Here is a 144179-nt window from a genome sequence, read left to right on the forward strand (position 1 = left end):
CTTTATATTTCCCTAATATAAACCTATGCTCTGTGGCGGCTAGCAGTTAGCCTTCTCTTTTCGAAAACCAGCAGAGGTTCTTTAACGTGCACGGCGTGACTCACTGTACACCGGGCCCCCGTTTAACGTCCCTTCCGAAGGACAAGAAGTTTTAGAAGATAGCGGGAGAGAGTGTATGGGAAAGTCGGAAATTGGAAAATAGGTTTAGCTTGTTAGCTGGTGTAGGTTTGTTATTTGTAGATGGGATTACTAGCCACCATTTGACAAGGTTAGTCATGCTGGTCTAGAGTGGATTTTAAAGGTGGGGAACTGTGTTATTAAGTTCAGTTATGAGAGTGGATGTGATGGGGTGATGTAAAGAATGTGCTGGAATTGGGTTAGCGTAGATTTTTGGGATTAGTGAGAATAAATGTGAATTATTATACAAACGATGTCGTTCGGGAGACTGTAGATTACTGTGTATAATCGTCTACATGTCTACCCTACTAGAACAGGGATTTGTATATTAAAAGGTGGAAGGTAGAGTGGAAGAGATTTTGTAAAGGTTGTTGGCTTTGGGTCTCGGCCCAGTGTATGTTGTATTTATGTAGGTGATGTTTTTGTGTATGTATGTGGTGTTGTGGGTATGGTTTAAAAAAAAAAAAAAAAAAAAAAAGGGGGGGGGGGGGAATCTTACTGTTTTTCTACAATGTCCCCTGCTAAGGGATGTGGTGTTATTGGCATGTATTAAAGGGTATTGTTGGTATGTGTGAGGTGGTGAAATTATAGTCCTGTGTCCAGTGTTGAATACATCTCCCTGTAAAGTCAATTACAGAGGGCTGTGTATCCTGGTCTCCCTACCTACCATAGGTTACTGACCACCCATTGGGGACATGTAGATTCGAATACGTCCACTGTTTATCCAGTTATAGTAAGCAGTGGTTGTACGAATTAAGAATTTTAAGAATTGGTCAAAGGTTTGATTACCTTTATACCTATATGAATAATTGGTTATAAACTGAACATAATAAAACATCAGTAGAAAATTGTTATGTAAAATTGGCAAGTATAAGGACATCTTGCTAACTCAGTCTTATGTGGGAATTTCTCTTAAGCCTGGTGGTAGGATGAAATTATGAGAGCATTCTAAATAGTCTAATGGCCTTAACTGTTTCTGACCTTCCAAACAATATGTAACAGTTTCTGACCTTCACAACAATATATGTATAGATGATCAGATTTTAGGGTTCTAGTAATTCTTCAAATAAGATTATAACAAGAAAAGTCATACAGGCTACATATAAATTAATTCCATACATACATATACACAGTTATTTGATGTAAAAAATGACTTAATCATTAGTGCCATCAAAAAAAAATAAAGAAGTCATAAAATGCTTTTTTTTCTTACCTGCATTTTGCTTAAGTTTTCTTTTACGGCCCATCTGAAAACAAGTTGAGATCACAGGGATTAATGATGCACACATACCAATTCTATACTATCATATATGTTATTATTCAGGGTGTAGAATTTTGTATTATATGTACCCAAATTTAAAGATGAATGTCATACTAATCAAACTGTTCTCTCTGTATCTAAACTTGTGACTTTCATTTGTACTTCCTACACAGAAAGAATGATGGATGGTCAACAGTGTGAAAACAGCGAAATAAAATTAAATTTACAATTTATATGTCGTAGCTACCAATAATGGCAAGACACCACGGAAGAGCAAACGCTAATTTTTGAGCTTAGATTCATTTTGAGTCCGATCAGAGACAAACGTTTTATATCTATAATGATATTCAGGATAGAAAATCAAAGGATAAGAGCATACCATGTAACACATGAAGTATTAACACTGAACCGTGCTCCTCGTTATTTGTAGGAAATCTATATTTGCATAAACGCAGAAATAAACGCAAGCTTGAAACTCATCTAATGAAAAAAATATCAAAATGTTTAATCCATTAATGAAAGTGTCTGTCACATCAAAATCAAAGTCTGAGCAGACGGATGAAGCTTCGGAAAAACCAAAATCGTCATAGAAGGCCAAAAATCCTACAGGAGTATCATTCGCAAAGGCCGAAGTATGCGCAGCAGACATTTTTGAATCTAACTTCTCTCTGTACGTTAACATGCAAGGTATGCACCCCAGAAAAATATTCGCCGTTCGGTCAAGCATGACCTTATTTCTACTGATCAATTAATTACTCAAGTTAACAGCCTTATGCTTACACAGATGATTTGGAATCGGATATCTATGCAGAAAATTTAAAAAACGCATTCACATACCTTTCGCTCAAAACAGGTGCGACCTCTGCCGAGCGGTTCATTCATTTATGAAAAAAGCCGAGGTTTTCCGATCCAGAAAAAGGGCGCGAATAAAGTGGGGGGAGTGGATGGAACTTTGTGTGATTTGCGGCTGCGTCCGCTTTTTTCGCTTTTTTGATTGGCTGTCCGCCGATCCGAAATTTGTGAGTTGCAAAATTAAAAATAGTTTGTTTTACGTCATCTTGGCCGAATCTAACGATTGGAGTGTCAATTTCGTGTGTTGCACCTCAGAAGTCGAAAAATCCGCACAACTAACAGACAGACAGGCAATCTACCTCACAAGTACCTCCGAGTGAGAGCGGACGGACGGACCACGGACCACGGACGCAGGGCGATTTGAATAACCCACCATCTATTAGGTGGTGGGCTAAAAATCTTGTCAGATCTATGATTGACTTGTCTACTTAATTATCCCAGCCCCATCTAGAGTGCGTCCTTCAATGCAATTTCTTTTTCAAGACCACTGCTAAAAACTTGATTCACAGATTAAACAAACAAGAATTCTAGTACATAATGCTTTTGGTATGGAGGAGTATTTATCTAAAAATTGTTAAATCTAAATCTAAAAATGCCAAAAAATATCAGAAGTAACATATTATATATCAGTTTTCCAAAGCTTCAAAACTCGTTAAATTTTGTACTTGTGTATATCAAGCAACCTATATCCAGTTAGTATTGCTTCTGTTATGTAGAAGTTCTCGTGTTTAAATTTGATCTCCTATTAAGTTTTGGTTCAAATTAACATGACATCCTTATTATTTATTTGCCTTTTCAGACAGCAAGACCGTGTTTGAAAACTGTCTGATAAACCAGTTTAATGATCAGTGATCAATAAAAGAGAATGTATTCCTTTAACTGAGTATATGTAGAATGTAAGTGTCAAATTAATTCCTCATTAGAAATGTCTGTCCTGTTATGTGAAGAGGGGGTGTCTTGGAAATTAATAATAACAATATATCTAGGAGTGGCATTTAAGAATTTTCAGTAATTTTAAATTACTGAACACGAGGGAATTTCAACACAAGAAGAAAGGATAGTTGAATATTCGTCTACTTCATAGTACTGAAATAATTATATTCAATACTTTTAATTGCACAAGACAATTATGACAATGAGAACTTGAGTCGATATATTGGCTTTATTTTCTAATATTAATTATTTCTCTCATTTTCATGTCAACGAGCACACACTACCTTCAAAGCATAATATAGTTCTCAAGCTGTTTTAATACAGTTTGTTTGTGTATGTAAATATACCAGGCCATCAAAATAACAGGTTTGATACGTCTGTCCTGTTATGTGACTCGAGGATGGTGCATTTGAAAATGCTGGCGACATAAAAATAATTGATATATTATCCTTTCATTGCTTATTTCCAATGGCAGACATGCTTATCTTTTGAAAATATGCAATATTAAGCTGCTACACTAAAATAAATATTTGGACTGTCTGTCCTGGTAAAAATCCTGAATAGCAAATTTAGAGTCATATCCTTATGTTCAGCACATCAATTTAATCGAAATCGGATTTCTCATTTGAGTTAGTACTACACATACATTGTTACCGAGTTACGAAGTCAAATAGATTGAATTAGATTATCGTTTTACCTGAGCTGATGAAGCTGAACACCACTGCCAAAACAAGTATAGGAAAAACCACTGTATAAATAAATAGATAAATAAATAAATTAATTAATAAATAGATAAATAAACAATTCGCAAATAGAAAAGTTTACATATTAATTATCAGTATTGTTATTCAACAGCAAGAATTCGGAATGATTATAAACAACAAACTGAAAATGTGCATGCTCTGAGATTTTAAAATGGCAATTGTAATAATGAATACACTAATTCTCAGACTCCAATTCACTTTAAAGTCATTTATATGTGACAAGGTGAATTGTACATATTTTGTATTATCTTGTTATATGTAGATGTCACATGACAATCACGTGATCCGAACCTATAAAAATATGTTCAAACTATTTAATTTTTTTTTTCTATCAATTCGTCTATTTGTAGTACTTATATTATATTGGATTGACGTCTAGTAGATGTGATTCTGGTTTGATAAGTGAACTTATTTTATATATTAAATATATTAAATAAATAAGTTATTTACGGAATGATCCGAACTTCGTTGACCCATCGAATCTAGCGGTCAGTTCAATTAAAAAAACTATTGTTATCGATCTGGTCATCGATCTGGCAGTTGAGACCTGGCAGCCGGACGTGATCGTCATAAAAAAAACCTTGTTTACCTCGCGATGGGGCTAATCAAACCAAACGATTTGTGTTTTGTACATGTATAACAACACGATGTAGCGCCACTGCAGTCACGGGTTCTTATCTACCTTACTTAGGGTGAGTTTCTTGTGATAATCACTGTTCACTACTGATCGATATGTATACATGTAACAGTTCTAATGTATTAAAGGAGTAAAATTATTTACACGCTACGAACATTATTGGTCAATATATATTATCGTTTACTCCACCGTGTCTTATTCTGTTGAATGTAAAATGTCTGCAAGTATGCCTGATGTGATATATTTTATTTAATTGCAGACGAATGCCTTTTTTATTCATTAAAATAAATGTTGAAACATCTCAACTAGAACTTTGTGTTATGATTTGAGGGTTACATATACATATGATAATAATATGACAAAACCAATTATTGAACGCCAACGTGAACTAGTGTTTTTATCCAAATGACAAGGCCTACAAATTATAATCTGTTTTTGTTACATGGACTTGGCACGAATTCTCTACTCACTTTCCATACATAAGTGTATGTATTGTAGTGACTTTACATATCACAAGAGGAAAAGAAACGCAACTTTAACTTTACGGTTTAATCAAATAATATTTAAGAGCAATATGTCTAAATGAGGAACGCAACACTTAACTTCGAATACTGGACCGTCAATCCTCAAAATTTCTGAGATTTTGAACAAATGAGGAATTCATTAGGCCGCCGAGATTTATGGTACTCTTATGTACACAAAGTTGAAATAATGGCAGTTGTCAGAGAGATCCCTGACGGAGGTAATTTGGGATTTTTGTTCGATGCCGAACTATTCTGTCGAATTCATCCCACAATTGTTCGAGATTCACGCGAGAAGAGCACGGACCTCAACCGTCACATAGGGAACGTCTGGGCACATGTGCCGTCAACCATAGCGATACGACGTGCCTGACGTTGAAGTGGCAGTGGCAAACCAACTTATTATCGATGTAGACGTAACCTTGCCTCTCGCAGTCTTTTTCTCACAGACATAAAACCAACCGACTTTTAGATGATTCGTGATCTCCGAAGTGAGTAGCGACCTGTTGTTGAGTGCTACCTTTATTGACCATTGCGAAAGTTCTTCCTCTGTCATGTTGGCATAGCCACGGCACATTTGTAATGCATTGGCGATCACGCGTCTTGGTGATACCAAGAAATCGACTTACAGAAGTCTGAACGGGAAAGAACGCATGCAATTTAGGCGCACCGGATGTTGATAAGTTTTTTGTCACGGATGACGGATTTTTAAACATTTATAGGGGTTTAAGCAAGGTGCCTTAATATTGCTCTTCCTTTTCTGATGACTATGTATATTCAAAACAAAATATTTTACAATTAAAGAAGGTGCGTCTCTTTATCATTCCAGTATATATGTATGGGCTGTAGGAATTCGTGTCAAGTCCCTGTGGTTTATATCGTAATCAGTCTGTATAAAATGAGTAACTCTGTGCACAGAAATCTCAATAGGAACGTTGGCTGTTAAACATCTACATGCAATAATGTGATGGAACCATTTCTATCGGTTGGGAATGAATTTACTGAGCAGGGTAAGTAGTATGACCATGGTCACTTCAGACAGACGACATGAAATTTTGACTGGCAATACAGTATATTAACCTGCTGGATTTATTTTGTAATCTGATATCAGGATATGAATATACATTACAAAGTCAGGTAACTGCAGTATAGATGTAGATTCTTTCAGCTCTATTAATTGACTACGACGAGAGAAATATAGAAATCGTCAATATTTCCTAAATAACTTACTTGTGCGATCGTCTCGGGAATATGTAATTTATGACAGGTGTTAGCGAGACCAGGTCCGTTCTAGATAACAGCGGTCAAATTTGGTCTGCAAGTAGAATTCAGTAATTTGATAGACTAATATAGCTTTAGCGGTCGACTGTGGTCTGTGATTTTAAGAAACTCTTGTTGAAATTCCGAGATTTAGTCATCTAGAACTAGAGATAATTATATCAACTAAACGAATCAGTCCGACACACTAATAATGATATGTTATTCTTGAAGTAATTAGTGTTCAAATTTCCAATAAAATTAATTTCTTTTTATAAAAAAAGGGCAAAAAATAAAAACAAAAGGCCTAGCGGCCTTGACGGTCACTTGAGATAAGCAACATCGAATATAAAGGTTAAAGGATAGTTATCAAGTGTCATGAAACAGAAATTGTGTCACTGGAAATAGTAAGCCAGTGTCAATACATACATACTATCAAATCAATAATCCTAAACTAACAAGTCTTACAAAGTTATTTCAAGTGGGAAATAACCAACGTTATGTTCAAAAACACATTTTTTGAAAATGAAAATTACAGTAAAGTCTAAAAGAATATTCCTCCCCAGGAAAAATTGTGAGACTCATTTTGTCTCGGGTGACCTAAAAAAGCAAACAAAAACAAAAAAGGGTTTAAGAAGTGTTTGTTTTTAACTTAAGAACTAGGTTGGGAGAGCCTGGAGCTTACTGTCTAGCAATGGAAAATTAATAATTGATGAACACGACAGGCCTCTACGCCAATCTTTAACCTCTATCTTCACTTACAATACAAGGTTGCTCTCAATAATACGGTTTTAGTGACAGACGAGGAAATTCACAACACAGGGTTTCGAGATGTGTAATCTAAGGCATGCTCTGTATAATGGAATCCAATATTTAGCAAATATATAAAACTCTACGAAATATGGTTAATTAAATATTAATAATTAATAGTCTATAAGAGATTATTTAAGGTGCTGCTACCATTATGGTCCTAAGTTGTAAGATTTCTGGACTAATGTCAATCCTATTCCATGTAAATGCTTTAACAGCAGTCAAACCGGGCTCCTTCTGTAAGATACTAGAATTGTTTCTGATGAGCTACTGTTACAGGAGGGTTTAACAATTGTTTAGTTATTCACTGACCATGAAAGTGTCAAATCCAATTTATCACACGTGCCGGGAGGGTTGCATTTTAATTTTACCTTAGATAATTCTCAGTTTAAAACACTCTGACCGAACTTGATAGTAAAATATCAGCTTAAATAGATGTCTTACAATTCCACTCTTTGCTACCTACTGTCAACCCCTATAAATCGTTATAAGTCCAATCACTCCTTTGCCAACTCTCCGAAATTGGCTTAAGTCATAACTAGCTACAGAAATCTTGGATACCGTACCATAACTACAGCCCTAATTTCTTCAATATGTGGCATATACCTGTATATGACCAACTTAATCTCTGTATAGTCAGAACTCTAGAAGTATATCTCTTAGCAATTATGATTAATAAGGATAATCATACAAGAAACAGACTTATCAGCATCATGAAACCGCAAAAAGCTTGCAGAAAGCTGGAATACCATCGGTAGATAGATTAAAAATATTATGAGGTTGGCAGGAGTGGACATTCATAAGTTTACTGCACATTCTACCAGAGCTAGTACTTCTAGTGCTGTCCTGTGGGTTGGTATGGCCATATTGGACACAATTCTTAATACAGGCAGATAGTCTAAAGCTACAACATTTCAAAAGATTTTATAAGAAAGACACAATGATATATTCACAGAATCATGGTGTGTCATTCAGTGATGGTGTATTAAACAATATCTATATAACAGTGTTTTTTTATCTATAGAGCTGTAAGTCAGCAGATGTAGTGTATAGTGTGGTGATCTTTTTCTGGTTCACACTGTTTTTCTGTATATTACAAGAGTTGTTATGATTAAGTTTTTTCAGGTATATGCATACATACAAGTATATGACCAAGGCACAAGACATTGCTGTCAGTCAAACAGATAGATGAATCATTGTTTAATCATCAAAGAACACATTATCTCTGAAATCTCATGTTATCCCTGATATATCGATTTGATGGAATTTACAAATTAAACATGTATTACATAGTAATATGAAGTTTGATTACAACTCTACCAAATAAACTCAATACTGAAGGAACAGATCCCCACCCTTTTACACCACACGCAAGTGATTAACTCGGAAAATTCTGGCCATAGACACTAACATCATGCTTGGAATCTGTTTTCTGACTAGTAACATAATGTATTCAATAATGCTTCCTTTCAAAACTGACCATATGACCATCTAAGTCATCTCATGTAATCCCCCCCATATTAAGTTGATTTGATAGACTTATAACCAAACTTCATATTATATTATATGTAATAATAGTTTGATTTGTAAATTCTGGGGTTCCAAACGGTTTCAAGGTTATTTACGAGTAGGTGTGTTAAAATTCAAATCAGTAACATCTATTCAACACTATGACATTAACGACACATTACCACATGATATACAGAGCGGAAAAAGTAAAAAATCCAATAAAAAAAAAAGAAAAAAAAGACACACCTATTATATAATGTGCAATGAGGTGTGTAGATAAAAGATATCTATAAGATAAATATCTATGTACTTCCTAAACCTAGTGGCAGAGACCATATTTGATACTACATATATGTAAAAGTCAACCTGATCCGATCCAAACCAAGCTCTACCAAAACTGAGCCAAAGAAGCATGGTCTGTCAGCTGAAGACAGAGACTGTAGTTAACTAAACTGACCTGCTCTAATCCACAGCTCTACCAAAACTGAGCCAAAGAAGCATGGTCTGTCATCTGAGAGACAGAGACTGTATTTAACTAAACTGACCTGCTCTAATCCACAGTTCTACCAAAACTGAGCCAAAGAAGCATGGTCTGTCAGCTGAGAGACAGAGACTGTATTTAACTAAACTGACCTGCTCTAATCGACAGTTCTGCCAAAACTGAACTAACGAAGCATGTCCCTTCAGCTGAGTGACGTATTTCACATGATGTAAAAATTAAGCCAACCTGCTGTAATCCAAGGCTCTCCCTACTGAGCCAAATAAGCATACTTTGTCAGCTGAGTGACAGAGATGGTATTTAACAATAATTACACATTTATGTCACTTTGCCTGTTTTGTCAGAGAGCCAGGTAAAGTAAACAACAACAGACAATATAACACTTTAATTTTAGTTGGTTCAATTTAATGATCCAAATAGTTTGATTTAAAGATGAACATAGATAAGTATGTACATGTTATAAGTTTGTACCAAAATGTTCATATTGAAATATTAAGAAATATTCTACAATAGACAAAAACAAACAGATTTTAAATAACATAAACATGTAAACTTCTCATACTAACAGTAGGAAAAACAAACATAGAAATATGCAAATTAAAACAAACATCAGGAACAATATTGTGCAATGAATGTTGATTCAAATTAATTTCCTGATATTCTGCTTTTAAATGCAAAATAACTCCCATTAATTCTGGTCAATTGTGTGTGACTTCCAAGCCAAATTTATCTGGATAGTTTAAAATACAGACTAAAGTTTGAATACTTTCAAAGTATACATGTAAGTCATAACAAGAGGTCCCAGAGGTATCTTGGCACCCACCAGTGTTTGAACTTTATAAGTTGGACCTGAACTTTTCTCTCCAGAAGATCCCAAAATCAAACAGATACAACCATAGACCAAAGGGAACTTACATATAAAACTTGAGAATGATTCATCCATTAAAAACTGGCTGTAAAAAGTATTACATTGATCATGGTCTAGTTGAAAATTAAGAGTTATTGTGAATTAAAAAACCCTGCAGGGCCAATGAATCAAGTCTCAAGTACCGTTGCTTCAAGTTTTCAAAGTATTTTTTGTTAATATATAAATTTATATTGATGTGGAGAAGATTTACCTCCAATTCCAAACTATTCATGGTTTTTAGCTTGGTGGTATGCCAGTGATACAAGAGTTATGTCCCTTGATTTAACTCTGAGATGAGGTGTATTTTATTGCATACAGGAAGACATAATCCCAGAATTTTCTTTTTAGTGCTATATAAAACCGTGTTATTTTCTCCCAGTGTTAAATTCACACTGATATAATTTAAAACATTATATTTAAGATTTATCATCCTATAATCAGTTGTAGAACAGGTCCCAATATGATTTTCATTTGTTATATTCCAGCATTCTAATACTTCCAAAAAATTAAATAATCCTCCATTACATTACAGATGCATATCCCATAAACACATGACAAAGTGAGGCACATACTAACAGACTAGCAGACAAATAGAACTCTTGAACTCCCTTGTAGCACCAGTGGATAAATATTGAAATAAAATGTAAATCTGAAATTGATAGATATTGAGATATCATTTTTCTTCCCTCATTCTTTTTTTTCACATTCAATTAATTATTGATGATTTCTATACAAATATTCCGCATAGTAAATGTCACCACACTAATAGTACTTTACAATGAACAGTACAATTATTTGTGCACTTCCTCAAAAAGGAAATATTAAAATAACATGTATAGGTCCCTATACATTTGTAATTATATTCTGAGAATATTTAGAAAATCCCCAACAAAGTACTTGTGTAGTTTCAAGGAACTTAAACTTAAAACATGATAAATAATATTTTGATAATATCCCATCAAAAATACTGTACATTTAAAAGGCAAACAAAGAATTTGTTAATTGGAAAACACAAATGAGGTAGATCCCTTCTATTGAAGATTCATTCCACGATATGATCATTTTAAGTCGTTGGTGAAGTATATCATGGTAACCAGAGGCTTTCTATTTACTCCTGTATTCTCAACTCTTGTATTTCTCTTTGAATCCTTTGTAAAGTGAGTTCATTTCCTCATAAACTTTGAGTGACTCTTCCAAAGAAAAATTGATCTGTAAAGAAAACATTCAATATTCAATTTCTCATACAATGGCATATGAAATACAGAAAACTTTAAAAACAAATTCTACATTTCTGGAAACAGATATCAGATTGAACTGTAGTGTTCCCAATCCACCAGAAACTGTACAGAATGGACTGCAGTGTTCCCCACAGTTGAGGGCACAGTTCTACATACACCAGAAACTGTACCTCTACAGGTTGGAATGTAGTGTTTCTACAACATCAGTATAACTGTAAAGGTAGGAATGTAGTAGTCCCTAATACATCACCTATTGTAAATGTAAATGTTTGATGGTAGTGTTCCCTTATACATCAATATACATGTACAGACTCAGCTGTAGTGTTCCCTCATACATCAATATACATGTACAGACTCAACTGTAGTGTTCCTCATATAGCAGCATACTTGTGCAGACTGGGCTGTAGTATTGCCTCATAAACCAGTGTATATGTATATGTTGGAATGATGTGTTCCCCCATATATCAGTGTAGCTATAGTGTTCCCCATATATCAGTGTACCTGTAGTGTTTACCGATATATATATGCAAACCTGTACAGGTTGGGCTGTAGTGTTGCCCCATACATCAACGTACCTGTAGCGTTCCCGATCATTTGCATACCTGTGCAAGTTGGGCTGTAGTGTTCCCCATACATCAGTGTACCTGTAGTGTTTACCTATATATATGCGAACCTGTACAGGTTGGGCTGTAGTGTTCCCCATACATCAGTATACCTGTAGTGTTCCCCATACATCAGTGTACCTGTAGTGTTTACCTATATATATGCGAATCTGTACAGGTTGGGCTATAGTGTTCCCCATACATCAGTGTACCTGTAGTGTTCCCTATACATCAGTGTACCTGTAGTGCTTACCTATATATCTGCAAACCTGTACAGGTTGGGCTATAGTGTTCCCCATACATCAGTGTACCTGTAGTGTTAACCTATATATCTGCGAACCTGTACAGGTTGGGCTGTAGTGTTCCCCATACATCAGTGTACCTGTAGTGTTTACCTATATATCTGCATACCTGTACAGGTTGGGCTGTAGTGTTCCCCATACATCAGTGTACCTGTAGAGTTTACCAATATATCTGCATACCTGTACAGGTTGGGCTGTAGTGTTGCCCCATGCATCCGTGTACCTGTAGTGTTCCCCATACATCAGTGTACCTGTAGTGTTCCCCATACATCAGTGTACCTGTAGTGTTAACCTATATATCTGCGAACCTGTACAGGTTGGGCTGTAGTGTTCCCCATACATCAGTGTACTTGTAGTGTTTACCTATACATCTGCATACCTGTACAGGTTGGGCTGTAGTGTTCCCCATACATCAGTGTACCTGTAGAGTTTACCAATATATCTGCATACCTGTACAGGTTGGGCTGTAGTGTTTGCATCCGTGTACCTGTATGCATCATCGTGTACCTGTAGTGTTCCCCATACATCAGTGTACCTGTAGTGTTCCCCATACATCAGTGTACCTGTAGTGTTTACCTATATATATGCGTACCTGTACAGGTTTGGCTGTAGTGTTCCTCATACATCAGTGTACCTGTATTGTTTACCTATATATATGCATACCTGTACAGGTTGGAATGTAGTGTTCCCCATACATCAGTGTACCTGTAGTGTTCCCCATACATCAGTGTACCTGTATTGTTTACTTATATATCTTCGCACCTGTACAGGTTGGGCTGTAGTGTTCCCCATACATCAGTGTACCTGTAGTGTTTACCTATATATCTGCGTACCTGTACAGGTTGGACTGTAGTATTTCCCCATATATCAGTTGTGCTATGGTACCGAACACCAGTCTTAAGACTTTCTGGATTCTGTTGTGACAGCCACACCTGTAATTAAGGATAACAATTAAGCATTATACAGCATCATTCAATTTTTTCATTATCTAAGAAGTTTTGAGTTGTGTAAAACTGACATCTGATCACAACAGTTTTCATAGCTCAAATATAGCAGCTTCACCAATATCTTGAAGCAAACAGATTTTTTCTATTAAAGCCATGAAGCACATTATATGTCTCTATTGATTTCATTGATAAGATTTCTATTTTTGACAGATTATTCCATTCTTGAAAATTGAGAAAAAAGAAACCCCTCCAATATACATAAGGTATTTTCAGACAATATTCCATGTTCTGTACAAATGGAAATGTGCCCATCAAATGAGCAGCTTTCTTTTTAAATTTCACCTCTGTGTAGAAGGAAATCTCAAATTGAAGAACAAAATGAAAATAAATCAATTAAGTTGTAAAGAAACATGTATGTGACACAATTTGACCTTTATGAGGAGTTTAAAGATTGTAACAGTTCCCTGAACTAGATTTGTAATGGTAAATCCTCTACACGTACGTACCAGAGATTCACTTCCTTTATAAGTGTCTATACTTAGATGGTCCAACACCAACCGAAACTGTCAATATACAAAATCATCCAGCATTCAGTACTTATTCTAATCTATTATGTATAAACTTTGACAATTAAAAGAAAACAAAAAATAATTAATGAATTACTGTCATTTTTTCCCAGTTTCAACATATCAAATAAAAGCATCATTTATTATTTTTGCATAAGTTTTGATATTACTTCAACACGTTATCTCCACCTTGGCACTGACAGTATGAACCCTACCAAATTGAAATGGCTTTCATATAACCTATCAAAAGGACCGCCAGTGTGTTGATGTCATTTTCACTATGCTTATTATTATATACTTTGACTGCTACTGGCCCTCTCAGGAAAACAGGAAACTTAATCAGCATAGACACTATACTGTTAAAATTACTGAGTTTGATATTTTCCCAAGAGATCTTGTAGAATATTCAAATATAGTACATAAGCATTGAGAAAAACAGCTGTCATTTATAAGGTACATGAATGACACATGAAAATTCAAATTCAACAATAATTGGATTTTGTAATGATTCATGAATGAAATGATTCCTTATGACTCCATCAAGGATTTATTTATTCATTCTTCAGAGTATTAATGAGTTCCTTTTCATTTCAAATGTGTATGGCCCAGACAACTGATATTCAGATCCTGCACTTTCAAATCTAAGCCTTTGTGTCAGTACTATCACACTTACAATATACATAAAGGGCAGAATGAGCCACCAGATCCAAGAGGCTAAAATACCATCTGTCATATTAGTGAGGACAAGTCCCGGACATGTTGTGTGCGAGTAGATGTTCTACAAAACAAACAAAACACAAACACATTTATCCTGAAACAGGCCTATGAATCCAACACATTAACTTGGACTCTGGGGATGGGCTTATTAAAGGACAATTAGTTTTTTTCCTACTGGACTGTAATAAACATGGGTGGGCTTATTGTCGGATAAAATGTCAATCATTCAAAACTGTAAACCATTAATAACTGTTAATAAATAAAACACATTAAAACAAGGATTGATCCTATCTAATACAGGAAATGGAATGTTTGTTTTAATATTATCGTAGAATTTATTCAAAGTATGTGAAATTGTCCATATTGACAATCACTCATCTGCAATACATATGCTTCATAGTAACAATATTGCTGTCAATATCAATCTTTAAATTGTTTTGTAAAAATGAAGTAGAAATTTGAGCAAAAATTCTTCCTACATGTGTTTATTTAATGCAAAACAAACTGGATTTGTAACATAATTTCAAAAAAAGAAAAATCTATATATATATATATATATATATATAGAAAAAACTTGATTTGACGAGATGCGAGTAAATTATAAATAAAAATGATTTTTGACAAAAGAAGAAAGACGTTACATTTTGCACTAGCGCTTTCACTGTATTAGATCTTCAGGTGCATAGTAACTGTACATAATGGTGTGGCGTCACAACATGTTATCTGTTGATGACGTCATAATATAAAAGGGGCATAATTATATTTTGCAAACTTTACAATGCGGTTAAACATTAATATTTATATATTATATATATATAGATTTAAAATTGAAGGCAAAAACAGCATTCATTTCATGTTGTATTCAGTGACTTTGTGTCAGCACTATCACACTTACAATATACATCTATCAAATAAGATTTTAATTTCAACTTTGTTGATAATGAGAATGACTAGATTTCTGGCTGTACCGTTATCAGTCCTCATTTTAGGTAGTACAAAATCTGTGGTATACTGGTAATATCAGTTAAAATGAGTGTATAGTAGAATTCTGGCAACATCTTCCCCAATACCTATACATACCAATGCTGAAAAATGAGCTGTTTTAAAATCAATGGATTGTGAATATTTGATACAGAGGCTGTATATCTCATACTTTACCTTGCTGTTCACTTTTTCATTCAATGCCATACTTGTGGTATCAATCACACATTTCGTGGACCCATAAGGGTCTTTTCTGAAAGACAAAAGAGAGTAATTCTAAAAGTATGTGTACTGTACACCAGGGATATTTGCCAAGTTCATATTGTAGAAATATGCTTTCTGGTAAAATGTTTGATTTTCATTTTCAATGGGTAAAATTTTTCAGTCTTTTGAAAGAAATCTAGTGAATATCTTACATTAGTGTTATCAATCCCGTAATTCTCATGTCATTTTCAATGTCCTCATACAACTTATAATAAGTATTTGTAACTGATATAACTTACAACCTTTCTTTCAGAAGATCATAGCGACATATTAAATATATCTTTTTAATTTTGCTAGTTGTTAGTGATTACAGCAAATTTTCTAATTAAGTTAAAAAATTAGTAATTTCCATCCTCTAACTACATCCATGTAAGAAGTGAATAAAATTGTACCAAAGATTTGTGAAAATTATAAAATCAAATACACAAGTTTACAAGGTGTTGAATGTATTTCCTTATCTGATACACAGTTTGTTAGTGTTTTGTTTGATATTTACCCATTTTTGGCCTGTAGGTCACGGGGATCAAAGGCTGAACGAACACCAGCCACAGACGATGTCCAGATAACTTGTGAAGGCTGATTACCTCCGAGGATATCCTCAAGCTCCTTTACCTATTAAAGCATGATGCGATGATCAATTACTGATGGTACTCTGACTACTATCAGTTTAAATCCCAACAAACTAATTGCTTCAATGCTGATTTCAAAATTCTTAAAAGTAAGTATAACTTTTTCCTAATCAACATTCATTTATTATTAGTAATATTTTCTCCCAAATTTTCTATTTTCTAAGTGGTTCCCATCAAAAGCAATTAATTTCTATCACTCGACACAACATAAAAAAAATCAAACTCATGTTTTGTATTTCTGTTTTTTTTGATACTTTGGAAAAACTAACATTATCCATTATAGTTTTCATATTCATTATATGTATTGTTTTAATCACTTTCTTTGCTAGCCAAGGGTTTAATGTATACAAGTGAACCTTTGTCTAATGAAGATGATTTGGCATGGGATTGGGGTATGTACATGTATGCTCTTCTGCTCTACAGTACTCGTAATAGTATGTGGTGCTATTGTAGAAATTTATATGAATTGAACTTTGACATAATTTTTAACCAAAGATGTCTAGCAAGAATCTCTACAAAAGTTGAGAGTTGTGACATTGGATAAGATATAAGAGAGGGGATATAATTTGCACTGGCTCATACAGGCAGATTTTTATATCCTCTTCACAGCACACTAAAAGAGGAATGTGAACACGGGATGATGAATGTCTAAATATGTACGGGCAAATAAAGGCAGATTTTAAAATCCCCTTCAGTCCACAGCTCACTTAAAGAAGATGATTAACAGGGAGTGATGAATGTCTGAACCTGTACGGGCACATAAAGGCTGATTTTAAAATTCCCTTCAGTCCACAGCTCACTAACAGTAACAAATGTTGATGTAAAGAAAAGTATTCTGAATCTTGTTTCATCAGATGAAGTCTGATAGTTTTAATGACAAATTAACAAGTGCATATCAAATGATTTAATGCTGTAGGAGATAAAATAAGATTTAAATAATCACACCAGGTAAAACTTACCAACACAAAATGTCCAAAAGCATTAGTAGCAAATGTGCTCATCAAGCCCTCAGAAGTGTGTTCATCAGTATGAACCAGTAAACCATGGCCGGTGTTAAACAGGAACAGCGTGTTCCTGAGAGATAATATTACATCATAATGACAGAAAAATTTCAAATTTCATTTAGACATACATTATGGTCTTGATGTTGCAGATATTGTGCTGGAAATACTCTAAAGGTTACAGGTAAATTATGTATATTTATATTCAACAAGAATAACATATAAGAGATTAATAAAATTGAAGTTTATTTTTGTAAACATAAAGAGATGTAAATTAAAGCTTTTGTCACGAACAAAACATACCTGTAGTATGGTATACATGTATTTGGTAAGTCAATGTTAAAACATGAAAACCGACAGTAGTCCTAAATAAAGGGTGTTCACATTCAGTTGTCAGTGAAAAGTCTGAATTATATGTGAAAAAGTTGTTTTCCTAAAACTATCAAGCCATCACTGGTGTCCAATATCATATTTAGAAAACTGGTATGTAGGAAAAATGAGAGAAAACTCTACAACCACCTACATTTTTAGGGTAAATAATGAAAATTTTCTCAACTCTAATATTGAACTATAAACGGTGGACATCAAACAATTTGAAATATACACACCAGTAATGTATAGAAACAAAACCACTTTCAACAATGAATGTTAAAGTATAATGACTGAAGTCTGATAAAAAAAGACAAATCGTCTGAATAAAAACACCACTAATTTCTATCTAGCTGGTGCTTAAATTCATCCCTGCAATTAGTACCACATGAACTTTAGAAACTAATATATAAATTATGGTTACCAGTACTCACATTTTTAAAATTGATTTCAACAGGTTGGAAAAGTCTAAACTCTTCACACTCATCTTTCCTGCATTGAGATACAGATAATCTATCCTTGGAAATCTGAAAGTAATGAAACACATCCTATGTAAAAGATCAATTTATGTAATTTTTCTCTTTGTATTTCAGTAAAATTGATCACAAGGTGAGTTTTATGTGTAAAATTGTATCAAACTCTGACATCTGACCTTTCGACAATTTTGAATGATGAATTCAGTCTGGTAAAACTATTTGTAACTTTTGGAACTTAAGACAAAAAATGAAAAAAAGATAAGAAAATATGCTAGTTATCCCTAATTATAAAGTTGGTATAAAACTAGTTTTGCAAAAACAAAAACAAAACAAAAAACAAAAACAATTTTTAGATATACAAGGTAATTGAGCTAACAGGCTTTAATAATATGACTTAATCACCAGGACAGCACAGTTACTCACTGCTTCTTGATATCCTTGACAGCTGAAAGGACTGACTGAACATTGCTGGTATCTAGTGTGATTATAGAGATCTGGGCCTTCGGGTGAGACAAAAGCAGAACATCTCGAGCAGTCTGGGCCCTCTGTCTGTTTCGACATGCTAGACACAGATGAAGGTCCTTGTGTATGGTCAAAAGTCTCTCTGCTAATGTTAGGCCAATACCCCTACAAAACCAAGGTATACAACAATTTCCAAATTTATTTCTTACTCTCATACAAATGTACCTGTTTCATAAAGCATAGAATAATGTTTATCTCTGCAAAATACGCAACATTTTTCAACTTTCTTTTAAGTAAAGAACAATACTCGCAATTTAGGACACTGTCAAACTGGTAACCTGAGGGTCAATGAACAGTATTCTTGCTATTTTCAGAATATAATACACTGTATCTAATATTGCACCCAATTTCTTTAGACCTCACAACAAAAAATAAGCAAGACGTCCAGAGGGCATACATCACTTAAATGTTTTTAGCAAAATTACCATCATGTTCTCTAATCTGTGTTCAAGATGCCAACATACACTAGAAACAAGCGGTCCAAAAGGGACCTTGGCAGCCAAGATCATTTCTTCTTGGATCTTTTCCCTTCTCTCCTCTGTTTTGCTCCAGTTAGATTTGGAAATTCCTCTAAGAAATGTTTCACTATCAAATACAAGATGGTCCCCTGTCAGCCATTTTGATTTCAAATCTGTCCAAAGATCAACAGGGCACAACTACTGACCAAGGGAATTTGAGAGAGATAAATTTAGTAATTCTCAAAAAATAATGATAACAAACTTTCACTGTTGAAGTCCAATATCGCTGCCTGTCAGCCACTTTGTTTCTGTGATCAGTCCCAAATTAAAAGTGCACAACTAGAGAGATCAAGGGGAATCTATATATAAAAAAATTTGATACACCTGTCAAAGACCAATTAAAAAAAATTCAATGTAGAGATCCAAGACAGTTGCCTGTCAACCCATTTGTCTTTCTGATAAGACCCTAAAACAAATGTGCACAACCACTGTTCAAAGTGGATTCTCATATCATATTTGGGATATATCCATCCAGTACTTCTTATGAAATAGCATTAACAAGCATTTGAAGAAAGAAGTTGCAGCCATTTTTTATTTTTGATTCGGAGATGTCCATAAAAATGAATCCATAATAGGTGCACATCTTCAACATATATATAAATATCCTACAAAGTTTCAAGCTTCTACGACAAAAACTCTAGGAGGAGTTGATTCTAAAAAACTGGTACCCCTTTTCCCTGCCAAACTGCAGAAAATAACTAAATTGCAAAGTCTGGAAAATCTAGAAAAATGTCTGGAATTAATCCATAATATGAGGTGACCATCCTCAACATATATATAAGCATCCTACAAAGGTTCAAGCTTCTATGTCAAAAAAGGAGTTGATTCTACAAAACTGGTACCCCTTTTCCCCGCCCTCTTGCCCGCCCGACATTCACCATACTATAACCCAGATTTGCACTATGTGCAACCCGGCCAAAAATTGATATAAAACAACTACTGTCAAAAGAAAAAATGGCTTCCTCTCAGTCATTCTGTTTTTTTTCCCATTTAGTCCAAAATTGCATAATGCATCTCCAAGGACCAAGGGGAATCTACACAAAAAGTCTGAAAATTACTTATCATCTGGTGATTAAGATTCCTAAAAGTATTAGAAACGTCAGAAGTTTGTCCGTTCTATCAGGGACTTAGATAACAGTTATCTACGTCCCTGGTTCTATCAATTAGAACAATTCAGACTAATCGGAAGACTTTGTGGGTCTTCTGGAACTCAAGAAGATTCTTAACATTTTAAACCGTTTTTCGTGTGATCTTGAGAATAAGTCAAGGTCATTTTACAAGGGAACTTTATAGCTCTCCATCCCAGGTACCCTTCTCCACTAGCCAAGTATGTCTATCACTACCCCTTTAATATGTACAAGATGCTGGTTTACCATTGCTACCACTCTACTTGCAGTCTATGATCTACCAAGCACCCAAATATTCTGGACGCGAGGTACAGTTTCAGAAAAACTGGTGGAAGCAGATCGTCAATAAACAAGTAGACGGATATTGGAATACTTGGATCCTGAATCAGTCAAAGTATTTCTCTTCACTATCTCATCTCAGCCGTACATTCGATCCTGGAGTATTACACCCTATCCTCAAGACTGTAACATCTGACCCCAGAGATGTAGAGAGACTACCAGTTAAATTGAAGCTAGTTACCAACACCTACATGCTCCAAAGTAACCGGAGTGCATTCAATCAGACAACAGTGGACTCGACATGCTTACTATGCAAGTCTGCACCAGAGACATGTCAACATTTTATTCTCGGCTGTACTGTACTTGAATCAATCTGTCGTCCTTTCCTTGAAAGATTCCAGTCGTTATTTCCAGAAGAGGAACCTATCTCCATACAGACTCATCTCAATACTTTTCTCCAGAAGGAGACATCTTCGCCTGTGAATATCTGTCACGAAGAATGTGTTCCGCTCTACACAGTAAAAGGATGAGCATACTGAGTAAACTTCCATCAAACAAGAAAAAGGGATTGTGACTGTGATTAGAAACGCAACAACTGTGTATTGTAATTGTGGTGTGTCAGTAGAATAGAGACTCATATATTAACACTGCTTACCAACTATCACGCTTGCTGTGTGCCCGTGTGTGTATATGTAGACACTCCTACCTGAATGTATATTCCTGTATATAACTAGCACGTATGTTTACTGCAGGGCGTAAAGTACACCCAGGGGCTGTGTATACCTAATTGCTACTAACAATGTACATAGTCGAAGATCCACTCACAAGAACTGTTTAATAGTGTACCGTAACGACCCTAGCAAAAGCTAGGGGTGCTCCTATCAAAGGAAGGATTTTCTATTACAAGACAAGACAAGATGCCAACGTTTTAATAAAGAGAGGCATTTAAGCTAGATTTCTTGAAAAACAGTACCACGTCAGCTCAGTTTCCATAGAGCTACATAATTACAACTCGGCCAAACACATCATTTTAAAGCTCACTTTACACAGAATTCATACTTACTTTAGTGGACTGTACTAATTATCAAGTCCCAGTAACATCATGAGTTGACATAACAACCAGAGTGCCGTATGTTTAATAAATAAATGTTTATTTGCCATGATGAACAAGGCCATTCACTATGAAATATTATGATAAACACTAATATCTATACGTACCCGTTTGCGCCTGTGACGACAGCAACTTTGGTACCATCTCCCATCTTCTCTGTCAAAGCTTTCAACTATCCAACTGTCAAATAGATTTATAAAGTTTAGAGGGAAACCCACCAATATTCCGGATGGCGGCGATACTAATATTCTTATCTTGACGGATTATTTTTCCGGAATATAGCGTCTAGATTTTTAAAATGCAGTTTTAACACCAGTAGATAACAAAAGGAGTTTTGTTTTAATATTTACATTAAAAATATTTACCTGTATGCTATTTCAAATAATAATGATCGTCATTGGACGTTATGCGCGCTTGCGGCCGACAACTGACTGGGATTTCGTATTAGTGACTGCTTCCAATTTATTGGGAATATTTGTCAGATTGGCATTACCGATCACGCGAAGAGTAAACATCAATTTTGTTGATATGACCAAATAGAGACTACACACCGGAAATGTAAATATTGTTATGAAATATTTGACAATCTATCCGTGATTATTTTTTGTTTTTGTTTTTGTCGGTGATGATAGTCTGAATTCCTCCCCACATAAAAACACCTAATTCTAGTTAACCACGCAAGTTGCCATTCAGGCAATGTTCCTTGTAAGTTACAACAGTGTAGTATTCATAAACCATATATCGAAGGAAAGCTAAAAGATTTTCTACTGACCTGCAGGTAGTCTATTGAACGTTGTAAACCAAATATTTCCCCTCTTTTTCCTCGACAACTTTTACTTTCTACTCAACCTGTTTACAATGGTCACTATGCGTAATCCAAAAATGAAATTTTCGCGAGAATGGCGGTGATGGTTGATTTACAAATACAGCGTCACGACTTAGAACAAATTCATATTCATTAACCGCATTTTCACACCATTTGCATCCATTACACAGTAATAACTATATAGAGATAATATAGAATCTTGTATATTACTTTCTCAGTCATAGTGAACAATTTAGCATTTCGTTTATTACCTTCTTTTGTGAGTCAAAGAGATGCACTGTTGACTGTTAATAAAATGTTTCCCTAACAACCAGTTAAAAAGTTTTTAACCCGAATTGGTCCCGAGTAAGTATATGAATCGTACAATTTACAAGTATTCATGCTTGTAGATGCTTTCGATGTATTATTTAAAGCAACAAACGAAAACATTGTTGAATATATATTTTTGAATTTATTAATTTAGAAGCAATTTATTAGTATTTCAAATGTTCTATTCCTATGCTTTCTGGTGTTTACAGAGAAAAAATATGTTTCTTACCTGTCTAGTGCTGCTGAAGTGGGACATACGCTGTACATGTGTGCCGGGGATGACATTGATTTAAGTCTTCATCAGACAATCGTTGATTGGCTGTCTCTCTGATAACTGCCTCGACCGATCAGTCAGGAGAGCAACAGGTGATCGTGTTGAGACAAGATAACGTAAATATAACTACTGCACGTTATGGTCCTACATAAGCGCTCAATCAGAACGAACGTTTTATTGTAGTGGAGAAATCTCAACATTGAACTCGGAGGATGACGATTTTATAGGCAATCCATCCGTTTGTTAACACCCGTGCCTAAAATTCTTTGTGTACCACACGACATTAAAGTTTTCCGAGTATGCATTAATAATTATTTTATAGAAAACAAAGATAAATTTAAGTTTTTATTTACCAAGAAATATATAAACATTCAAATAGCGACTTAAGCATCAACGATACGTCTGACCCAACTCGGCCGGACTTTGAGATCACTGTGAATTCCCTAGTAGGTCTGTTGACTTCCTAACTATTCACGCTACCCACATGTATCACCCCTACCCAATCTCCAACATTGACTGCAATGTTTGTGTAGTCTGACAGTACACGAATGCCATCACTGTGGTTATCCACTAGAGTATACTACGTACAGCAATTATCAATTGCTACTAATTATCTACTTTCTCCAATAACACACACAAAATCATTTAAAATTTAAACAAATAAACGACGAGTAGATGTATAACAACCGTACAAAATCAAAATAAAAAAAAAAAACAGTATGTGTTTATGAAACACTATGTCCCGGTTGGGAAGTGGGACATTAAAACTGCATGCTCACTTTGTGAAAGACTTCATTGCAGAAATGATTTTTCTTTACTTTCAAATGTAGCTCAAAGGTCATTGTTAAGGTCACATTGTATAACTTTTGGTACCACCGGGAAGGCTTTGTCACAAGGAGCACACATGCCAAATATGAAAACCATAACTCTTACGTTGCAATAGTTATTGGTAAGGTTTAAGTTTACATCAGACAACCAGACACAACAAAAACAATATGCCCCCTGATGTTTCGATGCGGGGACATTAAACTTCATACCACCCTCAGTTTTCAGAAAGGCAAAATATTTATGCTAACAGGAGAAAATGCCTCAGCTTATTTTCTGACTTTCAAAAACTCCAGCGATTTTTTTAACATAAGAAATTCCAATATTTGTTATCAAAAGCATTTTTTTGATCAGATAAAAAGGTGCATATATTGATTTTAAAAATCTGAGTTAATGTTTATTGCAAATAGAATCTACGTCAGTCGTCTCCGTTTTGGGGGATCTGTAGTGTTTTCTGTTGTCTTATGTATTTATTAATTTAAAAAATTGTATAATTTACAATAAGTGGGGGAATACGTAATCTATTTAACTCTTTATTATCTACATGTTCAGTTTGGACTGAAATAAAAGTTGTAGAGGGCAGTTTTGAAAGAGTCTTTTTGTAGAGCAGGGATACTACCCGGTGGAAGTTCGTTTCCAGTCAATTATAGATCAAGAGGGAAAATGTTTTCTTTAGCGTTTAACAGTGAAGCAGTTAGAATGACAAATGATGGCTTTGTCTGGAGTGTCTGACTAGGAATAATAACTTCCTTTTTATAATATCAATTGATTGTTATTGACAATATTGAAAAAAAACCCATTCATCTCTACGACTGTCTAAGAGGAGGCGAAGGGGTAAATGGTGCAACATTGGCAGGTAAACACTTACTGTGTGATGGTTATACCACTGACTCCAGATTTTCAGAGATCGGCTGGAGTTCATCAGTGGTTAGTGAACATGTTCAATAATAAAATAATGGAAATTTAGAGAATTCTTTACCATTTCATAGCTCTAGATTTTTTGAGGTAAGTCATGTTGATATAATCAAGTTGAGCATTCACTCTTATATTTTCTATGGCATCAATTTATTTGTTCACAAACCGCTGGTGAACTCTAACTAACCTTTGAGCAATTGTTAAGCATTAAAACATGAAACCCTGCGCTGCACAATTTTAATATTTATCTTTCATAACATATGTGTAGCTGCATATCCAAGAGCTTTAAAATTATATCAGTGTTCTGAATCACGTAGACTCGATCTTAAAGATTCGTCACAAAAACCGGCAAGTAGAGTTTGCTTTTGAAACTGTGGGAGTCCCATTTAAAGTGCATCGTATTGTTACTCCTAGATATTTGGTCCACTAAACATACTCAAACATAATGTCCATATAGGGTGTATATATGACAGACGAAAATAAAATCGCACCGAATATATAGAACCCTTCGGATCACGATATACAAATGCTTGTGTATGCTTTTCTTTTATGTTGCGCATCCTATAATTCAAGGAGTTTTTGTTACCTCCCTTGAAAACACTAGGTAGCGCTTTGTCGTTATTTCCGAGGCGCAATCAAATTTTCGAAGGAAAATCTCACTCAGAGTGCGTGCAATGCTTAGCTCTTTGACAACAAGAGTTCGCACCTTTTTGTTTAAAGACGAAGGAACAATAACACATGAACAAAGTTCAAGAAAAAGAAAACGGGTAGACGAGTGGTAAGTTTTCTATTCCAAGGTTCGATGTCGGTCTGTTTCAGTGAATTTCGGCACTTTTGATCACAATCAATCAAATGCGAAAAGAAAGATCTCAAAAACATTCGAGAGAACTCAACATTATCAAAATCTATTTTAGATTAATGTAAAACTATTCATTCTTATTGAAAAATATTTATTCCATAAGTCTAACTTGTTTACGTTAGATGTGTGTAAGATCTGAAAATGGAAAATAGATGGATCTATTTTTAGCCCAAAACTGCAAGAGAAAATTACACATGTACATCTGATTGAAATAAAAACACTCAGATTCTTTTCTCTCTGTCACTTTTGTATTGCGTTTGTTTACTAAAACAATGATCAAGTTGTGGGTGTAATAGTTATGCTAGATTTTGTTATTGATTTGAAAAAAATTGCCAAAGACATGTTGACACTTTTTTAAGTAAAGCCAATTTTAGATATAAAAGCTAATAATTTACATGACAATGCTATGGTTTCATATTTGATTTGTATCTGTATTGCTTCCTTTCAAGATTGAAAACCAAATTTTAAGAGACACCCTTTCCTTTTTGATTACTCCAACAGTATTAGAGGTTTGCACTTCAATAAGTCTAAGACAGGCACCAGTTGGTAACCTATCATCTTCCCAAAGGCAGTTTACCAATTGTTGAGTGTCAAGTTTTTGAAGTTAAGATTGTAGCATTTTTGCATGAACTTAAATGTGTAACTGAGTACAACAGTTCATTCTGAAAATCACACATTATTTTGTGCAGAAATGGATTAAAACATTTATTTTTACTTTACATGCATAAAGCGGACAAAACATGATCTGCATTCTCCATTAAAGAGTTACAAAATGTCATGTGGATGGAAAAAACAAGTACAAGTATTATATAATATATACATACACATGGCAAATTAAAATGGAATTGTTTCTCCTTTTATCACATGTAGTCTTTTAGTGTGATGCATACAGTTTGTATTTCACATTGACTGATCATGAAACAGCCTTGTTTGAAAGCTATGTCATTCGAGTGTTGGAATGAAGCTGAAGATTCTTTTGTGATAAATTATTATGTGTATGCTTTATGAAAGTAATTAGAACATTTAAATGGCATAATTAATACTTAAATTTTAAGCACAGTGATAAAGTTGTCATCAAGTTTTAAGCCAAATATAGTGATACAGTGAAACCTCACCTAATAACCTCCTTCAAATTGTGACCATCTTGCTGTCATCAGCCCTGTTATTTGTCATATATTTGTGGAATGGACAACATAAATAAACTGCATGATATAGGTCTGTTTTTTTTGTCTGCATCTAAATAAACTTAACCTTACAGGAAGTCGTAACATCTGATTTTTGTTTATGTAGACCTTATGGTTTTGTCCTTTCAAAGTGTTTCTATGCTCTGCTGGAACGTTCTGTTTGAGAAAATCATGTATCCATTTTCAAGTCACATAATCAATGTGTTTAAAAAGTTGTTCATACACTTTTTTCCTGCATTTCAATTTCTTAGAATTAACAGGTATGTAAAGGTGACAAAAAAGGTATACACGAATGATATGTCTTATTTTACTTTCAGTTCAGAAAATGGGGAGGAAGATGAAGATGTTGTCATCATTGCTGTCAAAAGACCGAAAGTAGAGACAAAATCTTGTGAGTCAAACAGTTTTAAGTTAGCTTGAAATCTGAAGCTATTGTAGATACAAACGATTGCCTTAATTATGATCATGAGCACAGGTTGTGATTAGATTAAGCTAATAGAAAATTCAAAACCATAAGGAGTAAATTCTGGTTAATACTCAGGTAGATTGACATCATCCTTTTTTCTTGTGGAAATCACCATTCAAACATTGGCATATCATGAATATCAGTATATTTCAATAAAAACATATTTGTGCCTGGATTAGTGTTAGATTGACTTCATTTATCTTGTATTTATCATAGAATTTTGTGGTTTAGATAATGCTAATGGCTGTGGTTTAAAACTTGTTACCTTTTTACTTGTTTTCAGTGTTTTCCAGAGTTCTCTCTAGTCCCTATAAAAAGATGTCTGACTGGGTAAGGAGTAAAACAAAATGGAATGACAGTTTTTTCTCTCGACCTAAACTGAAAAACAACAATAGGAGTGCTCCTAACTTTGAACACACTCCAAGGAATGGTCGTCTGAATGGAGGACAAAACCCCCATGATATCCGCCAAGAGAAATTCCTTGCCAATCGTGCAGTTAGCAAACCCAAGGAGGAAGTTTATTGGAGTAACATCAAGAGAGAATCTTCAAATGATAGGCAGCAACAAAAGTTCCAACAGAAAATAGGATCACAGGTTGGTTTATAAAAGAGCAGCAAAACAAATACAAAATATTTTCATAATTTGAAATCTTCATATCTTTCATACAAAATTGTTAAGAAAGATTTCTAAAAATTGTGTTATCTTTAATATCATAATTAAGTTGCAAAATATTTGAAAGTATTGCATTATCTTGTGATGAAATGTACTGTACCCATTTCTAGAATTTTGTTATTGATTCAATATTGTGTCAACATGTTTCTATGTTAATTGAGAAAAAAAGTAATGGATATGGTGTTGATAATGAGAAATGTAAAGTATCAACAAGCAGTATTTTGTGAGTTTTACTCTTTCTGATCACTGCTGTGGATTACATTACAATTTTAATATGAAGCAAGAAATCTCAGTTTAAGGGCACTACAGAAACTTCAGAGAAGACCTGAAATATAATTTTATTGCTGTTGAAGCAAAATGTCAGGTGAAGTATTTTTTTATGTAATATGAACACGTTGGTTGTTCAGACCACTGACTCTGTTCTTTCTGACTTAGGATGGAAGGGAACAAGTGACCAAAGTTACCTCAAAGCCAACACAGACAGATAATATTATCATGTTGAATGGAAACGGTGAACACAGTAAGTTTTACACCATGGTAAACAACTGGGAGTAAATTGTTCATGATTAGACAAGAGTTATTTTATAGGAATATAAAAATGATGATTTATTAGTCTCAGCAAGTCTATTGCTGCTTTTTTCCACCTGTATGGATTCTAACTCTCAGCTTATGGCACCATCAATTGGTGGGCTGTTCAAATCACCTTTTGTCCATCCATCCTCCATCAATTTCTTGTGAAGCACCAGAAAGATCTTCCCAAATTTCACATATAGACTGCCTTTGGTCGAAGGTAGTTGTGCACGGTGTTCAGTTCAGGAACTTATCAGAGGAATAAAATGGCAGACAGGGTGTAATATTGAAATTTGAGTTTATTACTGCTATTACTTGAGAAGTACTAATAGTTCCTTCTCAAATTTGTAAACATGTAGACTCCCTTGGTCCAAAGTTGTGCATGTTTAAATTTGGAACACAGTTGTGAAACTAAATGGCTGACAGGTGGTCATGTTGTATTATGAAATTTGTTGTTATTTAGTTAAAAAGTATTCATTTTTCTGATTAAGTATGTTGCATGATACATTTTAGATGGTCATGAGCCGAAGCTGGTTGTAAGTCAGAAAAGGACAACAACAAGTACTTTACACTTTACAGCTCATAACGTAAGTATTCTGTCTAGTGGTAAGTAATTTGTAACCATGGCTGGTCAATTTTTATCTCCAAATGAAACAGAAATGTTCCATTTCAAAATGATGAAAGAAAATTCAAAAAAGATCTGATAACTTTCTTCGCCTGAGATATTTATAATAGTCATGATGTCACACTAGAGATCATAATGCAAGAAAAATCATTTTATAATTTTATTTCTGAATGTTTGTTTTCATGCCTCCTGAAACCTGGCAAAGGTTGGTAGTTTTCAGAACTTAGGTTAAAGAAAACTTGTTATTAAAAGAAATATCAGATTGTTATAAACCTAAAAGTGTATTAACTGATTCTTTGCTTCAGAAGGAAAGATAAATCACAAAATTATCTTGTATATCCTGTGAAGGTTGTAAAAGAAAGACTATATTAATATGGCGTTACTTCTCAGTTTTGGTTTAAGTCAGTTCTTCAGATGGTTTAAGTCCTACTTTATCCAAACCATACAAAATAATGTTCAACAATTCAGAAAATTGGGGATGCTGGGAAGCTGGACTTAAAAAAAAAATTACAGTTAGCTTAGTTTCTTACCAAATACAATGGCTATTCTATTCAACACAGTTTAATGGTAGTTATGACATCTGGCCCCACTTGTATAAAACATCTCAACTTGAGATTTCCTCAAGTCGAGATTTTCCTCAGCTGATATCTCCTTGAAAATATCTTGTATGAAAATTCCTCAAGGAATTTCAGTACATCCTAGCCGATGACTTCCTCCTGTTCCTTGAGAAAATTTTATGCAAGCCGTTTTTGAGGAGATACCAGCTGAGGAAAATCTCGATGTGAGGAAATCTCAAATTGAGATGTTTTATACAAGTGGGGCCTGGACCCACCGTTTAGATTACATGAACTTACAAGTTCAGATTCGAAAAATAACTTTGGCTTGTCAAAAGATGGAGCATGACAAGGGAATGGTAAGTCTCCGGGGGAAGTCTGTTGTCATAAATAAAACATTTATGTAACTGGAAATGTTACTAAAACAATTGATGTTTCAGCTTTTCAGATCTACAGGAGGGTATTTGGTATTTTCAGATTGGCAGTTCTATTAAAATGTATCTTCCAAATTTGGTAGTTTTGGAGAGGGAAAAACATTCAAGTTTCTCTTGCATTTTGCTTGAAAATTACTGAAGCAACAAAGTCTGTACGTTAAGACTAATGTTTTTAATTCAACTCGGTCTAAAATATATAATTCCTACAAGTATTGAAGTCTGTAGTGAGTTTGTTAAGATGTTAAATTCTACAAGTCTCTGTCCAAGAAATGCTATATGTGGTTTGTCTCCAGCACTGATTGCACAAGGCTGGTGCGCTAGAGTTACTACAAAAAGTTTTACATGCATACTAGTCCCTCTGTAGCATGTACTGATGACTGATGGGAAATGATTTTATTTCAGTGTGTTGATTATGAAGAAAAGGAACAGTACCGACAACTACTACAGCAGTTTACCTCTGTTCCAATTTCTTCTCCTGCACAATCACAGCACAAACCTACTCGACCAAAGTCACCTAGTACAATGTCACACAGGTCAGTATTACAATAGTTCAGAATTTAATTTTAGTTTTAGTATATATAATTCATGCTTAATGAAAAATAATGTAAATTGATTACTGTAACATACACATTTTAGTCATTATCTTATTTTAGGGCTTTTCTTATTGACAGTATTGCAATAAAATAAGATTGATAATTTCACTTTCTTAAAGCTTCTTATAAAGTAATGGTTGTTGATGTATGAATCTGATTGTGCTAAGTAGTCAAAAAAAAAATAATGTGCAAAAAATGATTGTGCCAAATTCTGCTTCCAGTATTCAATAATGTTTACCTCTACATAATATTATTTGAAAGGAAACATTCTTACTTTTCTGCTGCTTGCTGTTATAGGATTACTCACTGATCCCATTTAGGTTTTAATCTTAACATCATCAGATTGTAGGGTGTTTAAATTATCTTTTGTTTATGGTCAGTCTGTTCTGTTAACAGATGCTGTATGTGTTGTATCTAAGGAAATATGATGTGAATTTTTGTCAAACTGTCATCACTGATTCACTAGAATTGTCAATGGCCAGCAGATAACTATTTAATACTCTATTTCAGAAGTTTGAAGGGTTAGCTTTTGCTTCTTGGTTTACAGTTTCTGAAAAAATATCCTGTCATTATTGATGTATAAAATTTAAACAAGGGCTTAACGTTGTCTACTGCCCAACAGCCTTGGCCTGGCAGATAAAACCTACTTAACATCGCCCACTGCCCAACAGCCTTGGCCACGGCAGATAAAAAACCTGTTGTACAAAACAATTAAAACAAGGACTTAACATCACATACTGTCCAACTGCCTTGTCCAGGTCGGATAAAAATTGTTGCACTCAACAATTTAAACAAGAGCTTAATATTGCCCACTGCCCAACAGCCTTGGCTAGGCAGATAAAACCTGTTGTACACAACAATTTAAACAAGGGCTTAATGTTGCCCACTGACCAACAGCCTTGGCCTGGCAGATAAAACCTACTTAACATCGCCCACTGCCCAACAGCCTTAGCCAGGCAGATAAAACTTGTTGTACAAAAAATATAAATGTTTATTTCGTTTTATAATGAAGGAAGTCAAGCTCTGAAAAACTAATTTACATTTTAATGACAAAAATTTGCTTTTTAATTATGGAAACATTGCACAACAAAATAATATGAATGAAGAATTAATCTCTGTACCTTCTGTTTAACCAACAAACTTTTACTTTAAACTTTAGTAAAAAAATCACTGTTTTAATTTTTTTCAAGTATTTTTGCAAGATAAAACTTGCTTGTATTTAATGCAGGTCTCTTGACAACTTGTCGGTTGGGAACCTTTCCCAAAGTTGGTCATCATTGAACTGGACTACAAACAATAGATTCCAACACACAACACCAAGCCGTCCAGTCACTGAAATGAATGGTACATCCTTCCTCAAGCGACACACCCCTGCTATGGATGTGCTAAGGAAATCTGCAGCAGTGCGAACACCAATGCACCCTCGTCTCCACACAGACTCTCACAGAGCAAAGAGTAAATCAGGTGAGAAGAATGAATTTCATATATCTGTGTTCTCAATGACAAACCAAAGTTTGATCAGTTTTATTGAAATTTTCCTTTATATTAAGATTTATTTGCCACCAGCTTAATGACTTTCTCAGACTCATTATCACTGTAAAAGAATGAGTCTCATCTATCTGTGTGTTCATAAATGAGATGTACATTTCGTTTTATGTCAATGGTTCTTTTTAACAGTAAGGGTGATCTGAAGAAATTCTTCTTCACTTTATTCTGGTTGTCTGTGTTTTTCAGATGAGAATTTGGAAAAGTCAGCAGCATCAGAAAGATCAAAGTAAGTAAGAATTACAAATTGATGAAATTGTGTTACTATATATTTCATGTTGTCAACTTTGAACAGGTCAGTGTTAGATTATTTTAAACAGTTTTGCTTGAGGAAATACACATTTTTTAAGAATTAGGTGGTTAATATAGTCACTCCAGCTCAATGTAGTCCCACTTAAAATTTTTTAGCAGTTTTCGGAAGTAGTAGTGTATCACGAATGTAATGGGACAGTTGATTGTTGAATAGTTTTAGCACTGATACGACTTTTTTTTCGATTTGATGAACTACTATTTTAGGAGCCCAAAATGGATAATTTGCTTGTGTAATTGGAATCGAGTTTTTTGTTAAAATGTTCAAGCAAATTTTGCTAACCCAGTGCTGGATGACAAATGACAATGAGCTATGCATTATTGTAAATATGCTGGGCCATGTTTTTTGTAATTGTGAGGCACAAAAGTGTTAAATTTCTGTTTGTGAATTTTGGGAGCAAGTCTTATGTTAAAATATTTTTTAAAATGGTTCTAGATCATAAATGTCTGTGGGCAGTTGCTAATAAAATAGATCAAAGTATAAAATTATTAGCAATATGCTGAATCATGTTTTTCATAGTTATGGGGCTAAAGACAGACAAATTTGCATTTATATGAGATATATATCATAATAGACAAGCTATGGTGTATTCAGACCTGTCCTGCTTTGTCTATGGCTTGCCACTTCCTGTTACAATGTTTAAACTTAGAGCCTCCCAACTTAATTGCTTGAACTTTTCCTCTTGGTTTCATAAGCCAAAGCTCTGCACCTAATCATGTTAATGTGGTCTCCAGTCAATGTCAAAGGGTCAATGGTAATTTTTTTTCTGCCTTCTACAAAATCCATACAAAGGATTGAGGACATCTATTTCTTACAGACCTTTTCAAGTTTCAAAACTGTTTTTGTTTTCTTTTCAGGAGTCCAACTTTTAAAGACTCTCATTTTATTACAGACGAATGGGTGGAAGACATGTAAGTATATATAAACAGAGAGTTCATATAATTCTAAAGATAGATTTTCATAGCCTTACAAGAAAAGTTCATTATGGCGGTATGCCTGAGACTTTATTTAACAGTTATGTGGAAAGAGAATAGCTATAAGGAATGGTTTCTGTAAAAGACAAGTAACTTATTTTGTATGAAATTTTATGCCATCAGTAAATCATTTTTTATGTAATTTATTTGTGTTTTCTGTATAGTAGTGTACAACACAAAATATCTAATGAATAAATTTTTAAGAAATGTTTATATTGTTTTTTTTTAAATCCAATGACAATACTCTCAGCAGTGTTGTAGAAAAGCAAAGCAAAGTAGAAGTTCTTAACAATGACAAATTTAGTGAATAGTTAGATATCACTTCCGATTTGTCACAGTGAGACTAAAAGGATTGAATAACATAAAAGATGTAAAATCATAACTTAGCTATTGCTTGAATTTAAAGATTGCTTCTTACTGATGATGGTTTTTATTAAAACTCAGTGATTGAGAATGTAATCTTCATGATTTAGAATCTATGTAAGAACGGTTCTTGTTTTTCAGTCTCACTAAATACTCCATGGAGTCTAGAGAAAGAAATAGAAAAATAGCAGAACAAGAAGTGAAATCCAAAGTGTATGAGGAAAGGGTAAGCTATCTTAAAAAGGAATTCCTATCTCCTGTTGATATTGAGGTTTCATCTTTAAATAAAGGAAAGTTGTTTATTATTAATTAATTCTAGGTAAATACATAAAGTCTGTGTGATTATGTATTTAATGGCTTGCAGTGTTCATAGCTTTTCCAACTGAGTTATAGATAGAATTGAAGAGATTCTTGTTTCCATCCATTAGTATTTGTATTATGTAGTGTTCAAAAGTGTGAAATCAAATTACTTTTATTTTGAAAGTGACATTTTTTTTCTACCCAACAAAAAGCTATGTTTTTATATATAAACAACATTTACAAAATCAAATATCTATAAAACTAATATTGAATAGTAGTTGCTGTAGTGAGTTTTTTCAGATTTCATTATTGTATTGATATCAGACGAAAAGCAAAATAATATCTTTCACTTTTACGTAAAAGAATTCTTATTTCATGACCCTTAACTCTAATTTATTTTATAGAGAAAAGCAAGAGAAGAACACCTGGAAAGGGAGGTAAGTGTGCATGTTATTGTAATTATAGTTACACGTTTATATCATGTATAATGTTTTATCATATACATTTAAACATTCACACAGATTTTATAACCTCTCTTAAATTGAAATATTTACTTTTTGCCAGTTGTTCATAAATGTATGAACAACTGGCAAAAATTGAAATTTGATATCATATATTTGTCTGTCTTTTTGTTTTTGTTCTAATGGTAAACGTTTACCAGGGTATTCAATGCAATGCCCTATTCTGATTTTTTTCTACAATAAACAATAATGATTGTTGTCTTGTAGAACCACATTCTCAGGAAAATAAACTGTGACCATTGTTGTCTTCCAGAACCAGATTCATATGAAAATAAGTGTAATGGTTGTTGTCTTATAGATTCAGATCCGTATGAAAGTGTTGTCAACAGAACCAGCCTTTGCAGAAGAGCCAGTGATAGAAGATATTGAAGAAGAAGAGGAAGAGGAAGAAAGGGAAGAAAAGGAAGTTTTTCCAGGTATGTGGTTAGAATGCAGTAGTTTAAAGAGTCCTTTGCTTACACAGTTTAAATCAAATTTAACAATTTGTTTAGAGCAAATTGATGAAGGCTTGTTGTATTGCTGAAATTGTGAATGTTAGTAGTTGTGAAAGAAAGCTTGTTTACAGTAATTGAAATTAAATCCTGTAGAATATTAAGGATTTGTATTATCAATGTTACTCACATACAGTTAAGAAGAACATTGGAGTAAAGAAATCAATATAATAATCAGTTTACTTATAGATATAAAACCTGGATCATGTTAAAGAAAAGGACAATTTTTTTTTTAATTAAAGTTGATCCACAGCATAACCTTTTATGAAGCTTACAAAGTGATACCCATTGAAACAGATATGTTTTAAGACACAGGGTTTGGAAGACCATTGAATTTTTTTTTTTTTTTTTTTGTATTAAAGAGTTGACAGATGACATGGAAAGGATCATTTCCAATGCTCTTCGGCCCCGCCCTGAGCATGAAGTTCTAGTCGAGGCATTCCGTCTTCAGATAACTCGTAAGGACATGGCAACTCTTTCTGGTCTCAACTGGCTCAATGATGAGGTAGGGTTATAAAATCTCTCAGTATGAAATTTGAATATAAATAATTTGTTTAGAATTACATTTTGTTTCATTGTTAATGATATGAGCTGAGATATTCTGATGACTTTTATAACTTTGGACTGTTGAAATTTTTAGGAATACTCCCAGCCAAACCATTAAAATATAGCACTTCAGGAAATCAGGCACTGAAAGGTCACTGGATCATAGATTTTATGCAGAGTATTGGGTGTTTGTTCACTAAAATTTCTGCTGGAGTCACATTTTCAGATTTACTCTTATTTTATGTTGATTTGATAATTTACACAAATTCATTCTGTTTGGCTTATAGCAATCAATTAGCTAGATTACAAAGAATTTTTGCAAGTTAAATATCACATGCTTGTTTAAATGGTAAATTGTGGTGTACAATTTCCATAAGAACATGATCAGTAGATGCTTTTGTATAGTATCTTCAAAAGCCTCTTATGGAATTCTAACTTTATATCCCTTTAGATGTAGACATCTGTGACAAAGAATAATTTCTGCTGCATTTTTATTTCCAGATCATCAACTTCTACATGAATCTCTTAATGGAACGAGGGAAGGACGAAGGAAAAGCGAAGGTTTATGCTTGCAATACTTTTTTTTACCCAAAAGTAGTCAGTGGCGGACATTCAGCAGTCAGACGTTGGACCAAGAGAATCGACATTTTTTCCCAAGACTACATTCTTATACCTGTCCATCTGGGCATGCATTGGTGTTTAGCGGTAAGTGTTGCTACACCCCAGCACGGATGGGAATAGGATATCATAACCACATTAGTCTATTGGTTCCTCAGTCCTTTCTGTTCAATACTGCAATTTCTGTTGTGATGATTCAACTCTATCTTCATATGATTCTCAGTCTTCATACCACACTTCCTTACTGGTTTTCAGGACTGAAGGTCAAATTTCAAGGTCATCATAACTTTTAGAAAAGTTCAGCTACCAAATTGTTTATGCTGTCATACTTCCGTCTTGTAAAATGCTTTACCCCTATTTCTCTAGGAGGCATGTATTGGGCCTCATTTTTGTTGTCCAGTAAAGTAGCTATTACAGGAAGGCTTCAGAATGACCCTGGCCATCGACAGGGCAATACATCCAGGATATAATCATTGACAATCAGTGGCTCTGTTTATGCAAGTATCATCGAGCAAGTTTTATTTCCCCATCTGTACATGTGCCTTGCTAAGTCTTGACAAAGTGTTACTTATAGTGTAATGTGAGCATGATAACGATTTCAAGTGTTGCTTGTTTATTTGTCACTTTCTAGGTGGTTGATTTCAAGAAGAAACTTGTGCAATACTTTGATTCCATGGGTGGAGAAAACCAACAGTGTGTTAATGCAATAAAGTAAGTTTTTATATACAAAGCCTGGTTTTACAGAAGTTGCGTCTAAAGTAGTGCATGTTGGTAGTGTCTGCATTTAATTCTTTCTTTAAAAATAAAGCATGCATGATTTTACAGTAACTTGAATGCCATTTTTTTCATTTATTGGAATAATGGCAGGGTTCATATTATAAAAATGTACTTTCTATTCTTTTGAAAGTGAAGAAATTAATTAAATCTTAGGATTAGTGCACTTTTTCATGTAGTTATTGACATTTATTGCATTTAATTTTGATATTTCTTTGTCACTTTCTTCATTTAAAAAATTAAGGACCTTGGTATCAGTGACAAGTCCTTAAGGATAAAAGTTATATGATGCAGTTTTAATCTTGCTCTACTTTGTTTAATTCTGAATTTTGATGGAAAAAATGTGTAAACATTTTCCTATTGTTTCTAATACTCCAGACAGTATCTGTGTGATGAAAGCATGGACAAGAAGAAACAAGAATTCAATCTTACAGGCTGGGCCACAGAGATAGTCAAAGTAAGTCACAGATGACACATGGAAGCAGTAAGGTGTAAGCAGTCAGTATGTGTTTTAACAGTATTTCATGAAAGATGATTTTCTTATGTTTAAATCATATTTTAAGTAGCTGTAAATAACATGAAATTTTAACATTAGCATAAACTCTTTCAAAAATATTTAGATTGACTTAATTTTGTACACTTATTTATAATCAATATGCTTTAAATTAACATATCATGGCAAAATTGAAGGCACAAGCAAAGTAATTTGATTGGTTCCAGGAGATAAAAACTGACCAATCACAGGCTGATGCACTCCTTTTGAAGATTACAAAGGAGCGACAACCAACTTCAAAGTCATTACAATTTACCATAATGTGACCTTAAGACTTGTGTGATGTACATCAAAGAATCAGACTAGTCTTTTTCTTTTCCGCAAGGTGTCACACATGGAACTTTCAGTTTCCATGACATTCTATGACATGTTCGAGGGGTGTAGAGAGCGTAAGTGATTGTAACCCCAGGAGTATGGAGGATGGTTAGATCAGTAGATAGTTTACTCCATATGTATTTAGCCTTCTTAGATAATTCTAGTTTTAGTTGAATAAGTGGACAGTTTACTCCAGGGTCACTTAGTCCTCTTGATAATTCAAGTTAAAATTTGTTTTGTTTTGAAGGATATACCTCAACAGATGAATGGCAGCGACTGTGGGATGTTTGCTTGTAAATATGCAGAGTATATCACACGAGGAGCAGAAATCACATTTACACAGGTTGGTTTAATACTTCATCACTATTATATTTTGCTGATAAGGTTTAGGATGGTCAGTGGTCTGCTTGTAACATTAACGGTGTATATAACTAAGTCTAAAACTTTATATAAACTATCACATAGCAGTTTGTAAGAGATTATTTAGGAGTCATCTTTCTAAGTTGGAAAAGAATATTTTATTAAAGGAGACCATACTTAACATATCATTGTAAACTTATATGTACTTGTATAGCTAGTTTATGTAGACTTTAGAATATCTTTATCAGTATAGTGCAAATTTTTCAGATTAACAGTATTGCCAAATGTCCCAATATCCTCCAATCAATCTGTTGTTTAAACAAGTGACAGTAACGCTCCCTTGAGACATGTCAGCTTTTTCAAATAAGTAGTGTATTTTTTGCAAGAAATCTTGTTTTTAACACTCAAAATTTGACTGTTGTAATCTTATGAAATACACTCAGATATCATTTGTCTCTTTCTTCTTGTCTGTATAGTCTAATTGTTAAAAGAGGTATAAATAGGTTTATTTAGGTCTATTTATGGACGAATACAAGTGCCCAACGAAAATTGAGCTCCACAAAAGTAAATGATTTAACTGTAGGTCATAGAAGAATGCTTACTGTCATAGAAATATGTGAATCAAAGTGAAAAGATTGGACCTCGGTAGCGACATCAAACCTGTGGGGAGAAGAACCATGCACAATCTGCCAATTTTAGCTAGGATGAAATGTAGAAAAGACATAGTATTAGTGTAACAAATAGAGAACAGTATGTATCTAATATAAAAGTAGTTGTTAGCATTCTAGTGGCATTATTAGGTCATCTGAACCAAAGGGTCAAGATGACCTATAGCCATCATGGTTGTCTGTCGTTGGCCGTTTACCGTCTGTAAACTTTTCCTTTAAAACACTACTCCTGCTTAACACCTAGGCAGATTTCAACCAAATTTTGTCTGAAACATCGTTTGGGGTGGAGAAACATTTCTTATATTTAGAAAGTTGATTTGACTCAGATGACTGGGCTCCAAAAGGAGAAGTTAGTCAATATTTTACTTCAAAATGCTACTCCTCTTTAATGCCTGGGTAGATTTCAACTAAATTAGATCTGAAACATTGTTGCAGGTGGGTTATCATTTCTTAAATTTGGAAAGTTAATTTGACCCTAGGGACCTTGGAGCGATGCCCCAGATGGGAAAGTTAGTCAATATTTTGCTTCAAAATGGTACTCGTCCTTAATGCTTGAATGAATTTCAACCAACCTTAGTGTGAAATATCATTGAGGTTGGAGAAACATTTTTTTTTTTTTTAAATTCGGAAATTTGATTTGATCCTAAGGGAGTTGGGGACAGGGTCCCATTTGTTAGTTAATGTCACTCTTTTTTAAAGCTTTAATTGATTTCATTCAAATTTTGTCTGAAACATCAGTAGAGGTGGGCAATTCATTCTTAAATTCAGGAAATTGATATGACCATAAGGACCTGGGAGCTGGGCCCCAAATGGGAAAGTTAGTCAATGATTTTGCTGCATAACGCTGTTCTTTCTTAATGCTTGAATGGACTTATACCGAATGTGGTCTGATTCAGATTTATCAGACAATCATCAACAAATTCTGTGGTTTGTCCATCCGTTAATTGATTGTCAGATGACCGTTTAGGGCCATGGCCCTCTTGTTCCTTTGAGGGATTTGGACCAATCTTCAGATGCTTGGCCATCTTTTATTATGCAGAAGTTAAAAAAGGCTGAACTGTATTGGCATTTGTATTATTTGTGAAGATTTGGTTAGATTACAGATTTCATATTGAAAATTAATTTCTTTAATGATGTTCCTTTTGGAAATTTGGAAATAAATCATCATGTAGCTAGCTTGCTGCGGTGTAATGTCGGAAATTCAATAATGGCTTGATACATGGACCTTGATATTGATTTCAGGAAAACATGCCATACTTCAGACGGAGGATGGTGTACGAGATTCTGAAGGCAAAGTTATTACAGTAACATAATGGAGTGCTAGAGACTTGAGGACACTTGGTGCTGTGTGTTATTCGTTGTGAGGATGAATGGATTGCGAAAATGGTTTGATACAGAAATATCAAGTTGTAAATTGACATGATTTCACATTTGTCAATGTGGCTTAATGTATGCAGTTGTGACACGTTGGATTTGTGTTTCACTGTAAAGGTGAATGAAATTTTTTATAAATAGTTACTATTAAATTACGGTACCAAAACAACCTGTTTCATAGATGCACATTAATGCATCAAATGAAAGAGAGAAAAAAAGGGGGGGGGGGGGTCTTTTTGCGAAGGCTGAGTGGTTAAAACTTGTGACTGACTTTGTCACTGGTCCTCCACTTCTGAGTCACAGGTTCAAGGCCTCCAAGGGCCAGTCGCTAGATACACTTTCTGCAGTATGATGATTTTGCTCCATTTACTCCAGATTTTCTAAAACCTTAAATAGCTCTGGCTGTTGATAGGATATAAAGCAACAATAGAATTAACTTAAGAAATAAATTCGGTCAACAAAGCCAAATGATGATGTTGAAGTAAACTTTGTCAGGACTTTTGTTTTGTTAACGGTAAATTTTGATAATCCATCAGGCATTGCATGTCACTGATGATAGTTGTCTCTAATGGGGATAGTGAAGTGTGAATTGGTTAAACAATGTTATAAAGACCTTTAGAGAAATATGGTTTGATCCTCCATATGAAAACTTCCATGTCAGGATATTGACAATAGTTTCATTTTCTTGCCGTTTGGTGTCAATGAGTACCCATGGTTATATAGCCATGCATTGTAACATTTATTTACCAACAGATGTTAGTTCACTGTGATCATTTTCAGCTGATTTCATCGGAAACAAGCAGCAGCTTTTGAATGTCATGATCACTGACACAATGAGTAGTCAAATATACTGATATACCTATACAGTAAAACATGTCTATAACGAACATGCTTACAACGAAGTCATGCCTATGACATAGTGTTTTTCATTCCCTGCCAGGCACCCTGTCCTTTATACAATTTCAAATATATAACAAATCCTACATTTCCTATAATGTAGTGACTTCTAGGTTTGCTCAGGTAAATATCAATGCTGATTAATAACAATATATCGTAGTTGCCCTTGTCACACCTGAGTGATACCAGCCTTCTAAGACAATAATGTACAACTGTCTTGACATCCATGTTTAAGTATCCAACACACCATGACAAATCAGATGAGTTGTTTTTAAAATAATTGATTGATTTAATCACCTGATGCATTATTTATACAGACACATCTCTTAATTAGCATCATTTAATGCTGACTTACACTAGCATGTACAGAACAGACATGTTTTTTTTTTCTGGTCCTATAAGATTTTGTCATCCTGATGTCCAATGAAACCTTCAGATTTTTAAATGCCCATTAAAAATGTTAAGTTTTTCAAAAGATGATTTATATTCTGTACATTTATTCTGAACAAAACATTGTGTTTCGTGATCAGTTGTTTCCTCCCTGTTCTAGCACATTTTAACACTTAATAGTGAGTTTTGGTGATGTAAACTGATATTTCTGCTTTAACATCTCAAATGGGTTCATTAATTTCGCATTACTTTTTGCAAACTGACATTTTTCTGAATTTATTGAATATCCTCCAGAATTTTTGCTTTAAAAGAATATTGATGTTTTCTATAACAAATTGGGCATTTTCTCCCCATATTTAGTTAAAGATATATAACAAACTATGCTTATAATAATCTAACTTTCTTGGTCTCTAGAGAATCGTTATAAAGATGTTTTACTGTATCCTGGTTTGCTGTTTATACTTAAGTTACATGTCCAAGTTTACCGTAAAAACAATGATCCAACTGTTCGTACTGAAATGTGTTGTTTGTGCAGGCATTTTTCATTCATTTAAATAAGGAATTACCTGTATATTTTTTTTAATAATACATTTTGCTGTCAGTGCTATTTTTTACACTCAGAGTGAAATCAAATTTATTAAGGTAGGTTGTCATGATGTTGCTATATTGAGGAAGTATTTTCTAAAATATCATTGGCTTTCCAAAAAATAAAGTAGTCATAAAAGGCAATAACAATAAATTACTGTTAATAACTTTGTAAACTTTCATCAGGAGTGACATATTTTCAGTACCTGGTGGATGTCATACGTGTTTGCTAACCAAATTGTTTCTTTAAAACATAAGTATTGAAATAAGCATTAAGATTGTTCCATAAGAATTTCCACAAGTACTCTAATGTGTTCAGTATTGTAATTATGATCTTCTTTGCTCTTGATCAAGACACTGAATACTTCCAATACAGTTACCTATTGCTTTTGAAAATCTACAAAAAGCATGTTTTAATTCTGGAATGATATGAGGTTCTTCAGTTTTTTCAGTGAGTGTGGTATTTACTGTATTTTTTTTCTTCTTTTTTTTACTTGAAAGTGCTTATGACCAACAATATAATCCTGTTACATTGTGACTCTTGTTCCTTTGACCAAGAGCTCTATGGATTAGTATAAGTGATGTGATATAGGATACCAAGTATGATCACAGAATAATACTGCAGACTTATAGGTAACTTGTTATATACTGTAAAGTTCAATTTAGTCCTGCCAAAATGTAAAGTCACTTTAATATGGATATTTTGGTGTAGAAAATAAATTATTTGGTAAGAGGAGGCGGATGGAATAACAAATTCATAAATTTAGAGTTAAAATTATTTTTACAATATTAATTTTTCTTTTGTCTAATGTAACTGTACTAAAACAGTAAGACAGCTGTGCTGTATACATTCTGCTGGCAGCTTTAAATTTACAGGAACATTGTCATAGTCTATTGTACAGTGAATTAAAAGTTCAGTACATCAAGTTTGGATATTTCATAAGATGACAATGGTGTGTTAATTTCATTTTTTCATTTCATCACAAGAAATTTAACATATCTTTTTCACAGTAACTTGTTATAAAAACCGTATGTATAATGTTATGAGTGAATTATAAAAAAGTGTGTGTGAGTATGTTAGGAAGGATGAGTAATTTCAAGAGAGGCTATATTTGGTCGTTTATTTGATATTTCCAGTGCTTTGGTTAAAAATGACAACAACAGATCTAAAGATTGCTTGTACAAGTTTTGACACAAACATAAGAAGAATTGAAAAAAATTCTGGACAGCATTTTCATGTTCCATTGGCTTATATATACTTGATTTAATATCAGATTTCAAATCGTTTTGGTAGACCTCAAATTTATGATTAAATTACATTTATGTTACATGCTGTGGTAATCTTAGTACCTTGAAAGGCAGCATACACAATATATGTATAAAGATCACATGGTCAACAGCACTGTTTTCAGCAGCACCAACTTTGCATGCAATAATTTCTTCAAAAATTCTTGAAAGAAAAAAAAAAGATTTTACATGAAACTTTCTTTGAATGCTTATAGTTTGAACTATGCTTTTAAATTCAATTTCAGCCTAAAATTAGAATTTATCATGATGGCCTCCTTGCCATCTTGGATCTCTATCTTTTCATATGTAGTTTAAGTGAAATAATTTTGAAGTTCTAATGCATCTAAATTTGTCTGGATCTGCAGTTCAAAATTGATATCAAAGATGTTATATAATACTGAAAGTGGTTTCCTGCTCAATTTTTGTTAGTTGGCCATACCAACCGTAAGATCTAAATTTTGATTTGATGTATATACTTTGAAGTACAAATTAGCTTAAATGAAACTTGATAAAACTGTCCTGGATTCTTACACAATCACTTTCGAAATTAATAACCTTATGATCAAGGGTCAAATGTAGATACAAACAGACCATGATTCAATAGGTTTATTGTCCTGTGTTAAGATGGTGTGCAAGTATGATTATGTTCAGGAATAAATATGGATTCTGTCTTTATGAATGTGTTTATATCATTGATTTTTATGTTTGGTTATCATTGTTAACCCAGCGTGTTGCCCTTCGTCCCTAGAACAATTTTATTCAATTATAGACCAGTTTTCAGGTGAATACAAGGATTCATTTGCTCTCACCTTTGAGGGTTAATAAATCTGTGTATTCACATGAAAACAGGTCAGTAATAGTTTTACCATACCACTTGCTGATAAATCACCTGCTTTGCCATCATACCATCAGTCAAAGACTACTGTAGAGCATTGACATGTCTTTTAAATCTAATTACTGGTAAGGCTGGTATTGAGTCCTAGTCCACTCCCACTCAGTAAATATAACAATAATCCAGGCTTGATTACCGCACAGGATACTGGATTGTGATAATTACCTGTGAGACAACCAACAGGGTTTTAGACTGTTCTGCCTGTTGTTAGTCTGTTCTGCCTGTTGTTAGTCATCATAAAATGTCCTTTACCATTTCCTTGACTTCATTTATGACATCATTTCTGAAGGGAGTTTGGTCAAAATCTTAAATGAGAGTGTATATCAGAATACCTCAAAAGAATTTCAAGGTCAATTTCTACGGTATTCATGATTATAGAAAATCATCAAATATGCATGGATTTTTGATTTTGTGAAATGTGTATCATTTAATATTGGAATGGTTGCATTATACATGTATAAATCAACTTCTTTGAAACTTGGAAGGCTTTATTACCATGACATTGAAGAGTGTATCCATTGCTCTTCTCTTACCTGAAACATACTGTAAAAATAGAGATTGATAAGAGGCAGGAATAAATAGACTGAAGAGTGGATTAGGGCAATTGACAAAATGGACTCCCAGGGAAATTCAAGACCTGGATATACCAGCAGGGTTATTGTCTTAAGGTTCATAAGGACATTTCTGATCTATGAAGTACCTCTCACTGCTGTAGAAGCAATGAAGAGGAAGACCTGTAGATATCTGCAGCATCAGTTGAGCTAACTCCTGTAGTGTAGACTTGTACAGCTCAGAAACCAGACTTTAAACTTCAACTCAAATCAGTGACTGGGGAGTTCATGGCAACCGAAGTGTTACAATTGATCATGCTTAGGGACAAAGTAAACAAATAGGGAGGGGGAAATGGGTAGAGAGACAAGGAAGGGAAATGCCAAATGGGCACTTGATACAGCATCGGCTAGATTCTGGCTTGTGGACCTCATTGGAACTTGGGTGTCAGGCCATTCTGGTCTGGTAGCTATTTCTAGACGATGATTGGGCAGTGCTGACCATTGAGAATACAGAACTTGGACACTTAAGGTAATGCTGCTGTGTATTGTGCAGCCAAACTATTGCACTGAGCATGATGAAAAGCAGATATACATGGCAGCACAACCAGAGATGGCATTAAGCCTCAACTGCACCAGACGGAAGATGCAGCCAATTACCAAAGAAACAAAATTTGTCAATTTGTGAAATATGGAGCAGGTAGGAAGGATAAAATGAAAGCTAGTAGGATATTAGCAACACCGGGAGACTGGGAATCTAGGGAAGACATCCATCAGAGAATGAGTTTCTCAATAGAGGTGCCTTTGACATCACTGTGCTCAGACACCATGTTTGTAGTCCTCTGGCTCCGATCTGGCGTTAATGGTTATGAGCTAATGATTCCATTGGAAAATAGAATGAAGAAGGCAGATAAACAGAAGCAGAGGCCTCAAAGCACCAAGCTGGAGGAAACTAGTGGGGACAGAAAGCAGACAAGCAGGGGTTGATTCTAGCTGGATATGGAAGAGGAGGAGGAAAGAAAGGTGGAAGAATTACCGTATGCAGTGTTAGGGATAAGGTGAGAGGAAACAAACAAGCATTGTTGTCCATATTGATGGAGCAGGATAAGTGAAGAGGTTGCAAAAACATTCCAGAAACATCTGGTGCACCAGCCTGCGACAACATGCAAGAGCGAGTGTTGATTAGTTTCTGTTTGGGCGTCAACCCAGCTGGCGTATACCTCTTTTGGATATCTTGGAAGTGGCTGAAATGTCATTGGATTATTCCAGTGTGTTCAAATTATGGCAGTGTCTTTGCTGTATCTTGTTTTAATTGTAAGTGTGTGTTATAAGTTGACAGAATATTTGATGAACTGTTAGGATATTTATTCACATGTTGTATGATAAGCAGCCCAACACTGCAGACACTATCAAAGAACATCAATAATACAAACCCCTCCAAAACACCCAATGTTGCATGGGTTTGTTTTTTTAAACAGGCAAGAAGTAGAGCTCACAATGTCTGAGCTAGTGTTAAAGTGGAGAAACCATCACTTGTCTGTCTGTCAGTCCGACATCTTTTTTAAAAATTTCAAGAAAATAAAAGCAAGTTTGTATTGATATGATTTTGTACAACTCACCTTATCCAAATTCTGTTATCTAGCCAGCAAGTACCTTGATTAGAGTACTATGAATGATTCGGCGTGTAAATTATCTTGACCGACTTTCAGTATTACCTTGGTCAAAATGAGCTAGAAACAAAATGGGTAATCATCTATCTGAAGTTCCAGAAAACAGGGTCCTGAAAGTTAGATATCTTGCTCAAATGTATTATCTTGACCTCACAGGTCAAATAAGCTGAAAATTAAAAAAAAAACCAAGAGCTTCTCATGTTCAAGAAGACCCATAGACCTGTCATTTTGCTAGCAGGTTCCCAGAGTAGGGCGATATGAAGTTTCCTCATAAAAATGAGCTTTATCTGCTTTCAAGGTAAATAAAAACAAAAACAAAAAATAACCAAAACAAACAAAAAACAAAAAAAAAAAAAAAAAACTTTTAGTCACTTTCTCAAACTTCAACAGACCCCATGTATATGTCATATGTCATTGTGGTAGCAGGTACTTGGGATAAAATTTAATTTCAAATATAAATGACTAATTTCGGATTTGGGGAGCAAACATGTTTGAGATGCCGAAGAACTTCCATTGATTCACAAGATCTAAAGTGATAATGATTTAGTACATGTATATTGGTGTAGATAAGCAATGTAAGCCATTTTCTTATGTAATGCATTTGAATGAAGGGTCAGCTTAAGTAATGATTAGGCTGAAGCATGCTAATTTTGGCTTTGAACAATTAAAAAACCTTTAAGAATCTTCTTAATTCCAGAGGACCAAGGGTCATAGAATTTGGGCAGAATGTACAAGAGTAGAAATTTTCTCACATGAATGATCATAACCTATTTTCATGATCACTAAGATGAAACGTTTAATTCAACTTGAAAAAAGACTACTAGGAAAACCACAGTATTGAGACAATTATTCTTCATTTTATGTAAAAGAGATTATTATGTATTCTGCTAGGATTTGAACCCCACACTTCTGGCGTACTAGTCTAACAGTCAACTAAGCAAGCTAAAGAGAAGTTCTCTCCACCTGTGTGATATACATGTACATTTTATACATGCAGACCAGCAGTGTTTATTCATTCTACTTTTTTTTAATTGTGTTTTTTTGTGTTTTTTCAATATACACGGGCACCTTGAACACAAACTTGACGCATTATGGTATTAAGATATTTTAACATTTCTCTAAATTAGCTTTGATATTGAATCGACAGAAACAGGCCCTCCTTGCCTCTTGTATACTCAGTGGCTTTCACTAATATGAAATTGCGATCAAAACTTTTGATCCGCAGAAGTGCTTTTTCTATATTTGAATGCAAATCAGTGTGCTTTTAATAAGTGTTGTTTTGATACACGTGTCTTATATCGAACGCATGCGCTCTCCAACAACAGTTTTAAAATGTCATTAACGTGTTGACAGTTAGCGCTTGAGTGCACACGAGTTGCTCTAAGCCATCCGCCATGTGTTTACGTTATTCCTATAGTTACTGACCCCAAGAGGTTAATAAGTATTTCTGATCCAATCAGTGCGTCGTATAACCTTCAGTCCTTGTGGGAAATGGCTACTTCCTGTGTTATGTCTTGATTAGAAGAGTGGTTACCAGTTTAGAAGTGCGTTAACATATGAAAAACATGAATGAGTATACGTTTGATGATGACGGCAACCCCATCATGCGGACTTTTGGAGCTCCACATAAGAACTTATTTGCAGATGTCGAGGATATCACAAATATTTTCGATGTCGATGGCGATGGTTTCGATGTTACCCTCTCGATGGCGGAGGCGACTCTCAGCTGGATAAGTGTCAATCCAAACAGAGGTATCGTATCTTACACCAATTTTATTAACAATAATTTATCCCTGTAACACAATCTAGTATTTCCACATGGAAGACTTCTGTTTCATTTTGTTTTCTAAGCCTCAACAGACTATTCTGATATCGTGAATATTTTGTTATTTTAAGCATTGTACTATTAGCGGCTTAAAAAAAACACACTCACAGTGTGAGAATGAGTCATATTTATTGAGAGGACTTAAAAAGGAGAGACTAACAATCGTTAAGAATATAGCTAACTGAAATACTCTTACAAAAGATTGCATTCTTGATTTCCATTTTTTGATGGAGCAATGTGTGGATAATTACTGCATGTATCATATACTGATTGTTATAAGAGACGGGACTTTTATAGGCATTGTCTATTGTCCAATCTCGGTTAAATCTTTTTGAATTAATAAGATATTTTGTAATGAATAACTTACTTTTATATCAGAAGAGGCATAACACTGCTAATTCATTAAGTTATTAATGTAATCTAGATGGTTCCTTGACCTGCAAATTGTAATGCTTTTTTTCTGTATCTGGCTGTTTCTTAATAGAGATGAGGGGGCCTATCAATCAACTCTTGCATGTCTATCAACAGACTTTAAACATAATATATCCAAATCAGATTTCAAGGGTTCTGTACATTGTTACCATTTATGTGCATTATGGAGCATCATTATCTCAACTTGTTTTTATATGCCTGTCAGAAAGAAGGGTCATAGGCGCCTGCAAAGTTCATGGGAGGTAGGTCACTACTCACAATGGAGTCCACAAATCAACTATAATTTGGTTAGTTTTACATCTCAACACCATGGGGAGAGTTGATGACAGACCGAGATCCAGTCATCCATGGGAAAGGTTGCAACATCAACTAAGGTTCATTTTGCTTGCCCACTTGTGTGACAGGTTAACGGCAGCTGAAACAGCATAAAAACCCATAGGTAACTGAAGCCATCAAATTCACCTAAAAACTGTGAGAAGAAGACTGTCACAGGCAAATTTACACCCACATTGCGAGTACAGCTCAACTTTGATCAGGCCATATTGGTTGATGGCACATGTGCCCAGATTTTTTTGATGGAGATCCATGACCTTCATGGATGAATATTGGTTCTGGTTATTTCAATCAGATGGCTGTCAACGTGCCCGCATCAAGGAGACTGTCTTGTAGACACTTGTGTTTTGGAGCATGACAGATTTATGGGTGGTTCAGTAATGTCTTGGGGAAGAAGTTTCCATGGTTTAAAGACACCTTTAGTGATCATTAATATGAATTTAACAGCTGTATGCAATCAAGATGAGATCCTGTTGTTTCTTTCATTATGAGGTACCATTTGACCTTTCATCAGGATAGCACTAGGCCACTCATTGCAAGAGTTTATAGGGACTTTCTGATAGTCGATGTCCTTATGAACTCTGTGGAACTTAGAACTAGATATGTTTAAGCTGTTTGGGGAGGGCACACACAATATTACGGATAAATCTGACAATCTACTGTTATTTCAACTTTATGTACATTAGGGTAACCCTTATTTTTATAATTTCTTCTACAAGTTGATCTGGCTATAATCTAAGATAATCTGATTTACAGTGTAATCACACCGGAGATTCTTGTCAGATCAACCAATTTTTACAATAGGTACATCAATATTAACTTATATAAACACAAAGGATATTTAGTGGATTTGGAATTTAAAATTTTGATTTTGATTTTGATTTGATAGCAATGTTTTTGGATATAATGGAGACAGCTAGATCAGTGATTAAACTCTTAGCATGCCAAAATGTTTAGCAGAAAAGGTACTGCATACTTTTTTTCAAATCTGTTATCCAAATGTTTCAAGAGTACAGATTAAGTAGATAAAAGCAGTAGGACTTTCAGCAGCATTTCTTCTGTGACATTTTGTCATTGCCTAATGATATACACGGTTGTCAATGAAACTGAGATCATTATTCATTTCAATGCTTCCACTAGGGGTCAAAGTCAGGACCTATAAACTCTGTCTTCTTTACTACTCTTATGCTCTGAAGATTGAAAATAGTGTAACCCTGGTAAAATACTAGCCGCAATATACCACTCGGCTAGAGAGAACTTCTCTTTAGCTCGATTGGTTGAGCGTCAGACTAGTAAGCCAGGGGTCCTGGGTTCTATTCCTAGCGGAGGCATTGAAATAAATAATGACCTCTGTTACATTGGCATCCGTGTAGGAACCTGGGAATAGTACTTAGCCTTGCCCCACCAGTATCACTGTAACCCCTGGAAACTCGAGGACAAGTTATTTCCTGGAGGAGGAGTATGTAACCCTGGTAAAATACTAGCCGCAATATACCACTTGGTTACAGAGAACTTCTCTTTAGCTCGATTGGTTGAGCGTCAGACTAGTAAGCCAGGGGTCCTGGGTTCTATTCCTAGCGGAGGCATTGAAATAAATAATGACCTCTGTTACATTGGCGTCCGTGTAGGAACCTGGGAATAGTACTTAGCCTTGCCCCACCAGTATCGCTGTAACCCCTGGAAACTCGAGGACAAGTTATTTCCTGGAGGAGGAGTATGTAGCCCTGGTAAAATACTAGTCGCAATATACCACTTGGCTAGAGAGAACTTCTCATCAGCTTGATTGGTTGAGCGTCAGACTAGTAAGCCAGGGGTCCCGGGTTCATTCCTAGCGGAGGCATTGAAATAAATAGATTTAAACAGGCAGGAAGTGTGAACAACAACGCTGTATACTCTTACCCTCAGTCTATGGAGTACATACTGTAAGCCAGCACCTCACCCTCTGGGTTCATACTAGTTACACATACGTACTTTATACTATAGATTACATAGACTGATAAATGATTTCTTCATTCTGTAAGCAGAATTTCACATGATTTCAGTCACTATGTGAGGCTTAGTTAGTTTATATATACCTAATGAAAGTTGTGATTTGACATGAAATTGTTGTAAATTCAAGTGGGTTTTTTAAAAATATGGTTTTTGTTCATCTAACCTACAATGTTACTCCTTGTGACATGATCAATACAAGCCAGGTAACCAATCGTACCTTAAACACCCAAGATCTCGGCCTTGATATACAGGTATCAATTATTCAACACTATCATACCTAAGTATTCTACAGCATTTCCGCCAGGATGTAGTCTATCAGCTAGCTGGTTTACATAGGAAAGTAAATAGCTGAATGAATACAATGGAAGAAAACGACAAAACAGAAGGCAATAGAATATGAAAAAAATGTTTCATCTCTTACATTCTAAGTTATTTTCAACACCCAGGTGCTTGTCAGTGTTCACCAAATTGACAGATGTATCAAGCTTTGGGCTAAGAAAAATACAGGTGTTTCTTCGATCAGGTTTTTAAAGATTTGTATACCATTATCCAGTAATAGGTAATTAGTCTAGCCTGCCCAGAACTTCTCTATCAGGTATGAAGATAATGATGACACAATACATGAAATATTTGCAGGTGATGAGAGATCAAGTGGACAGATCAAAACAAAAATTCATTGATTAAAATTATTGTTTAGTTTTGGTGTACATGTCACAAGGGCATGACGTACCACAGTTGTTTAAGATTTTATAAGTAGAATAATCAAAACGTGAGAGAATAAAATGGAGTTTAGGCTGTAATTTTTCTGATATTACTTCGAAGATGTCAAAGAATGTGCCTGTACAAACATGTTTTAATCTTCTCCTGTTCCACATTCTCATTTGTGCTAGTACAGCTGTTTATCAGTAAATATATCCAAAGCTGATGTTAAATTATTGGTGGGCAAATACATATGCTGAACTTACAGATGTATATATATATATATAAATCATCAGATCTGTTATAGTTATAGCAGTGTCATTAATAAAATTTCACTTACAAATTTATCTTGGCTGTTTACTCCTCTACAGTAAGCACTTAACATTTTTAAACTGTGTCAACTTGACTAACAGAGAGGGTAGGTGTTAATTTCCATGCTCATGCAGAACTGGAGAAGTGAACTGTTCTTGAAGATAACTTCTGTAAATATTAATGTATACATAAAGGTCTGGTTTTGTAGTGAAATATGCTTGAAAATTCTTGCTCTAACCTAAAAATTAATCCCTTTAGATAGAGGTCAAGCTGTGTCCGAAGTTTGCTGACCAGTGATCATGATATATAGAAGAACTGACCATCTACTGGTACCTGATTTACAGGCCTTTTATCATGATCTGTGTACACATTTAATCACTTTATGAGGGACTTGATCAACCTATTTATAGCACTCCTCCTGTGGTTGTGAAAACCTGCAGTAGTGAAATGTCAAACTGTCAGTTATATCTGGACAGGATCTGTATTTGTAATTATGTCTGAAATGTTACAGAGTAGTTTTATGGTTCATAAAATGGGGAATTTATAAATATTTTAAGGTGTGTGTCAAGGAAAAATGCTGCACATAATTAAAAAAATATTTTATATAATTTGTATAACTATTTCATATGAGTTGATATGTTGATAATGTTTTTGAGTTTTCCAATGATTTTGAAAATACTGTTTATGGGGTTAAATTTTAGGTTTGTTCAATGTTTTCGCCCCTGGTCAGCTCAAAGGAATATATGGACTATCATCTTCTCAATTTCAAAGAAAACAGTTTATAAAAGTACATAGATGATGTTCAGTGGATTTCTCTTTGATATCATATCAATACTTTATGAATATGACAGAATATATATATTTCACGAGTGCAAAGCACCAATGAAAGTTAAATGTAGCTATATTTTGTCATACAAGTTTTTATCAAATCAATGAAATTCTATATTTCACCGGCAAAATTGTGATATAAGCAGGTAGTAAAAAGCAAAGATCAATGAACACCTAGTAGTGAGATACCTTATTTCTGGATCATGCATAAGTCATGTATTAAAAGTAATACACATAGAATGTGACCAAGTCTGTAGGTATAGTCCTACCAAGTACATGTAGAATGTTACCAAGTCTGTAGGTATAGTCCTACCAAGTACATGTAGAATGTTACCAAGTCTGTAGGTATAGTCCTACCAAGTACATGTAGAATGTTATCAAGTCTGTAGGTATAGTCCTACCAAGTACATGTAGAATGTTACCAAGTCTGTAGGTATAGTCCTACCAAGTACATGTAGAATGTTACCAAGTCTGTAGGTATAGTCCTACCAAGTACATGTAGAATGTTACCAAGTCTGTAGGTATAGTCCTACCAAGTACATGTAGAATGTTACCAAGTCTGTAGGTATAGTCCTACCAAGTACATGTAGAATGTTACCAAGTCTGTAGGTATAGTCCTACCAAGTACATGTAGAATGTTACCAAGTCTGTAGGTATAGTCCTACCAGCCATTACATCTGGGTTCCAACCCTCCTCCTTGATTTCAACGCTACTGCAGGGTGGTGGTAGTTGAGGCTGTGTTGCATTGCTGCAACGTAACAAGACTATATGGCTGATCATCAGCGCCATTCAGGGTTAGTTCCACCATGGTCAATATATGTCCTGTCCATTGATTTAAATTAGTGGTTCCATTTTCGTAAGTTGCAATACACATTATGGCTGTGTATGATAATACAAAATGTATCAAGAGTCTGTTAAATTGTCCCTGTTTTATATTTAGGTATTTCCTTTCGCAATTCAAACAACGAAATTGTATTAGCTAGTTTTTCTGTTCACACACATGAAGATCTTTTTTGTGTTTTCTTCAGCTCGAAAATCCAAGGGAAAAAGATTATCTCTATTCAAGTACGATCTTCTAATCCCAGCCATTACCTGGGTTCCAACCCTCCTCCTTGATTTCAAACTGCAGGGTGGTGGTAGTTGAGGCTGTGTTGCATTGCTGGACTATAAAAAGGGTTAGTTCCACCATGGTCAATATATGTCCTTCCATTGGTGTGAAATTGTCCCTGTTTTATATTTTGGTATTTCCTTTCGCAATTCAAACAACGAAATTGTATTAGCTAGTTTTTCTGTTCACACACATGAAGATCTTTTTTGTGTTTTCTTCAGCTCGAAAATCCAAGGGAAAAAGATTATCTCTATTCCGATCTTCTAAGTCTGCCCTCCCAAACACGGAAACACTGGAACTTCACCATGTTCTTGGTGTGAAAATAAAACGTCGAAAAAAGGGTCGGAAGGACGGTGATGGAATGTGTCTAGGATTTATTGTATACACGTATGAATGCTTTGGACCAAACACGTTACGAGAAAGGGTTATAGAATTTGAACATCCTAGTGAAAATCTGTGTACAAAGTATAGCGAAAGGATATCCAACTACATCAGAGGTGAGTTTATTGTAATTTCTTGTTTTCTGTGTATTGATTGATTTTCATAGAGAATTAGTCATTATTTTGATTGTTTATTGATTCTCAAGTTCTTGTTTATTTAGAGACTTTCAAACTTCCTGATATTACAGTCAGTTTAGTTATTCACGTCCATTTGTTACCTTAGTGTTACTACACCATTCCTTAGCCTTCCATCAGAAACAAAAAAGGTGAAGATAGGATTAATTAGGTAGCTGTTGAAGAACAGTACTTCAAGGACATAGAGACTTTGCACGAATTCCCAACCTCATAGTCCATATGTAGATTAAAAATATCAATAAATTTTACATATATATGAACCACGAAGTTAGGAATTGAAGTTGTTTCATAACTCACATGCACTGTGCTTAAGGACTCAAATGGAAAAGTTGACAGGATTGCTATAAGGAAATTTAGCTGTGAAAGTCTTAAATGTGTATTTGAACTGTTCTTTAAGTGTTAACTGTGCCGTTGGACCATTGATACTACTTATACTTAATAACACAAGCATTGTTAACAGCTCATATTGAATCTTTGAGTAAATAGTTTGTGTGTAAAAATCTCCACATGAAATTCAGTCAGTTTGTATTCTCACATGTGATATTTTCAGAACTTCCTGGTCGACCACAGTCAGTGAAGCTGTTTATGCAAATTCTAGCCGGACATCACTTGAGTAAAGAGTTATACAAAAACAAAGTCTTGCCTCTGCTTCAAGCAGCAGGTGTTGATGTAGATTGTGTGGGTAGGTTGTCATCATTTTATACACATATTGGTATCGCATCTTCAAAGTCAGAGGGATTGTGGTGTTTACCTTGTCCATGTTTCCCCTTGTAGTTTCCATACTTGTATGTTACAAGGTACATTATGGTAAGGTGATGACCGCTGTCCACTACTAACATTTTTTAGATCTCTGTGACCTCTACTTGACCTTTCAAGTTTATTTCAATATTAACTGATAATTCTGAAGAGTCAATAAAATCTTGTTAATTTATGCATACAGATATGTCTAATGATACTCAGACTTGCATAGATACAAAATGGTCATGTGATTTGTTGCATACTTATATAAAATGAGGTCACCATGACCCAAGTTTGATATTTTTCTCCGTAAAGACTCACATTCAGTAAAATGACAATACTTCAAGTATTTCTCATCAAGTTTTTTATCGTGTACATCAGACATAAAATTTGGAATGTTATGTTGTTATGCCTGACAGTATATGTTGGTGTTAAAAAAGTAATTTCTCTCATATTTTGATAAATATGCTTGGTTATTTTATAAATGAATTAGAAATATGTTGTAAACATTTATTTAAATTTCCCTTCATCAGACAAATATCTAATATATCAAAACGTTTTAAGGCCTTTCATCATTTCAAAGAGTTTTTGATGACAAGTTGACATGTTGAATTATTAGATGTAAGTAAGAAGTCCATAATATTTGGGTCATTTAATATTTTTTCCCAGAAAATACTAACACATCTTACCTATATTTTACATAGTAATTCATTGTAATATTAAGATGTAATGTAGTGTATTTTGAAGTGTGAATCCAGTATTCTTGTATTCTTAAGGTCATTTAAGGTCAAGGTCAAATTTTTGTTATGCTCTCATAACATTTGATGAATATCAGTATTATTGTCACTTGTAAAGTAGCTTGAGCACTTTGTCCCTTTATTTGATCATTAGAGTATTTTCAAAAGAAAAAAGGAGGTGTCAGATATCTATAGGGGAGATAGAGTTAAATAAGCCTGACATAAAAAAGGATATAATCGTTATATGCTTACTATGAAATATATGTCTTTTTTTCCAGAAATACAACATTCTGAATATATCAAACAAGAAATGGTGCACATCAATTTGGATGATTATGACTGGTGAGTACAGTATACGGAATAGGGTCTCAAGTGTGCATTTAGTATGTCTACCCAACCAAACTGAAGTTTTGTTAGAGATTTTAAAAACAGGCTTTCTTTACAAGAATCAACATTCTTGTCAACAACAAAAATCATCAAATAATATTTAACAGTGACTGGGAGTGTTGTAGATGTTTAATGAGTTCATCTTTCTGACAACAGTGACTAGGGGTGTTGTACAAGTTTAAAAAGATCCTCTCTCTGACAACAGTGACTAGGAGTGTTGTACAAGTTTAACAAGATCATCTCTCTGACAACAGTGACTAGGGGTGTTGTAGAAGTTTAACAAGATCATCTCTCTGACAACAGTGACTAGGGGTGTTGTAGAAGTTTAACAAGGTCCTCTCTCTGACAACAGTGACTAGGGGTGTTGTAGAAGTTTAACAAGATCCTCTCTCTGACAGCAGTGACTAGGAGTGTTGTACAAGTTTAACAAGGTCCTCTCTCTGACAACAGTGACTAGGGGTGTTGTAGAAGTTTAACAAGATCATCTCTCTGACAACAGTGACTAGGGGTGTTGTAGAAGTTTAACAAGATCCTCTCTCTGACAACAGTGACTAGGGGTGTTGTAGAAGTTTAACAAGGTCCTCTCTCTGACAACAGTGACTAGGGGTGTTGTACAAGTTTAACAAGATCATCTCTCTGACAACAGTGACTAGGGGTGTTGTACAAGTTTAACAAGATCATCTCCCTGACAACAGTGACTAGGGGTGTTGTAGAAGTTTAACAAGATCATCTCTCTGACAACAGTGACTAGGGGTGTTGTACAAGTTTAACAAGGTCCTCTCTCTGACAACAGTGACTAGGGGTGTTGTAGAAGAAGATCCTCTCTCTGACAACAGTGAAGGTCCTCTCTCTGACAACAGTGACTAGGAGTGTTGTAGAAGTTTAACAAGATCATCTCTCTGACAACAGTGACTAGGGGTGTTGTAGAAGTTTAACAAGATCATCTCCCTGACAACAGTGACTAGGGGTGTTGTAGAAGTTTAACAAGATCATCTCTCTGACAACAGTGACTAGGGGTGTTGTACAAGTTTAACAAGCTCATCTCTCTGACAACAGTGACTAGGGGTGTTGTACAAGTTTAACAAGATCATCTCTCTGACAACAGTGACTAGGGGTGTTGTAGAAGTTTAACAAGATCATCTCTCTGACAACAGTGACTAGGGGTGTTGTGTACAAGTTTAACAATGTCCTCTTTCTGACAACAGTGACTAGGGGTGTTGTACAAGTTTAACAAGATCATCTCTCTGACAACAGTGACTAGGGGTGTTGTAGAAGTTTAACAAGATCATCTCTCTGACAACAGTGACTAAGGGTGTTGTTGACTTTTATTGTAGAATTTCAATAGGATCATCTGTTTGTGTTTTAGCATTGCTTGTATGGGAGGCGATGGTACAGTCAACCAAGTGGCTACAGGTTTGATGAACAAGATTCAGGCAATTAATGATGTGGAGATCAAGTACGGCTTCACCCCAGTCGCCTGTAATGTTCCTCTGTGTATCTTTCCAACAGGTGAGATTTTGTCCTGGTCTGTCCTGCCATTATGGAAATGATTAAAAATTTCAGAATTATCTCCATTTTCATTGACCAAAGAGATTAAGTACTGTGCTTTTTGCACCTGAGGTTAAATCTTATCTTGTTTACTGAAGGAAGCACATCTTAAGTGTATGCACTGTTTTTTTATCCGAATTGATTGGAAATAGTAAATTGGTTAGAATTAATTGTGGTGAAGGAATAGAAAAAAATGTTATCTTAGATATGAAGAATGTGGCCAAAATAAGGGAACAATGAGAAAACAAATGTTAATTTCAAGGAAAGGAGAAAATTAGATATGAGAAATTGCAGAACTTTGATTACAAAGTGTGAAGATCCAGTATTTTTGCAGGAACAACAAACCAGATTGCTGGATCTGTCCTTGGTATTGGTGATACTGTTACGGCAGCTATTCATATGATTCTAGGTGAGACATCGTCGTTTGTTAGTCTTTATAATCACAATCAATAGCTACATTTACCAACACTTAGTTTTCTCCCTAAATACCTGGGTTACAACTTCAGACCTATATATATGTAATTAACTTTCGGTGATTTTCGGGTATCATGATTCTAGGTGAGACATCGTCGTTTGTTAGTCTTTATAATCACAGTCAATAGCTACATTTACCAACACTTAGTTTTCTCCCTAAATACCTGGGTTACAACTTCAGACCTATATATATGTAATTAACTTTCGGTGATTTTCGGGTATCGTCGGTTAGCATGTGATACACGCACGGGTAGAGTGGGGTAAGGTCATTTCGACGCGCGTTACTCGTCAGGTTCAGACGTGTAAACTTAAAAAAAAAAAAGAAAAATGCTGTGAGTGTGTATAATATAATATACGGGCAGAATAGCAAAAGCATTGACATTGTTGTGGTTGTATGAACGAATTGTGGTAATTAAAAGAGTAGCGAGTATCCTTCCATTCCTTGTGTTGTAGTTTCTTTAGAAAGTAATTAATTTATATTCAGACAAAGGGAGAATATAAACAAATTTTGTGTAGCTGATATGAATATCTTTGTTGATGTATTTGACTTTCAGCAGAGCTCTCAGCTACAGTATTTATCTTCATTTATTTGATTGTGGCAATTTAAACCTTGATAGAAGGCTCCTCATTTCACTTGTCATGTCCTTTTAAGGATTAATCCTCAGTATAATTGTCTGCCCTCTTCAAAATGTCAAAATTTGTTACCATGACAAATGACCAGTGTGAAGCGAACTTATCTTCTAACTTATTCTATTTGAATTACCAACTTGAAGGAAATGCTCCAAAATGCACTGTATTATGTTTCCAACATGATATTTTGTACCAGCTGTTTGACACTTATAAGTGTTTTAAATGTGTGTTATCTATCAAACAGGAAGTTGATATGAGTATTAGAGGCCATTATTTATACCAATGTCTCTGCTAGGACTTAGAATGATAACTTATCGTTAACCGTTAAAGATGAAAAGGTTAAACGGTGATATGTAGGCTTTTATTTTTGACAGGTAACTACAGACAGGTGGATATATGCTCAGTTTATTATGAGGAGAAGTTGTTGAAGTGGTCATTTATATCCCAATACGGCTTTGCAGGAAATGTGCTTAACATGTACAATCGATATAAACCGAAGTTGGGTGTCAAAGGTCTGGACGCTGCAGTGTTAAAATCACTCACCAAGTCAAAACTGAGGTAAGAGGATGGTTCCATGTATGACTTTAGTATCCTAAATCTCAGGCACTGGACTTTGATTGGTACAAAACCTACTGTACACATTCTGATTGACAGCCTATATACATGTATTGCAGCTATTTCAGTAAGAATTATGTATGATTCAATTCAATCATACGTATTCATGTTAGTAATTCAAATATATAGCCCATGTTATTTCATATGAAATGATCCTGATCTGACACTTTCTGTTGTAAGTTAACGTCATGGTGATTTAAAAGATCAGAAAGTATCTACAAGCACCAGTATCAACAGAATGAATCTAGTCTGTGTTTCTGTGAATCTCCATGATAATTTCAGAGGTACTTTCAGAATAATTTATATTTCCTCCAAGTAAGCCAGAATAGCTAAATTTACAACTGAATACAAGATATATTTCTTACTCATACTCAAGGATATTTTATTCAGCATTGTAATAATGCAAGAAGTAATTTTAACACTACTTTTCAAAGGCTAAAAGTACATGTATGTATTAATCTTCAAGCATTTCTGATACAATGAATTGGGAAAAAGTACTTCTCTCTTGCAGGCCGTATGAATGTGAGGTTGAGTACATTCCAGCAGACCCCTTACCCCACGCTGGAGATAAGAATATGGACAATGAGTTCTTAACTTGTAGGACAGGGTAAGTGCCTTTCTTTGTTTATACATGTAAAGGGGTATCGAATTTAGGTAAAAGTATAGTTGTTGCTTGATGGCCCCAGGCTTTTAATGAGAGGCAGGCATATACAAGGGCTGATTGATAAGTTGTGAACCTCATGTTTAAGGGTTTAACTTTTTGCAGACATATTGCAATATTTTGTTCAACATAATCCCCTTCAGTATCTATACACTTTTATGAGTGATGTTTAAGGGCCTCAATGCCATTTTCAAAGAAATGCTTGTCTTGACAGTTCAGAGAGTCCTTCTCTTCATGTCTGATATCATCATCTAACTGAACGTGGGTTTCAGAAATGGCCTTTTCCAATTTTGTCTGATGGAGCGAGATTAGACAAATAAAGCAGATGCGCAATTAATTCAAAGCTGCAATTGTGGCAGCCTTGACAATGACATGGTGGAAAAACCTTTTCTGAGTTTTCAGCGGCACTTGAGTTTAATAATTTCTCTTAATTGCCAAAGAAATGATGCATAATATGTTCCATTCATTGTGTGTCCCTTTTGCAGATAGTCTACTATCAGAATACTTTTAGCATCTTATATAACCGGTGCCATAACCTTTTCAGGGGATGGAACATTCTTTTCTTTCTTTGGCGGGGATGAACCAAGGTGCATCCATTGTTAAGACTGTTGTTTGGCCTTTGGGGTGATATGATGGACCCACGTGTCATCAATAGTCACAAACCTCTACAGAAAGTTAGCAGGATCTGCCTCTAATAGGTTCAGATTAACACGCGACAAAGTCTGCCTGATGTGCTTCTGATCAACTGTCAGAAGTCTTGATGGACTGATCTTCCACAAAAAGGGAATGTATTCTTTCCTGTGAAACCCCAACTGTACTGGCTACACATCTCCCTGTTATTGACCTGTCAGCCATAAAAATATCATGGACCATATCTTAGGTTGCCATAGAGACAGGCCTTTGAGGACTGGCATTATCCCCAAGGCTCTACCTGTCATGCTTAAATTCTGCATGTAATGTTGGTACAAATATCCTTACATGCTAGACCTTTCTTATGATAATATTGAATCACTGTTCTTTCAGTGATTTTGTCCATTTTGCAAAAGTCACTTGCCTTGTTCACTTTAGTGTTACCTCTTCAACATAAACTGACCAAATGACACCAGTCTTCTGGTACACAGCCTTAAATAGTCAGGGAATAGTAGCACTGAAAAAGTACATCTCTGCTTAATTTCTTCAACACAAGGCTCACAACTTTCCAGTCATCCCTCGTAGTATACAATATCAGTGCTCTGTTCTGTGCTCTCCATTTCCAGATCGATGTCATATCTTGAGAACTTTTCAACAATCTGGTTCATTATTCAGTAACTACAGTTTTTTTGATATCACACTGTATTTTCCGTGATTAATTATCATCTCCTTAAGCATGCAAGGGAAAGAATTTCCTGATAAAACTACTAAATGATATGTGTGTATTCTACAGGTGTAATAGATGCTGGACAGAGGTTATTGAGGAAACTCCAAGTGTTACCCATGACACACAGGTACAAGCATTCGACCCTCTCAACACCTCCAACAACAGCGAAAGTTTCATGGGTAAGTTTAAGATCAACATGCAGGTTTTTATTGAGGATGATTACACTGGAAAAAGTAAATATGAGTCCTGCACAACAGGATTAGATCCTTAATCTAATAATTATTTCCATTCAGTGTGGATCAGATATATAATTGTTTCTATAAAGTTGATTATACCAGTCTCTTTATCTAGTCTACCATGATATACCATGACTTTGTTTTCTTTCTGCTACAGATCTAGCCAATTTAGAAAGTCCGTGGAAGACATGCAAGGGTTCATTCCTCAATGTGGGACTGTTCTGTATTCCCGGCAACGGTGAAATGGCTCCTGAGGGCTTAGATAAATTCTGTCATCTGTGTGATGGCTCCATGAATTTAATCATGGTAAAGAATACATCACGCAAGGATTTTGTTAGGTTTTTAAAACGACACAGCAATTCCAAAAATCAGGTTTGTATTTAAAATTTACATGAAGATAACATTTATTCTATTTGGCTTTGAAATGAGAGGACAGTATCATCTCAGCATCATTTTGCATTAAGGAGCAAACCATTGTCAAAAACAAATCAAATTTTTTACTGATATGATCCCTTTCCTAGGGTCCTGAATTGTTAAATGGTAACACCTTAGTGTGATTGCCTAAAATTTGCTGCCTACTTTTCTATCAAAATACAATTTCAACACTCTTATAAGCTGATTTGATAAAAAATCTTTAGTAACATTTTGACCAGATTTTACGATATTTAGATCATTTGAACACTTGAAACTTCGATATTTGAATTACAATAGGCTAACATTGTTCCTTGTAGTTTGCAATGCCATTTGTTGAGAGGGTCCGCGTAAAAGAAGTACGATTTAAACCACGATCACGGACAACATGGAACTACAAGGATCACTCTTACAGTGAGATAGAGTACAGAGAGTCTGCAGTCAAACACAGGCGTGGAACAATACAAAGTATGGATGTTCTGGAGATTGCAGATGAACGGACAACTCCCAAGCACCGTCATACACAGAGTTTACAAATGCTTGACAATATCAGTGATATTGACGATGACGAGGATGAGGACGAAGACGAGGGTATAGATGATGTTGATGATTTCTCATCAGATCCTGCCAGTAGAAAGGTAATATTATATTTAGTTATAACAAAAGGTTTATTCTAAATTATTTGAGCATTTACATTTCAGGGCTAAAAATGTGAGTTTCTACTTAGTAATTGTCTTTTGTATAAGAGAATGATGTTAAATTGATCTGACGCAGTCATTGTAAATCTGACATGGGTTACCATGTAAGTATATAACAGGTTTTTAACAACAAATTGTGAACATCTCTTTGACATATTTTTTCATTACTTTTTGAAGGGCTCTGGTGGGACTAATAGAAATTCAGCTGGAAGTAGCCGTGGATCTGCTGGTAGTCGAACAAAAATAAAAAATGGTGATGTCATCATAAATACAGCCCAGCAGGAAAAGCAGCTGGTTGGGCCTCAGTATCGGATGACGTTTGCTGAGAAAGATAAGTTAAAGAGAAAGACAAAGCAAATAAAAAAGGAAGAAAAGATAAAGGAGAAAGAAGCAGCTAAGTCTAGATCAGTGTGGAATTTAGATAATGAAATTTGCACTGAACAGGAACTCAGTTTTAGGTAAGTATTTGTTAATAATAAAGGAAACCTTGTTTTTATCCTGAAACAAAGGATGTCCTAGCGTCAACAGTTGTTGATGATCTGATCATATGACAAAATCTTGTAATACTGGGTAATTCTTTGACTGATTTTCCATAAAAGTGAGTCACATGATGTGTTGAAGATATAAAACCTTGTCAGTATATTTCACGGACTACCATGGTAATTACAATTTCTGCTTGTAAAATGGTTTTCCTTTTTGTTTACAGGGTACATCATGGCCTGATAAAAATCTCTGGCCTTGGAATATCACAGTATACGCATGTGTTCTCAGACTCTCCAGTATTCTGTCTGTCTCTGATGGGCTAACAGATATCAACACATTCTCATCAATTCTGTCTGTCTCTGATGGGCTAGCAGATGTCAACACATTCTCATCAATGTTGTGTGTCTCTGATGGGCTTACAGATATCAGCACATTCTCATCAATTCTGTATGTCTCTGATGGACTGACAGATATCAGCACATTCTCATCATATTCCTTTCAAAAGACTTGTCAAAATTATATTTCAGCATTCATTCTAAAACTGGTCTAAATATCTCACCACATCTGTGTTGTGAATATGAGATGTCATTACATATCACCTGAAATCTTCCACAAAGGATATATATTGCCACAACCTAAGAGCCATTTCCACAACATGGATGTCATTGTTAGAGACTGTCAGTATTATGTGACAATATAAAAATTGTATGATGAAATAATATCGCCGACAGCTAAGAATCTCCAATCATCAGTAAGCATATCATGTTTTGAAGTGTAACCACTATATAAAATGGGTGTTGAAAAGTGCGCCACACTGTAAGGAATTCTTGGAGTCATATTTTAAGACTTTCTTTATCTTGTCTATTGACAATGTGTAGTCTTATGTCTTAATTATTACTGTATTTATCTGTCAAAAAGCTAATGTCTGGTATCCCATCAATATTGATTGCTATTTAATAGAATTATCAAGAAATGCTATCTCGCTGTCCTGTAATATGCCCACGCCATGAGTTTTTTACAGTTGGAGATAGGCCCCTGGGCTTATTACACGATAAATACAGTTATCTTTAGTGTTCAAATCTGTCGCATAAGAAGTTGTTCACAATGAATATCATCAGTAAATCACAGGATGTCAGTAACATTTACCTGCTGACTGTCATGGTTATTTACAATTGAGCATAATATCTACCCTGTAAGAGAGGTACAATAGATCATATGATGTTATATTTTAAAAACCATTGCTGTAACCACGTTATCAATATATTCTAAGTAACGATCACAATTAAATTTTTAAGTCTACAATATAAAAAGAAATTGAAATGATCTTATCCATAAAATTACCTTTTATGGTATTTTTATTTGTTTTTCAGTTTATATATAAAATATACAAAATAAAAAAACCAGAAGTTCTCTACATTCAGAAATTTTGTATTCTTTCTTGATAAGATAAATACTGAGATGTGACCTGGTTGGCTGAAAAGGATTCAGAATTAATAAATGTTTTATTACATGTATTATGAAGATGAAACAAAAAACCGTGAAAGATTGTCGTACAATAATGATGTTGAAATCTTCATAAACATCATGTATTTTTTACTTCAGAAACTGAATACAAATATTTTAGATTAGAATTTCAGTAAGACAGTGCTTGTCTAGAATAGATTGATGTAGTTGTATTTGTTAAATGTTTTAATTTTTTGTGAGATGATAAGAAACATGTCAATGAGATGAAATTTAGAACAATACTATGCCACAAGTGTTCTTAGTTAGCATGGCCATTTTGAGAACTCACCCTGTATAATGTAACAGATGTTAAGAATGTAAGATGGTTGTGGTTTATTTATGTTGTAGGCAATGAATGTCTATTACACTTGTCATAGAGAGTGAAAATTTGTTCAAATTATACAGATTCAGATTACATTAAAGTGATTGATTGCTCAATGAACGTATATATCATAGCTGTAGGTCTTTTTTGCCATGTATAAGTATCTTTTTTTCACTCCTAAATGTTGATGGAATATCAAATCAGAAATACTGTATTAGTGCTTGAATCATTCAATTTCTACTCCAATCAAACAGGCCATATGCTGAATCACGTTGTCAGTCATATTGAGGCCATACCATTTCATGGATAAGTTAAGAACAGCCAGTTGAGAATGATTCTTGTTAATTAGAAATGCTAGAACTGATGGCTTTCCACTGCCCTTTGCTATATTGCCTAATCTCTGCCAGTTTAGGGTTCATCATTGCTTGCCTAATTTGGTGTCATTTTATTTTAAATTTTAATTTTGTTTATAATTCCCCTTTTTACTGTTCCTGGTCATCTGAAACTTTCAGCAATCATCCTTTTATCAAGAAAAATGTGTTTTTATGCCAAACTTATTTTCTAGTAGTATTGTCTCATTATTCAATGTCTCATTTCACATACATTTTTGTATTACCATAGTACAAATATCTTGATTTGTTCATTACAGCAAATTTCACAATCTATGCAAATTTAAATTATTTTGCTGAAAGCAGTGCATATCAAAGATCTTTGGTGTTATTATGACATTGTTTACTTAATTCCAAGTAATTACAAAAAATCTAAATGATTTTCAAAATATTTAGTTTAGTCTTGATTGCCAAGGTTAAAAGAATACATGATTAATCATGGGATTTCAATGAAAAGTTAGATTTTGCAAGTTCAGTACTGTAAATAATTTGTAATTTATGAAATAATTTATGAAATAATGTGTTATTTATGAAATAATGTGTAATTTATGAAATGTTGTATACACATATCAGCTTGCACTCATTCCATATACACCTGTTATATCATAATTTGATGTGTTGGTGAATTCATTTGTGTTGTGCTCACTTGTTATAAAATCATGGTACATATAATATATATACATGCATATATTTCCATGTTAAGACAATTATATTTTATATATATAGTTTTCCCATTTTAAAACCATATACTAGTTGAAGAAAATTACATTATATTTATTGAGGAATACTTTTTCAAAGATGATGATAGGAATTTAAGTATATTACTGTTTTAATTTTATGGGAATACCTTCTGATAATCTATGAATGATCTTTTTCATCTTAAGACAAGCAGTATACAAATATACATCCTAAATTTGACAGAACAGCTAGCTCTGTCCACCTCACTAGCAATCACTTCTTCTTTCCTTACTAAAGAAACCATTAACATATGGTCCTATGGTAGAATGATTTTCCCAAACATGTAAATCATGTGTGAGCAGGGATGTACTGTTTTCTAAAGCCTTCTGTCTATTCCTGAACCGTAATTGACTTATCAAAAATTCAAAGTACTTTGAAAAGACTTTTCCGATTTTAATAAATTCTTTAATATTTCTTGGACAGTAGTCAGAGAAAGCATACTACAGAATTCTTTTTCCACTAGTTTACAGTATTTAAAGATTTCGATGGAAACATAGATGCAGGTTCAATGTTTGAAGATGAATTATTGATAATATAATCATATTTAATATTGAAATTAAATGTAATGAATAGTGTGAATATTTATGAATGTAGTCCTTGTTAGATTATACAGTATTATATTATAATGGAAGGTATTAATGCTTTAATATGCTGCCTGTTGATTCTTTATTTAAACTAGATACCCTATATAAAACAAATAACTGAATTTATAAATGTTGTAAATTTAAATATAAGTATAACTATAACCTCAGAATTTGTAAAATGAGTTTAAGATACAATTGTTGAATAAAGTGATATTGAATATCATTTTCAGTGTAAAAGTGGGCAAGATCAAAGTAATGTCAAGTTCACAAAAATAGAGCAAGGGTATATTTAACTTGGATTATTGTAGTGCTCTTCCTAAAGGGATCAAAATGCAGAAAGTGAAATTTAATTAGTGAAAATAAGTGACTGTAATCGTTGTTTGTAGTATACAATTAATTTCTCAACAATGGTAGAACTTTTGCCTCTTTATCGACATGGATTTTCAGCGTCCTCCTTTAATTCATTTCCTAGTAATTACAAAACATTTTTCAGCTTTATGGTTGAATTTTGTTAAGTCTTAACTTGATTTTTGAAGTTGCAATCTCCTTTTGGAAAAACTATATAATGAACTCTTACATCTGCTAAATATATACCAAAATGATCATTTAAAGTCTGCTAGAACCAGATGTTATACAAGACCTAGGAGTCTTGATGTACTGTGTCCATAGAAATCTGTGTTTGTACATATATATATACATATACATTGTTTGTTGTTGTATAATCCGTCCACGGTTTATTGCCAAATAGTGAAATCCATCCTATCACAAGTATTTGTATATTGTATAATTATTGAGCTATTTTCAGGTATATATGAGGATTTATTAAACCTCGAATGGCGACCTTTCTCTCAGCTGTACAGAGTTCATTAATCCATATATTCACCTGAAAACAGGGCAATAATTGTTTTATTGTGTGACAACAATCCACGCTTCTGATTGGTCAAAATTACAGTACAAGTTATTAAATACCTTTTTTCATTTATGAGATGTTCAACAGGATATTGGACCTCGGGTACACAGATTCTGTCTGTTTTGGTGTGGCATTACAATATGTTTAGACCTATAAGAGGAGCTGTGACCAATCAGCTGTAGTAATATGGCATTCATATAATAACTAGTATTATTTGCATATATATTAAATCCATCCATTCATGCAAATCCATTCCTTCATTTGAATATGTCTGTATTCACCAATGAAATCAATTCATTCTTCAAAGTGAATCTTTATCCACTAATGAAATCCCTCCATTCCTGAAAGTGAATGTGTATCCACCAATGAAATCCATTCATTCCTGAAAGTGAATGTTTATCCACCAATGAAATCCCTCCATTCCTCAACGTGAATGTTTATCCACCAATGAAATCCATTCATTCCTGAAAGTGATTGTTTATCCACCAATGAAATCCATCCATTCCTCAACGTGAATGTTTATCCACTAATGAAATAAATCTATTCACTAAGCTTTTTATTTTCAAATGACTTTTTTACTTGATGAAATTCCTTATACATATAAAATAGTCAAGTTTTGTTTGATTAGAATGATATTCTGTCAATAACTGAGATAAAGTTGTGTATGATATGTACATCTACCTGATGTCAATAGATTATTGATTACAAGATTTGGTGTTGCTTCACTTTAAAAACCAAATATATATATAAAAAAATCTTCTATTTAAAGTCTTTTCAAACTTAAATGTATAATACATATAATTTTAGAAGGAAAAGATGAATTCTGTCACATACTTTTGTTTTAACGTGTTGAAATATTCTAAAATATAGTGATTCATGCAAAGAGTCTTGTCATATTAGCTGTAATCATGGTTAAGTGTAATCTGTGAAGAACACCTTTATTCTACAACTTATGTAATACTAGCTAACAGATATATTTATTTATCACCTGAATGTGCAATATATATTGTGGGATTTTCCTGACAGTAAGGATCAGTGGTGCACAGGTTCTCCTAATGTCTTGTTATTTCTCCAGGAAGTGGTTTTGAGATGAATAGGATTTTTTTAAGGAGAGTTGAATAAGTGATTGTCTTGCTGAAAGCTATGTTTGATGTATAATTTGATTTAAATTTACCATATCTCAAAATAAGCTGAACTTTCAATTAATTTGTATAAAGAGAGACAATTTGTATTTAGAGAGTCAATTTGTATTAAGGAGTTAAAAATCAATTCATAATTATTTTTTGCTGCTGACTGGGCAGGGGAGGGAGATGGGTGGAGGGGAACAAGATCCTTGTGGTTGGGGTGGCAGGGGGGCTCAGGTATTATGCAATTCAGGCGCAATTATTAGCCCAAAAATATGTCAATTTCCTACCCTTATTAACCAAGGTTAGAATAATTATTAAATATAGAATCTGGGTTTTTTTTCCATTCGCTGGTACCAGAGGGATACACATCACAAATGGGAGAAGGGTGTGTTGTCAGCCTTGGAACTAAGAAGACAGGTAGAAATAAGGGGCAGGGCTTGGATTGTACCCACCCAGTATGCACAGAAGAATGGTACTGGCAGGCAATTAAGTGCTTAACACAGGCAGTCAGAAGGACACCCCCCACCCCACCTCCCTCCCTCACACTACCTTTAGGATTTAGTCATAAATTGGTCAAAAGCTGTGACCATACTCCAAACCAAGGGAGTTGATTGAAAGGCAATGGTTTAATACTATAATTAGATAGTATATATACTTTGATTCTATCTCTTTGCCTTGATATAGTTATTCCATCCATGGCGATACTCATGCCATTATCTGTTTCTGTTATTACAATTATCAACAAATCCTTTGAACCGTCCTGTAGTAAGCCCACCCCTAGCTTTGATTCAGAGGTATTCTGTTGTCAACCAGACTCATTTCAGGATAAGTACGGTATTACGAAAATATGAATATATGTTGACCACAACATAGATGTACTGAATTTTGTAATCTTTATTACTTTTTTTGAGTAAATATGGTTTTTTAATATTTGATATGTAAAAATTCCAGGTGGCATGGATCAGTTGTTAACATAGCTCATTTTGTTACAATCTGTGTCAGTCTAATCGTTATTCTCGTCCTAATATTTGTTGTAATAGAATTTACTTGTTGTTGGTAATTTATTCTTAATTTCAATTTCAAACTGTGATCTTAAAAAAAGTATTGATATATACTGCTGTTGTTCATTATATTACTTGTTATATGGGAAGATAACAAATTGTTATATATATAATTTTAATCCATTTCTAAAATTTGTTTAAAAAATACAAAGAGATGAGGTGAATTTTACTGCTGCAATGGGTATTAATTTTTCTGACTTTATCAACAAATACAATTTGATGTATATGAAACAGGACTGTGACCTAGGATAAGTGTGGTAGGGACTTAATTTTACTAGAAATCCACAATGAATTATTAATTGCATTATTCATAGCAAGGCTTCTCTGCAAGTATCTGTCTAAATTTCAGTTCAAATTAGGATATTTTCATTGGAATCTTTTATAAAAATCTTTGTCCAGGTTTTTAAAATTATTTTTTAAGTATCATAGCTGTGTGGAATTTGATAGAAATAGTTGATGGTATAGTCAGAATAGCATTAAAATGTAAGTATTTACTGGATTCATTTTAAGAACCTATAATTATATTGACAAGTTTGAGTTCAATAACAGGTACATTTATGATGGTTTCCGGTCTCTATCATTGTATGATATATCAGTTGTTTGTACAGAACCTTTACTACTGCATTATTTGTTGTCTCTCAGATTTGTTGATGTATGAAGATGAAAACCAGACAAGATGTAGTTTCTTTTATAAAAAGAAATCACTGTGTAAAGAATTACCCCATACTGTGTGATTATAGTTTGATGAACATAAAATCATTTCATCATCTATCATGTTTGTAGCCAAATGTTTATGGATTAAACATCATGTGTGGAAAATAAACATGAAAAGTAACTTATGTTTTGCTTTAATGTATGCATACAAACATAGGCAACTGCTCAATGCATTTGAGCAAGATTGCTAAGAGAGGAACACCATTATGGTGAAACTAGTATGGAAATGAAGCAATATTTCTCCAATTAAAAGGAAAAACAAACACAATTTTGTTTACTCTATAACAGTGCCTACCAGGTTTGAAAGCAATCAGTTGAAAAGTGAGGTAGAGGACTGGAACACAACACAAAAAAGCTGAAAGAAACAAGGAATAATTGATTAATCTTCTGAAAATCCTGAACCAAAATGTTATGTAGGGGAAACAGTGACATGTTTTATGATAAAACATGTACCGGTATACCTTGTTCTCATTTTAGAACTGACTTTACCTACTTTGATTCACTAAGATTTACATGGTGGATGCTGCTTACTCTGGTCTTATTTTCTTTGTACTTTTTCAGGAGTCTCCCTGTAAATCTTTCTTATGGTCATATTTCGACCTAGTTTTATTGAAATCGAGTTTGGATTATGATTTTGTTGATATGTTGGTATTTTCTTGTATCATTTATTATGCTCCCCAAAGGGAGAGCAGCATATAGTTGCTGTTTTGTCGGTCAGTCCGTCCATCATAACTTTGTCTGGAACATAACACAAAAATAATGGGAGGTATCAACATAAAACTGAAAAGGTAGATATATCTCAACAAGGAGAAGAGCAGTGCACCAGAACCATCACACTCTTTTGAATAATATAGGAGTTATTGCCCTTCGTTATTTTTCATACTTAAATTTTGTCCGGAGCATTGCACTTAAACTATAAGAGGTATCAACATGAAACTGCATTGATAGATAGTTCTCAACGAGAAGGATGACAGTTCGCAAGAATATTAACTCTCTTATTGCCTTTGTTATTTGTCATACTTAACTTATGTCCCATTCGTCTCTGTCGGCTCTTGTTGAGTCCGAGTTTGGATAATTTTGTTGACATGTTGGTATTTTCTTGTTGTTTACATGTCTTAGTGATGAAACCTACCAAGTGTAAAAGAGAGCGGTTGAAAACTGTGAGATCTCTGGACATGTTTACAACAGACCAATAGACAACGCCATACCATATATGTACTGTAATATGTCCCATTGAAGTGACAATTGTTTTGTCGGTGACTCGCCTCCCACCAATACACTTACGTACAACAAAATACCTGAGAATTATTGATTAAAAAGGTATTGAAACTTATTTACCAGCCGGATTTAATTACTTTTGTTGGCCTAGAATGAAGCACATGAGCCACACCATCACCCGACCACCTCCAGGTGAAATAGAGAAAAACCTCAACGAGATTACTGAATGGATCCGTAACTTCGAATTACACACGGAAGATATTATTGGAAGAAGTCGTAAACAGATCCCATGATGTTTGACTCCTGTAATCGAGAAAGCGTGATATTTATTTGAACAAATTTGGTAGCCCTTTATCCCAGCATGCTACTGACCAAATATTTTCACCCGCTTGGTACCTCGAATATGGAGAAAAGGTCGTTTTTATATTTCAATAGTTTTTATCTTGTGATATTAAAAGTGAGTCTTCCATGCCAACGGTGCATGTTACAAAGTCAATATCACGACATTGCGCCTCTTCTTTGTTCATAATTGTAATTAGGCGCCCAAGGTGTTATTTCTACGGATGGTGCCACACGATCTCCCTCAAATCTACCGACAGCCATTCCTTACCCATTTAATGTTGCCGTAATTTTAGTTAATCATGTTTTATTTGTAAATGTGTAATGTGTTCAGCTTCAGTGTAGAATTATACGTGTGTTACAGAAATATGAAGCTTGCAGCATTAGTAGTCGTTTCTCGGATAATCGAAAGGTTTCATTTTCTTCCGTCTGAAATTACCAGCAGCAGGTATTAGAGTGACCGGCATTGCAACATCTGATATATTCTCTTGACCATATGTTAGGTGACCACACATATCTTAGACTGGACCTGGTTTTGTTGCTGTATTTTAGATTTTGTTTTCAATGACAACTCCATAGGATATATATATATACAATTAACTCGGAAAGACATTTACAGAGCGTGCTATATCATGTTCAAATGGCATTCTCAAAGTATAGAAAAAGACTTAAACTGTCTTTCATTAACTGGTACGTCATCAAATCACCACAACACGTCACATGATCGAGAAAATTAACTATTCAACGAGTTTCATTTGGTTAAAATGTCAATAAAACGCCGCCGCGCTTCTGGTTCAATTTTTGTGTCCTCATTCCTCTGCCGCCCTAATCATTGCATCCCATTTTCTCCAATTGTTTGATATTTTGGATCTCATGCATTGACTCTTTGTCCGAGATAGTCCCATGCATGCTCAATTGGGTTCATGTCTGGTGACACTGCAGGTCACGGGAGCGTCTCTACCGACTTCTTATTGAAGATACTCTTGCACTAGTCGGGATATGTGTGTCTTTTGACATTGTCATCCGTTAGGGAAGGCTGGTCTGCCATTGGATGGAACAACCAAAAGTCGAAGGATATTATCACGGTACTTCTGACCATTTACAGTTCTACCAAGGACATGCAAACCAAGCTTACAGAAGGAGAAACGCATCTCCACCACCAAATGTTGTGCGTAGAATGTGATTCTGATGGTATGCCGACCCTGCCGTCTGTAGGACTAGGGGGACAGCGGCATGTTTGCCATACCAACTTGAGCCATTCTAGGAACTTGCCACCTTTCACGATTGGTCAATTTTCGAGGTGTCATTTACCATGCAGGTGCAAAGGCTACTTTAGGTGTCAAAGTTAAAAAAATGTACAAACTGAAATTCATGGTTCCTGAATCATAATCCATTTGTACATAGACAAATATTAATTTTCCATATTTGGGGGGAGGAGGGGGGATTGTCCTTGTCCACCTCTAACCAACTCAAGGATGATATGTCAAGCAGACAACAACAGGAATAAGTAACATTTACAACGGATAGATAACATCCTTAATAAGACAATTAAAATTTTGTTAAGTTGAAATTATTCTTTATTCTTATCAACTTATCAATATCGAATTTCAGATTTCGTCCTCAGTTTAATTGAAACTATGGTACGTTCATTATATATCACAAATCGGAAATACGGACGCCGAATTAACGAATTATCTACGGGAAGCCAAAACATAATCCAAATAAAATAATTGACGTTATTTACATATTTCACAAGGCACTCCTGCAGGTAACTACTACCAAAGTCTCTAAAAATAGACCGTGAACAGATAGTTGTTGCTGTGTGCAGACACATCCCAGTATCTGCACTCCAGCTCCGAACGATCCATCATGGCGGACGGAATTATTCAGACATATCATGTTTGGATACTGATGTGTGGTTTAATAGGATTGGTGAGCGCCGGGAACATCATGGATCGGTCACGTCTTCACAAATCTTTATTGCATGACGCGTATGACACGACCGTGTTCCCTGGGTCCAGCGACAGTCCACTGGAGGTTTGTAATTTGATTTCGCCATGTCAGAAATTTTAAGTAATATTGTAAGAATAATTTTTAGTTAAACAAGTCAAATATCTAGTTTAATCCTCGACATTTTGTTTCTGATGCCCATTAATTGCTCTATACATGATTAGAGCGCAGGAATTTTACGTGCCCCCCTCCCCCCTCTCATTGCATGATCGTTATATAAAAAGACAAATAGATTTAGGAGGTTATCTTTTCTCTCTGTTAAACATATCAACCAACTCATGTTCCATATATCTCTCTCGACACAACCTCGATCATATTTGGTCCATGAAAGCTATGACTTCTTTAAATACGTAATCCATGACGTCCAATAGTACATTCAATGGGATGCATAGAGCACATAGAGCATGACTATGAGAGCACGTATCATCGGATCGTATGTCATGATGCCTTGCCCTATGACATTTCAGTGTGATGACACTATAAAAGTGTCCCCATTTTACTTTAGACATTAGGAGTTACGAGGGCGTAAACCACTAAGATTTATATATATATTCGGGTAGAGTCAGCCTAGTTGAGCAAGGTTAATCAAGTACCAGACACAATCAAATAATATATATTATATTCAAGAAGATCTAATTTGTTTATATCTCATTTGTGGTTGGATATCGTACTTAAATTCTATGATATATCTAATTAGGTATCACATATTGATTAAATCAGATAACTACTTAATTAGATAATTTACGTAATTCTGTTAAATAAAAGATCAACGTTGCCCTATGAATGAATGGCAACTTGATTTGCCATATTTGGGCGTTTCCTTCCATTGTGTCGGCAAAGAGGAAGGCATTCTCAGTATCTACATATATGTGTTAGTGCGTGAGAGTTCAGCTGTTGCGATGAACGAATTTAAGTGTCGAACGGAAAACATTTTTAGCTACGAGGCGCTCTTGAAAATCTAGTTAACGAAGAACGGCTGTTAATCTGTTGAAACCCCCGACAAAATCTGAGATTTCGTGTTATCATTATTAAGAACGATACGACTGACATTGGTACTGAACTGCATAGCTTTTATCTTTATCTTGGAGGCCCGAACTACAAAATTTCAATATTAGTGTTCTAATATAGCTGAAAACATCTGGTCAACTAGTTAGTAACAAGCGAAAGGATGATTCATGATGTAACAGTATGTGTGTACGGTGAAACTCGTTAGATAGTCTGATATAATTTTTTGATTTACATTTTTATAAGTAACGTTAGCTCTTTCCCCAAACTCAAAACTCCTTGAACCGAAAACGTTTCCCCTGAGATACGGGCGATAGGTTAGACAAGTAAACCCCCCTTTGGAGTTATTGCCGAGTGTGGCGTTTAGAAAACAATAATTGAGAGGAAGAAAAGAGAAAAAAGTCCAAGACTTAGTTGTCTGTTACGATGTGAATACAAATTACTCGGGATTTTTATTTGGTTGTTATCATCAGGTACATATGTTTACTTAAATGATTGAGTTATTTTACTCTGTCAGTTCGTAAAGACAGAAACGATATGAATATCGAGTCAGATACCATTTAGACACCTATTCGACTGACCAGTATCCCGGTTATGTTAAGATCAGCGAGTGCACTTTATGTTTTATTGTCTAAACTGAAAAGATAGCATTTCTAAATGAATTATGTTAGGCATCACGAGCATGTGGTTAGTAGATGTATCACTTGACCACCTTTGGAATTTTTGTCTGATTTTCGGTTGTGATAAGCGAACTACTCTACCACATCGTTAGTTCCCATCGCTGTGTGCTGCCGTTATACATATATAACACTATCGTCAGTAATTGGGAACATATTCTCTGCTTTATGCGCGTTGTTGACTTAACATTGCACGAGGAGCGCTATATATATTAAGTTTGTTACAGATAAAATCACTTAACGCTCGGATGCTGTTGCGTGTACGCCAAATTTTATAAGCTTGGTTAAAATGAACTTGGAAACGTGAATTTATTCTACTCTGTGCATATTCCGGAAATGCCATTGGGCTGATTTTCATATGGCTAAGTACCTGTACAGTGTATAATGGTTTGTTTGAAATATTTCAACACTTATCTACCTTGGGCGATACACATAATATGTAAAGTCTACCTTTCAAACACGTGTAAGGAATAAAGCGTTGGACTGCCTTGTTTTGTCTTTTATGGTTGTTATATATGTCCGAGTTTAGCACAATATGATGTGGTAACCTGCAAACCTCTGGCATTTACAATGACAGTAAATGATATAATAAAACAGTTCAATGTTTATATTTAGATACCCGACCAATGCTGTTGCCTTATGTCTATTTATAACTCGACACAAACTGAAATAAATGATTAATTATCGACAGTTGAATCCGCAAAGTCGAATAGTCATTTCGACGGCAAACTGTCACCTTTGCTGTGACCAAAATATTGGTCACCTGCTGTATGGCATTTATTGTATCATAAAACACAAATCATTCTTGTTAATTTATGTAATGAAATTGCCATGAAAATGTAAATATGACTGTACCTTCAACAGAACAAATGTCAATTTGCACGCTTCGTTATTAACAGTAAATGGCGTCAGAGAAAACGTGATTAATTGTAGCGAGGAGAGAAAGATACTTTATCAAACCAGTTATTGTGACATCAATGATTGGGTCATTTATTGACTCTTTAATATCAATCATGCTTGACCTTATCAATGTTGTGTGACTAGCACTGTCGTATAATAGCGACAACTTCATTTCCTACCTACTCTATTAAATCTGAACGAAGACATCGTAAGACAACTCGTGCCATTTCATCTTGATCGACCATAGTGATTGATATATGCTTATAGTGGTTTTGGAATTGTTGTTCAGTAAATGAACTTTATAGTCAGACATCATATGATAGCAACAACGAGAGATCGGAAAGACGTTTTCTATCCTTTCTCGCTTGGGTGAGATATATTGTCATGATAAACTTTGGGATAAGAAATTGCAAATTAAGATAGGAAATGTTGTTCCCTTATCTAACAATGAGCTTCAATTGTTATAATTACTGTGTGTGATATTCTCAAGTTGTTAAAACAAAACGCAATTTCGAAAGCAGTTGATAATAGTACATAATTGTTTATGTGAAATGCTGTATGTGAGATTCTTTTAGAAAGTAATAAAATAGTAAATGCTGAGCGATTGTGAAGTCGTTTTTCGTTGGTGTAAGACGTTGACCAAGAGCAAAAAACACTTCGTATCAACATAAAGCACTTCACATATGATAAACAACATTTCGCATTTTGCATCTTTCACCATTAATTTTGTATCAAGCATTGCGCCCTGGCCTTCTATAAGATAGCATGTTAATGTTTTATCCTTCAGCGAAAGCATTTATCATCAAGCAAAAAATTCAAAACCGTATTTCGTATCCAGTAAAAACATTGAATTTATATTAAAAAAATTGCATTTGGCGAGTGTTCTTTTATATTAAGTATTGCAAACCGACTTTCCATTGGTAACTAACAGATAATTCGCGATGGCAACCTGTTGAGTCAGAAGCCTAAAATGTTGGTATATTTGGTGATAAATCTTCTTTTCTTTACTTCAAGGTCGCAAAGCCATTATCAAGGTCACACATGTCACTTCTCAGTAATTCGATAACATTTGTTCTGGCTATTTTCAGGTGTTATTGGGACTTACAAAGTCATAACACATTAAATATTATGATGATATTGGAAGTTTTATGTAATACAAAATAAGTAAACATTTTTATAATGTTGTAGTTTTGTATTTGATGAATATTTCACTTCCTAAATTCATATGTTCACTACAGCTTTTTGAAATTTATATTTGTTTTTATATACCCTTAATATATCCTTTTGTAGGTAAGTGTCCAATTCAGGTTGGTAGCCTTTAATGACTTCGACGAAAAGGCGGGTCGTTTTGCAGCTTCCGGATTCCTGATAACGGAATGGAAGGACGAACGAATTATTTGGGACCCCAGTGATTTTGGAAAGATTTCCTCCACCCAGCTGCCTCAGAGCCGCGTGTGGACTCCTAATATCATTGTGTGGAACTCCTACAACAGGGTTCGTCCGCTTGGATATGACACATTACCAGTGTGGTATAACCATTCTGGTGACGCTGTGTGGGAACCAGGGAATCTGTTTGAAACAAGCTGTGACGCGAAGGTTCGAACATTTCCCTTCGATGTCCAGTCATGCACGATTAACATTTTCTCATACGCTTATCTGGAAAACGAGATTAACTTTACAGCTGCAGGTATTGATGATTCGAACTATGAGACGAACGGGTTGTGGGATATAGTCTCTGTCAATATGTTTGAAGTACCAAGTGATATCGGAACCAACGAGAAACTAATGATAGAAATACAGTTTGTCAGACGATCTACCTTCCATGTTATCCATACTCTGGTACCTTTGATCATAATAAGTGTCCTCAATATTCTTGTTTTCATTATTCCAGTAGACAGCAGTTGTAGGATTGACTACGCAGTGACTATGTTGTTGACTCTTTCCGTTTTTCTGACTGGGGTATCGAGCACACTTCCGGAATCGTCACTCCCATATATCTCTTACTTTTCAGTACTGATTCTTATTCAAATTATATCAAGTTCTCTTATACTTGTATGTGCAATAACTAGTTTCTCTTTGGGGTCACACAGCGAAACCTGTCTTCGTCTACTAACGTTTGTTTTGAAACCGTTCATGTCTTTGGTGGCCGTACCTAAACATTCAACTCCAGAAAATTCCAACAAAGGTACTGAAATGGAGTCTCCTGACGGAGACAAAGTTTGTAATGAGAACGTTAAATCATTGGAGGCTCAGATTAGCCTTGTTTCAAGATTGTTCGATTACATATGCATTGTCTTGTTCTCATTGGAAGTGGTCATCGTTAATATGGTTTTCTTCATTCTAACTAACACATAGTCAACTGATAAGGAACAAGACACTATTCTTACATACGATAACTGACATCTGAACGTCGTTGTGTTTCATTTCTTAATTACCCGTTTAGCTGGATCCATTATGTTCCAACATGTATAATTTCATTTATCCATTTATCAGCCGTGTCATTCTGTCTTGAATTGTTGTCGACATTTTGAACCCAACAAGTTAAACCACGTCACCAAATATCTGTAGAAAAGAAATTGTTTTTCAAACGCAATATTTATTATTTAAATGTCAAAAATGAATCATAGCTAATACTAACAATCTTGCAAGTGCCCTTCAGTACAGCACTATTAATAAAAAATAGAAATGACAATGAACAGACTCATGTGTTTCAATTGAATAAGCAGATCAAGTTTAGTTTTCTTCAATAACTTAGGCAGAATACAAATAAAAATACATGGATCGCAGGGAACATACTTGATCAGAAGACTCTCTAAAAAACAAATCGATACTTAAATTGGTCAGTCATTCGCAGGTTGTTAATGAAGCTATAGGGATCACATAATCATTTTATTATTAAGAGTTGCTATTTATATTATTTTTTCATTTCATAAATACAGAAATAGTCACGTGCTCCAGTACATTTTCGAGAGGTCAGAGCATAAATATAAAGTAAAGGTGATATTTTGATTCAGTGCGAGCATAGTGATTCGTTGTATTTCAGCTTTAAAGATACCTGATAATGAGAACGCGAATTATCATTACATATGCTAATTAATAACTAGAGTTAGTGAAAAAATTGCCGATAAAGAAGGCCACTCATCTATAGCTTTGAAATTACAAGATCTACTTGATTTTATTAATTTTTCACCTGCCACTGCTTATTCCAGCCAATATACAGGCAAATGGGTCCTAATGTTTAGCGGTTGAAAATTTCAAAAATCATCATCCATAGAATTTTAAAGTTACAGAGCTTAATTAGTTTATTCGAAATGAGATACAGGTTGGACTGTATGGGAAATCCTAGGAATTGAGAGTATTTTTCTCCAGTGCTCATTGACCAAGATTTCTATGAAGGGCGTCATTGATGAAGATCATCAGATCTTATTTTCCATGTGCATCGTGTCAATTTTATGCTCGTATTTGACCCTCCCATCCTATATATAAATGTACAGCAAATATTTTGTAAACAGGACTATATCTTTGTTGACATTGTCAATGGATTAGAATATTTTCTTCATTTCATGTTACCTCGTGTATAAACACTTAGATATAGTTTCGATTACCTGTCTCCCACCTGTATGTGACGAATGAGAAAAATAGTGAAGAAATGTCCACCAAAAACAATTAGTCAAATGTGATCTGTGTTTAGCAAAATACACGAAACATTCACTTAAATTAGCTTCACCCTACAAACATATCTGAGCAAATTTCGTCTACGAAAATAAAAAAAAATATTACATTCACTGAATAAAGCCTGAAAAGATATAGGCCTTGGCCTCTCAGGTAGAAGACATGAAGAACTATGTAACAGTGTTACAGGCTGTGTTAAAATGGCATCAGTATAAACGAGTTTGTGAAGAACATTCTGTGGCATGCTCTTGAAACAATTTGTAGTAATGACTCGGGTGATTGATTTCTCGTTACTAAAATCCCGTTAAGCCTTGTGGATAGTCTATGATAGACTTTTAACGACGTTGTTGGCTAAATGGATACTTGATCAGAAACCATACGTCCAATAGGAAATTTCAGTCCTAAACTTATAGATGCCACTGCGTTCAAAGCGAGTTGTATGAAGTTTTACGCTTATCACAACAACAGAAAACTCTTGCGGCCAGACAAAGCACCAGATAGTAAATAGGCACTGAACAGACAAAAAGCAATGCTATTGAGTTATTTTTATTTTGGTAATTTATTAGAATTATTATCTAGTGTTTGGTTATTGTAAAATGGAGATTTATATTCTTCCCAACTTACCATGATGTAACACGTTTATGGCATTATATTTCTGTGTCAAAAACGAAACAATAAACTAACTTTGAAAAATTCCTTTCAACATAGTTATTTATTCAAGAAGTAGGTCATTTCACCATACAGAGACGTATTCTCCTGGAAATTACATCACACATAACAAAGATGTATACAATACTTTCATCAAATTTTACATTCATATCGTTACAAAGAAGAGAGACGGGAAACAGGACTGGGAATTTCAGTAAAGCCAGGAAAACAGAGAAGACAGTGGCATGTATTTAGGTAATATTGTCACAATTAGCAGTAAACCTATTATTGATTCTGATAAAAGTCCTATAGTGGCTAGGAACGGATATCAGAAACGAAATGCGTTCGAACGATTTGTTTTTCTTTTGCGAGGGAAAGCAGTATTACGTTGACGTAAAATCAGAAAGACAAGAACATAATGCAGGTATACAAGGCTTTGAAAGGTCTAGTATATAATGTTTCCTCCAAACCCAATGATAATGTTTCGTTCGAACGCAAGAAACCTTTTTTTTAAAAGTCCGATTCCAGCCGAGGTAAAACCAGAACGGAATGTTTCGTTAGAACGCAAGAAAGCTTTTTTTTAAAGTCCAGTTCCAGCCAAGGTAAAACCAGAACGGAATGAAAAGTCATTTTACTTAGAACATTAATTGTGATATTACAAGTTCATGCTTACTAATTTTTTCACATTTATTACAATATTCAGACGCTGGGTTATTGATGATATTAACTCGGAACAAATCATAATTCATCTTACTATATACAACCTTAAATATTAATTCTAATATTTATTATTTCCCATTTCAAACTTAGTATCAATTGCGTTACAAATCAAAATTAAGTTGAAGTTTCGATCCAAACTGTTGTTAAACTAGACCATTACCAACCGAATGGGAAATAAAACAAAAACAAAAAAAGAGAAGGATATATTTTCAGTTTTGAAGTTATGTCTCTTTCCATTCTAAAGCATTATTGTTGTATCGGTATGCCGTGTCTGTCACGATGCTTTAATCGCCCTTATACAATAGTAGTGACATATTTGCTGTGCTGTGACTGTTACAGAAATACTTTGTTACAGGCAAATGAAACATTCGCTTTCTGTTTACCAACTTAATTAATTGTAGCCTACGTCAAAAGATGTAATCACTCTGATGTTCATGACATTCATCAATAAAAAAGTACATTATATCATTATATTTGTCAGTTATCGGATACCCGAAGGTACCGACAGAATATAGTACTGCTATAGATAGTAACACATTATCTGTAATATCAATGATACCTCGCCACATTATGTATGTCTATATGTAGCACACGTCATGACGTTTACACGAATGCAATTTAAAGCGGGAAAAATAAATACATGTCCAGTGATATAATTTTAGTCACGGTTCGTCATGGAAGTTATTGTGAAAAATGGGTTCCAAATGGGTTCTTTTTTGCGGCAATCTAATTAAGAACTAACTACTTTAAACTCAATTAAACAAATTAACGATTTAAACTCAAATATGGCACACTAATTCTTGTTTCTTCCATTTACCTATGATTTTACCTGTGTAACACGTTTCCTGAGATATTATACTAGATATTGTGGATGAGATTTTAAATCATCTCTTTTAAATGATTAAAATGGCACAATATAGAGTCATTTAACAAATTGCCTGTTATGAAATACATGCAACATTGCATTCAATATTACGATATTTCATAAAATTTACTTTGTTGACATGAAAAACATAGATATTACATTTCATATTACATATATATTGATTACATTTCATAATACACATAACCAGTGTTAACATGAAATGCAAACGACAATATCATTTTCCTTGATATAACACACTTACATTTATTGACATGAACAAATACACAGTACATATGACATTACAGTTGCTGATATGTGCCATTGACATTGTTATGCCCGCCAAACTGACATTATAATTGTCACGTGATAAGCGTTATTTGTGGTATCACACTACAAGAAAATACCATCATGTCAATCATGGTAGTTTATATTGTGTAATTACCATGCAATGTACATATACACGTATAACTTCTTTCTTCTTTCAAATAGAGAGTTATTTTATTAATAGCAATGTAAGGGTGTGTTTTCTTACTCACTGTCATCTGATGAGATGTTCTTCCAGCTGTTGATCATCTACCTCGACATATCATCATCCTTCAGTTTTATATTCATTTTACTAACCTATGTAAGATAATGGTTAGGAGTATGCTGTTTCACCCTTTAGTATCACCATAGAAATAGTGACGAAATCTAGAACACCGATCATCAAAATGAAGACGATGAAAGAAAATGTGTCGAAGGTTGAACCGACTTCCTTCCAAGTGATTTTGGGTTCGTCTTCTTTTTTACTGGAATCCTCGTTCTCGTCTTGATGGTTATATTTTACTTCGCGTTCCCTGTCCCCGTCTGACGAAGTTGTTATCCAGTTTGGTTTCTCAAGCTCTTGGACTTTTGTGATGTCAGTTGTATTTGAAGGGATGAACCCAACCTTTTCTCGTCGTTTACTTAGCATCATTTTCGTCCAGAATTTAGCCAAGGTAGATATTTCATCCGCGTCGGATTTGTGATAAATTTGAACACTCTTAACCGTGAAAACCATCACCAGCATACTTATGAATACATGGATGGATACCATATAGCACATAATAGAGATCTGGGGCAGAGAAGACTGAGGAAGGTAGCTGCCTACCACTGTCATAGCAACTGATATGGTCAGCAACATGGTGGTCGCAAAGTCAATTCTGTTTCCTTCTTCTACCGGAATGAAAAAGACTGCGAGATTCACAAGACTCATTAACACAACCGGTAATATGATTAACAATACAAAGATAAACCCACGTCTTCTAAACGTGACAGAGACATGTACCATCAGCTCATTCTGTACACTAGTAACATACATACTCGTACTCAATACTTCCCACATGGTGTTCAATGTCGATTCGCCCATTGAAGAATGTGTATCATTGATAATTATGTTGAGTTCATCCGTATTGTAGCCATAAGGATTAAAGTCAAGCGTACAACGCTGAATGTCAAAAGGAAAGTATGTGACATCAGCATTACATGACGTTTCAAATACCTGTCCAGGGTTCCAAATCGCCAGACCGTCGGAATATACTCTCACTGGTGCATCACGAAACCCAATCTTGGTCAAAGAAGAGTAAGAATTCCATAAGACAAATCCAGGGGTCCATACTTCATCCTGTGGCAACTGGAGCGACAAGATCTCGCCATGATCTGGAGGAAACCACCTGAGTCGTTCATCAGACCATGATGAGGTAAGGAAGCCAGACACAGAGAAACGACTCATTTGCACGTCGAATTCTTTCAGTGACATCAAGGTGAAATAAACAGAAACCTGCAAAAATGTAATTTTGAAATATGGTAACGAATTAGATAATTAGTTGATTTATGTGGAAGTTTCATTGTGACTACTAAGAAGTACAAGAAGATTCAGACCAAGCGTTCCGGAAGTGGAAGCGTCTTCTGCTTCCCCGACGATACCCGCCATGTATACCGTAATCTTATTTGAGAACGTGACATGACTCATTTTGAATTAACTAAGATCTACAGTAGGTGTCGTCGATGAAGCCTTTCACTCGAGTAGCGTACTGTAAACGTTTGTATTATTCAGGAAATGTCTCTTTCCTTTCTTCAGTGGACATTCGTCTGCAGATAAGATGAGGTGTTATCACAGCATTGAAGTAATTCGGAAAATGCAAAGAGATGTGTATACATTGTACCTACATACAAAGAATAAAAGTATCACAAATCACGCGGATGAAATAACATGCTCTAACGAATAAGTAATCCAGGTATTCTACTAAGTTCAACCGACTTACCAGAATCTGTCCATCGCCTGGCCCATCGGGACGTACTCTATCATTGTAGCCGTGTAGGAGACTGTCATGGAGAATGCTTCTGTGTGTTGAGTTCGAAGCATCACAACGAATAGTAACAATAAGGAAAATAGTAAGACACGATGAAAGCATTTCCCATAAAATACTCGATATCATCTTCATATGTTAGAAAAAAGTGTCCTTATGAAATGATTCTATGAAACGATCTCCTGGAGTAAAGATAGGACACTGAATACACCGTAACTGATTTCACAGTAGTTAGTACACGACAAATTCTCCTGTGACACCAAATATAGCTAAAGGCTGTCAGTAAATGGCATGACGTTATGCTACACAGGTGGCTTGGGCTACATTGATGAAGATACTAAACCTATCTGTATACATCGACCTACTGCAAAGTCCATAGCGAGTATTGGCTGAAAATATTGGCTAATTGTATTGTTATTATCGTTTCCATATCACTGTACAAATTTTGACCATTAGTGATCACGCATAAAATCAATTTTAACTACCTAGAAATACAGTTGTTATTCATTTATCAAGTTAAAGGGATGTGACATACGATTGTAAGGTCGTTAAGCGGACTGTGTCTGGAGAAGTAAAAGACATCCGATTAAAATCAAACAAATAATATCGACATGTCAAGGTATATACAATCTTGATTCAAACTCAAAAGCGATAGAATGCGGCCTTAGAAATATTCATTGAAAATGACCAGGCGTTCAGGAAAACTGAGCCACCATATTACGGCTAACAGCGTACTTGCAACATTTTGTCAGTATAATGAGAAAAATGGACATATTTTTTATCGTACCCAGTTTAAATGTGTCCCATCAGCTGTCAATGCCGTCTTCATAAGATATTTGCTGTAACAACGAAGTATAAATCTAATTAGGATACAACAGGTATTGGTATTATTGGTCTGAACATGCGATGAGTTTGACGGAATAGTGTTCGCGGAAGAGGAGGCTTCTGAATGGCAATGATATACTGGAGAGAGAAAGGAATAAAGATACATTTAGTCACCTCATAAATTCCTGCTAGAACAACAAGTCCATTTTTAAACCCCGTGTTCAGGGTACAATTGTTTGCTATCTATGATTCTTGAGATAATATTACAAGTAAACATTTGGTTATCACGTGCTATTTAACTTACTTACATTGGAATATCGGAACAGTATCAGGTATAATTAAAACAATCCATTACTGTTAAATAGTATAAAAGAAATATTGATTATGTTTCGGTCTGAATACTGAATACTGAATATTAACACACAACGTATATACGTTCACTGACACTCTTAACAAAGGCAATATTGACTGATATTTAACTGTTAACTGATTTCACTTGTCATTGCATTTCTCTTCCTAAAGATCCTATCTATCGCTTGATTTCATCTGTTAATTGTAGTAAAAAACACCAACAATCGTTACTTATATTTTGCAAATACGTTATTTCGCGAACATACCTCTTCAAATTGTACAAAATACATAATAACACCTTTTTATAATTGAGAGTGAGATACATTAGAGACAAACAATGAATTAAAGGATCTATAGTTCCCATTTTTATTATCTTTCAAATATTTTCACTGTCTTCATATACTGGTAATCTAAATATAACAATTACTAGGACAGTTATCATTGGGAGGAGGTGGGGAGCAGGCTGAGAAATTAAATAGAATCACATGTGAGATAGTGCACAGAATCGAGAATTATGTTATCTAACATCTCCTTCCGGGGTCCAAATTCGATTTAACGGGCATCAAACGCATGGAACATAGTAACGTACAAGAAACTCTACACGCTGTCTTTTGCCATGGAATGAGGACGACAATAAAAGCTTACCCAAAATCTTCATGAACATCCCGTAGGGATTGTTCCCGGGTGCCATATCCTTTGCAATAGTGAACACGTAACTTCACATCAGATGGAACTTAAATGAGTACATGTAAGTCGATGTCATTGATTTAATGTGAAAGTGTTTCCATGAAAATCCTAATTGGAATTTTGAAATAACTAGAGACAAATAAGAAAAAATAAACTTACAAAGAGACCCCCGTGAAAAAGAACAAGGGAATTACGACCAGGTGTTCCGGAAGGGTTTGCGTCTTCTGCTACATTGGCGACGTTTAATTATCAGGTTTATAATAACAACAACCACACGGAACACACCATCAGATTTCACAAGAAAAAAAATCCTAGATCATATAGGTGACGATAAACTTCATATAGTCTTTTTCTATAGGTAACTGTGATGAAAGCTTATACTTCAAATTTACAAGTTTTTCACGAGAATCGTATTATCAGGAACCTACTTCGGCACATCGAATCAACTAAGAAATGTAAATATCACAGACGTGGAAGCAAGGTTGTTGTGAATCAAGCAATGGGAATTTTACGCCTAGACAGTTGAAATCAGTTTGCTTCTCTGAGGCGTTTCTGTGGGTTGTATCGAAGATAAACATCACAGTAAAGTATTCATCACAAAGTCACCATCAGTCTTTGTCATTTCGATTGCTTCCGATTAATTTCATCCTTTTTTGAGCTATTTATGCTTTTCAAACCATATGTTGTGAAAATCTGAAATCTCCTTTATATCGAACTGAGTTTGCAGATGATGATGAAAGCCATGCTATTCTTTCTTGCGAACCAAGCTGAAGAATTCTATTTTAAGCATACAAACAACTTGAATGAAAGATATACCAAGTGTACTAAGGTAAATTTGAATTATGCTGAGAACTAATAGTGATCTTCTTCTGAAATATATGCCTTGTCCCGTGTAGTGAATGAAAAATAATTTCATTTCCCCGGAAACAGAATAATCTCTAGTTAAATTAAGATATCCAAACACCAATGTATGCATTCATGTTGTGGAAAGTTGTCGAACCGGTCCATATGATTACAGTAAGTAAATTCATACAGTTAACGAGATCGATCGCAATATATACAGGAAAGAGAATTATTTATAAAACGTACGTGACATTGACGCAAATCCGTTTGAATAGAAAATACGGAATGTTTGTTTTGTCTTGATTCTCATCTAGATACCTATCTTTGGTAAAGGTCTGGTGAAAAGATATTGAAAAAAACATTAAGTCCATATTGAAGTATAGTTCAGTTCGCATGGTGAGCAATTCCTGTTGCTAAATAGAAATAAAATTTACCTATTTAGCATGACATGGCATTGCAATATGTGTGTAGGTGCTTATTTGTATGGATTCATGGTTAAGGCTTGTTTGACAGGAACACCTATTAAAGCGAAATTAATCCACACCTTTGTTATTTATCTTCTGTAATACTATGGGCGTTTGATTATTCTCATCAAGAAGCTATTTTCTTACAATCAGATATCGCCATATAATGAGTTGTTGGACGCTGACATCGTTATTTCTCTACTGGCAAACTGGAACAATAAACTAAAGCTGTGAAATTGACTAGTAGTCTGGCATGCCACCATAATTTGTAATGTCCTAAAGTTACTCCAAGCCCATTGTAGCCAAATATTTCAACTATAAAAAAAGCTGCAGGAATTGAATTTCGATGACCTAATGATTAGTCCACTGTCATCTCGTTTTTGTTATGTTAGGTCTGTGTCCTCGATCCCGATGTTCACACTTCAATATTTTCGTAACAGAATATGTTATTGTGTAAGGCGTTCAATAACCTAATCTGCAGACATCTGGACACAAAATTCAGATCGTTTTCGTCCTTAATGAATAGTATTCGTTTTCACCCCTTCATACATTGCCCTTAAAACAAGTGCAGCTCACTTTTAGCTACAATTGAATTTTGCCTTGACTGAGACGATCACTCAATGATATTATCAGAATAGTTGTACTGTAAGGAAAACATGGTGCAGAGCTAGGAAGAAGAAATGAAATTTTATTCCGAATGTAAAGTGACTTTAAGAAATGATAGAGGAAAGAATAAGATAGTTCGTGTAAATACAGAATTTTATAATGTCACTTAAGGAGATTTACTCCGGCAAAAACGTCAATACACAAATATCTTGATTAAACAGCCTACTTGTTTATGCTAAATATTCATACAGATCTTGAAAAAAAACCAATATTTTCCCCCGCAATCAAGAAACGCAGAAATGTTTCCTGATTCATCCTCAAAGTTAGCGAAATATCGAATCTCGAAAATATCAACGTTAACAGTATGTAAATAACAAACGTTTCAATACCACAAAATTACGGATTATAACATTACTGTATGTGACCGGAAAAATGAATCAGAGTTTTATATTCATTCGTGTGTCTAGATTGATCATCGATGTCTCGGTATTATATTTATTCATATGTCTGGATAAATCAACCATGTCCGTACTTTTTTAGATTTAATAACTTTTTTAGTGAACATTAAACTGTTTTTATTTTCAATTAATTGTACATCACAAATTTAAATACAAATAATAAACTATCGCAAAACAACTTAAACGATAATATGAATTCCTCTCATAGGATGTCTATTAAGACGAGATATAACGGGTGTGTATAAGTCACGGTAATGTAACACGTCCAGATCAATATTTCATTAGTCTATAGGCCATCACATAGGATGTCCTATTAGTCTTAGCTTTTCCGATAGTTTACATGCTGATCAATGTTTTCTGATGTGATAATAACACAGAACAAGTCCATTGATTTATTTAAACTGGAGTGTCCGTTCATTATAGATATATTCGGGATGAGATATTGAAAGGGATTTAACACAAACCGAATGACAATTTTCTAATCCTAGATTGATCAAGTAATGAAACACTGTGTAAATAGTAGATTGTTATTAAAGGTATGATGAAGAACGATGCCACATCATAACTCTCCTGAAGATGGCGCCAGTTGTTCAAAACTTGCTTTGTATTAACTTGTTGATTGCGAAAATTTTCAAACAAAATTGGAATCATTCTTTATGATTTCTGAACTGTAGGTTACTGAGAAAGCTCAGATTGATATATTTTGCTTTGGGAAAGTCCTATTCAGTGATAAAAATATAATTTGTTTTATTTTCTGATTACTCATTAACTGGTTAACTGTTACCTGGCAGGAAACAAATGGTACCAACTTACTAGGTAACATTTTCCGTCATGAACTATAAGTTACAAAAAAAAATATCGGCTCTAATGAAAGTTGATATTTCAAATTACTCACAGTCGATGTTGCCAATATGTACACCCATGTTTATCTTAAATTGTTAAAAAGATAAACAAACGATTAAAAACTTTCAAAACAAATTTGGAAGTCGACACAATAGAGCAAAATGATGAATTAGTCAGTGGTGATTAGTGGTGATTATTGGTGATCAGTGGTGATCAGTGGTGATTAGTGGTGATCAGTGGTGATCAGTGGTGATTAGTGGTGATTAGTGGTGATTAGTGGTGATTAGTGGTGAATCTTAACGAGAATAATCACAATCGTTCGCAAGCAGGAAAATTCGATTAGAGATACAAATGTTTAATCCAAGTCAAAATAAAATAAAATGAAATTGATTTTATCAGTACAAGAGTAGGGAAAATTGAATTCCATAAATAGGTACAATTTGAATATAAATCATATATATTATATGAAAACGTTATATCGTAGTATTTAAACATGAACGATACCTGGTATTAGATAATGATAGAGACGATTTTATGACATTTCCATTTATTCCGAAAAAATACATAAGTAGTCACACCGCTTGGCTCATGTTGTTCATTGTGATCACACGGGTGATTATTAACTCAATATCAACCAAATACCATAAAGAATAAACGTAAATATTACACACCTATAATCTTATAAGAAACTCTTTCCGATATATCATTTTGGAATTCATTTTACATTGAATCAAGTCTTACTTCCGGTCAAAACATGACAGGGGTACCTCCTTTACAACAAAAATCTAAAATATTTCATTGTAAACATAATTAAGATGAAGATACGACAGGGCCTCACAGGTCTTTCATTACGAAGTCATTACAATAGTATAACGTTGATAGGGTATCGAACGTCACAAAGAGCAGCAAATACCTGTGACAAACAGTAGACTGGCCAAACAACATTCTTGAGGCCCAGAAGTGCATTGTCCATTGAACCGTTTGGGATTTAACGTCCTCGAAAACAATTTGTCAGAATCCGTATAAAAGATTTTGCATACATTTTTTTCAATTTGATGAGAAACATGAACAAGATGTTCTCTTGCCGGTAGCACGTATTCAGTGTTCCCAGTAATGATTGTACGAGGTGGCTAAACATCACATCTTTTTGTCTTCTATTTCTCTGCCTGATATTTTTTTCTTTTTGCTCGACTTTTAAAGAGTCGACAAACCATTTGTGGCGTCGTTTGACCTTAACTTTAGCGATAACAAACGTAATCGATATTCTGTACCTCGGCTACAATCAATATGTTATTTATTGTTAGTTAATCAAGTACTTTCTTCATTGTGCATTGTAATGATTTCAGTGTAAAATGGATTGATTGTACAAATTGTATTGATTACAATGAAAAACCTACTGTTTGTACTAATGACAATATAATAAATGAAAATGTGATTTGAAATTATTACAGTGAAAATGTAGTTTGTAATTATTACAGTGAAAATGTAGTTTGTAATGATTACAGTGAAAATGTAGTTTGTATTAATTACATCGAAAATGTCTTTTTAATGTTTTGTAACAATATATAAAACATACATTAATTTAATACTGAACATGCTGATATAATATGAGTAGGTAATGACAATGCTTCTCTACCGATTTACACAATATTTCGTACATCATCCATGTTACCGACTCGGTGCTTCATCACCTCGTATACAATGTACGTCCTTCTTTCATGACTCGACACCTACTCGTTATACAATGTAATTATTACTCTTGAGGAAATCACAGGTGAATAAAAGTACTGATCAACGTGTGTTTAATAACACGTACTGTTTTCAATTTTTCCCTTTAAATATTTTGTGTCTAAAGACAATTGATACAGCTAATTTCTGTAGAACATAACTTCGGAAAACCTTTGTCAGTCACGTGCATTCCTGTTGTTAATGCAGTCAAATTAAGAAAATCTCTTAGAAACGGCAATTTTACACACATTACAAAATACGACAATGAACACTTCACAATAACATTTATTGAGCAGTGAACGATTTTGAGTAAATTTTATGGAAAAAAATATACGTTTGGATTGGCGATTAAGTTTTCGGAATGAAAAATATTAAATTGTTTATTAACATATGATAATATGCAAGAGGTTTTCAGTTTCATATTGAAACCTCCTTCGGACAAATTATATATAAAAATGGAGGATCGTGTGCTGGCAATGCATCCTATAAATAGCTCAAGCAATTGCAATCTGTGCAGCTTTAGATGAAATAGAAGGAATAAATCACAAAAGCAACTATTCCCTCATTGTCAGTTCTATGACATACAGGAATTTCTATAAAATACTTCATCACGTAGGATTGGAATGGTTTGACAGTTTATTTGCCGTTGGATTCATGGTTATGTCAGAAAAATCCTAAGGTGAAAAGATCGACAAAAAGAGACAATTTACAAAGTTTATATTGGCTAAATACTGAAACTATACACAATCTATATCAAGAAACATTTAAAAACCATTAAGAGCATGCTATAGACACTAAGTGATAGTAAAGGTCAAGATTCGAGACAGGTAGCTGGCGATCACGTTGCTGACGCAAAGAATATGGCACCAGAACGAAAAACATAGACTCAGTAATTCATATGTACTGGTGATTGGTTTGGTATAGCTTATATTGCTTATCGTGTTATCAACAGCTAGGGTTATTTAAGGACGGTCTCTTGGGATATGCAAAGTGAGTAGATCATTTGGGAGCTGTGGTATGTCCGTTTAAGCCTGCTTGTAATAGTGAGAAAATGAAGACTTTGTAACCACGCTGAAGGTCCCCGGCAGGACATCCGGCTTACTCCCATCCAGTTATACTGACAACTGGTGACACAGTCGTTACACTTCCATCATGCTGAACGTTAAGTAAGGAGTAGTAATATCTAAAGATTCTGCTATGTCACGACAAGGGCATAGAACCCAGAGCCTTCCACACAGGGGCAAAGCTCGACTAAAGACTAAAAGTGAGGCATTATCAAGGGAGACACATTAGGAAGAAGAAAGATCTTAAGAAAAATATTAATATTCCAGGTTTAGTCGCCTAAAACGATCCTGTAGGACATTGTTACAATGATTTTGTCAGGGTGTTACTATTTGTGAAGATAAATTGTCCAGGCATTAAAAAGATTTTAAATGATCATGATGGATGTGTGATTTTCAGTCTCCAGTCGGTGAGTGATGCACAAACCATCAGTCGTATAACCAAAGAATTAGAATTTCTGTTGTTTACTGTAAACTTTCTTAATTTGGCCTATAAAATTTTAGCGCATTAACATTTTCGTATCCACAATAACTGCTACTGTAAACAACTTACAGAAACTTCAATAAGTGGCACACTTTCAAAGTAAAAAGCGCTAAAATATCATATTTTGTAACATCTTACTGTCATTAAACGTCAATTTGATATAATATGCCCAAAGTCAGGGGAAGTTACATGGTCATTTATCCAAATTTTCAGTCTGTGATGTTGATGAATACAAACTTAGAATTCACTCCTTCTCAGGAAAAAGACTTCTGTATTCTTCAGGCTGGTTAAAATAATAAAGATATGACTAATTTAGCAATGTTCTGAAGTCACAGGAAAACAAATTAAAAACAAAAAGCCCTGTCTTTTGTAAAACATGTTTTACTTTAATCATGCATTGCACAATTTGCATGCTCCTTTACACATCAGGTTCATTCCCCATCAGTACATGTTACTGTCACACACGCAGGTACAGAAGGGGAACATCTCAAAGCCGTCCAACACTTTCATTCATTTTGAGATCACATCTTTCATTTCGATTACAGAGGTAATCTCAAATGCAGGCTTATATTACATAAGGTTTTGAGATCACCCCCATCCATAACAAATTCAATAAATCTCAAAAACTGTCATATTCCTTAAATATGTGTCTCTAATATCACATCGTTTTGTGATAAGGATACTGAACATATATCCTTGGAAACAAGCCAACAGGATTTAATTCTTAACTGAACTTGAAAATTGCTTCCCTATTTCTCGAACATGTTAATCCTGGCAAAACTGCCAAGAAATCCTTCTCTCGACATTTAAGATATTACAAAACATGAAATTACCACAAAAAATCTCCCTAGACCCTTCTCTTTCAATCAAGGACTAAAGGGGAACTAAATTTGGTCATCAAGCCATTAATTTGACAAATGAAAAAAAAAATGTGAAACCAACAGCATGTTTTACAAACTTTAATATTATTCAGATTGGAATTCTTAAATAATAAAGAGAGCGACAAAAAAAAAACCATGTATACACAAATACTGTGTTTAAAACACAGATTACTATCAATACAATTATACAGCTAACTTCACTGGCAACAAAGGGCAATAACTCTCCCTCAAACGTCATACATAAAATTGTATATATACATATAAAACCATTAGGGATATGGGATTTTTAGGAATGCCGGGGTATATACTGATTATTTTTCTTCTCAGTCTTTCACAAATATTAAGCAGATTTTTTTTCTGTCCATAAAAAAAGCAATATGATATCCAAGCAAAATTTCTTTTGTTAAAAATGAATATGAAATCCATTAATTCATTACGATTATCATTAGCCAATAATATGGTAATCATCAAAAGCTAATGCTGATGACACACAACAGCTGATTAAAGCAGAGTAACAGGCTTCAATTTGTGGTAAGTATGTGGTACCAATAGGTGCTTATTTCACTTCCTTTCAGGTAAAAAGGTCATATTGAGTCAGTTAATGGCATTCTGAGGTGTTTGAACCGTACAATGTATTGGTGAATTCCTAAGGTGTACAATGGATTCTTAAACAAAGACAAACATGTTTTCCTGCTATCTATAACTGTAGTTAATATAGCTTCTTTACACTGCATTATCATAATGTTATTGGAAACTTAAGTATTTCATTTTGTGACTAAAGATTTTATCAATGTGAAGAAAGATAAACAATATTACCTTTGTATTTATTCCGATTACCCAACATAAATTATCTATCTTCAAACTGAAAGTACAAAAAGCATATGTGGAACTTATATAATTGAAATTTGAGCATATAAATTTATCAAGTACCATTGACCAATATCATATCAAAGTATGACATCTGTGTCTGTTCATTAGAGCTAAAAGATACAAAATTAGGATCATTCTTGACTATTGCTAGTAAAAAGGCAGTGCAGAAAACTTTAGCTCATGTTTTGCAAATGCATGTACAATTTATAAACAAAGGAAAATGTGATTTTTATATGGCTGCATGTAAAATGTAAGCACATTTATCTGAGCAAAAATAATTTACATGCGTAATGCTCTCACCTTCTCTAAATTGACTAAAATTCAGTAAGGTACCTCTATCTCCTTAACAAACTAACAGAGCAAGTCAAATTTGGTGAGCTGGTGTCTTAAGATAAGAACCAAATGAAATAAAACTCTAGTCAAGCTGAAACATGGAGGAGAAAACACTCTCTAATAGCCACAATTAGTTCAGTACAGCTATAAGGTGTCATAATATTCAAGGGAATGACTTACAAACTTACAGATGGGTAAAAATAATTGTTAAAAAAAATCTTAATCTAACACAGATTTAAATATCGACTAATTTTAAAAAAAAATTCTTTGATACTGTTTTTGTACAAGCTAGAAATGACATCAGATGGAAAAATGTTAGGGCATTACATGGTTTAATTGGCCTCACTTCCCTCAAAACAATGATTTTTTTAGAAAAAAAATTAAATCACATCAGTATCAATCGGTTATTCAGCCAAACCCTATATCTTGATGAAATTATTTATTTTCTTCATGATATACAGAGTGTCTATTGTTGATCTAGACAGTGTCCATTATATTGAGTGGCTATCAAATTAACTATTTTACTGCTATGGTTAAAACTTATGCATTATATTAGTATTTTTTAAGTTATATTTAAATACCATTCTATAACATGTATCCATCAAATAATTTCCCGTTTCTTTAATCTCTCAAATTACATATAACCCTAGTCTGTGAATTTGGCTACAAGAAGAAAACAAAAGTGTGTGTAACTTCCACTATAACAATCTAGGCAAAGACGAAAGTTTGTGTTACAATGGTTATTTGCAGTTAATTAATGTTAACATGACAAGACTTGATCACCACTGAAAGTGGAGCTATTGCACATTATGGGTATACATTCAACACCTCTTAAGAATGACTTCCACAATAGAGACATGAACTAAAACGCTTCAAATGGTTACTGAATGCCCCTTGCCTGTCTATTTTCTTATACACAAGGATCATCCACCATTCCAAATTGAGCAATGAAAAACATTTAATATGATATTGTAAATCATTTGAAATACATCTCCTTCTGAAACTTCAAAAATAACCACAAATAGTTAAGTTGTTCGAAAAGAGAAGCAGATATTGGTACAATATTTATTATTTCTAAAAAAGTTAAGATGTGTACCTATGGTTATGTCCTAGTGAATGTGAAACAGCATATGGAAGACTTGGAATAATCTCCAAATATTATTGAAAGGGGGGAAAATGCACTCCAAATCTCACAATCAATTCACCACACCATTCCATCATATTTCTATAATATCACAAATATAAAGGGCTAAAATGCTAGCTGTAAAATATTGATACACCAATAAGGAAAACACAAAATACCAACATGCACATAATAAGAATTTCACATTTTTGAGTTTGATTTTGTATAGCTGAAGGAAACTAACAGCTGTAGTGCACATTTATGTTGCTATGAGAAACTTTGGATGAAAATTTTTATTTTTTTTTATGCTATGAGAAACTTGAGATGATATTTTGCATCTTTTTTTTTTAACATGCTATGAGAAGCTTTGCAATTTTAAACATCAACCCATAAAACAAAATCTGAGATGTTTAAAAGCCCATAATGCTGGATGATTTAATACAGAAATGCAACATCCCCTCAATAGTCTTAAAATAGAATTATGTCCATGACAGAAATTTCAATTTTTTAAAAAAGCTTACTCTAAATATCATAAAAAATTAAAATAAACATTATGATGGCATCACTTCAAAACTGATTTTCCACAAAACTTTGATACAAAAATGTTAATCAAGAAATTTTGATTCTAATCCAGTCGATACTTCCACAAAATCTGTGACATACACGGTTCTGTTATCATTAACATATTCTTTATGTAACAACATTGTTCAAATTTCATTCACAAAAAGAAAAGTCTACCATGTAATACACACTACACATCAACCATTCACTCCTACATAACATATTCTCTATACACTACATATGATATGTGATTATAAATAGGTAAACGTAACACTCGTGAGATCCAACATTCTATCAGTTGACAGTAATATTCTACAGAGGGTCAGCTTTTGTTTGACATTTCGGAAATCTTTAGTCTCCTTTCATAAAATATTCCTTAACTCTAAGATTTTCAAATAGATTTTTTCTATCTTTTCTTTCTTTTTTTTTTTTGAAAATGTACTTACAACACAATTTGAATAAAAAATTCTCATTTTGGGCTTCACAGTACATACAGTTAACAAGAGACTTGTCAGTACCATCTGTGAAAATAGTCAGAAAATGCACTGAGAAGAACTGCATACCAAAGAAAGTTTTTCACAAACTCAAGTAAAAGCTCAATTCTTTAAGATAATTAGAAATTATTGGGATGAATTTAATATTCAGCTCATTTAGTGACAATTCCCCAATACATGGTAGACAGAGTTGTTAACATTGGTGATGATGCCTACATGTGAAGGAAATTGCTTCAATCGGAGCCCTTAGATTATAAGATTATGAACATTCTACTTCTTGACAAATTCAAACTGGTTATATGACCATAGATAATCTGGGTCACAAATTCAGCAGGTTAATTTCAAAAGTGAGAATAATATGTATATATCGGTCATAACATTGTGACATGGAAGGGGAAATTCTCTCTAATGCTTTGCACTAATGGTGGATAGCAGTATTGTGGACAAAACAACCAACAACCCAAAACCCTTTGAATGGTTAGTAATTCTGAACACCTCGTCCGATTAAAGAAATGATACATTTACAGGCCTACTCCTTATTTATCATTATTTTTTCACCTATGAAATAAGATTTTTTGCAGTCCACCAGAGAATACTCCACTCATTCCACATAGCTTTGCCATATCATTAATGAAACATATTAACAAAGACTTTAAAAAGACAAAATAAATATATCTTAAGAAACCTCATTCTTATGAACATTCGTGGTATCACAAGTCTAATCTACAAGTGTGACAGAATTAAACACTATCATTCGATCATGCAGTAAACTCTGTAAACTTGATGTAGAGGATCTAATCTACATCATCTCCAGCAAGATTAACTTATACATGTACTCGTTTATTTAATGCTATCCATTGTAGAAAAAACAAAGCAGTCCACATGTTGTTTTGAATAAAACCCTTGTAATTAACCATGTCATGTATTTACAGATAGCCACCCATTATAGTCACTCTGTCTCACTCTTGAAGTCATCATAACCACAAGGAAATTGAAATATTTTCTATAAAATGCTCTTTATTCAAAAAGTCTTATCCATATTGTCGTCCGAGCAATTTTTTTCATTTTTCGAAATTTTGGAAAGAACAATTATGCCATTTTACTTGATGTAATGCTTAACTACAGGTAATTCATGTTAATTAGTGCTGCTATACCCAATATAAACTCACAACATACATTCTTTAAATCTATAAATGCAATTAATATGAGGAATGATATTAAAATTTAAGACTGAATGTTTATACATATATCATGGTTGGATGCCAATCACACGTAATCTACTGTCAGTATGAACATATATTATTTGTACCAATCAAGTTAATACATATATATATACATGTATAATTGTATATAGGGCGGAAGGGAACAATATAGATGGTTCAATAATCTGATGTTTGATGCAATGGTGATGCATTTATGGTCATCTTGAATAATACACCACAGTGAAAATAAACGTTTGTATACAGGTAATAATTTGTTTATATGTCATTACGATATCTCCAAAAATATTGTATATTCTAGATTTTGTATTGTTTATAAAGATGTTACATCTGTATATGATTTGCTACATTCTTAAATCAACCACTGATATCAATAAGTAGTTTTTGTAGAAGTATTCCTACATATATGTGACGTTCTTATGTGTTTATATACACAGATATTGATTTTCTCTCTTGAATTAATTTCTTTGAAATCTTGAAACATATCAACACTGAAGTGGATCAGTAAGGAGAATCTTTGTAGTGTCGGAGGAACGCTCCTGATAACCACTGTGTTATATACAACATGAGACAAAATGAGTACATCACTCGGTTTACATACTAATCTTACCATAGAAACAAACCTCTAGTATTGCCATATAGTAGACATCATTTCATACAAAAACTCATAAAATTCTGCAAGATTTTAACAAAATCACTTCATAATGACTTTCTTTTATTGAAGGTTATCCATTTGATTTTGACAGAATCCATTTACCTACGAGATTACACCAGGGTGAAACATCCTGCGAGATTACACCAGGGTGAAACATCCTGCGAGATTACACCAGGGTGAAACATCCTGCGAGATTACACCAGGGTGAAACATCCTGCGAGATTACACCAGGGTGAAACATCCTGCGAGATTACACAAGGGTGAAATATCCTACGAGATTACACCAGGGTGAAACATCTGTCCTATGCCGAAGGAAGTATACTGTTGTATCAATATGTACACAAAGATGGAAGTTAAATAATTACTGTCTATCAAAATGTCGCTAGGAAAACAAAACTTCATGTCATTACAATAAAGCCTGACAAGTTTAAAGAAAGTGGTTTACAAATGAGGGAGATTATCTCCAGTCAAGAAAAAGAAGCTGAAAGGAACAAAGGGCAATAAATCTCCAAAATGCATTGAAAAACAATATATGTTTAGCCGACAATGCATATCAAGTTTTCAACTGATCGGTCAAAAGAGAGAAGAAATCTCTGTACAACAGAAGACTAATGAAATTAAAGACCTTAATAAAGGGAAGTAACTCTTTCGGATTTTTTTTTTTAATCAAATAGCTGTGCAGGAAAAGATCATTTCATGACATAGTGATAAAGCCTGCAATGTTTGAAAAGAGATTGATTGAAAACTGAAAAGTGTCTAAACTGGACTAGGTGAGAAACTCTTTAACAACAGAATCAAAAGGCTGTTTAGGAATATACAACTACATGTTATAGTGATAACACCCACCAAGTCTGGAAGAAATTTGTAGGAGATCCCAGGCAAACAAAAGTTTACGAACGAAGAACAATGTTAATGTTTTTGACAGAAATGAGTGATGTGTAAAAACTGATACAAACGATCTTACTGATTTGATATAAGAATTCACGTAATAAACTTTGTGACCATGTAAGATGAAATTGGCATTTTCCATAAACTGGTTATAGGTCAAGTAAATTTGTTTGCAGTACAATATGAAAATATCAATTATGAAATCTGATGATAAAATATTTGCAGAATTATCTACTTAATGAATAAATAAATATTCAAATAACATATTCTGTGTTCAATAGTTGAGCCATTCTGTAAATATCATCACATAACATGAATTTGTGATTAAAGTAATTATTGCTTGAGTTTATAAAAACGTCAACTTTAAACAGCAGATGTCAAGAAAAGCGAACTTAATCAGTGATTTTTGTTTCCAAACAGACAATACCAAACTATGATACTGCAACAAATACAGATCTCCTATTCACAGTAAACTCTACAATGTTTTTCTTTCTTTTCCCTTTTCAACTACCATGGTACAGATTGTTTCATTAAACACTACTTGTTGATGGTTTGTATGTAAGAATTTTCAGAGAGAAAACATCACTTACAGTAAAGGTTGTTTTTAATGGTTCAAATTATTCTCATGATTTTACTACATTTATTTTTTACAGAATTTAATATACTGGACTTAAAATAATATTAATTTTCTCCATATATATAAATAATTTCTCAGTGTATCTATTCTTACATCTTATGTAATCGTCAAAATTATTGAAAAGAAAATCCTTTATTCAAAATAACAACCTTTACAGAAGGTTTTCCCTACATAATGTCAAGATTTTATGTCACGATACCACACTATTTATAGGATTCCATGTGAAGTAGAAAATACTACGGAGACTTTAGTGATGTTATCTGTATGAACTTGTTTCAGTATGTTTGTAGATGTTGTGGATAGGAATGAATTCTCAGGTAATTAAAATTTACACTCTTGAATTACTTTGGAAATGTGAAATTAATTTAATAAATCCAAATTCACACCTATATCATTTTCATTTTCAAAATACATTGAAATCCATAGTTGATGTTCTGAAAACTTAAACTGATTATTAATGGCACAAAACATGAACTTTGTCTGAAACTGAATAGTTACAATATTGGAAGACTTATTTTTGGTGTAAATGACACATCACCAGCTGACAGCAGTTTATAAAGCAACATGAATCAATGAACAGAAGATAATGTTATGACAATGATTTACACCAGCACAAAATAGTGAACACAGTCATAAATATGAATGGTAGGGTGTGTATTGACAAATCAATTAATATTAAACATCAGTTTCAAAATGAATTCATTATTACTGACGAAAACCACTGATTATGAATAACTTTGGTCTGCCATCCATCAGTTAAGTATCAATCTGTTGAAACAGTCCTAGGGAAATTGTACAATTATCTCTATTCACTGAGAAAATCAGCGTAAATACATCCACATATCTGCGATTTGTTACACAGCCATTCAAAAAGTCATCTCCAGCTTATTGCAATGCATAATAACGTAGTAAAACCCTTCGATTATGACAGACATTTCCATTGTTCAAATTAACGATATGATGAAGATTATTAAGTCAAACGTGAAATTATATTACAATGGATCCTAGAAAGTTTCAACAGACTGCCATAATAAAAGGAGGCATTGCATGATGATGTTAGAGGCAAACTCTGTACAGTTAGCAAGGAGAGAAGAAAATGATGGCTACTTCTGTAGGTGAATGATACCTTAGTCTGAAGCAGAACTCAGCCAAAATTTGTAAACATCACAAAATCTTCCTATTATATCATCAGAATGCCTGATGTTGTCCTAAAATAGAATGAAGCACTATTGACTCGGTTCATATTGGAGTCTGCACAAAGGAATCACACATAAGCCAGGCTAAACTCTTTCACCAAACTTTGTGTCAAGGTGTCCTTGTGAAATCTCTCATTGATTCACTAAAGCATTACGAGCTTGTTTCATTTTTTCCAGTCTTTTCTGCATGTGTTTATTGGAATTGGTTAATTCTTCAACATGATTTTGTGCCTCTCGTAACTGCAAAAGAAAAGTGCAAAAATAAATAAATGAACAAATGAATAATAATAATGATCAACATTTTTTTTTAGCATTAAATTGTTTTCAGTTGTTATTCCTCTGCATTATGAATGCCTGGAAAAATGAACAAAATCGGTTTAATGCTCATACTTTCAATTTTCACTTGTATTAAGATGAGGCAACCTCAATTTGTTTACATTACACTGGTTACAGTAAAAGTAAACCACAACTGACTTTAGTAACATTGCACCTTTAGCAATGCCACACTATGGCATATTTCATACAAATGTGCTTAATTTGGCGCAATCAAATTTTCTCACAATAAAACTATTTGGCAAATTAGCACCATGATCAATTTGTACATCTACAATAATTGCTATAGAAACAAATTACAGAAACTGCATTTAATGCAATCACATTTTAGCGCAGTCCTAAAAAAAACTCTAAAATAAGGTTACGGTTAAAATCATATATTTACGGTATCTTAATATGTATTGTTCAAGTTCATTAAAATATATTTCTTTTAATATACAAAGATACAAAGAGAATGCATTAAAATATCCATCATCACCCTGTTTTTCTAAGCATCTGAATATAAAGAATTTGCAAATTTTAAACCATCCTTAAATTTATCAAAAACAGTTTTCTTTCTCCTTGTGTCAAACATGAAGTTGTTTTGTCTCCATATCTCTATTGTAATGTCACAATCTGATCGGTGAGTGGTCAGATATCACAATAGACCATGTAAGTTCAAATGTAAAAATAGTACAACCTGATACACTAAATAATTTTTATTTTTGATATTTTACCCTTACACACAATCTATGACTATATATGGTGTCTCCCAGGACCTTAAAAAAATATATTAATAAAAAATCACTTGCAAACAGCAAGGACCATCATAACATACTCCCATGCTTCATCAATACCTTCAATTTGATAGAATACACATCTACCTAATATATAAAATACAACGCATGCCATGAAAAGTGGAATGAATCAACCAGAATTGGTCTGAAAAAAAAAATTCAATGTCAGTATGGATTGTCAAATAAATGAATTACCAATCACCTATCTATCTAACCTTTGTTCTATTGTGTTTGCAAAAAGGTGATTAGCAAGCAGATATTTTTTGATGGACCAATGCAGTAACAACCGCAAATAGTTTTTACTCACAAATCAGAACCTATCTATTTTTTCATAAAGACTTAGGTTTGCCTTTTTAAGTGCCCCATATTTTTATATTATATCTACTCTTAACCTCCCATTTAAGGCTGACTACAGCACAAAGAGAATTACATCACATCCTCTGAGGAGAGTGGTTGATCACTACCCAAAGTGATTAGTATTTCTCACAATGTCTAGGTAATGGAACATACACTGTGCTGTAACAGTTAAGGCCTTGGTCACACTACAGAGACCCTACTTCAGAATAACCTGGACGGTTAACAGGGGTGATAACCCAGCTAACTATCTAATTATCATCTCTTACCCATCTAATACAAACAGGTATATTGTATACCAGAGGTATGTAATGATCACTGATCCCAACGAAGGACAAATCTTGTTTACACCAATAACCAGTTTATTTGCACCAATATTCAGCAATACTTACTGCACCAATAATTAGTTATACTTACCTGCACCCATTCCCCATATATACTTACCCGCACCCAAACCCCAGATATACTTACCTGCACCCATTCCCCAGATATACTTACCTGCACCCATTCCCCAGATATACTTACCTACACCCATTCCCCAGATATACTTACCTACACCCATTCCCCAGATAAACTTATCTACACCCATTCCCCAGATAAACTTACCTGCACCCATTCCCCAGATATACTTACCTACACCCATTCCCCAGATATACTTATCTACACCCATTCCCCAGATAAACTTACCTGCACCCATTCCCCAGATATACTTATCTAAACCCATTCCCCAGATAAACTTATCTAAACCCATTCCCCAGATAAACTTACCTGCACCCATTCCCCAGATATACTTACCTACACCCATTCCCCAGATATACTTACCTGCACCCATTCCCCAGATAAACTTACCTACACCCATTCCCCAGATATACTTACCTACACCCATTCCCCAGATAAACTTATCTACACCCATTCCCCAGATAAACTTACCTGCACCCATTCCCCAGATATCCTTACCTACACCCATTCCCCAGATATACTTACCTGCACCCATTCCCCAGATAAACTTACCTACACCCATTCCCCAGATATACTTACCTGCACCCATTCCCCAGATATACTTACCTGCACCCATTCCCCAGATAAACTTACCTACACCCATTCCCCAGATATACTTACCTGCACCCATTCCCCAGATATACTTACCGACACCCATTCCCCAGATAAACTTATCTACACCCATTCCCCAGATAAACTTACCTGCACCCATTCCCCAGATATCCTTACCTACACCCATTCCCCAGATATACTTACCTGCACCCATTCCCCAGATATACTTACCTGCACCCATTCCCCAGATATACTTACCTGCACCCATTCCCCAGATATACTTACCTGCACCCATTCCCCAGATAAACTTACCTACACCCATTCCCCAGATATACTTACCTGCACCCATTCCCCAGATATACTTACCTACACCCATTCCCCAGATATACTTACCTACACCCATTCCCCAGATATACTTACCTGCACCTATTCCCCAGATATACTTACCTGCACCTATTCCCCAGATAACTTATCTGTACAAAAATTTAGTGATACTGCACCAATACTGTCACAACCATCTACAGCAATATCTAGCTATACTTTTATTGACACAAATATACTTATCTGCATCAATATCGAGTTACTCTTACCTGCATCATTGTTCAGATATACTTACTTGTAACATAATAATTTGGTATTGTTACATCAACCAAGCTGTTTCATCACTACATCACACTCACCTCTCTTTGTAACTTCCGTTTCTCTGTTTTAAGTTCATCTTCTAATTTCTCTGATTCTTCAGCATCAGTTTTATACCGCTTTACTTGTGAATCTAACCTAGTCACCTATATTTTTCAATTCACAAAATGAGGAAAATTAAAAATAAATTACACAATCAATGCCAAGTCAAACCAAATCTCAATTGCAAATTTCTGTTTTGCACAAATCCACAATATGCTTCCATCAGCCTTGAACATTCTTTATAAAATAATGAACACAAAAGTCCATTCTACAAACTCTCAAACAAGTATTGAGGATTAGTAATAATGCTTCTAATGAGCAGTATAACTAGAATATGTTTATAAAACAAAAAAACATAAAATTGCCCCTTCTATGCATACAACAAAAATATCATCAAACTTCCTATTATAAATCATATCTATTTTATACAAAATTTAAACTTTCATAACATGCATTTTTTTCATAACCTATATGGTTCATAAATCACTGTATTATCATGAACTTCTGGCAAAAATGAAAATATAAATTCCACATTTGACCAACATTCCTTTAAAATGAATTTCAGTAGAACTCACTACATCATGCAGTAAGGATTGGATGAAATTTTGGCAATGGCTGAGAGTTTCTTGTTGAAAAGAACTGATTTTAGTCTTAGTGAAACAAGTAATACAAAACAACACAAGTGAACTTACAGTTCCTTCTAGATTTGTTATATCTTGTTCTGCCTTTTGTAGTTTTAATTTATATTCATGTATCTGTTTACTAGCCTCCCCTGTAAAATAAAACATAAAATACACAGTTGAAACTTGTTATTTTGAAATCGCTTGAGTCGAAATTCCATTTGAGTTGAAAGAATTTTCAAGTCCCAATTTTTTTCCCTTCTATATCTTTGTTATTTTAGTTTGGATGACTTGAATTTCACTGCGTCGAAATTTCGCATGAGTCGAAGCGATTTTACAGTCCCTTCAACTGAGAGATGTAAATGTGAAATACCACAAAGAAATCAAAATACTGTAAATTTTGTAACAGTAAAATTTTTGTAGAAATGTGTAATTATAATAAATGTGAACATACATCATCTAAATGAAAACATGTCTTCATGATTCAATAACATAAAATCTTAACATTGTACATATTCTTTGTGGCATGTAAAAATCTGTACTTCACAGTACAATTAAACATTTACTCCAATATACAGATACCATGATCCTGTTCACTAGTATATCTCTGTAAGCAATTCTAAGTATCTACAATGTATATGCTTAAGACAATGCAAGGTCTGACATATTTGAATTTAGAACTTCAGCAAAAATAATATGTACATAAATTCATACAGTGCAGCCGAAAAAGTTGGTTGATTCTGTACCACCTTTTACACTACATACATCAGTGCTAGTACATTCCACACTGGTCATTTGTCTGATGAAGGTGACCGTGTAGTCAACAAAATGTCACACTCTAACCTTCTACTGGTTGTGATATAAGAAGTTCTATTCTATAAAATGTTTAGACCTGAATCTTGTACTTCATATTACCATTAGTAACATAAACTGTGTCTGCATTAAAATACATCAAACCAATCAGTGGCGTTCAACAACACATGCATCAGATATATAAGATTATGTACATGTCATTGAACTTTAATTGAAAATGACTAAGCTAAAAACACTTGGTTGAGATCTCATATTCAATTAAAAAACTTTTTTGACACAAATGAAAAAAAATGACACAAAAAAGACATTTAAACGAGTACTTCAGTATGGAAATTGGAGTAATAAAACCATTAACTTGCAAAACAAAGTTTTCTCATTAAAATATTTGTTTTACAACCCTAATTACTTTTAAACAAAATGGGGTCAGGTAAGTGACAGTGGTAACACACTCAACTCTCCCAAGACTCATCATCAACCTAAGACATGTTTTATTGAACAAACATCAGTAACAAAAAACTTTCCAGACCAGAAACTAGAAGCTGACACAAAAAAAGATGCAACAATTTAAGCCAATGTGAATATCAAAGTAACTTGAGAAGCTGCAGGAGATTTCTGGATGATAAAATCCCAGTCTTAGAGGTCAGTACTTACCTGTTACATAAGTGTGTATTATGGACACATGCTTAACTCAATCGCCATCAGATATGTTTCATGTACCGGTTAGACACACTATAGTAACTTAATTCACAAATCAGTACATTTACGCATTTCACTGTCAACAGTTGTAACTTACTTTGGACTTCATACAACTGCATCTCGGGACCATTAATTTGTGGAACTTTTGGTGAAGAATGTTCTCTTTTAGATTTTTCTTCATCAACTTCAATTTGTAATTTTTTAATCTGGAAAAATTAATTTTGATCATTTAAATGCTGACATAAAAAACCATATTCAGGATACCATAATTGTAAGGCAAAAAGTCAGTCAGATCTAGCTGTTCAAGGTGTTATACATCTTTAGAGAATGATGAGGGAAAGCAGCAACAAATGGCTTTTAGACTCCAGCTATTTTTGTGTACCATAAAAGTTTTACCTTGCCCATTTCAATTGGAAGCTAAAGACCATGGTTCATTAGATGAAATTATGTCACTTTAGATGGTGAAAATATAATCTGTTTATGTATACAATTTATCTTGTACACAATCTTGTAACGTCAAGAGTGACAAAGAGTGATACTTTAAACAGATTCATGACAACCAAGCTAGATCCGAATTTCAGTATTAAACAAAATATTCTTATAGATCAGGATTTCTGGAGTTAAATTTTCTATGAGTAAATTAGGAATACATACCTCTTTAGTTAATGCATTCCTTTCTTCAGCAAACTTTTTTATTTTATCATCTGTTGAAGAAATATAATCATATCAGGCAAGACATCTTATATTATCAAAAATCTTAAAAAATTCTATCAGCAAAGTTTGTTTCTTCATGTTGCTTTATGTGCTGTCAGCAATTTTATGAAAATTTGGGGAAAAAACTGAAACAGCCTTTGACAGAGATAAACTTGATGTAGGTCATAGAAGCAGTAAGGAAGCTTGGAATTTATACTTCTTATTTTCATTTTTTTTTAATGGTAGAACAGCAGCCAACATCCTGATGAATTTTTCCAATGGATTTAATTTTCATTCCACAATTAAATGCATTATTTGCTTTGAGATGTTAAATATACATAAGATGTTGGATAGATTATGTTGTTCTTCTACTTCCATAAGCAGACAGTAGTAAAAATGTCTACCAACCTAGTGACCCATCTCCAGCTTTGTCTAAAATGTCCGCAGCCTCTACGGATATAAGTAGACTTCCTAAAGCTGGGACAGGTGTTGTGTCGGGTACAGATGTACACTTTTCTAAGGTGTATGTACCCTCCCCCGATGATAATATCACAAGACCACTCTCCTGTCAACAAACAGTACAATAAGATCAACAAAAACAAATGGATGCATCAACATAACGTTTCATTGCTTGACCAATCCTAAACTAAGTTATGTACTAACACAGAGTGAAGTTATATTCTGTTAGTGATAGCTATGTGGTATCAAAATGTTTGCAGTCAGTTACGGTAAACATTCAGTCAGTTTTCACAAGATTAAATGTTCATGAACCTGTTCAAATTACAGTATACAAAATTATTCTTGTGAACAAATTTACAGTTAGTTTTGCATGCAACACTCATTCCCTGCCATTAATTAAATTTTCAAAGCAATGCAGACCTTGATAGCAATGAACAGTTGTCTCATTTTAACAACCTAAACTGTTTTATCAGGCTGAATGTGAAATGAAAATAGGGTGATGAAAACTTATTTTTAGCGACAGTGACCTTTGTGTTGGGAGTTTTTGACTTAGTATGCAAATCTCAGAAGTTCGGGCTATTCTATTACAATATTTACCTTCAGACTCAAGTACTACGTAATGATTAACTTCTATCCCTGTTGGGATTTCCATCCTATTACTGCTATGTAATCTATTAAATAAATTGTATGTGTGGTACTGCTAAACAAAACCTGGAGACCTAGGGTTGGGTAGATGTTTAACTGATATAGGTCTTACTAGCACTAAGATTGTTATGAAAGATACAATGCATAGGCATATTTGTAACTTGAAGTTTTAATATAGTTTGTCTTCCCTAATTCACTTGAGTGATTATCTGGTGAAACAAACTAGAATACTGACATGTTAGAATGGATCCAGCTTTGTGTCTGACCTTTCAGGGTAAATTTAACCTTTTTAGTTACACTGTCAGTATACACATGAAAAGATGTAAAATTTGACCTTGACCTTTTGACCTTGAACATTGGTGAGTTGACTACTGGTGTTATTCTGACAAACTTTGCTTCCCGCATCTTTGATGAATTATGAAATTTGTCTACTGCATCAAGTGACTTTCACAGCCTTCACAGTTGACCTTTTGACCTCTGATTCAATTCCATCCTATATCTTTTCTAATAATATTAATTTCGCATGAAGTTTCAATACAATCGATTAACCCTATCACAAGTTAGCATCTGGAAGTAAAAGTATGACTATTAAAGTCTCTTTCTAAAAAACAGTGACTTTTGTTGTTGACTTTTTGACCCCAAACATAATTCCACTCTTGAATACCTTATGAGCTAACACTGTATGAAATTTAAACCAAATCCATTGATCTCTTCTGAAGTTATCATCTGGAAACCAAAATATGAAAAACACATCTATTTTTAGCAATAATGACCTTTGTAGTTGACTTTTCGACCCCAAACTCAATCCCACTCTGAAATACCTCACAACCTAACAATACATAAATTTTCATTCAAATCCATCTATCTTTTCTCAAGTTATCATCTAGAAACCAACATCCAGACAGACATCCTGGCAGGGGACTAATAAATCAAAGTTTGACCTATCCGTGTCATCACTGCCCAAAATCAAGACAAAGTGTCTAAATGCTTTCTAGCAATAGTACATACCATAGGGTAACAGAAAATCAACCTGCTAGAGTTACCTGTTTAATTAATTTTTACCTCACTTTACTTACCTGTATAAGTCTGTCTTTAACTTCTAGTTGTACTTTTAAATTATTATGTTCAAATTCTAAAGTTTTCAAATCCCTTTTTTGCATTTCTACCTCCTAGAAAAAAGAGAAAAAAAAAAACAGATTAGTTATGGATTAGTATTGAGACAGTCCTATATTTATACATGTATAAAAACATCAGAAGCAAATTGTGAAATCTCGTACACAAAACAATTAAATCAGTACATGCCACATGTTCTTTTATCTGGAAAATTATATCAACTATCTATTAACTGTATGCAACGTATAAGCTCCTATTTCCAAATTTACATTAGCATGTACATGAAATAAGAATATGGATTAATGTCAGTGATAGTTAGATACAGCTGAAACTCGTCTCAAAATTACTTGATTTGTCTAAATAATTTCCAAGTCCTGTTTTTTCCTTTCTGTATCTTTGTAATTTTACTTGAGTGACTCAAATAACTGAGTGTCAAAATTTGCCTCATTGAGACAAACTGATTTTTTAGTCTCTTCAACTGTAAAGCAAAGGAACAGACATTTGTTGTCTTGAAATTAATTTTTGTCAAAAGATTGGCACATCTTCTAATGAAATTGGTTAATACATACACAGAGTAGAATGTCACTGTGCCTAACACATGGTTAATTATGGTGTAAAGGATTTGTATGTGCAACAATTTGTCTTTGATGACTAATTAGCAGTTTGATTATCCAATCAAATGTCGGCTTCTTAATTATTGTCGCCATCCTGTAGTGTGCCTTTTTCATGTGTTTATTCATCTATCATAAAGTCATGTTAATATGACCTGTAGCTTCATATATTGTTTCTTGTAGCATAACAAAAGCAAATTTTTCATTTTGTTATTCGGATGGATACACAATGCAAGGAGAAAGTAGAAATATCTTTTTCTCTTTATTTACTGCCATTTCAAATAATAGATTAAATTATGAGATTTGTACCACAGTGTACTGTGCTATCATGGCCTTACTTCGCTCAACTGTATGTAATCAAGGTCAAGAAACTGATGTCGTCGACCTTATTTAGACACTTTGAATAGAAATTCGGATGAGTCAAAATATTTTCCACAGTCCTTCAAATTTCAAGCTAATGAGTTTCGACTGTATTTTACCTACATGAAATAATACATACAGTAAAAGGTAAACAACACAGATAGATATACATTTTCCTTTTCTTATCCAGTTGATAATTAATGTGACTTCATATCTATAAATATGTACAAAGGCATAGCCTTTAAAACAGCATCATATTTGCTTACAAAGCACTCTATATCCAAGTACCATTTTCTGTAAGAGTTACTTCCCTTATATAAGCGTACACCAAACGTTGCTGTAATGTAAACCAGTTTCCTAATTTTATTTTAATTTTGTCTACCTATGGCAGTATTCAGATACATGAATGTATTTTCCATTAATTAAAAGAACAATTTACATTTCAACACAGTACACTTTGCAATGTGTATGTATTTACTCCGTGCTTGGGTTTAGAAAATAAGTTCTGGCATGACCTGATAAAATGGATATTTGTGACAATATAATCATAACATAACAACAAAAAGTTCAAATAACTCTGTGAACCAGCTTTCTTTCTTACTGTTTTACATTGGCAAATTTTGTGATCAAAGCAAATCAAGAAAATATATTTTACGAAAATTATATCAATGAAAATGAACACTGATTTCCATAGTTAAACTCAATAGGTGTTCCAGTCTATGAACAGTTTAACACTATCGTGTCCATCCCACCAATCAAATGTTGTGGTGCATCTCATCATAATTCGATATATTTCAATTGATGACAATAGTTATATACCCTAGTTTTCTGTTTAGCCTCCCGTTGTATTTCCACCAGTGTCTCCTCCAGTTCCTCCATCTGATCTTTGAGGAGCTCTGCCTTGTAAACCAGAGACTGTTTCTCGTTGTCTAATAAGGCATTGGTCATCATAGCCTTTTTGTATTTTTCCTCCATCTCTCGTAATTTACCCTATATTCATCACAGAACATAAAGAATCCATCTTATCCTGATATTTATAAAAGTAAATTTAAAACAGACTTCTAAGCATTTCTGTAATTACAACAACAGACTTTTAACTTGGTCTAAAATGGCTCATTACGAAGAAAATCAACCTATCCAAACCAAGGATTGCATCTTAAATTGAAATAGTAAGAAAAGATCTGACATCAGACATTGATATATCATGCACAATAACACCTGATCTCACGACTCTCTATACAAGTTATGTAATAATTACCTTTAGCTCTCGGGCAATATCTTTCATCTCCCTGGGTCCCTCCATGTCATCAATTGTTGATGTAGAGTGACTAGAATCATCACTTCCTCGCCGCCCCGACAAGTTATCTCGATTCTACAACAAAAAGGGGTTTATTTTTTCTTTTTAAAAATAGATTAAAGCTTCAAATAAATAACTGTAAATGTTGTTTAAAAATAAATATACACTGTTTTGGCTTTTATTTTTCTCTGTTACACACTTTAAGCATCTTATTCCAGGCCTGCACTTTATCTATTCTTCACAAAACTGAAATACAGAACATAAGAAATATTGTTTCTCCAATATTTCTGCAAATTGGGCTTTCTCTATAATCAAAACGATTATCTAAGTGAACATCTACACATTGTAAATAAACACGTCATTGACTTAAAAAACAATTGTGTGTTACCTGTAGTGATGTAAATGCCAGTTGAAACACAAAGAAAACAAAAAATCCAGCTCTTCACATCCATTTAGGTTAAAATCAAATGAAGGAAATTTCAGCAGAATCATTGCAACACATTTCTGGTAAGTTTTTATCTTTAGAGAGAATCTCAACCTGTTCTGCTCCATTTTTCATATATATGATATAGAAAATGTTTTAAGTGTGTTGGATTATATTTAACCTACAAATGAATCCTAATGTTTATCAAGAAATCAGTTTGAATATTAAAGTATATTGGTATAAATGATTACTGATTTGATTGATATGTTTCTGTGTAATGGTGTAATGCCTCCTAACATCACTGCTGGTTGTCTCACAGGTGACTGAGGCTGTAGAGGCACCTCCTGTGAGGCTCTAGTGGCACCACTTGTGAGGTACAGGCACCACATACGGTGGTCAAGTGGTCTCAATAGGAAGTAAGGTAGACAATCGCCTTTCATCTCAAAGGAAGTACTAGTTAGTTTTATCTACAAGTGTGTCAAGTTTTGTTAGCTTAACATCATTTTTTTTTTTTTTTTTTTTTGGGGGGTGGGGAGGGGGGAGGGAGGGGGGAGGGGGGAGAGAGGATAAGGGGAGGGAGGGTTGAGTGGGAGAGAGGACAATTCATAAATGTTTATCTTAATTTTTAAGGTTTCCTTTTGATCATTCCATTGAAATTATTTGGAATCTTAATATGACAGCAGTACTATATATGATAAAACTTTCTTCAATGATAAAGTCATGTTCTTCTTACATCCTCAGATAATGCTTGACACTGTTCGAGGAAGTACACAATTAAAATTAATCTTGTGTATATTTCGCTTTCTACTGATAAGCCATCAATTAAATTAGTTATGTTTTTATCATCACCTTTCCTTGATGACATTATGTGTAGTATGTGAGCTACTAGCATTTACTGACAATCTGTCATATTTTCAAGTTTCACATTAAAATTGTATTTCATACCATATTTTGTATTAACCGTTCCTTAGAAACCACTGTTACTCAAAGTCTCTGTATATGTAATTGTGAAGTGTTTTACAGCAGCGAAAGAGTTCTAGATTTCAAACCCGTTTGAGTGGAATAGTTTCTACTAATAATAATTATGACTAATCCAAATGTAACAATACAAATGTCAAACAGGTCACTCCAAAGCAGCCTTATCGTGAGTTTAGCCAGACAACAGCTTTGAGCTAAAGTTTGAGCTGAGGTATTAATGGTGTGTATGTACAATGTATATGTAATATGCAAGTATTGCCATTCAATATTATGAGGCCACTTTGTGTACTCTGATTGAAACTGTCCAGACAGCAGGGTCTTTTTCCACAATTCACAAACGCACCTGTTCTCAATGCTATGAGGAAGACAGTTATAGGTCGCAGTTAAAAATTTACAGTTTCAGAATTTCTTGTCAAATATTAACACTGAATAAACAAAATGTGTTCTATTTTAATACATATTGAATATCATCCTGGTCTTAATTTACCTATTGTCTTTCTGGTCCAATCACTTATGCAAAAACGACCCTAGTATTTTGAATGATATTGTATGAAGTTCATCTGTCATTCCTTCCAGACCAATAGTTTCAACCACTTACACAAAAGTGACCTCAATTAGTATTTCAAAAGATTTTATCATAAGCTAATCTGCCAATCAGATTGCTACAGCATTGTTAATTATACAAGAATTTGTCCAAGCATGGTACTTGAGCATGGGATTTATTTGGCATAAGACATTTTTCTAACTCATCAGTGTTTTTAATCCTTAATTTTACAGTAGACCATACTTTCATAATTTAAAGAAAATGAATTTCTGAACCAGAGGGATCTTGGCACCCACCATTTGAGGATCTGTTTTCAGTTCTTGAAGATTTGTTTATTTTTTTTTGTTTGTTACAGGTGTTGTAAATGTTCATGAACTGGTCTTCATTGAATGTACTCAGTGATGGCATAAGATATTTTTATTAAGCATCTATTAGCAAATATCATTTGAAAAAGATCCCAAAGTATTATTAGATAGCAGTCAGTTACAGGTGGATAATGGACAATATGCTTGTGCTGTATTACTGTCGACATCCAAGATGGCTGCCTGTGGGCCACCTTGACTTCAAATCAGTCCAAAAAAGGTACAATGCACAACTAGGGACCAAGGGAAACCAATATCTATGAAATATCAGAAGGATCCATCCAGTACTTCCTCAGATATAGCAGTAACAAGATTTTACTCTCAAAATCCAAGATGGCTGCCTGTCAGCCATCTTGATTTCGGATCAGTCAAAAAAGGTATAATGCACAACTTGGAACCAAAGGGAACCTGCATATGAAATTTAAGAAAGATCCATCCAGTACTTTCCAAGAAATAGCGGTAACAAACTTTTACTTCAAAAATCCAAGATGGCCACCTGTCGGCCATCTTGAATTCGAATCAGTCCAAAAAAGGTACAATGCACAATTAGGGACCAAGGGGAAACTGCATTTGAAATTTGAGAAAGATCCATCCAGTACTTTCCAAGAAATAGCAGTAACAAAGTTTTACTTCCAAAATCCAAGATGGCTGCCTGTCGGCCACCTTGAATTCGAATCAGTCCAAAAAAGGTACAATGCTTCACTAGGGACAAAGGGGAGACTGCATATGAAATTTGAGAAAGATCCATCCAGTACTTTTCCAGAAATAGCGGTAACAAACTTTTACTTCCAAAATCCAAGATGGCCACCTGTCGGCCATCTTGAATGTGAATCAGTTCAAAAAAGGTACAATGCACAACTAGGGACCAGAGAGAACCTGCATGTGAAATTTGAGAAAGATCCTTTCTGTGCTTTTCCAGAAATAGCGTTAACAAGAATTGTTTACGGACTGACGGACGGACGGACGGACCTCGGACGGCAGGGCGATTTGAATACCCCACCATCTGATGATGGTGGGCTAAAAATTGGGAAGATAAAACTTTTCTCTCTTTATCATGGATAAATATCACACTTTTTGGTAAGGGTGAAAACTTTGTCTCGGCTGTAAACAGGGCAAAAATATCATTGCAAATCTGAGTTCTGTCAACAAACTGTCATCCAGAAGCAACCATTATCAAATCACAACAATCACAATGACAAACATCAAACTTGATTGAGGAACTCTCAGTGATGTGAATCTGCTGATAGGTTTTTCAACATCACTGTGCTCACTTACCCATCTACTGTACAAGTAAGCTGACTGAAAAATCAGGCATTAAGGAAATCATAATAAGTATACATCTAAAGTTCAATGCATTCATAAGGAATACAATACCCTGACTCGGGTTTCAGGAAAGCCAAGTGATCGCACTTAAAAAGCTCAAAGTACATGTGTACATTATACAATATTTCAATTATTGTTTTGATATTTTTCTTATTTGAAAAAGGACATCATATTTCCATGTTTACACCTGTACTTTATCCGATAGTTAAGGCTTCTTATCTGAAAGGAGGAAAAGGGAAAATAGCAGTGTTTATATATTATATGCATTACAAGTGTGAACAAGGAAATGACAATACTTTCTTTACCTGACCATCTTCTTCTTGCCTCCTCTGTCGTTCTTCTTCCTGTTGAACCAAATAAAAAGACAAGTTAACTTACACATCAAGGCTATTAATATACCAGTATACTGTACATATACGATAATTTCTGTTCTAATGTAATATATATCTCTTTGCCATGGAGATGATGTAGTTAAATATGACTTAAGTGGAATAAATTATGACCATTTCTATGAATTGTGAAAACTTTCATTGAAACATTTTAACATTAAACTTTATATCACATGTATCAAGAAATTATTGCCCGACTCACAAGAGTATACATCCTATACACTTGGAACTATCCACACTTTGACCCTACTCTCTATAAATAAGGTCAGGTTTGTGAAAGTGACCTCACTCTGAGTTGATATGGTATCAAGACATTTTATTGGGACCAATGAAGTAACTTCTCATTACAAATAGGACTGAATAATTCATCAATACACAACGCTATCACTAATGTTTGTGATAATGACATGTAACATGATATACAAGCCAGACTCTAATATATCGGTAAATACCTCTGCTTTTATGCATTAAGGTGATACATGATGGATTAAAGAAGGGAAGCATTTTCTAAACAATTATCATACCTGTCTCAGTGTTGTGTATCATAATTGTATATTACATACCTGTCTCAGTGTTGTGTATCATAATTGTATATTACATACCTGTCTCAGTGTTGTATATCATAATTGTATATTACATACCTGTCTCAGTGTTGTGTATCATAATTGTATATTACATACCTGTCTCAGTGTTGTGTATCATAATTGTATATTACATACCTGTCTCAGTGTTGTGTATCATAATTGTATATTACATACCTGTCTCAGTGTTGTGTATCATAATTGTATATTACATACCTGTCTCAAGTGTTGTGTATCATAATTGTATATTACATACCTGTCTCAGTGTTGTGTATCATAATTGTATATTACATACCTGTCTCAGTGTTGTGTATCATAATTGTATATTACATACCTGTCTCAGTGTTGTGTATTATAATTGTATATTACATACCTGTCTCAGTGTTGTGTATCATAATTGTATATTACATATATGTCTCAGTGTTGTGTATTATAATTATATATTACATACTCGTCTCAGTGTTGTGTATTATAATTATATATTACATACTTGTCTCAGTGTTGTGTATTATAATTATATATTACATACTTGTCTCAGTGTTGTGTATCATAATTCTATATTACATACTTGTCTCAGTGTTGTGTATCATAATTCTATATTACATACTTGTCTCAGTGTTGTGTATCATAATTCTATATTACATACTTGTCTCAGTGTTGTGTATCATGATTATATATTACATACTTGTCTCAGTGTTGTGTATCATAATTCTATATTACATACTTGTCTCAGTGTTGTGTATCATGATTATATATTACATACTTGTCTCAGTGTTGTGTATCATAATTGTATATTACATACTTGTCTCAGTGTTGTGTATCATAATTCTACATCACATACTTGTCTCAGTGTTGTGTATTATAATTATATATTACACACATCTCTCTTCTGTGTATCATTATAATATATTACATAACTATTTAATTATTCTATATGTATTTCATGCTTTCTGATGCTATAGTAAAAAAATAGCTAATCAGAGAAGCTGGCAGTTGACCATAAAATATATAACAAATTATCTGTTAATCCTTTATTGAAGTTTGAATTCTAACATTTTTATTTCTTTCATTTTGATTTTTAACCTCCATCCATTCTACCCTGTGACAGGCAGTTACCATTTTGGTAATGTAAAAATGTTGGGGAAATGTCACTTTCTTAGATCAATAATGAAAATGATCATAACCATTTGAAAAAGAGATTGATAATTGTATAATATTACCTCTCTTTGTTGTCTCTCTATCTCCTTGATTCTGATATCCCTTGCTTCGGCTCGTGCAGCTCGTTTGGCTGCAAGACGTGACTCAGCCTACAACAAAAATAATTCTATAAATCATCACAGACTAAAGAGATAAAATGACAATTAAACCTAATTATCTCATTGTTTTTGTATAACACAATACATCCCTGGATTTGAAGTGTCAAAACTCCAGAAATTATATACCTACATCTTTCAGATGTGTACATCTGAGTTCATACTAATCATATAGGGCTACTTTTGGCTTCCTTCCCAAAACTATTCTTGTTGTTTTTATGACCATGCTATTATATAAACATAAAACAACAAACAGTATATTCATTATTTGATGACAAATTGGGATCCTGCTTTGGGTGTATACATGAATAATTCAGAAACTTGAAATTAATTGTTGAGATCTATCTACCTGTGAAGTTTCATGCTAATACCTCTCATAGTTTCAGTGTCATACTCCAGACAAAATTTCAGTAGGAAAGATATCAAAGGGCAATAACTCCTTAATTATGCAAAAGAGAGTCAATGATGATACCTCAAACATTGACAAAACCAGAATAAACATTAACAAAACCATTGTTAACACTACAAAACCAGCGTAAACACAAAGCTAGTGTAAACACTGTAAAACCAGTGTAAACATTAACAAAACCAGTATAACACAAACAAAAACCAGTGTAAATGCAAACAAAACCTGTGTAAACACAAACAAAGCTAGTGTAAACACTGTAAAACTAGTTTAAGCATAAACAAAACCAGTGTAAATACAAAAAAAAAACAGTGTAAACACAAACAAAACCCGTGTAAACACTGTAAAACCAGTGTAAACAGTTAACAAAACCTGTGTAAACACAAACAAAACCAGTGTAAACACAAAGCTAGTGTAAACACTGTAAAACCAGTGTAAACAGTTAACAAAACCAGTGTAAACACAAACAAAACCAGTGTAAACACAAAGCTAGTGTAAACACTGTAAAACCAGTGTAAACATAACAAAACCAGTGTAAACACAAACAAAAACCAGTGTAAACACAAACAAAACCTGTGTAAACACAAACAAAGCTAGTGTAAACACTGTAAAACCAGTTAAAGCATTAACAAAACCAGTGTAAATACAAAAAAACCAGTGTAAACACAAACAAAACCCGTTTAAACACTGTAAAACCAGTGTAAACACAAAGCTAGTGTAAACAGTTAACAAAACCAGTGTAAACACAAACAAAACCAGTGTAAACACAAACAAAGCTAGTGTAAACACTGAAAAACCAGTGTAAACATTAACAAAACCAGTGTAAAGCACAAACAAAAACGAGAGTAAACAATGACAAAACCAATGTATACACAAAGCCAGTGTAAACACTGTAAAACGAGTGTAAACAATGACAAAACCAGAGTAAATACTGACAAAACGAGTGTAAACAATGACAAAACCAGTGTCAATACTGACAAAACGAGTGTAAACAATGACAAAACCAGTGTCAGTACTGACAAAATCATTGTAAACACAAACAAAACCAATATAACACAAACAAAACCAGTATAAACAATGACAAAACCAATGTAAACACTAACTAAAAATACTGCAAACACAGACAGAACCAATGTAAACACTGACAAAAAATGCTTTGAACACAGACAAAACCAGTGCAAACACTGACAAAACACTGTGAACAGACAAAACCAGAAGAAATATTTATGTAATGTAATATAAAACTTTCATTTCACTTCAACTTCATTAGAGTGATAGTATGTATGTATTTTACCTACAACTATATGATGCAATGGTATATATTAAGGAGGAGGCCTAAGGAAGCCTTACATCTCTCCTATACAGTGTGTATATATAGCAACTGTAACTGATTCTATTATCCGCAGGCTACACAACTGATGTGTAGGCTGTAAAAATCAGGTTTCACAGTAAATATATCATGAGAACATGTCTTCCAGTGTAATTATAGCGAGAGACTTGATAATTACAGCCCAAACTAATACATGTATGTTAGTTAATTAGTTTTATGGAAGAGGGTGGACTCAAAGAATTGATCAAAATCATTGGTGTTGCCAGTTTGTACTCCTGAAATTCACACTCTGACCTGATCTAATACATTATATCCATATACATATATATACGTATACTGGTAAAATACTAGGTATGTATAAACGTATGTATCAATAACTAACTGAATTCCTTTTTCTAATAAGTCTGTGCAGCACCAGTTTTGTTGCATGGAATGGTTGATTTGTTCATTCTTGGTTGCTGGCCCTGGGTGATCACCCTGTGAACAGCAAGGGCCTTTTGAGGCAGGGTTGCCTTTAAGTTACCAGTGGCTACATCATGAACACCATACAGGAGAACTGTCATATACCGTCTAGATTACCCGGTAATTGAATTTTGTCCAAAAATACAACCACAACTGCCAAGAACAGTACATTTCTCAACTTCCTGAGAAATACAAACCCCTATGCCATCATGTATTAAAGGAAAAAAAAATCAAAAATACAAAATGGTGATTATAATTAACAACAGTAGTGACCAACAATTCAGAATTCTACTTGTACTTATTTCAAGTTAAAACTGTACAATACTTCATCACGGAAAAAAGCAGATTGTTGTGAGAGGGGGAACATCCTAATGTGAAGCACTACATGTATGAATGTAGACCCGCTGTTTATGACTGATAAAGCTTCATTTTGTGTGTCACAGTGGGTAGTGTATATATTGATATCATCTTATATACAGAGATCAAAACCATGAGAGTCGTTCTTGGTATCAAGTCCAACCCAAGTCTGGTGATACATTGTAGCATCTGCATCCAAATTTATCATCCTTTAAGTTCATATCAGCTTTACATTTATATATAGTGTAATTTCATGGTTCACCATGTTGGTGCATTAATGTGAACTTAATATCTTTTAGCCTATACAGGTTATCTGTATGAGCTTAAATTTTACACAATCTACAAATACTAAATAAAAATACTTCAATATAAGCCATCTTTTGACATATATATTTGTCGATTTTTATACAAGTATACATGGCATGTGATCTTCATTTTTATCTCCACAGAATCTTTCAACTTCCTGTTAGACTGAAGAAAGATTACAAGATATATACACTTTATATGACTGAAAACATGAAAGACTTGTGAAAAGTATGTCACTCTACCTACTAAGGAACATAACTACAACTTCAAATTCTATTTTATTACAATAATTGCACACAATAATTGATGAAATTTTAAAGTATTACATGGAATTCATAATTCCAAGTGCAAGGTGTGACCTCTAATGAAATGTTGATATCAAATATTACACCAGGAAGGTGTGGCCCTTCAATTAGTCATGTATTCCATATAAAGCCAATGAACAAGTTGATATAACTATAATCTGTGGACAGAGATATGGAGACCATGGAGACCAGCTGATTTTGGTGATATGGAGACCAGCTGATTTTAGTGATATGGAGACCAGCTGATTTTAGTGATATGGAGACCAGCTGATTTTGATGATATTGAAACCAGCTGATTTTAGTGATATGGAGACCAGCTGATTTTGGTGATATTGAAACCAGCTGATTTTAGTGATAAGGAGACCAGCTGATTTTATTGACATGGAGACCAGCTGATTTTAGTGAAACACTTAATATTCTGTTACTCCAAGAAGTATTCATATGTACTTTTTGCAATACATGTAATACACATGTAGCTATTTAAACTTCAACTAGCTGACAGCTCATTGCTATAATAGTATCATCTAGTATAATTGAGATGATACAGATCAATGGGAACTGAAGTTAATCTTGAGAAAAATGCTTTTTGTACATGTCTATATTGCTAAAATTTCAAATTCATAATTCCAACTCTACGACAGACAACTAATATTATATTCATAAATGATAAGTATATTATCAATCAACAAACCATATTCAGTGATTGTAGCAGGAATAATTGTCCTATAATGTTTTATAAGGAATCATATATCACTACATCAGCTTTTCTTATAACATAAAAGTATTTATTTATATCAATGGAGTTACATTGCCTCTGCTATGGATTGAACTAATGGACCACTTCCTCAACAAGCTAAGTAGCTATATCCAAGTCAAGTTAATGAGAATTCTCCCCTGAGAAGCAGATATTGTGACTAACTGCAACTTGTGTCTAGAAGATGATGGGAGAAAATGAATTAAATATGGCTTAGAGTTCCTTCCCTTATCAATTTCCCTCTAGAATAAAACTGACAAATAGTGTAAATGACAGTCTAAACCCTTGTAAAGGTCCCAAGTTTGATCTGAGCATTTAATGTTCTTTCAAAATACTAAAAGTTTGAATAAATAATTGTAAAATGCATAATTATAACATTTCGGGTCATATCACCAATATGACCAGCTTACACCAAGGAGCTGTGTTCTTCTGATTTTTGCTCATGTTAAATCATCACAATGATCAAAACAAAGAGCTGTAATCCTATTATAGGGACCTGGCAGAATTTTTTTCTCAAAGTCAATATTTTCCTAACAGGTTGATATAACACTAAATTGACCGAAATCAAAGGTTCTCTTAATTTCCATATTACATATATGTACCAGTAGATTATTGCTTTGAATATATATATATATTTATGAAACAGTTTAATCTTAAAATTGAACGGTCGGACAAATGTGATTATTTTCTAAAGAGTACAAAAATTCCTTAACCTGTTAACAAATAAATGCCCAAATCAGAATATCATAAATCATACTCTTCAAACATGAATATAATATTCTGAGATCCTGCTGTTCTGAATTCAGAAATATGGAATCAATATTTTACAAATTGACATGCATGTAACAATCACTTATTCCATCTATCAGAACAAAGGGAAATCTTGGCATATTTTATATTCTTTTACTGGTAGACATATCTGAATTTTCACATGCGAAATCTACGTAATTTTCTCATTTAACTGGAATATATAATAATTGATAGTTCATTGCCTAATTATTTTATATTATAAAGAATTCAGTCACTAACTAGTTTAGAAAGCACCATCTACATGTATATCTATAATAATTAAAAGGTAGTTATTTTATGCAATGTGATGCTTCAGCCAAAAAATTGTAGAAATGAGATATAATAACCATCTATTTCAAGATATAACACTGAAGTAAGGTTTTAATCATGGTCATAACATGGCACTGTGATGCTACAGGGAGGAGTATAGTAGCACAGGAGGAGCAGCTACCAGTCTGAAGGCAGTATATAAGTGTTTGTGATGCCAAAAACACTGGTGGTAAATATATCAGTGTTAAACCTGTAAATCAATTGTTAATGAGTGACATATGGTCAACAATAACACATAGGACAGCCTGTAGGGTAGAATTTCAAAGCAATAAGCCACATGTTAGGGGGGGACTCTGCCATTATTTACATTTCCTGTGGTAGCTAGGCAGATAGAACTATCACATGTAGACTGATGTACCACTGTAAGGAATGTCAATTGTCTTCAAATTTGAATTAACAGACCTGGTATTTTTTGTGATGTACATTATAGAAATGTACTTTATTTTAAAGGTGTATACCATACATATGCAGTGGTGAATATGCAGTGTTTGTGGTATTAACATATCATGAAGTATCCTGTACAAAAGGCTTAATGGGCCTGTATTTAATGAAGAAATGGATTTGTTACAAGAAATTTACAAGTCAATTGTACCTTTCTTGTATAGAATGCTATCGACTTGGGAGTCACGCAACTATTGTTAGAACAACATCAAATGTATGTACACTGTATCAGAAAGGAGAAGGAAAAAGACCATTACAACACCTGATTGTTACTGTAGTGACAGCCCCATATATCATGAACCTGATCTACTGGAAAAACTTAAGTCCTTTAAAGAAATTGTGTCAATGTTGTTTCTTTGAACAAACTTGATAGTCCTTTAATCTCAACTGCTACAGATCATGGCGTTTATTACGGTACATATGACTCAAAGCCTTTCAGTTTTTTAGAAGAAGCCATCAAAAGGGTTTTTTTTTTTTTTTTTTTTACAAATTTCTTCAAGAATGCTGCACATGCCCTGGTCTCATCTGGGCATGCTGCCAGACACACTAATATCATACAATGTCCTAAGTATTTTTGGTTATTTAGAAGTAGTTCAAATATTTTCATAAATTCAACACCTGTATGTAATACTGCAGTACCAGTATAGGTTAAAATAATTCATTTGAACATGTTAACATTTTCCACTCTCATAACTATCTCCAGACAACAATTTATGTTACCTCGTTATAACATTATATTGATCATATAATCAATCTGTGATGAATTGATATTTTAAATTAAAAAAGTCTATGGACAGTCATGGAGCTTTATATACATAAAACAACTTATTCTGGCACCAAGTTTCTGAAAGTCTCCTGAAAACATTTAAAAGTTGCCAAACTTGTCTGTGTGAAAATTGAGAACTACCTTCAATATGTATACAGTACATTCATTACATGTTTACCATTGACTAAATAACATAATGATCAACCTTATGTGAATTGCATGTACTATACACTTTTTTCCTATTTTAATTGAAATGAAGTATATATCATTTACGGTCTTATATTTTGTCAAAATCAATAAATACTAAACTAAAAAAAAACCCAAATGTTCAAATTTCTATCAGCTGCAAGGATTCCATGACAAGCAGACGAGCCCATCCAATAAGTGTCATGTATCTGTGTATCTCCAAACTGTGTCATAAATTGGATAGCTTATCTAGCTTCATTACTTCAAGTGAAAGAAGAGTCAACATACTTCAGCAATAAAGTGTTGTCAGATGTAAAGTGAAAATCTCAAAATTAAATCCACCACAATGACACATTGCTTGGCCCTAGGACTAATATGTAATGGTTATCATACAAGGTAAAACCAGTAAAGAATCTTATTTTAGAACTTCCACTGATAGCTTCAACAAATCAACCAGATGTATAAAAACTATTAAACCCCCAGGTAAGCAACAGCTGACCAAACGGATATCTATATATATATAAAATGTACAAGTCTCCACCTTAAAGATTTATTCCTTAATATCTACAAGTTTTTTCCATACAAGTCATTTAGTGATGACTAGAAGATTGAAAAACTTAATAGTTTCCATTATAACATATAATATGTGCATATTTATAATTTTTTGTCATCAAAAAATTATTTTATTTCAATAATGGTGAGTCTTTTACTGACAAACAATTTCCACTGTAACATTCTCTTTGTATGGTTATTAACTTTTCTATATACACTGTGCAATCAAAAACTCAATTTCTTCTACTGTGAATTCTTAAAAGAAATTTTCATTCTTTTGTCTTATTTCATATCAAATTGATCTAATACTGATAATTTGATAATCCATGGCAGTGATTTTTGAGAGTCAAATATTTAAGTAATGGACTCATGCTTTTCCTTTGGGACTCATACAAATTTGAGAACCCTCCTTATTCCTATAGTACTGGGTTCAACAAAATTTTGGAAATGGTGCTCTAGACTCGCCAGAAAAAAATCCTCAAAAATTATTGCTTGGTGCAGCTATGCTACCAAATAAGCCAAATAAGCATAGATACATATTTGTAAAATGATGAGTGACAATATTATTTAACAATAAGATGATATATGGTGTATTAAAATTGGTATCTGGTATAGTGTATGTTTTATTTTCTATTTTGATGTGTTACTATATATAGCTAGCTGGCTTTGCAGAGTAGACTTAACTATCACCAAAGTGATGGATACTGAATATGTTTATACTGACATACAAAACTGATAAAAAATATTTATTATCATTTTGTTTTCTTAACAAGTATCTGCAGCACTACTGTTGTAGATAATAAACAATGTACATGGCATATATATGTATACCAAGACTTTTCTTAATCCCATTACATATATATATGTATATATATATATACCACTCTGGCACTAATCCTGCTACCAAAATAAAACACATGTGCATTTTTCCCAATTACCCCTGGTAGGTATGACAAATAGAGATGGACTGTTCTGGTGAAGAGTGTCTACCATCATCACACGCTCCACTTGGTCTGATAAATCTCTTAACACACTTCAGCTTAGCTGTTCTCCAGGCTAAACCTACAGTAACCAGGACAAATGTACAGTTCCTAATAATCTGTCCATCAGTTCTGACCTTAAGCCCCCTCTTCTTGGAACACCTGCCATTGTAACATCAATATACTGAGTACACAACTGCATGTCCATGCAAATGCAGTTATTTGGAGTTTGGGAAGCTCTCCTGGCAGTGATATATGTAGCACAATATTTCATTTACAAATTATTTTTTTTATCCAATAGAATTTAAATACTGTTATAATTCAAATTGATGTGATCATAAACAAATGATTTCATCAAAAATTCAGCAGTCATGCATATCTAACAAACAAGTTCAAAATGTCCAAGACTTGAGAACCCATTGTAATAAGATTAAATTGAACAATGGATCATAGGGTTCATTATAAACAGCTACCTACCAGTATAGTAACTACTATCTAAATTAAATACAATCTTGGTAAAATTGTGAAACACCAGCTTTCAGTATGTTTTCTGAAAGAGGGAATGTGGTATATGATGATTATCATGATAAAGGTAAATGACAAAATTGAAAATGTAATGGAAGTAAGACAGGAAGTTTCTTTGGTTTATCACCCTGTGAAAAGCCCAGGTCATTTTGAGACCATGACCAGGTCTCCTTATAGAATCTGAGAGCTACCTCAGCGAACAAACTGGAGGTCTATCACGTCATTCAAAGCAACTAAATTAAAGTGTCCATGTACATGAACAGCATAACACAGACTGGTCCATTTCTAAGTTTTGTGAGAAACACAAACTGTCAAGGATAAGTAGCTATACAGTGTTGAACAACACATCTCAGACCTCACCCAAGGTTATATGCTCTAAATGACTTAACTATCACAGCCCTCTAGAAAAGTATACAGATTTATATGAATAGCATGGTGGATAATGAAATAATTATACTTCAATCATATGCAAGCACCTTCTTCAAGGCCAGGGTTGAAGTCAGAGTGGAATTTACTACAAATTACTTTTCTCACAATCCATTTTCTATTTATAGTAATACTAACAGTGACCTTGACCTTTATATTACATTATACTTCATTATACCTTGACCTTTTACCTCCAAACCTGAGAGGTAATTTAAAGCAAGCACTATCTTTCAAGGAGCATTTGATGATTTGATGAAACAGAACCAAAAATCCATCTATAAAAACGTGAAGATCACAATCAATTTGTGAAGAAAATTCAATGTCAACATAACTTTAAACTTAACCTGCTGACATACACTCAACAAAAATAACCTATATCATCTGTTCGGTATTGATTTCCAAGATTTCAAGTACATTGGTATCATATATAGCAAATATTTACTGGTCTTATACTTTACAGTGATTACAATCAGCTGCTGATGAAAATGGAAACACCCACCAGTATAAAGAGCATTAATCTAGCCTGTTCCATTGAGGTACAATATCATTCACATTGCATTATTGCCTAGAGTCTTATTTATCTTTCATTCACTTGAATAATAATTAAAGACAACATGATCTCTTAACCTTTCCTAGAGCTGGTTCCTTTAAGAACAACAAGTTGAAATACAGTATATGTGTCAAGTGTTGTGTACTTGAACACTTGTAAAGTGTTGGTTCTCAACCTCTACAATTCAAAGACACGGTTGAAACACTAACTCAACACCTGAACTTTCACCTGTATACTGACATTGTCTCATTGCTGTGTACACGAATGCTGAGGATTAGCGAGACAAAAAACCATGTGTACATTGGAAATCTATATCATGCATAGCAGGTACGAAATGAACTAATTTTAATAGGGCTTGAAACAAGACATGTAAACAACTCCAGAATCGGTGAGTCTGCTTTCCTGCCAACCAGAATATACATACAGTCATATTATTAGCAATTTATTATGAACCATGTAACTCTGAGCTCCACCTCTTTTCCCCTTGCATGCTGTAGGCCTAGGTGCTGTATTGTTGACATGATGATAAACTAAATTCATTTAAGTTACAGATATGAGTGTAAGTATCTGAATTGATGACTGACAACTGCTGACAGTTCAATGTACTATATGAGAAGAAAAGCATCAAAGCGTTGTCTAAAACACAGTGTTTTGGGATTGGATGCTTTGTGCAGTGACCGACATATTAACTTGTGGACATGTTCTTATAAGATTCCGTGATGGTCTATCCGACGCACTAGAAGTTAATGTTATAATCAATGTTCCATCTGTGAATTTACCAATGGTCCTCAAAGTCAGTTGCAGTAAGTAATATAAATACTACCACATAATTATAGCAATACTGATGGTATATGTAGCAAAACAACATGAATGACCACTGCCATTGGGTGTTGGATTGTTGAAGCACCCCGGTGGAAACATGGGCCATACTTAATCCCCTACACCAAGTCACATCTCTACACGTTGCCAGAACACTGACATTCATCAGTGAGATGATTTCCGCATGGGAGGAGTCATGAAACGATTTCTAGATTTAACTAAATCAAATGGCAGCTACTGGATATAGTGTTATTATCATTTAGATGTGTGGTATATGTTTGAGAATTTAACACAAATTTTAAGTTATATTTGAGATGAACATTATGGATCAACATGTGGCATATATACACATTGAAACACATGACATTTGGGATTGCGGTTCAAAAGAAAGTCAGGGTAGACCTAACTTATTACGGTAATAGATTTGTCAATATACTTAGCCGGTAACTTAGTATTTTCGTTACGTATATATTTACCAGAGAACAAAACAAATCAGCAAACATTTCGGAAGGTGAGTATTTTCTTGTTGGTGGATTTATAAGCTATACATAATTAATTGATGAAGAAAGATCGGTGTGTAGCAACATGACATTTGATGCTGCTACTGCCGAATATGCTGTCATTTGGGACGAAACGTCTGGGAGGCCAATGTAACAGGGTGTCATTTTCTATACTTACTTCTTTTGAGATTTGATTGAGAGCTTGTTCCTCTGCCGAATACTGTCGGGTGGCAGAACGCCGACGACCCGTGGCAGAACTCGTACTCATGATTACAATGTTCCGACCACCGCTAGGTCAAAATTGTCCCCCGCTAGGCTGAAAACCCACACCCCACAACACCCGTGCCTTGGTTTTAGAAAACTTGTCCAAGTCTCCTCTCTTGGGATAACATCTAAGAAAAATAGAGTGTCATTGCGTAAATGCACACGAGTTTGTGTGTCAACCATATGAGCACACTGGCCACATAATTTCAGGTGTTCGAGCAAATTTTCTCTTCCGCAATCTCTGCAACTCACAGCAAGATGGCGGTCACCCGGATGTGGGTTCAACTTCCGATTTGACTATCTTACGGATCTCGTGTAAGTGAAAAGAAATTCAATAAGTAAATACAGCTGATGTTGTTATCAATATACCATCATCAGCAAGTCGGTTAAGCTTACATAAATAACATAAAACTGGAGAATTCAATGCTTTCAGTTTTGGTAGACACGTAAAGATAAGTAAGCAGGAGTTGCCTCCCCTAGTACCGAACCATGCTGGTAACTTTTAAACAAAACAAAACACACACTATGGAATATAAAAAAAATATGATAATATTTAGTGTAAATTCAACAAAACATCCGACAGACTCATTCTAATATCTTCATGTTGAGTGAGAATATAAGCGTTATTTTTTTTTCAAATAAATCTTACAGTAAAAACGAAGAGTTTCGAAATGGGCGTTTTAATGAAAATGAGTTTACACGCTATTATTTGATTAAATAATACAGCAAGACAATGTATATATGATACATTTTCTATATGCCAAATCGAGTATTAAGAATATCCGGGAAAAACATATCATAAGCATAACCAGAAGTAAGGCCTTATGTAATTAATAAATAAACACACATATACATGTCATGAGCAAACTATTGACACGGAGAACAGATATGAAGTAACTTCTACCACCAAAACACCCATGGTTTCGTATAACAGCCTTATGAAATATATTTAGTAAAAGTGATATAATCTTCTCAAAAGTCGTTTTTCCATCAACAAAACTAACAAACCAAGGATTGAGAACAAGAGACTAAATTAATAATAATAAAAGCAGATCTAAAATCCTCGACCGCACAACTTCGGATGTGATATATATATATATATATATATACAACTGTATGTTTATATATTATATATATACAACTTGGGATACATATGACCATATACATTTATGGTCATAAATGTGCGAGAGTGTGCCATACCGTCGAGATTACGAACTAGATTATATATATATATATATGCTACACCTTGTGTACAAGTGGAAAGACTAATTTGATCCTTTGATGTACATCAAATCAATCTCGGGGTCACATAACGATATATTGAACTGGCTTGGAAGTTGAGTGGCTCTCCTCTGTAATTCGCATGTGCCTTCAGTTTTGATAAGACATGTTTCAGGGGTACAGAGAGCGAAAGTGATCGTAACCCCTAGAGTATCTAAGATGGAGTTGACAGCGAACATGTAGTCATCGAAACGTCACTCTCAAATCTTCTATTAGTTGTGTCTTATACCACTGGGTACAGGATACAACTTAATATACCGTTATGTGATTTGTTTTATGTACTTCCAAAAATCCAACTAGTCTTTTCGTCTTGTCCACATGGTGTCGCACACGGATCCTTCAATTTTGCCATGACATGTTCCAGGAATGCAGAGAGCGAAAGTGATTGTAACCGCTGGAGTATAGAGGATGGCTGTAACAGAGTGATAACGTAATGAGGCGTGACCTTGTTAAGTACACTCGATTAATTTGTCTACACGATCTACTTAATAACTGTGGACAGTGTAGTCATACCAGAGTACTTTATGATGCGACATGTCAGATTTATGGACGACAGGAGATCAAACCTGACGGGACGTGAGGGCCGTCTGCCTGTAGGATAGAGGTAGCGCACGACTCCATACTGGTCCTTACCACACTCTATATAGCGTTAGACACCATCCTGTTGAAGGTTACCGTTACAAACGTACAGATGTTCAGTATAGTCAAATTTGAAGCCACTTCCGTATCGTTGAAAATATTTTCCGCGAAATAAACTGAAGAGAGCTTTCGAAGGAAAAAAAAAGTTGTCCTGTCAAAATATATAAACTTTATATAGCATTTCTGTTCTTAGAGAAAGTAACAACGAGTTTTTGTAGGTATAAATAGGGTAAATTACTTTGGTATTTTTAACTTTCGAGGGATACACATCAGAACATTTAAAAACATTTTGATATGGTCTGTACAGGTTTTGTAAATAAATAAATAAATAAATAAATAAATAAATAAATAAACAAGTTGATTTAAAACTCATCAAACGTTTAGTCTACAGAAAATAATTAACTGTTCACAATGATTTAGTTTAGTGTTGATATTGAATCGTATACTAAAACTATTAGTTGAATTCAATTTAGTAAATGTCCAGGGTTTCAAACCCAAAAGAAACTTATTTGAAAGATACAAACGCATTTTTGTGGAAGAGATGGTTTCTGTGTTTATTGTTGTATGTATATTGAAAAAGTATTGAAAAAAAAAAAAATCGGATGAAGATTCCCAACGAGGGAACAAGTGTTTGAGTATTTTTTCAAACTTCAAGGTAAATGAATTGGTAATTAACGGTTACTAAACTTTTATTGGAATGGTGATCTGTAAACATAAAAGTTAGCGTAATATTACGATAGGCTGGAAAAATTAGCATCTAATTTACAACAGACTAGGAAAGTTAGCGTCATATTACGATGGGCTGGAAAAGTTAACGTCATATTACGATGGGCTGGAAAAGTTAGCGTCATATTACGATAGGCTGGAAAAGTTAGCGTCATATTACGATAGGCTGGAAAAGTTAGCGCCATATTATGATAGGCTGTAAAAGTTAGCGTCATTTTACGACAGGCTGGAAAAGTTAGCGTGATATTAAGATAGGTTGGAAAAGTTAGTGTGATATTACGATAGGCTGTAAAAGTTAGCGTCATATTACGATAGACCGGAAAAGTTAGCATCAAATTTACGACTGGCTAGAAAAGAGCGTCATATTTATGAATATGATTATTTTATGATTATTTACAATAACATACTAAACCTAATGTAATATTTGCGATAACGTGCTGAAATTAACGTCATATTTACGATGATAACTAAAGTTAACGTCATACTTACGATAAAACACGAAAGTAAATATCATATTTACGATTACATACTAAAGTTAACGTCATACTTACGATGAAACACTAAAGTTAATGTCATATTTACGATATCATAGAAAAGGTAGCATCATATGTTAGTCATACTTACAAGTGTTAAAACAAGAATTCAGTAAATATGTAGTATGCAGTCTTATGTTTATAGGAAAATGATAAAGAACATACATACATTAGATATTTATGTACATTCTCTGCTATTAGTGCAGATATATGAATTCTCCCAAAACATCACAAATATAGCTTAAAATATCCACTTTTATAAAATTGTACATAGGCTGAGTCATTTGACAATGTTTCAATGTCACAGATTGTGTGACACTCTAGCGAGGAATGGCTTATACAAACGCAAAAGGTACATTGAATATAATAATCCTGATTATATTTCAGTGTAACTTATAAAAACTTTAACAGAATATTTGAAGCTTTGAAAAATCGGAAGTTTTTAACTCCGTTTTAGACATCCATAGTTTATCTAATGGAGAAACATTATAAGCCAGGTTATAAGTTGTCTTTCCCAGTAAAATTCTTGACACGATTGGTAGTTAAACTAGCTCTAGTATTTTGGGTGGCAATCGTCTCAATCGTTCAATAAATGAACATCAAACACATCCAGCTTCATACCACACAGAGAAATCTCAATGAGATCACCGAGGTCACTATGACGACGTTAAACTTCCCCATGATTTTCATCAACCTGCATCTTTTGAAACCCAGGGTTATGAGTTTGTTCGTCAGTTGACGGCATCTTACACGAAAATCGTGATATTGGGAAACAGGCCCTTGAATATAGAATCAGCTGCAACATGTAAATACCAAGAATTGGGGATGCAGGGATGTTGCTATCCAGACTCGATAGAGAATTCTCAATAGGGTGATTGAAATCATCACTCTTATCAAACAGTTGGTGGAAAGCTGTTCATGTTCGTATTATTGTTGGAAGAGATCGTGATAAGCAGCTGATATAGAAGAGTCTGTTGTGCTTTTGATTTCCAATTCTGGTGGGTATATACGATAGACTTGGTTAATAAAAAATCTTGTCATTTGAAGACAACATGTCATCAGTATGCAAGATATTTGTGACTTAGTGACCTGTTTTGATAAGCTCTTTGATAAATTCTGCCTCATATGAAAACAAATCAGCCAACAGAGGTGTACTTTGAGTTCCCATAGGTATGGCAACAATATGTTGGAAGATCTTAATTGAACACATAAAAAATTACCGGTAGTTTTGGGTACAGCTCCAAAGAACATGTGCCTTTTCACATTATTGCTTCAGGAATCATTCTGTTTACGTTCTCAAAGCACATAACTGTAGTAAAAATTCTTTGTGGATGTTCAAAAGCACATATAAACTGTGCTTTTATTTGCTACATTAAACATAACTTAAATCAAAAGATTATAGCTAGGGACCTTCTTGATTGTTCCAGAAGAATGAGAAACGGTATGGTGGGACAGTAATCCAGCCTTGCTCTGAACACAACGATCTCTATTTCCTTCAACGAATATGAAAATTAATTTTGTTTAAAAAAACAAACTCATTTAACATCTTGTGATACGTGTGACCACACATATGGTACTGAGGTCAATTTACTTTAGTTTATTTCAATGCCCGCCTCCGTAAGGATTCTAACCCGGGACCTCTGGCGCTCATCCGATCGAGCTAAAGAGAAGTTATCTCTATTCGAGCGGTATATTGCGGTAATTTTTTTACCAAGGATATATATATATATATATATAAGTGGTGTATTTAAGAAAACTTGAGTAACATCAGTATTAACAGTGCGTGTTCTGAAAATATTTTGTATTTTTGAACTATCTATTTGTATATGTTTATGCAAACTTTCGTCGAGAATTATTATTATTATTTCTTTTCTCGGTAAATTAAATCACATCATGATGTTAAGTAGAAATCAAGAACGTTTAATCACTGCCATGATGGATCACTTAAAAAGCTATGTAGCAAAAAATTCATCACCTAATCACACAAGTTAAAGGCTACGTCATATCACGTACACCGCACTATCGGATACATCTCGAATGGTTATTTAAAACAATTGTTTATTCCGTTTGTTTCCGAATATGAATAACGAGATTTGGAATATACATAAGTTTTCGAATGTCAACTACAGGATTTCAAGCAGGAATACATTTCGAAGACATTAGACATGACATATCATATGGTATATATATATCTATATATATATATATATATATATATATATATATATATATATATATATATATATAATGAACATATAAATCTACTTTAACGAAAAGAACTAAATTGAGGTTATGTCAGTTAATTGTTTTATGAAAACCAACATAACCAAAATTAAAAACAAATCATGAACAGTTCGAAATTTGATAGTAAACTTAACTATTCAGATAATAAGAGGGGCGAAGTATCTTGTATGCCAAAACGGTGTAAAACCAACACCTCACCAAATGAGTTTCAAAGCCGGATATTATGATTATATCGATGTTTTTCATTTCACAATAACATCTTTTAATATTTCGATCAAATTGAAATAATTTAGATGTTGGTGAGGCATTTATTTATCATGGTTCTAGAAAATCGAATATAAGCAAATCAGACGAATCTGATAGAGAATTGCGTAATTCAGAAAAAATACCAACATTTCAACAAAATCATGATCCAAACTCAAATTTAATAAAACTGGGACAATATGAACAAAAGACAGATTTACACTGAAAAAGTACAAGGCGAATATGATAAGGTGTTCCGGAATAGTAAGCGTCTTTCCCCCTTTTGATGTACAGTGAATATATATTTGAAGAATCAAAAATTAAAAATATGTATTGTATGACATCATTTAGCTATCTCATCAATACATCCCAATCTGTATGATTTCAGAGTTTTGGAGATTGCAATGATAAACACTGCAGATGGATTTTAAGTCTCCAGAGTTTGGCTTAAACTGGATGCAAAGCTTAAATTCATTCTGATAGCAACATGGCTCGTACACATATACCTGACGTGCTCTTGAAATCATTTCATGTCAAAAATCATGACATTTGTTGCATTTTGGGGTTAGTTCACCACCTCATCAGAATTATGATTCTCTCATCAATCTTTTGGCTATCCAGTATCTTATTCTAAATTGCATTGGAAAAAAATTCGATAAAGTGTCTTTTAAGCAATCTTTTGATATTTATTGTTAACGATGTTGCAATGTTTTGCTAATGAAATTTTGTTTCAACAAAGATAGAGGTATTCTTTCGGAAATTTGATTGGTGGATGACCCTGTAAAATTTGTTTCTTCCGTTTTTACTTTAACTACAGAATAAACATGTTGAAAAGCTTGCCACCACCAAAGTTTTATATTCCAGACAGTTTTATACTAGATTAATCGGATTTGTACATGATACAGCCACTCCTCTACACCACTGTGAGAAATGGTTTGGTATCGTACGACTAATTAAGCTGTATTTTCAGCTCAACATGACAACAGTAATTAATCCCTTACATGGATGTCTCTGCTAAACACGATTTACAATGCCGCTGGACATCTTCAACAAACGCATCTTGCAACAATGACATTTCATGACCGTAGACATGTTGTGTGTGACCTGTCAAGTTCTACTTCTACTCAAACCGCTCCTGTGCCCTCAGTCAGACTGACAGACCATGTCAGATATAACCTTGTGGAATTGATAATGACCTCTGACCTTTTCATGGTTTTGGCGAGTATAAAATGAGTGCACTTTGTCGGACTGGTCAGCTGTTACCTGTCTGTACTAGCTCAACTACCACCCCATCCTTCCTGGACATCCTCATTAAACCTCAAATATGTGGACGCCGGCTATTGTACTCGTTCTTCTAGGAATCACTCTTCAAACTGGTATGTATCTTTTTTATTTACTTTCTTTTTTATATCTTCTATATCTTAGTTAATTTTCTGACATTAAGTAAAGATAAATGAATTAGGGAATTTGCATATTCAGAGATTACTGGGGACATGTCTTCGTCATTTGTAGTTACATATCCAAACATAAAATGTTACCATGTAATGGTTTAAGCGATGCGGTTTCGTCCTTCTAGGACTCGTCAGTGATATTGAGAGTTTAAATATTGAAAGTTAGGAGGCAAAATCCAAACTGATCGAAAGAAATGTCAAAATCTAGATGGGAAGGTGCGTTTATATCAGACTTAAAGCAAAACAAGCATTAGAAAAGGACACGATGAAATAACCGGTGACAGATTGTGTAATGTCTGTTATGTCTCGCTGCTATAAAAATATCTGTGCTATAAATAAAAATATGCGCATCCTGTGCTATAAACTTCAAACCAGCCATGAAACTTGTGCACACTTGCGTTTACTGGGAATAGAATTGTATTACTTGTATATCTCTTTTCTACTGCGTCTGTGTTTTACAACACTAGACTAACTATGATTATTACAAAGCTTCAGTTAGATTTCATATTATTCCTTACTATCATTTATTCATATGCATTACAAAGGTCATTTGTTTATACACGATTGGGGATAATTTCATGTACTTTTGTACCATGTGCCAATAACTATAGATGGCATTAAGCGCGAAATTCGTGAAAAGAATATTTGTGAAGTCTACATGATTTTAAGATCCAATAAAATGCGAAGATGTAACTCATTAAGGACGTTTAATTTACTTACAGCTCATTGTCAAATGGCTAATGCGATGGAACAGTTGATGAGTAATCCCTTATTCATGATGAGTATGATGCAACAAAACAACCAACAACCGTCAGGCAGTTCCTCTTCCGGAAGCGGAAATACATCCGGCGGATCTGGAAACAATTTAAGCAACTTGCTTATGCAGGCTGCTATTTTCGATATGATGGAGTCTGGAGGTATGGCAGGTATGGCCGGTATGGCAGGTATGGCAGGCATGGGAGGCATGGGAGGTATGATGGGCTCGTCAGGTTTGATGGGAGGTCTCAATCCCATGATGCTGGCTGCTGCAAGTGGTGAGATGAACCCAATGATGACAATGATGATGCCTGGTATGGGAGGTCTCGCCGGTATGATGGGAGGTATGGGAGGCATAGGAGGCATGGGAAGGATGATGGCCCCAGCAGGAAGGGCAATGGGCAGGCCAGCAGCTGGAGCCAATCGAGTAGGAGGTGCAGCGGCACGTACAGCAACATCCGGATAATCATTTGGTCTATTTTCTAAATTATTAAATTATTTTGTTGTAAATATATTTGAAACAAATCAACTCTGTTTGTTGTTGTGAAAATAAAAAGTATACAGTTTTTTTTAGTGTTTTGAGGTATTTTTTTAACAACAACGCATTACAGAAGTTTGATAAGCTTATTATGATAAATTACCGTTAATGCAGTGCCGGATTGCAATATAATAGCGGACATTTGTTTGAAAAACAATGACGGGGAAAAAAGTGAATATCTTTGACATATTATGATAAATGACAATATGATTGACAATTGTGTCAAGGGATGTCGTATCAATATCAGAGCTGATATTTAATATTATCATATAGAACCAGATGACAGTTGCTGACAAATGACATATTATACACATAATGGAATATGGGAATTTGCTGACAAAATAATATTTGTTTTCCATATAATGAAACTGATATGCTTCCAAGGTTTATCGTTTGACGATTTCAGATATAGATACTAGATGTATTTACACATTGGGTAAATGTTTGAAGCAGAAACAAAAATCTATTGGCGGAATATGATAGCAGATGATATTGGCTTGCTATCCTAGTGTTAAATGATCTACAGGTACTTAATATGGCAGCCGATAAGCTAATCACGACATGGGAAGTTACACTGACACTATCTACAACAGGTAAAGATTTCATTTTAAACAATGATTTGAAGCTTGTGTGTGTTTTGTAAGCCTTCAAGCTGGTAAGACATATAGGATGTACAAAGAAAATAATATAAGTAAAATGGAAAAAATAAAAATCATTTGATGCGTCAGACATGCCGTCAGCTATACAACTTAACCGCTCGTTAAACTTATCATCAACGAGCAGAAAGTGCCAAAAGTGATGTAATTTAACTGTCAGTTCGTCGGAAATTTATTTGGAAAGAAACAACCGACAGGCCAAACAATTACATTAAATTCTTTTTAACTACTACTTCAACTAAAGCTAAATCGGAAGATAATGTACAAGGATGAGCGAACTGTTGCCTATATACATACATAAACTGCATAGAAAACGTGGTCAGGATCACAATGTTTTGTTTATCATTAGTCAATAATCTGAAAAATTAATAGAGAAGGAAATGCTTAGCTTAAAATGTGCAATACAGAAAGCTATGATTGTATCGATCAGCTGTTTAATTTGTTAGACATTTTATCACAGTTAATCTTATTTCCCAGGAAGTTATCGGCTATTTGCACAAAGTTCAATTTAAAGACATTGTCATGAAGGCGGGAGGTACAAATATTTAGTAATCAGCATGTTCACAAAACATCAACCAACAGAGATATATCCGGAAAGATCGTAGTGGTATGCGGTTTATCAGCCTGTTTACTCAAAATAGTCTACAAAAATTACCGACATATTAAGGGAATATTATATTAATGTAATTCAAAATCATATTCATGGCAAACTAAGAACAAACGAACGATTTACATAGCGTCTCCTGAAAAGAATAAAACAATAAAAGACCAAGGTTTTCCGGAATGGTTAGTGTCATCAAGAAGATCGCAGAATTCTAATGAGAAGAGAACGTTCAGATCGGACCGATCAATGATACATATTTTATAAACTAGTTATCTGAAGACTAAATCGAAACAGAGTTGCAGTATGGTAGTTCACCAACTGGCGGTAATATATACAATGTTTGTAATTGTTGATTTCGCAGAGGAATCCAGGTAAGTAATATCACGTTCCCATATGAGAACAAGGTAAACAACAAAGGAACCACAAGTCATATTCAGAAGCATCGATCAAATACAACTTTATATCGCGCATTGAAATGTATTTCTCAATAAGATCTCTCTTGCAACCCTTTGTTGTAGACAGTAGTCTGAAAATAATGCAATGATAAAAAGATGTTTATAATTAAAGCTATCAAGTAGCCTGTGTTACATATTTGTTTTATTGATAGACAATTCACAAACGATATATATTCCTACTCTATGTATTTAATTATGCATATGCGGATGATATATGTTCTTGTTTGAATCCTTTTTAGCTTAACTTATTGGGACACACATGTAAAATGTACACAACTAATAGTAAGCTGTCATTAGATGTATCTTCTTTTAAAGAATAAAGAAACAGCAACTCAAACGTCGTGACATAGTTAACAATCACCTATTCATATCACACTTTGGTTTCATCACAAATTGTCATTCGAGACTTGTAGATTGTAAAAAAGACACACAATTAAATGGCACCTTGTAATTATTTAGAATAAGATACAGTATAGCCAAACAATGAATAGAACTGCAACATACAAATGTTTTGTCCTTTCAGGACTAGTCAGTGATGCTAAGGGCCTAAATGTTAAAGCTATGAAACGACTGGGGAAAATCTAAAGCTACCAAATGAAAAGATCTTGACGGGGAGGTGCAGCAACCCAATAATTAAATATATTTCGTAATTTTCATAAATAGAACTGTGTTTTATAAGCTAGATAGCTATAGAGTTAATCGGGATGAAAAATATCCATAGAGTCAGATAATGGTAGAGATTATAAGCTAGCTAGCTTACAGGATCTCTCAAAACTATGCTTTCTTTGCAGGACAATAATTCATAACTTGCAAGGTTGCTACAGGCCAGGGCATCCTTATAAACCCGCTATATCTCACGAGGCACCGATTTCGATGATTCATTATACATACAAACAAGGCACTAAGTTGTAATAAATGAGAAATGATGGTCAAAGTGAAATTAAATCAATGAAGCTTTATGTTTTAATTTCCTTCGTAAATACAATTATTTGTAGAATACATAAAGTTCCGTATCAATAAGAATACATACGTCATTGTCGTGTATCTGGACATTTATGACCCAGTAATTGTGATATAGCATAAATAAATCGGATCGTCCCTATATACGGAGGCGTGACTTGTTGGTAGAGTAACATTAAGGATTACTGAGAAAGATTCCTTGTTCGTGAGAGCCTTTCCTGCTTTAAATCTCAATGTGTTAGTATATGAAGCATCGATATTTGTATCACTGTAAATAATTGTGTGGTATATAGGATCCTTGCATGTCGCGTCCCTGCTCCTTGACAAACAACATTTACATAACCCGTTACAAAAATATAACCATATATCGCTAACAACATTTGAATTACCACATATGTGATTTCTTATTTTTTTTCCTTTTCTTTTGGTGAAGCACATACAAAATGAAAGTTTAAGGTTCAGCTTTATTCAGTAGAGTTGGCGGCAATTTAATACGGAGTTACATTTTCATATTTTAATAGATGTTTAAAACAAGCTGCAGATATTCTGGTCGAGCAAACTCCAATGTTATGACTTCCATTATCTTGAATGTGTGTTATGATAAAAAAAAGGTATCTTATAACACTTTAGCCCAATATACGCCTACCGGAACATAAAAAGATCTAACAAAGGCATTTTTAGGATCATTCTCATAATTTACCACAAACTTGAAAAAAAAACCATACAACATAAGTCATTTCAGTTTGAAGACAATCCACTTTCAAAGGTACGTAGTTCTGTTACATGCGAGGAGACTAACCATAACCATAATATTTTCACGTTTCAAACAAAATATTCAAGGTCTTATTTGGCCATTCTTACTTTAATGTTTTATTCAAGGAGGTTATTATTTTATGCAGATACGTAACAAATGAAACCATAATGTCTTTTTTTATCACAATATAGAAAAAAAATATATACTTATATCTATAGTTGTACTTAAGAGCTGTAAAGAATCCGTTATATGACGTTTTCAAGATATTCTGCTAGTGAACTACACTTTTAAACAGTAAAAATACTATAGGATAGTCAAAAACAGGATTTAGGTTATTTTTTTCCAAGATTTTGATTTTTGGCTGCTCTGCAGGTTTAAGCTCTTTAAGTAAAATGGAACTTTTGCATTATCAGCGAAAGACGATAATTTATGTGTACGTTCTTATGCGTGTTACACATATCTGGATGCATATGTAGGGAAGAGAAATGAAACAATGTATTGATTTTTCGCATTAAATCCTCTCAAACACTCACCACAATTATAAATTTTGAAAGTTTAATACTGGGTTTGCTTTTGTTTCTCAGAGGAGTACACCCTTAAATAAACACGTGTAAGTGGATTGGTCGCTTGATATATTTGATAACATAAACGGACTGTAAAAGAAAATAATTTATTCTCGAAAACAAAAGTAAGATCAGACACTGCCTCCCTCCTCGTTTGTGTAGAATGTGCAATGTCCTGGACGATGATTGATGAGACATAGGAAGACAAAACAGCTGTATGACCTTGTTACCTCACTTAGTTGGTTCTATATTGTATCGTGTGTTAAAATATCGAATATTGATACACATTTATACTATCTAAAAATAATAAATTAAGTAAATAAAGTAGGTAGATAGATAAAGTGAATCAAATAAATAAATTAATAAATTTAGAATAATTATTAAATAATACATCGTACTTGATACATGGTTTGAAATATATTTTAAATGGTGAATTTGATTATAAGAACAACTTAAATAAGAAAAAATGTCGCTTGAATGAAGTATTAAAACATATACTACATAATATGGTTTGCATTGCCGCTAGAGAAGGTAAAACTCATCGCTGCTGTAAATAAGTCGTAAACAATTGCTATTTCGTTAGCTGTCAGAAATAATTCATAAGCGCAAAGGCACTATATATACACATTTTCTTTTCTGACATTTGTTATCGCTTAATCATCGGTGATATCCAATCCACTTTGACCTTTGACACAGCCATCTATGAATATTGAATCAATGCATTTTGGTTGACGTACATAAGGAGCTCAAATATTCCTGCCTTTGGAACAGAAGTCTTAAGGAACAGGAACTTTAAAAGATGGGAAGATTATCAACATGCGTTGCCATAATTTTCGGATGTGCGTTGGCAGGTAAGATTTTTAACTAATGGTTTTGTTTTAAATACAATTAGTCCGGAGAGAATCAATTGAATTAAGACCAAATGATAAACTCCATAAGAACATGTTAGGTACCAATTAAACTTACAAATGTTTTGTATAAATAATTCTAATGGACCAAGTTAGAAATCTACGGTTTTCCAGCATGATGATGGAAAATGGTCAAATTCAAAGTCAAAACACTTTTGATAATTAAGATTGTCAAAACTTGATGTTTTAACAGCATTTTCTTTTAAACACCTGACATTGTTTGAAATAGACTTATTAACGATTTTCTGTATGATGATTTGGCGTTAAGCAATTGCTAGTAAAAATAGCATTTATATTTGAAAGGCTTCGTCTTCCTAGACGAACAGTTGCATGACGCAGTTTAATAAATTCTTTGGTTCTATTGATCTAACTCTTAATTTGCATTACAATATGTTTTTCAATTGTATTTGTTTTGTATAATTTAGAAGTAGCACTACTGGTATAATGTCATATTTATTGCTTACAGTGTAAAGACATCATATAAGTAGTACAATTAGTCATTATGATGGTCATTTAAACCTTCTCA

At 34.0% G+C, this 144179-nt stretch overlaps 8 protein-coding genes across 10 annotated transcripts in view; 5 read left to right on the forward strand and 3 right to left on the reverse strand.

The window, feature by feature from the left end:
- Positions 1-9779: 9779 nt before the first annotated feature.
- Positions 9780-21942, reverse strand: LOC132562735 (3-keto-steroid reductase/17-beta-hydroxysteroid dehydrogenase 7-like). Its single transcript, XM_060227491.1, has 10 exons — positions 21884-21942; positions 18643-18846; positions 18178-18270; positions 17333-17447; positions 16241-16356; positions 15658-15733; positions 14456-14560; positions 13723-13779; positions 13103-13201; positions 9780-11336 (listed from the first exon to the last, which is right to left on the reverse strand). Exons 1-10 carry the CDS (start codon positions 21925-21927, stop codon positions 11250-11252), a joined length of 996 nt encoding a protein of 331 aa, XP_060083474.1. The 5' UTR covers positions 21928-21942; the 3' UTR covers positions 9780-11249.
- A 3625-nt stretch (positions 21943-25567) lies between these two features.
- Positions 25568-40803, forward strand: LOC132562736 (sentrin-specific protease 1-like). 2 transcript variants are annotated; one of them, XM_060227492.1, is made up of 18 exons: positions 25568-25703; positions 27286-27359; positions 27718-28028; positions 28542-28626; positions 29190-29263; positions 30692-30822; positions 32111-32346; positions 32617-32656; positions 33595-33648; positions 34216-34300; positions 34779-34811; positions 35194-35311; positions 35749-35891; positions 36434-36637; positions 37182-37261; positions 37703-37781; positions 38440-38535; positions 40463-40803. In XM_060227492.1, the coding sequence occupies exons 1-18, from the start codon at positions 25600-25602 to the stop codon at positions 40526-40528; spliced, it is 2013 nt and encodes a 670-aa protein (XP_060083475.1). In that variant the 5' UTR covers positions 25568-25599; the 3' UTR covers positions 40529-40803. The 2 variants fall into 2 exon arrangements, with proteins under 2 accessions (XP_060083475.1, XP_060083476.1); XM_060227493.1 differs by lacking the exon at positions 40463-40803 and having other exon boundaries at positions 37707-37781; positions 38440-38530.
- A 7625-nt stretch (positions 40804-48428) lies between these two features.
- Positions 48429-64265, forward strand: LOC132562739 (ceramide kinase-like protein). The gene is made up of 13 exons (XM_060227498.1): positions 48429-48615; positions 54614-54889; positions 55518-55649; positions 56721-56784; positions 58196-58338; positions 58712-58786; positions 59856-60039; positions 60608-60703; positions 62181-62293; positions 62508-62722; positions 63082-63399; positions 63637-63917; positions 64166-64265. Exons 1-13 carry the CDS (start codon positions 48429-48431, stop codon positions 64263-64265), a joined length of 2184 nt encoding a protein of 727 aa, XP_060083481.1.
- A 10451-nt stretch (positions 64266-74716) lies between these two features.
- On the forward strand, positions 74717-79794 carry LOC132562731 (acetylcholine receptor subunit beta-type unc-29-like). The gene is made up of 2 exons (XM_060227488.1): positions 74717-74884; positions 78730-79794. The coding sequence occupies exons 1-2, from the start codon at positions 74717-74719 to the stop codon at positions 79792-79794; spliced, it is 1233 nt and encodes a 410-aa protein (XP_060083471.1).
- Positions 79795-83981: 4187 nt separating this feature from the next.
- LOC132562732 (neuronal acetylcholine receptor subunit alpha-5-like) lies at positions 83982-85776 on the reverse strand. The gene is made up of 2 exons (XM_060227489.1): positions 85627-85776; positions 83982-85142 (listed from the first exon to the last, which is right to left on the reverse strand). Exons 1-2 carry the CDS (start codon positions 85774-85776, stop codon positions 83982-83984), a joined length of 1311 nt encoding a protein of 436 aa, XP_060083472.1.
- An 8610-nt stretch (positions 85777-94386) lies between these two features.
- Positions 94387-130580, reverse strand: LOC132562737 (leucine-rich repeat flightless-interacting protein 2-like). 2 transcript variants are annotated; one of them, XM_060227495.1, is made up of 13 exons: positions 130257-130580; positions 119202-119288; positions 117317-117355; positions 116964-116987; positions 113342-113455; positions 112903-113073; positions 111076-111168; positions 109304-109460; positions 108857-108906; positions 108300-108408; positions 106766-106845; positions 106073-106177; positions 94387-103119 (listed from the first exon to the last, which is right to left on the reverse strand). In XM_060227495.1, the coding sequence occupies exons 1-13, from the start codon at positions 130344-130346 to the stop codon at positions 103012-103014; spliced, it is 1227 nt and encodes a 408-aa protein (XP_060083478.1). In that variant the 5' UTR covers positions 130347-130580; the 3' UTR covers positions 94387-103011. The 2 variants fall into 2 exon arrangements, with proteins under 2 accessions (XP_060083478.1, XP_060083479.1); XM_060227496.1 differs by lacking the exon at positions 116964-116987.
- Positions 130581-137310: 6730 nt separating this feature from the next.
- LOC132562738 (WAG22 antigen-like) lies at positions 137311-138783 on the forward strand. The gene is made up of 2 exons (XM_060227497.1): positions 137311-137384; positions 138182-138783. Exons 1-2 carry the CDS (start codon positions 137333-137335, stop codon positions 138679-138681), a joined length of 552 nt encoding a protein of 183 aa, XP_060083480.1. The 5' UTR covers positions 137311-137332; the 3' UTR covers positions 138682-138783.
- Positions 138784-143544: 4761 nt separating this feature from the next.
- Positions 143545-144179, forward strand: part of LOC132562734 (uncharacterized) — a 10287-nt gene continuing 9652 nt past the window's right edge. Inside the window, exon 1 of the mRNA XM_060227490.1 lies at positions 143545-143596. Within this exon, the coding sequence (XP_060083473.1) occupies positions 143545-143596 (52 nt within the window). The remainder of the gene's footprint in view (positions 143597-144179) is intronic.

Source organism: Ylistrum balloti, unplaced genomic scaffold (assembly GCF_031769215.1).
Source record: "Ylistrum balloti isolate Yb309-2 unplaced genomic scaffold, AGI_CSIRO_Ybal_v1 Utg371496, whole genome shotgun sequence".
NCBI classification, from domain to species: Eukaryota; Metazoa; Mollusca; class Bivalvia; order Pectinida; family Pectinidae; genus Ylistrum; species Ylistrum balloti.

What these genes read in the sequence shown, in the direction of transcription:
- LOC132562739 (XM_060227498.1), top strand. Translation starts at nt 48,429, where the DNA reads ATGAATGAGTATACGTTTGATGATGACGGCAACCCCATCATGCGGACT. An exon ending in GATATCCAACTACATCAGAG is followed by an intron (nt 54,890 to 55,517) that starts GTGAGTTTATTG and finishes TGATATTTTCAG; the next exon opens with AACTTCCTGGTCGACCACAG. An exon ending in TGTTGATGTAGATTGTGTGG is followed by an intron (nt 55,650 to 56,720) that starts GTAGGTTGTCAT and finishes CTTTTTTTCCAG; the next exon opens with AAATACAACATTCTGAATAT.
- LOC132562735 (XM_060227491.1), bottom strand. Translation starts at nt 21,927, where the DNA reads ATGGGAGATGGTACCAAAGTTGCTGTCGTCACAGGCGCAAACGG. An exon ending in GTCGTCACAGGCGCAAACGG is followed by an intron (nt 18,847 to 21,883) that starts GTACGTATAGAT and finishes TTGGTTTTGTAG; the next exon opens with GGGTATTGGCCTAACATTAG. An exon ending in GTCAAGGATATCAAGAAGCA is followed by an intron (nt 18,271 to 18,642) that starts GTGAGTAACTGT and finishes CATTACTTTCAG; the next exon opens with ATTTCCAAGGATAGATTATC.
- LOC132562738 (XM_060227497.1), top strand. Translation starts at nt 137,333, where the DNA reads ATGTGGACGCCGGCTATTGTACTCGTTCTTCTAGGAATCACTCTTCAA. An exon ending in AGGAATCACTCTTCAAACTG is followed by an intron (nt 137,385 to 138,181) that starts GTATGTATCTTT and finishes ATTTACTTACAG; the next exon opens with CTCATTGTCAAATGGCTAAT.
- LOC132562737 (XM_060227495.1), bottom strand. Translation starts at nt 130,346, where the DNA reads ATGAGTACGAGTTCTGCCACGGGTCGTCGGCGTTCTGCCACCCGACAG. An exon ending in TAGAGAGACAACAAAGAGAG is followed by an intron (nt 117,356 to 119,201) that starts GTAATATTATAC and finishes TTGGTTCAACAG; the next exon opens with GAAGAAGAACGACAGAGGAG. An exon ending in TAACAAATCTAGAAGGAACT is followed by an intron (nt 106,178 to 106,765) that starts GTAAGTTCACTT and finishes TGAAAAATATAG; the next exon opens with GTGACTAGGTTAGATTCACA.
- LOC132562731 (XM_060227488.1), top strand. Translation starts at nt 74,717, where the DNA reads ATGGCGGACGGAATTATTCAGACATATCATGTTTGGATACTGATGTGT. An exon ending in CCAGCGACAGTCCACTGGAG is followed by an intron (nt 74,885 to 78,729) that starts GTTTGTAATTTG and finishes ATCCTTTTGTAG; the next exon opens with GTAAGTGTCCAATTCAGGTT.
- LOC132562732 (XM_060227489.1), bottom strand. Translation starts at nt 85,776, where the DNA reads ATGCTTTCATCGTGTCTTACTATTTTCCTTATTGTTACTATTCGTTGT. An exon ending in CAGGCGATGGACAGATTCTG is followed by an intron (nt 85,143 to 85,626) that starts GTAAGTCGGTTG and finishes ACATTTTTGCAG; the next exon opens with GTTTCTGTTTATTTCACCTT.
- LOC132562736 (XM_060227492.1), top strand. Translation starts at nt 25,600, where the DNA reads ATGCTTAGCTCTTTGACAACAAGAGTTCGCACCTTTTTGTTTAAAGAC. An exon ending in GCATGCATTGGTGTTTAGCG is followed by an intron (nt 36,638 to 37,181) that starts GTAAGTGTTGCT and finishes GTCACTTTCTAG; the next exon opens with GTGGTTGATTTCAAGAAGAA. An exon ending in CAGAAATCACATTTACACAG is followed by an intron (nt 38,536 to 40,462) that starts GTTGGTTTAATA and finishes TATTGATTTCAG; the next exon opens with GAAAACATGCCATACTTCAG.